Below are 144,179 nucleotides of genomic sequence, written 5' to 3' on the forward strand. Positions count from 1 at the left end.
AATAATTACATTGTTGTTGACAAGTTTAGCAAAATACGTGTGTTTTCATCTGAGGCATGCCAACCACTACTTACATTCTGTGGTACTCCCAATATTCCAAAGTCTTTACAAAGCAAAAGAGTTTACAATCCAAAAGATGAGTCATCACTAAAATATATAATTATTTTATAAATTAATCCAGAAATAAATTTAATAATTAGTGTTAGATTGTGCAATTAATAATAAAAATTTTAAGTTTGCCACAAATTTTGTAATTTCAAATATTTTTAAAAGAAGAGTAATTTTAACTGTTAGTACATATTGATTGTAACATATTAATTTCTTTTTTATACATTTTAGCCTGAAATATAATACATTGTACACAATGTCATATGAATTCTTTTAATGAAACAGCAGAGATTATTTTAACCTATGCAATATTCAACATTATATATGGTTTCAGTTATCTCTATGTAGAAAAAAAAGTTAATGTTAGAGGAGAATGATTCATTATGATATCCCCCTCACAAATGCCCCAGATAGCAGATAGGTGTATAGAAGTATCTGATACATATTACAGAGAACATAAGAAAAATATCTACTATATAAATCATAATGTATATATCGGGATATGGCATTCAGATTTTCAGATCTGTAGAACATACTGTCACAAAGACAAATAATACAAGGTCAAACCTACAATATTACACCACTAAACTATAGAAATAAATACAGAGACAAAGTAAATTACTAGAAATTATAAATTAAGTTGAGATATATACATTTAAACCTTCAAAATCTTCAAAAGAAAGGAGAGAAAATTTCAGAGCCTAAGCGTAAGACAAATGAGATGACTCAAAAACTCACAATGACGTGTACAGACCAGAATAATATACACATTCATGAGTAAGAATCAATCAGCCATATAAACCATAGCATTTATGGATATGTTGACTCACGAAAGAACAAAACAATGGAAAAATATTAGGGCCTAAGTTTACAATGTGGGGATTGACCCATGAATTCAAACCACACTGGGTACAAACCAGCAAAAAAGTTTTAACACAACAAAGTGAATAAAGTTCATAATCATATCAGTGAGTTAAATTATATGCACTGAGTAATTGTGAGAAGCCTCTAGCTTCACTCAATGGCTTACGCTCTCCTTGTGTACACACACCCACACACACAGTCTCAATGAGTAGGGACACTCAAAACAGAGCTAAGCATGAGTCTGTCCACAACTCAAGACCGAATTGATACAGTACTGCAATACTCAGGATAAATTCAGATAAACACAGTCATAAATTAGCTTTGAATGACGACACAATCCAGAAGATTGTCAACAAAAATCAGAGTATGAAAGCAAACTATGTATACATCTTGTTATATTGTCTATACTTGTCAGGTGCAATTAAAAAATGTTTATATTAGAAACATTAATAAATAAAGTTAAATACAATAAAAATAAATGAACTAATAAGGTAAAACACAGATACACTCAGATATTATTTCTAATTTTTGCAGTACAGATTATGATTATTGTCCCATTTCAAAACTGTAAAAATCTCTACTCATTTAGTCTCATGGTGTCTACATATTTAATTCTGAGGGAGATTATCGGGTTGGTTGCACCAATAATCACACACATTTAGCAATAGTTCATTTATTAATCTTAACACATACAAGTATCACAAAGAACTGAACTGAACATGGCGGAACAGCCAAAGATAATGCTTAGAGTCCAAAGATGAATGCATATTGATGTTGGTGTCGATTTCATCGGCGCAACATAGCCCCCCCCCCCCTCCCCTCTCCGCCCTCCCCAGTACTCTTGAGAGGCTGGGGGGAGGGGAGGGTGACTATGGCGTCGGCAGGTGTGGTCCGTGGGAGCCGGACCAAGGTCAGTTCGACAGCGTCGTTGGGGAGCTGTGTGGGTAGATGTCAAGAAGGAAGGTTCGGCCACCGAACCTGGAAGTCATTGAAGCGAACCAGGCGTCATACTGGGCATGCTGGTCGTGTGGCGACAGGGAGGTTTGCGGTTTGTGGGTGGAATGGAGTGACGACGATGATGTCTCCAGTGGGTATGGTGAACACATGAAGCATGTCCAGGTTGACATCAGGCAGGAGGTGAACACATTTCACCAGGTGGCAGGGAATGGCGGAGGTTGTGCCATGAGCACTGGATGAAGAGAAACACATGACAAACAGTGTATAATCGTGCAGTATTATTGAGATGTTGTGTATTATGTCCGGGGGGACATGCACAAACACCTCGAGTGAGGGCACATTCAAGACGGGGGGACGTGAGAAACCTTGACAGGGCGAGGCAGGCAACGGTGTGGAGAGGTCGGAGGGACCGGCAAAGGGCCCGGCGGCGAGGGCATGATCGTAGGTAAGCTTGACATGGGGAGCATGTGGTCACTCAATGGAGTGCATGAGACTGGAGTAGAGGGTGAGGTCAGAGGAGAGCTCGATGATTGGAGCTGGAAGTCACTCGACGGAGTGTGTAAGTCTGACATGGAGGGAGTGATCGGAGCGTCGTGAGCCACGACAGTGAGTGGCATGGTCGTGGCCTGAAGGGGGGGCAGAAGAAGGCATGAGCAGGCTTAAGTCTGTTGAGAGAGACTGTAACAGCTGAATCTTTCATTTGGATGTCATTGGTGTTGGCTGACCGCCGGAGAACTCAGTACGGGCCGGTATATGGAGGTTGGAGTGGCGCAAGGACAGTGTCATCTTGGAGCATGATGTACTCGCAATTGTCCAGAGATTTTGGGACATGAACCTTAGGGTGGGAATGGCTAGCGGGTGGAGGCATATGGAGGTTGATGAAGTGACGCGGTCCACGAAGGAAGGTAAGTCAGACTGAGGGAGAGAGGCGGAAGGGCTCACAAGTTTTCCAGGGAGAACAATGTGCCTTTGAGGTCTTCCTTATAAATTGCACGAATGCCAAGTGCACAAGTGGAAGGGCCTCCATCCATAGAGAGTCGGGGCATCGAAGACCCGCCTTGAAAGTGCGGTGCCTGCGCTCGACTAGCCCGTTACTTTGTGGGTGATATGCTGTGGTATGGATGTGATGGTTGCCGCAAATGTTACAAATCCCATTGAACAGGGCCGATTCAAATTATCTGCCCTGATCAGTCGTGATGATAGCTTGACATCCAAAATGCAATACCCATGACTCGACGAAAGTTTGAGCAACAGTTTCTGCCATAATAATGGGGAGGGGGACAGCCTTGACCCAGCGAGTTGTTCAGTCGATAGACGAGAGAACATAATGAAAGCCGTTAGAGGGGGAGAGAGTGCCAACAATGTCAATATGAATATGCTGGAAACGCCCAGGAGGGATCGAAAAGGCACCAAAGGGGGGTCAAGTGTGCTTGTGTACTTTGCAGCATTGGCACGCGACACAGGAGCATGCCCATTGCTGGCAGTCCTTGTTGACATTTCTCCACACAAAGCGCTCCACTACGAGGTGGGCGGTCGCACGAACACCGGGGTGGGCTAAATTATGAAATGTGTTGAAGACAGCTTGACGGAGCATGGTTGGGATGAGGCGGTGTAATGTGCCCGTACTGTTGTCACACCAGATCTCACCAGAAATGCCAGGGAAGGTGGTGTGGACGAAGTGTAGTGAAGAAGTAGAGTTTGAAATCAGGTTTGGTGTTTCCTCGTTGGCGGGTTGGAGGTTAGGCAGTTCAGAGAGGTCTAACAGCAAATGGACGGCATCGACTCATGAAAGGAAATCGGCAACTATATTGTCAGCACCCTTTATGTGTCTGACATCGGTGGTGAACTGAGATATGAAGTCCATGTATCGGAAGCGGCGAGGAGGCGGGTCAGCTGGCGGCTTTGTAATGGCCACAGCCAGGGGTTTGTGGTACATTAAAACGTAGAAAGGGCATCCCTCAACATCAGTCTTAAAATGCTTAAATGCTTCATAGACCATGAGCAACTCCCTGTCAAACATGGAATATTTCCATTGTGCATTGGTGAGCCTGCAGGAGAGGAACTGCAGAGGCAAAGTTTGGCTGTCACTTGTCTGGCTAAGGACAGCGCTGATGGCAGTATCAATCGCGTCTGTGGTGATGAAAAGCTGTGCATTGAGATAAGGATGCGCGATGGTGCAGGCCTCAGCAAGAAGATTTTTGAGGGCAGTGAAAGAGTCAGTCATAGCAGGGGTCAATGGAATGGGCCGTGATCCTGAACTGTTGGTGTCTGCCAAAGCGTTCATCAGTGGAGCCTGAATCTCCGCAGCCCAAGGCAGATGTCGGCGATAATAATTAACCATCCCCAGAAAGCACCGGAGCTCTTTGAATGATGAAGGTCTGGGTAGGTTTAGTATTGTTTGTACTTTCTCAGGGGGTGGTGAAATGTCATCGGCAGAGACCCAAAAACCAAGAATAGTGACAGCGGGTTGATGTAGCTGCAATTTTTCCTGGTTGGTCTCGATGCCTGGTGCCGTGAGAGTGTTCATAACAGTTTGCACATGTCGAATGTTGTCCTCGATGGAGGAGATGAACAGAAGAATGTCATCAACATATGCAAAGCAGAATTTTAGGTCAAATAGCAGTTCGTTGTTGAAGCATTGCTAGGTCTGGGTTGCATTTGTCGGACCGAAGGGCATGAATCGAAACTGAAATAACCCGATCAGGGTGGTGTTTTCTGTCTTCTCGATGTCTTCAGGTGCCATGGGGATCTGGTGGTATGCCCATTTGCAATCAATGACAGAGAACGTGGTCGCACCTGCGAGGGAACTGGTAAAGTCAGCGATGTTGGGTATGAGGTAGGTGTCCATAATTGTTCATGCATTTAGTCGATGGTAGTCTCCACAAATGGGTCAGGACCCATCTTTCTTGGGTTTCATATGTATGGGCATAGACAAACTACTGGAGAGGCTTCAATGACGCTGGAGCTTAGTAGTTCAGAAATCTGATTTTTAAGGTTGGTGAGGCACTCGGGACACAGTCAACATGGTTTACTGGAGATCGGGGGACCTGGCGTGAGGCAAAGCTTGTGAACCGTGCTGTTGGAAATGACGGAAATGTTGTCGGCGGCATGGGAGGCGGGTTGTTTACAGTGTGTGGCGGGCGGGGCAGGCGAGGTGTGGTCGTGGTATTCGGAGCCACTTGGTGGATCTGATGGGAGCCAAGGTGGCAAAGTGTCCCAGGAGTCAATGCGACAAGATGGCCGCCGGCCCAAAGCAGTGGCACTATGGTCAGGTGAGCTCGGCAGAGCTCATATGAGCCGTTAGTGAGTCCATTGTCCGAGGGCACGGCCTGTGGCAGCATGGTCATGGGCGAAATGCTTGGCGCGATTGCACTGTTTGTGTTGTCAGTGGCGGTTGCACGGTGGCACGCAGGAGCTGAAGTTGCATAGTTTGAGGTGCTGTCCACGAGGGGCGGGGTAGGAGCTGCCAGTTCAGGAACACGTGATGCTCGTCACACATGCGCACTTGTATCCTGTTGAGTGTCAAATGCTGCCATGTTAGGAGGGAACTATCAGTACACGTTATTAGGGATAGCAGGAGGTGAACACATGGAGTCTCGATTGCTGGGATTGCAAGCAGATTCAGCACACTTACTGACCTTGCTTTGTCCTTGCTGTAGTGTCTGTAATTCCTTTGCTGCATCGGAGAGCTGGAGCTGTGTTTTGTGGAGCCGGCGGGAGAGCTCGAAGTTTTCCTTGCATAGGCGAGTGATGTGTTCTATCACGACAACACACTTGTGCGTGGTTTCTTGTAACGTCATTGACAGAGACGGGCATGTACGGAAGAGATGAGCCTGGACCAATGTGTCATGTGGAGGGGGAGGGGGGGGGGGAGGGTTGCTCGATGGAGCACAAGGGAAGTGAGTCTTGAACGGATGACGAAACACGGTGTTTCGCACTAGGTCTGGTGAAAATTTATTGTGTCGCAAGAAGTCAATGCCTAGTATAGGTTCGGCAATTTCGACACTAAAAAAGTCCATTCAAGTTTGCAGTTTGTGGAGAGTGAGACGACGTGGGAAATTGAACCTGAGCATTGTAGTTTAGTTGAATTCATGGCTTGCAGTGAAGTATGATGAGGGCAGGTGTTCGACGACGCTAAGGACGTAGGCAGCAGCAAAACATCGGCACCTGTGTCCACTAGGAAAAGCTATCCCTACGAAATGTCTTTCATGTCAAGTCACCCGCAATTATCCAGTAGTTCCCAGACAGAATGGAGCACTGGGGGATGCCTGTCATGTCGTGTGCAGGAGGCAGCACCCGGACCTACCTGCGATTGGTGTTTGGGAAGCAGCAGGGTGGTCTGCAGTTCCATGCTGCCTCACCAAACCGTGTGTGGAAGTAACAGTATGGGTAGTGTGGTTGCATTTCCTGCGGAAAGTTTGTTGCCAGTGGCGGTGGCCGAGGTTCGGTGGGTGCAGCAGGTTCGGCTGCAGGAGGGGGTGTGACCATGGGCGGAGCCGGTGATGTCCCAGTTGCTTGTTTACTGCTTCCCAGAGCGAGCGTAACGGTCGGCACAGTATGGCCACAGCCGTGTCCGGCCACAGGGTGATGAACCTGAACCTGAGACTCATCAGGTAGGCAGTGGCTGGTGAAATAGAGCAGTGATGCATCATGTAGTCTGTCAGCAAGTGTCATTCTTTGCTCGACAGGTTCAGGAGACCTTTGAGCCAGAGCAAAGCAGATGTGAGGAGATAGTTTATCTGAACAGATGGCAAGGAGAGCTGTGTCAGAGAATAGATCGGTGCTGACCAAGGCACGTATCCATCTCCAGAGCTGGGAAGGTTTGTCATTGCCTAGTTGCTCGACGTGGAGCACTTGCTGTATTGCTGCCTCAGTTGAGTGTGCAAGCCGACGTAGTACTGTCTTTTTGTCTAGAGTGTACCGGGTAGATGAGTCCGGGGCATCGATCAGGTCAGCATTCAAGTCCTCCTGGTCATGCAGATGGGTGATGAGGCACAGAAACATGGTTGACTCATCGAGTTTGCAATGGTCGAACACATCATCCACAATTCTGAACCAGGTTGTTGCTCTGTCGGGATTAAATGGCGGCAGTGTCGGTAAGCGTTGTAGAATGTTCGGAAGAACAGGTTGAGTTGAGTTCGTTGGGGCACTGCCTGAATTGAACAGTTGTTACTGTAGTATTCCAGTTGAGTGTGCCTCCAGGGGATGTGGCAGTGATGGCTGTTCGGGTGGCAGTGTGAAGGTGGCATGTTGTGGTTGAGCGAGATCCGTCGCGACGCGGTAGGCCGACGCGGGTGAGACACCGTAATGTGTTGATTGCGGTTATGCGAGCTCAACATGTTGCAGGTGTGTTCAGATTGACATGTCGTGGAAGACCGACGTGGATGAGGCACCGAGATGTGCCAAGAACAGTAGCAGAAGCTCGACTGGAGCTGGCGCAGGGGCAACAGGGGCAACAGGTGAGAAAAAGTTCAAAGTTTGAGAACACGTGTTAGTCCATGGAAAGTTCGACATATGATCAGAGCCGGGGCCACCTGTGTTGCAGGGAGGCTGCGGAGGTGCAGGCTGTCCAGAAGCACAGTGTGGGAAATGATGTCGAATGTGGGACGGAATGTGTGAATGTTCACTGTTCGTAGTCACTCCACTCAAAACGGTGTGCGGATAAGGTGAATGTCGTGGTACAAAACACTGAGGCATAGCAGTGGGACTGAGGTGGAGGTCAGGCACAGATAACAAGTTATTGTTCCTGTTGCAGGCCGAAGTATCGAAGTAGGAAGGCATGTGCTGATGCTGAACCGAGGCAGGTGCGGGCGTCGTCAGATGCTGAGAAGGTAGACCTGTGAATGAAGCAGTTCCGACCACATGGCAGGTATCCATGTGGTACTGCACGGATTGCAGCTTGGCAAATCATTGTCCTGGCGGTAGTAGGTTGTCTGACGAAGCATTTGCAGAAATCTGCATTGGTCCCGCACTGCACTGAGATCTCTAAGAGGTAACTGCACAGTTGATGAGGGAGGGCACATGTGGCGGGAACAAAGGTGTCTGATAGCCAGAGTCATGCACACTCCTAACCTCACTTATTGTTGCAGGCTCAAAAACGTCCAGTGAAATCGGCGGAATCATCATGTGAGAGGCATCATGTCGCAGTCCTGGCGGGTGTACATCGCCCGCAACACGATGCATGTCAATCACAAAATCTGGCATTAGGCACTTGGCCAAAATCATTGTTTGAATGCTGTGTCAATGTAATACATGTGAAAATAACTTATGCGGAGGTCGCGGACACACTAAAACGGTGAAAATGGAAGACGTTACAGCTTGGGGTCACCAGTGAGGAAGATTACCGGGTTGGTTGCACCAATAATCACACCCATTTAGCAATAGTTCATTTATTAACCTAAATACATACAAGGATCACAAAGAACTGAACTGAACATGGCAGAACAGCCAAAGATAATGCTTAGAGTCCAAAGATGAATGTATATCGATGATGGTGTCGATTTCATCGGTGCCACAATTCTAAAGCACAAATTCATTGCAGAACACAATTATATATTATGTCATACATTTTAACCCAGTCAATAGATAAGACAGAACTTCAAAAATCACATCAACTCACATACTATATTCCAGAAAACAAAACACAGTTATATAGTCTCATGAATCTACAGACGGATTTAAATTTAGTCAATGGACAAGATAAAACTCTAGAAACTACATGATCTTACATACTAAATTCATGACAAACAAATCACAATCACATAGTATTATAAATCTGCAGGCATAGTGAATATTTTCTTCTAGACTAATTGTCATTATGCATTCATGTTCATGGGGCTTGTTCTCTATACTAAACGTTAACAATACTTGTCATTTCACATACTTGCTTTGCTTACCAGTAGCTCCTGTTATCTTTACACGTGCAACAGGCATTTCCACAATATTCTTCTATATTTAATCTTGTTTCTAAATTGTTCAGATATACCACAAATTGGGCTACCTGTATCAATCAAACAGTTCCCTTCCCACTGATCAATCTTAATCGTAATGTATGGACACCCAAAATATGAATCATCACCTCTATTATTAGGCACTTCATGTAAGAGATCACTTTCAGTTTCATCAAATACTAAAGCTACACTATTTTTGCAGGGTTTTATCAACTTTACTGGTATCAAATCATTACTTTGGTTACATATGATGTTGAACACACTGAATGGGTTCCACAGCACAATCAACATCACATCACCCATTACAGAAGGAACACAAAATACATTACTGACAAAATTAACTTTCTGCCTTCTTTCACTTCATTCCACCAATATGGATACAAATTTTGACTAATGACAGTTAATTTATTCCAGAATACACATTTATCTATGTTATTATCAATATGGATCATTACTCTGCATGACATTAATGAAAAGCTGCTTTGACTAGACTGGTATTCCATGACTCACTTACATCATCACAAACATCAGCTACCTTACCTGTATTCGCAAATAACTCTGTAACTTCATTATTCTTAAACTCCACTCATCATCATCATCATCATTATCATCATCATCATCATCATCAACAACATATTCTTCCACAAACTCTTCAACAACAACATCATTAACAATTCTCATTACGGTCAAAGTCATGCACCTCACCTACATTCATTTGCAATAAGCTACCAGTCTTAGACCTACCAACCTCAGTCATTTCACAGCTCTCATTCACATCTACATCAAAAATACCACCTAATTCAGATCCAATACAGCCATTACCTGTTTCACAAACATCAATAACATTGTTTTATGACCAAGTGAAGAAATCATTAGTACCTACTACGTCAAAATTCTCATCACTCTCACATTCTGGTTTGTGACTAGTATCTACATTACTATAATTAAATATTGTATTTCAAAACTTTTGATCACAATGTAAATGTGAGCTCTCTGATGTTCATTCTGATTAACTTCAAATACCTGTGCTACATTATTAATACTGTTATTATTGTCTAAATGTATTTGTAAATTGGGTGTCCTGTACTTGTTGTGTTTCCTCACCCCAAAACTGTGGACCTCCATTTAGGTGGATCGCATTTCCCGAATAGTTGCCTCTATGATGGTTTCTCCTATTATACTGCCCAAGGTTATCCCCATTATTCCTGTGCTGCTGACGTTCCAAATGTCTGTCTCTGTTACCATTTTGACCCTGCTAGAAATTACCACTATCTCTGTTTCTGTAATTGTTATTGTTGTAATCTGTATCATTATGATTGTTATGGTACATGCTTCTTTCTACTGCCCTATTCAACATGTCTACATATCATAAAAATTGTTCTAGACAATTGTCAGGTTGTGTACTAAATCCCATTGAAACCTTTCTGGTAATCTCCTTTTCAGTGCATCAATTAATGTCATTTCGTCAAATAGCTTGTCAAGGTGTGCTTTTCTTAAGTTGATTCTTACAAAATTCTTTCAGTGTACCATCCCTATTCCTATAATTTTGACCATTCAGAAATTCACTTTTAATTCTTCCTTGTTCAGCTTCTGTCCAAAATTTATTAAAAAAAACTTTTTTCGAAACTTTGGTATATTTCCCACTGACTTAAAGTTAGATTTGCCCATGACAGAGCTTCACCTTCAAATCTCTTAAGAATTTAATATTTTGGTCATCACTCAGGTCTGACACAATACTATGTCTACAGTGGTGTAGAAAATCCATTGGATGTAAATTGTCTGATGGAAAATTTTTGATTGCAATGTTGGACCATGCAATATCATTTTTTGAATACAGATTATTGTGAATACAGTTTTCCTGAACTACTGAAATATTTTGATCTAAAACATTTACATTAGTTAGCATACTGTTTTCAACATTTAAAATTTTTGGATCTAAACTACTAAAGTTCTTTTTAACAGTTCCTTCTACCACAGAGGTTAGGCTGAATTATTTGATTAAATAATGAAATTAACAGATATATTTAGACAAACAATACTGTTGACAAACCTGGTAATTTTTTTGGAATTAATTAAGGGCTGGCTTTGATAACATGTTTTTGAACAGAGTCAAATAAATACTTTAAGAATCCTACTAGTTCTTCTCCCAAATGTTGCTAATTATTACAAAATTTATATTTGTTTATAAGTCAACAATAGAATCTAAGTCATAAAACAATTACTATTTACCCTATAATGATCTGTAGCAAAAGCTGTTAACTAGGATTGGTCAAAATAAATTAGGAAATTAATTACATACACTAAACTAAGCTCAAAATTAGACATGGTGTTATGTTCCTTAAGACTGAGGGCCAACCTTTCTCTTTTATGGAAGTACATATTATACTCATGCATGCAAATGATAATTAGGCAAAAATGAAAATAAAATGAATTTAAGGAGGCAGATCGCAAACAAGAGAGGAGGAAGTAAAGAGATCCCAGTGTGCTTCATCACAAACCTGTCTGCGTGCTAGATACACTGTACCTACATGTGGAGTTATGGTCTTGGTTTTGATGTTGTATGGCAGGGGGAGCAAGCACTCTCATGGTTATCCCTCACACCCTGACTCCTAATTTGTACATCAGTTTGGTAATTCGACATGTAGTGTTGCCATTCATGAATGGCATTCCAGGGGCTATTTTGCAACTGGACTGTGCTCTTGCACATAACTTACTGCTCTTGTAACCCAACATTCTCTACAGAGTGTCAACGTGTTGCTTTGTCCTGCTCTACCACCAGATCTGTCGTCATTTGAACACACATGGGAGATCATCAGATGACAACTCCAATATCATCCACAACCAACATTAACTGTCCCTGTATTGACCAAGCATGAACAACAGACATGGAACTCCGTCTCCAAAGACTGACATGCATCATCTATACAACACAGTACATGCATATTAGCATGCTTGCATTCAACATTCTGATGCTTACAACCAGTTATTAATGTACCAGCATTTCACATTTGCAATGGTTTATCTCTTGCTTACATTAACCTGTAGTCTTGCACTGTTTATCACTTAAATGTGTTACCTAGATAAATGTATTCCAGAAATTTCATTACTTTATATTAATAATTTTTTTGGTATTGCAATTTTTTTGGGTCTGTGTATTTTCAAGTATGTGATCAAAGATTTTTATGGCTGAATACTTTACTCCTTTCTCTGTCACTTCGAGGTTGAGTGATGGGTAGTGTAAATCATTTCTCCTTCTAGTATTATGTTTAAAATGCTGCTGTTGTTTTCAGACAGTCTGACTGTTGATTACAAGTATTGTAAGACAGTAAATGTACTGTGTAACAGATGTCAGTGTATCCAAGTATTCCCACTCCCCCGCTTTTATCCATTTTAAAAAAATGTAATAAGCAGTTTTTAATGTTTGTTCAGAGACTAATTTTGATAGGTTGCCAATTAAGTGCAGTGAATTGCTGATTTTATTGCATACAACATTGATATGTTCTACCCATCTAATCTTTTTGTCTAGGTATATCCCCAAAAATTCACATTTGTCAGTGTCTACTTTTTTGATGCCACTTATATTATCAATACAGGTTTGGCACGAATTACCAAGTTAAAATGGTAATAGCTGAGATTTGCTAATATTGACTTTTAGACCTTGATCGTGGAAGTAAGAAGTTATTTGACTTAAGCCATCAGTTGCAACCCATGTCAAGTCATTAGTTTGTTTGCAAAAGAATAAAGGTGATGTATCATCTGCATAACTTACTAGTTGGGAGTACAGAGGTGCCTCTAAATCATTAATGTAGACCAGGAAAAGGAAAGGGCCCAATACGGAGCCCTGAGGTACACCTTGTTTTACTGTTTCATAGTTGGATTGGAAATGTTTGATCTGACCATTAATTTCATAACTCAGCTTTGTACACTGCTTACGATTGGTTTGATAAGTGGTCAGTAGTTCTATGGATATGGCATTTATATTGTAAGTTTCCAGTTTGCTTAGTAGTAGATCATGATTCACTGAATCAAATGCTTTAGTAAGGTCTAGAAATATCCCTACTGTCTGCATTCCCTCATCCAGGGCATCATACACCTTGTGGAGAAATTCAGTAATTGCCATAATGGTACTGTGATGCTTTCTGAAGCCATGCTGTTTCTGCTAGTAAATTATTCTTTGTGAAATAATCAATAAGTTGTGTCAACAAAACCATTTCAAATATTTTACTGAAAATTGGTATTAGTGATATGGGCCTGAAGTTTGATAGCTCTTTTTTCGATCCTTTTTTATGCATAGGTTTAATTGTACTTTTCTTCAATACATTTGGAAATGTGTGCTCCCTGATACTACTGTTGATCAAAAGGGGTAATTATTCCAACTAATTCCTTATTGCATTTTTTAATTATAATACTACTCAATTCATCCCAGCCGGATGAGGTCTTATTCTTTGAGTTATTTATTAGTTTTCCTATTTCCTCCACATTCACTTCTTTAAATTCAAAAGCAGTTTCCAGCCTAGGGTAAGGCTTTACCATCCAAGTCAGACCTGTGTTATTAACGGGATTCACAGCTGAAGATATAAAATATTCATTAAATATATTGCAGATAATATCTGGATCATTAATATGGTTTCCTTCAAGTTGGATTATGTCAATTTGAGCATCTAACTTAGGGGTGGCTTTGTGATATCTATTTATTATATTCAATGAAGTCTTCCCTAGATTTGATGAGTGAGCTATTTCCTTATCTAGGATCTGTTTTCTTAAATTTGAGAGCTGTTCCTGAAATCGTTTTTTAGCTTGATTGTACTTATCCTTAAATATATGCAGTTTAGTTGACTTATGTCGCACACTTAGATCCTCGATATTTTGCCTGAGTTTAATCATGTAAGCTGGAAGAGTCAGTATAGTGTTTTTTACATTTTGGTTGTGAGTTACTTCTTTCTTAATTCCTTTCACTGGGCAGCAAAAATTAAGATATTGTAAAATAATATCATAAAATTTGGCCCATTTGCATTTGGACCCTTTTCACTGAAGAACTAGTTGTCATTCCTCAGATTCTAGTTTGCTTTTAAAAGCATTAATGTTTTTCTCTTTAAGCACTCTTTTATATTCTATGACCTGCGTCCTTTCTTGGATGACTGTGTGTTCATAGTCTACAGATTGACATTTGTGGTCTGAGTAGTGGAAGTCCACATTCCAGCATCTAATACTATCTTTTACCTCTTTACGTAGTATTATGTAGTCTGTTCTAATATAAGTAGATATAGACAGTTCTCAAACAGACAGCAGTGTTGCACGCTTCAGTTTATTCTAGCAGTCACTAGGTAGGCCTTATACTGCTCCCTAAGGCACTACATGTAGGCATTGTTGTTTAAAACTAAACACAGTATTATTAGAGATCAGTACCATTGTGGTGAGTGTTCATGACTCAAAATATCACAAAAAACACGTTTACCATAATTACTGTTCTCATTGTTGCTACATGCTCATGTCCATTTTCTTCTTTATCGTAATACTTAACAACATTTCCTTCATATTCCTCTCCATCTTTCCATAGTAAACTTTAGTATTGAGATACTTAAGGTGCATGGATTTGGATGGTCTATCTTACTATTACAATATGTTCCTTTGTAAATTAGCCAGAATTTCTTGATGGTTTTCTTGATTCATTTCAATTTCATGTTGATATGTGCAGAACTAGGTTTCATAGTTTGTATACATATATACTCTGCAAACCACTGTGAAGTGCGTGGCAGAGATTATGTCCTATTGTACTAGTTATTATAGTTTCTTCCTGTTCCACTCATGTATGGAGCTTGGGAAGAATGATTGTTTGAATGTCTCTGTATACACAGTAATTATTTTAATCTTATCCTCACAAACCCTATGTGAGTGATATGTTGTGGGTTGTATTACATTCCTAGAATCATGATTTAAAGATGGTTCTTGAAACTTTGTCAATAGGCTTTCTCAGGATAATTTATGCCTGTCTTCAAGAGTCTTCCATTTCAGGTTCTTCAGTATCTCAGTGAGACACTCCCATGGATCAAACAAACATATGACCATTTGTGCTGCCCTTCTCTGTATACATTCAATATCCTCTGTTACTCGTATTTGATACAGGTTCCATACACTTGAGCATTATTCTACAATGGGTCACATGATGATTTGTAAGAAATATCCTTTATAGACTGATTGCACTTCCCCAGTATTCTATCCATGATTTAGCTTATGTGATCATTCCATTTCATATCCCTACAAAGTGTTACATGAGTTGGCCAATTCCAACAATGACTCATTGATATTATAGTCATAGGATACTATATTTTTTTTGTTTTGTGGAGTGCACAATTTTATATTTCTGAATATTTAAAGCAAGTTGCCAATCTTTGCACCACTCTGAAACCTTATCAAGATCTGACTGAATATTTATGCAGCTTCTTTCAGGCAGTACTTCATTATAGATAAATGCATCATCTGCAAAAAGCCTGAGATTATCATTAATATTGTCTGGAAGGCCATTAATATACATAATGAACAGCAGGGGTCGCAACACTCTTCCCTGGGGCACATCTGAAATTACTTCCACACCCTGACTCTCCATCCAAGATAACATGCTGCATCCTCCCTACCAAAAAGTTCTCAATCTAGTCAGGTGTGGTACTGAGTCAGATGCTTTTCAGAAATCAAGAAATACAGCATCTACCTGCCTGCCTTGATCCAAAGCTTTCAGTATTTCATGTGAGAAAAGTGTGAGTCGGGTTTCACATGATCAATGTTTTCGGAATCCATGCTTGTTGGTACTGAGGAGATCATTCTGTTCAAGACACTATGTTTGAGCTCAGAATATGTTCTAAGATTCTGCACAAATCAGTATAAAGGATTCTGGGTGGTAGTTTTGTGGATCACTTTCACTGCTCTTTTTTTAGAACTGTGTACAGCTTTTTGTTCAAGGGATCTTTGATAGATTATAATCAAAAGAAGGGCGAACTCAACTACAAATTCAGTGTAGAATCTGATAGGGATTCCACTGGGCCCTGGAGCTTTGTTCAGTTTTAATGTTTTCAGTCATTTATCAACTCCATTGTCACTAATACTTATTTCATTCATCATTTAAATGGTACAAAGATTACATTGGGACAGTGGTCCTTGGTTTTCCTTTGTAAAGGAACATCTGAAAACAGAGTTAAGCATTTCAGCTTTTGTTTCAGTTTCAGTTCCTGTCTCATTTGCTAGGGACTGGACACTATCCTTGGTGTCATTAACAGCCTTTAAGTATGACCAGAATTTCTTTGGGTTTTGTGAAATATCATTTGATATTATTCTGCTATGATAGTCACTGAAGGCATCGTGCATTGACAGCCAAATGCATTTCATTCAGCATCCTTCTATCTATAGCCTTAAGCTTTGGTTTATACCAATTACATGGTAATCTCTGTTTCTTTAGAAGTTTCCTTATAGTGGCTGCATACCATGGAGGTTTCCCTCATATTATGAACTGTTCTACTGTGTACATTTCTGTCTAGTGCATGGTCAACTATTTTTTTAAACTTGAGCCAGAGCTCGTCTACATGCTCCAACCCTGTGCTGAAAGTTTCAAGTTCATGATTGAGATATGACACTGCTGATTTTTTACTAGTTGACTGAACATACATACACTATGTGATCAAAAGTATCCACACACCTGACTGAAAATGACTTACAAGTGCCCTGCATCAGTAATGCTGGGTCAATATGCTGTTGGCCCACCCTTTGCCTTGACGACAGCGTCCACTCTCACAGGAATACGTTGAATCAGGTGCTGGAAGGTTTCTTGGGGAATGGCAGCCCATTCTTCACAGAGTGCTGCACTGAGGAGAGGTATTGTTGGTTGGTGAAGCCTGGCACAAAGTCAGCATTCCAAAACGTCCCAAAGGAGTTCTACAAGATTCATGCCAGGGCTCTGTGCAGGCCAGTCCATTACAGAGATATTATTGTTGTGTAACCACTCCGCCACAGGCTGTACATCATGAACAGATGCTTGATTGTCTTGAAAGATGTAATCACCATTCTCAAATTGCTCTCAAAAATTTTAGAAAAAGTAATGTACAGGCAGTTTCTCAACCATCTGACCACAAATAACATATTATGAAGAACACAGTTTTAATTTCTGAAGGGTTCTGTTATCAAGAAAGCTATTTACACCTATAGAGAAAATGTACTTAATTCTTTAAATAACAAATTACAAGCAGCAGGTATTTTCTGTGATTTGTCAAAGGCATTTGATTGTGTGAACCACAACATCCTTTTAAATAAATTAGAATTCTATGGTGTCACGGGCAGTGCTGCAAAATGGTTGAAGCCATACCTCACTAACAGGAAACAAAGGGTGTCAGTGCAAGGGACTAGTGAATTAAGTCATCAGTCATCATCAGAATGCGAAAAAATTACATGTGGTGTCCCACAAGGATCCACCTTAGGGCAATTGCTTTTTCTTGTGTACTTTAATGATCCCTCATCTGTTACACTGCCAGAAGCAGAGTTCATTTTGTTTGCAGATAACACAAGTATTGCAATTAATAGTATGTCGAGTGTAGTTCTAGAAAGATTTGCTAATGATATTTTCAGGGATATTAATAAATGGTTTAAAGCCAACTCACTGACATTAAACTTCAAAAAGACTCACTATATGCAATTCAGAACCTGTAAGAGGTTTCCACCCAGCATATTCATAAAGTATGAAGAAGAGCAGATAGAAGAGGTTGACAGTCATAAATTTCTGGGATTACAACTTGATAATAAATTCAGTTGGGAGGAGCACACCACAGAACTGCAGAAACACCTTAACAAATCTGTATTTGCAATTCAAGTGTTAGCAGATATAGGCGACATAAAAATGAAAAAGCTTGCATACTTTGCCTACTTTCATTCCATAATGTCACATGGTATAATATTTTGGGGTACTCTTCAAGTCAAACAAAAGTTTTCAGAGTCCAAAAGCGTGTAATATGTATTATTTGTGGAGTAAATTCACGTCCTGTAGAAACCTCTTCAAAGAACTGGGTATACTAACTACTGCCTCTCAGTATATTTACTCCTTAATGAAATTTGTCCTAAAAATATATCTCTTTTTGCAACAAACAGCTCAGTTCATACATACAATACCAGGAACAAAAATGATCTGCACAAGGACTTAAATGCTCTTACTTTAGTTGAAAAAGGGGTCCACTACTCAGGAACACTCATCTTCAATAATTTGCCAGCAAACATAAAAAAATTTAGTTACAAATAAAGATCAGTTTAAAAGGAGCCTGAAAGACTTACTAGTGGCCAACTCCTTCTACACCATTGACGAATTTTTTAATAGAAACAAATGATTTATTGTATATATTCATACTATTAGTATTGTTATTTCAGCTTAAAAAAATTGACATGTTCCCCATCCATGAGGATCTCCTCAGCATGGATCTATGGAATGAAAAACTAATCTAATCTAATCTCTTCAACAGCAGGAAGCAGGAATATGCTTAATACATCAAAGTAGGAATGTGTTGTGATAGTGCCATGCAAAACAAAAAGGGCGCAAGCCACCTCCATAAAAAATATGACCACACCATAATACCACCACCTCCGAATTTTACTGTTGGCACTACACACGCTGGCAGATGACGTTCACCAGGCATTCACCATACCCACACCCTGACATCGGATTGCCACATTCTGTAGCACCAGGCGAGGCGTCGTTTGGCATTTACCGGTGTGATGTTTGGCTTATAAGCAGCTGCTCAACCACAAAATCCAAGTTTTCTCACCTCCCACCTAACTGTCATAGTACTTGCAATGGATCCTGATGCAGTTTGGAATTCCAGTGTGATTGTCTGGATAGATGTCTGCCTACTACACATTACAACCCTCTTCAACTTTCGGCAATCTTTGTCAGTCAACAGATGAGGTCGGCCTGTATGCTTTTGTGCTTTACTTGTCCCTTCCTGTTTCCACTTCACTATCACATCAGAAACAGTGGACTACAGATGTTTAGGAGTGTGGAAATCTCATGTACAGATGTATGACACAAGTGACACCTAATCACCTGACCACATTCTAAGTCCGTGAGTTCCACAGAGTGCCCCGTTCTGCTATCTAATGATGTATAATGACTACTGAGGTTGCTGACATGGAGTACCTAGAAGTAGGTGGAGGCACAATGGACCTAATATGTAAAACAAATTTTTTTGGTAGTGTCCGAATACTTTTGATCACATAGTATATCTTTCTGCTTGGTTTAGTTGTCTTTTGTACTTTGGTAACCATTGCTGCCACAACTATGGAATTCACCAAGCTTATCATGAGCATCATTTCATTCTTTTCTCAAGTCTCTTCTGTCCTTTGTATCTACTCAGCCTACAAAATATTATTAACAGGTAAATCTCTGATCGCTTCACTTTTTACATTGTTTGGTTTTGGAGTCATGCACTATGTTATTTAAAATGCTTTCAAACTGTGATACGTACCTTCCAAGTCTATCCTGCAACATACTCAGGAATGTGAATTTAATTCCTGTATCTCATACTCATCTGAATAGATGCAGGTCTGTAGCATGATGTAGACACTCATTTAATTTCTTTAATGCTTCATTCCATGTCTTTCCAGAAATTTGCTTGTATTGTCACTAATTATTTTTCCCCAGAATGCACACATTCAAGAAATAATTGTTTCTCAATTTGGATGCTATGATAGCTCCACTTGCTTTTCATAATGAATACTGCTTAGTATATTTAGGGAGTAGTTATAACACCAACGGCAGGTGCGTGGCACCACTGATAGTTTATGGTAATGGATTCAGAATATCAGCAGCCATTACTTTTTCAATTCATCTGAAAGTAATGGATGCATAAACTTTTTCTCTTAATAATCAACGTCTAGGTTATATGACACATGTACTGTGTTTTAAACATTTTTTATCATATTGCCCATATTAATAAAGAGGCAAACCAGACATTTTTGTGCTCCAAAATGGCCAACACTGTGCTGAGTATACCATATCAACTTATTTACAACATGCTCCAGAATTTGCAGCTTCCAGTATTCATGCTAAATATCAATTCATTGTGCAGGAGTTATGCTCTAATTTTGGCCTTCCTTGGACACTCACATTTTCTTTTGATAATTTGTAGGCATTCAAGTTTTTTGTGATGCTTTCAGTATTTTGAAATATCTTCTTAAGAAATTCTTTATGTTGTTCTCTCATAATTCTAATATTCAGTTCCTCAACCTCCTATTCTGTAATGTCCTAAACCTTTTATCACATCAGCAGTATCACATCCACTGGACACTGAGCTGTTAATATTGATCTTTAGTAAGGGTGATTATTGTACTCTTAACACCATCTACTTACAGAGCTGTCTACAAGAGGTTCTAGAGTGAATGTCACTGATAATCCTTATTACATATTTCTGAGCAATGAACACTTTATTCATCAATGATGACTTACTGCAGAATGTGATGCTATAAGTCATTAGTGAATGATTGGAGAAGTGAGTCAACTGTTTGACATTTTCATCACCAAAATTTGATTTTACGCATAACACAAAAGTTGCAGAGCATAGCTGTTTAAGATCTGAAACATGTGACTTCCAGTTCAGGTACTTATCAATACAGTATAAACACCTAGTAATTTAGAATATTCTGTTGCATCTCTGTATTTATGCTCACACATTACTTCTAATGGTGTAGTCAGGCCTTGTGCATCACTGAATTGTATGTAGTATGTTTTAATTAAATTCAGTCAGAGAGAACAAGTTACTAATTTTCAAGAAAATATTATTTACATTTTTATGTGCTGAAGGTCTCCATGAGGCTTGATGATAATGCATGTGTCATCTGTAAAGATAATTACATATGATTCTTGGATGTATGATATAAAATCATTTATAACAAGAACAAGTGTTTTCCCAACATTGATCTCTGTAGTACACCCATAGTAATTATTCCCTATTCTGAGGTGCTGTTCAGTGCGTATATTCCCTCAGTCTCCTGATGTAACACTCTGCATCATTTTAGTTAGATAAGATGAAAACCAGTTACCAGCAAGATCACTGATACCATGATATCTGAGCTTCTCTAAGAGAAGACAGGGGTAACCTCTGTCACCTTATTTATTTAATATGTTCATCAAGGATCCAGTAATAACAACAAAAGAACAGACAAATGGTATTCATATTCCATATTTACTACATCAGGTTTGCTGATGACATTACGGTAGTAGCAGACTCAGAGAAAGAAGTAAATAAAATGCTTCAGGTCTTGAATCAAGAGACAACATAACTATTTTATTTCTTTATTTCTTTATTTACATTTTCTTTGTGTGGAGCCATCATAATGAACTAAAACTAAAAATAAATACCAGGAAGACAGAAGTAAAGGTTACAGATGAGAAACGAGATGAGGCAAGACTGACATAAAAATAGGTAGTAAGCAACTTCAGGAAGTAACCAAATTTCACTATGTTGGTAGGATTGTGGAAGAAAATGATGGGTACTTCAAGAAAATCAAGAGAAGAAAACACCGGTCAAGAGTTCCATCCAAAATAAGAAAAACATTCTATTGAAGAAGCACATCAGCTTCTACATTAAGAAAATATTTGTGAAGTCCTATGTGTGAAGTGTCCTTATATATGAATGTGAAATCTGGGCATTAGCAAAGCAGAGCAAACTCAGCTCAAAGTTGCAAAAGAGTGTTTCTGGCAGAGGATTACAAGAACTAGCTGCACAGAAAGAAAAATGAGTGAGAAGGTTCTACAAGAAATAGGAGAGAAGAAAGTATTGCTGGAAATTATATCTGTTGGATACTTAATCAGGCATGATATCCTGTTACAAAAACATTTTCAAAGGCAAGATCATAGGATAGAAAACAAGGTAATGGCCAAAAATGACCTATTTAAAAAATATCAGTGAGATGGGATATTCTTCACACATGGAAATGAAGAGGACTGCTGAAGAGCAGAAGCTATGGCTGCAGAGACAAGACTTAGCCTTTTGAAAGAAAAAGAGGAGAATACTGGAATCTCCACAATAAAATGCTTTTGATAAGTCACAGAAAATGCCAGTTGTGAATAATTGGTCATTCAAATTGTTCAGTTCAAATTGAGAATTATTTTGCAAGAGTCATGTTATGGTTCTTGCATGCATAATTTGTGTTACAATCTCCAAGAAGGAGGTAAGTAGTGTCCATTTTGATATCGAGCAAAACTGAATTAATTCCTCTGGCAGCTCTGCTGGCAGATGTGCTGTCAGGCTGGAATGCTACTAGCAGAGTTGCGATGGTGTCCCAGCAGTGCCCTGCCTTCAAACTTTCTGTTGTCTGTTCATTAATTACTCTAACATGATCACTTCATTGTAGTAAGATGTGTTGTTTAGTATGACTGGTTGGGTGTAATGCACAGAGCAGCCAATACCTATTGCATATGCATTTGTATCACTGATTTGGTGCACTCCTACAAGAATATGTCTATTAGTGTATTGTTTTCCTGTGTAATGCTAGTGAGAAAGCTACCAACAGAACTCATGTTACAAGTGTTAAGTAATACTTTCAGTTTTTTCTTTTATCTGAATCTTTCAGAAAATTAATATTAAAATCTCCATAGATTATCATATGCTTTCTCTTGTTTCCTAGGAATAAAAACTATTTAATTTTTTTTTAATTTGGTGTCTATATGCTGTAAAAATTGTAAATGAGTTTTTGAATAGCAGCAATTCACAAGCACAGACTTCCAGTTGTTGATCTAAGCAGAAACTCTGAGTTTCATTAGATCTGAACTTCAGAAATAGACTAGTAATTTACACTGAGTTGACAAAAGTCATGGGATACCTTCTTATATCATGTTGGACCACCTTTTGCCTAGTGTAATGCAGCAACTCAATATGACGTGGCATCCACAAGCTGCTGGAAGTCCCCTGCAAAAATGTTGAGCCATGCTGCCTTTGTAGCCATCAATAATTGTGAAAGTGTTGCCAGTGAAAGATTTTGTGCATGAATTGAACTCTCAATTATGTCCCATAAATGTTTGATTGGATTCTTGTTGGGTGATCTGGATGGCAAAATCATTCATTCAAATTGTCCAGAGTGTTCTTCAAACTGATCATCAATGACTGGGGCCAGTGACATGGCACACTGTCACCTGTAAAAATTCCATCATTGTTTGGGACCATGAAGTACATGAATAGCTGCAAACAGTCTCCAAGTAGCTGAACATAACTATTTTCAGTAGTGATCAGTTCAGCTGGACTAGGGGAACCACTCCATACCATGTAGACAGAGCCCCCACCAATATGGAGCCACAGTGCCTTATTGAAAACTTGAATATTGAATTCTGTAACTGTTTCCAAAATAGTGTGTCCAATATATCTATTTCCAACTACCATTCCATGTTCAAAGTCTGTTAATTCCCAGTGTGCAGCCATAACCATTTTGAAGACCTTCTCACATGAATCACCTGAGCACAAATGACAACTCTACCAATGCACTGCTCATTTATACCTTGTGTACATAATACTATTGCCATCTGTATAGAGTACTGTATGTTTAACATATGGATTCCTGTATTTATGTGGTGTTGAGGCAGACATGAAACATCAACTTTCTCATGGCTCATATCCCTGTAATAGATCAAGATGCAAAACCTGTCCCATATATCCTCTCACCACCACCTGCTTCAGCCTGGTCACAAACATAACCTATCCCATCAAAGGCAGGACTACCTGTGGAACCAGTCATGTGATCACCAATATGGAGCCACAGTACCTTATTGAAATCCTGGGTCCATAACTTCGTGGTGTCTGCACCACACTCAAACCCTACCATCAGCTGTTACCAACTAAAATTGGGACTCATCTGACGAGGCCATGGTTTTTCAGTCATCTAGGATCCAACTGATATGGTCACCAGCCCAGGAGATGTGCTGCAATAAATTTTGGGTTGTCAGCAATGATACTCACATTGGTGTCTGCTACCATAGCCCATTGATACTAAATGTCACCACATTATCCTTACAGATACGTTTGTTGTAAATTCCACATTGATTTCTGTGGATATTTCATGCAACGTTTCTTGTCTGTTAGCACTGACAATTCTATGCAAATGCAGCTACTCTTGGTCATTAAGTGAAGGTTGTTGGCCCCTGAATTGTCTCTGGTGAGAGATAATACCAGATATTTGTATTCTTGGCACACTCATGACACTGTGGATCTCAGAATATTGAATTCTATAATCGTTTCCAAAATAGTGTATCCAGTATATCTAGTTCCAACTACCATTCCATATTCATTTCTGTTAATTCCCAGTGTGTGGCCATAACCATTTTGGGGACCTTCTCACATGAATCACCTGAGCACAAATGACAACTCTACAAGTGCACTGCTCTTTTACACCTTGTGTACATAATGCTACTGCCATCTGTATAGAGTCCTGTATGTTTAATGTATGGATTCCTGTATTTATGTGGTGTTGAGGCAGACATGAAACATCAACTTTCTCATGTCTCATATCCCTGTAATAGATCAAGATACAAAACCTGTCCCATACATCCTCTTACAACCATCTGCTCCAGTCTGGTCACAAACATAACCTATCCCATCAAAGGCAGGACTACCTGTCGAACCACTCATGTGATCACCAATATGGAGACACAGTGCCTTATTGAAAACCTGGGTCCATAGCTTCATGGTGTCTGCACCGCACACAAACCCTACCATCAGCTCTTACCAACTAAAAGTTGCGACTCATCGGATGAGGCCATGGTTTTTCAGTCATCTAGGATCCAACTGATATGGTCATCAGCCCAGGAGATGTGCTGCAATCGGTTTTGGGCTGTTAGCAATGACACAACCAAAAAGCTGTCTGTCCTCATGCATGGCCACCGACAACTGTGGGGGGGGGGGGGGGGGGGGGGGGAACCACCCTGCTGGACCACACTGATACACTGATGCTGACCACACCACACAACACAACATTCTTCATTTCAATGACTGCTGCATGCCTGTGCCATGTGGATCCTTATCCACCAACACTAGCATTTCTGAACTGCGCAGGTGGGTACTCTCCCTGCAATATATCTTACGTTTTTGTAAGCCTCCTGGCCTCAACCTTCATTAGTCATTGCCCTCACCCATCCAGTCCCTTCCCTGTTCCCATTCCAGCACTACACAACCCTCTATTCCACCAATGCACCCAGTCTTTTTATTTCTCTCCTTTTCCGCTACCCCCTCCCCTCCTTCCTCCCACCGCTGCCCTGCCCACCATCTCACCACCTGACTGCACATAGCTGGTCTACCCTCTCTCCACCTTGCCCCTCCATGTTCCCCGGCAGCACTTCACCATGCCCCACACTTACCCTTCTGCCCCTCCCCCTCCCCACCCCAGCCTTCTCCTTACCCTTAACCAGTTGCCTCTCCCATCATGAACTACTGCTGCTCAGAGTGTGGCCTCAGCTGCCAGAGACTGTGGTATTGTGTGTGTGTGTGTGTGTGTGTGTGTGTGTGTTTGTGTGTGTGTGTGTCGTCTGTTTTTGACAAAGGCCTTGTTGGCCAAAAGCTTATTTTGTGACAGTATTTTTATTGTGAATATCTGCAATCATCATGTTCATTATATGGTGAGTAGCAACTATTCTTTTCATAATGTTGTTACATTCCATCTTGAATTTTCCATTGTTTTGACCAACTTTCTTTTGTCATTCTAGATCCTCAATGAGGTATTTAGCCTATAATTTACTTACATCTCACGCCTGTCATCACAGGAATTCTATCTCTGGTGATGGCACACCCCCCCCCCCCCCCCCATCTCTGTAAAATTTTCAGTTAATCTATCTTTCCCATTCCTCTTAAAGTGTAGGCTGTCTTGTGCATCACATCTCCCTGAAACATCAAGTGGCACAACAGCAGTGTCACCTCCGTCTGAAGCCGACAACAACTATTTGAGTTTCTGCTTAACCTGCCTGGTGGCTTTGCTCAGTTAGGTTTCATCAGACTACTTTGGAACCTCAGCAAAGCCCACACTGGTGATGTTACTGTACATAGCTTTTCCAAGTTACTCATGATACTGTATTCTGTACTCAGGACCAAGCTGTAGCCTGTTCCACCAAGTATTAATAATTGATCATCTTTATTTAGATTTCTAGTCAGTGCCTGAATAACCAGTATTATTTGGGCAAGACTAGCATGGTTTTATATTACTAGTGATCTGGTGTTCTGATACTACTGCTTGTGTTGGCCTACAATTCTCTCGTGGCACTGCTTTCAATCTGTAATTGCATGTAAGAAATTAATTCTTTTGCACAAAGGGCTCTAAAGATTATCAAGATAAACAAAGTCTCTCACACAAAGAAACTTGTTTGAATAAGCTTACTGTAATGCATTAGTATATTAGAAGATTTAAAAACAGAGCTAATGGTCTTCTTGTCTGCTTATGTGAACTGTGAAATAGAAAGGAAACTGATTTATTGTGTCTGCCCTGGCACCATTGAAATAAAAGAGTTCACATGTTAAACCTGATTATTTCTGTAGAGAATACATGGAGAACACTGAAGTAGTCATCTACATTAAAATAACGTTAAGATCAAACCTTATGAAATCAGTAGCTCCTGCTGCACTCAACAATTGGAAACATGTGTGTGAATTGCTGTTTCTGGAAAACTCATTTGTTATTAATACAGTTCGTAGTGTTTCAGTATAGTTGCTACAAAGAATAAGGATAAAATAATACCACAGGTGCCTCCAAAATTATTTACAGAAAGTTTGCAGAGGAAAGGAGTTCTCAAAACTTGAAATGTGTTGTGATTGTTCTACAACACAAGTACGGAGATAGGATTAAGCAGGCACTAGAAGCGGATCATTTACAAGAAATTATAGAATGGTGCGATGAATAATAATTATCACTTTGTTTGGGGTTCTTATATTTTGAAAAATCTCTTTGATCCAGTTGTAGCAAGACCTGCAGTGAAAGTAATTGAAAATGATTGTTCTGATGCATGGCCATGCTTAAAGACTGAAAACAAATAAAATAAAACTATAAATCTGAAATTTATTGAGGAAATATTTGTCAGGTGATAGAGGGGAAGAGAAGGAAAATAACAATAATTAAGCTACCATATCATTTGATTTCGTATTTGTCTCTGTGATATTTCTTTGCATTTGTGTATTGTGAAAGAGCTCATTTCTCACTTTTTTCTAGCCTGGAGTCTAAATGTTGTAACTTTTTAGATATTAAAAAGTTCTCGACTATTTGAAATGTAGAAATACATATTTCTTCCACTTATATCAGTGACAGGGTTATTTATTTATATGGATTATGAATTATGTATGCATGTAATTACTATTGGCCTGGTACAGGATCATAAAGAAGCAGTTTCATTCTACTTCTATCAACAGTTAAAAATTCTTCACTCTTACTGTCTGTTTCATGTAATGCTGATTGTTTCCAAAAAACACGGTAGAATTTATCACATTTTTTTTTTTTTTTCTAAACAGGCATTGTCATCTATTAATAACTATGCTGTCAAAGCAGTGGAGAATTTACAAAAATTATATACGGTTGGCCTTATTGAGATACTTTTTCCATTAATCCAACACAATGATATCTATGTAAAGCGTTTCAGTACAAAAATTATCGCAGAGATGTGTTCAGTGGAAGATGCTAAGAATTTTCTGATTTCATCTGGTGAACATGTGAACTTATTCATGGAAATGCTTCAAAAGGTGATTACTACTTACTATTCTAAATAATGATGCAAACTGTGTCATTTTTGTAGCTGTTTTAAATGTGTTTTGTAAGCATGGTACATTCACTATTCTCTGATTACAAGTATAATTATATGCAATTCCTATTTACCTAATTGCTAACATTTGGATAAAGTCATTAGAACAACCTATTTTGTCTCTGAACTTAAACTGATCTACTGAAAATAGAATTGGTTGGTTTGTTGGTAATTTTACTATTCCTTGGTTCATATGAAAAACCTGATAAGTCAAAAATTCCAGATGACTTTTTTTTATCATTTAATATTTCAGCCAGTGTAGTTTTAGATGGTTTTGCACAGCTGGTTAAAACTCTTATAAATTGAGGAATATTTCAATACCTTGTAAACATGTACAAAGGAAAAATCTTACAAGTCCATGCAAAACAAGGGAATATCCTGGCAAGTCCAGTGAATGCAATGATGAAGTGTTATGATGTACAGTAATTATTCCTAGCCTGTGTAGGTCTGTTTCCACTAATGTTATAATTGTTGTCACAGTCATTGTTGTGAGGATCTGCCAAAAGTTAGAATTTTTCTACAATTCTCCAGCAATTACTGATACAGGAATTAGGAAATCTTCCACAAATCTGGACAAAGCTCTTTCTAAGTCAACCAGCAAAGCAGAAGGCCACAGTGTTCCAGAGGCAGGGCGACATCTGGACTGACCCTGAAGAGCAAGGAAGGGCAGGTGGTGCAGTGTTGGCTGTTCAGGGTGGGCAGACATGCAGAGGTCTCTCATTCATGGCCCAGTGGTGGCAGAGTTAAGGCAACATCTCTAACTGGCACAGACTGGACATCACATAACTGCTCAACTGGCCAACTGATGATGGACTGATCCTGCGGGGTTTAGAGCCTGCTGGTTTGTGCAAACTGCTGCAGAAGAGCAGTTCAGGCTTGTGATGAGGCATCTGGCATGAGGCAATGGCCAACGGCATTACATAACTGGTAATAGGTCGGCAAAGTTGCACCAACTATGTGACATACCCACCCACTGACTCATGAAAGCATCAACTGTGGAAGTGGCACCTCTGCTGACTTTTCTGTGTTAGAATGGCACTGGCTGGTGAGCTGTGGCCCAATTTTGATCTGGAGGTGCATTGCTAATTCTAAGTCATGTTCATAACTTTAGCCTTTACAATTTCCTCCCTTCAGTAAAGAAAATTTGAACTCATATTTTCCTGAAACACAGAGACTTGTCTATTTATGATTACCTACAGTTCATGTTCCCACGTCCACTCATGATATTACTTTGTCCTTTGCAATATCTTCACTCTTAGACCTGATAGCTCCTACTTCACTTCACATTGGGGACAGGTAATGAGAATCAGGAACACATTCTGAACTAATTACTTTTTATGTGCTAAGTGAGTATCTCCCACATCCACATATTACTTGCATCATATTCCTCTAACAACTTAAATAGTCTCAGATACACTGTCCAGTCATATTAATGTGACCACTTGCCAAAAGCTTGACAAGCCAACTTCTGCGACATGTACTGCTACGAGATTAGCAGGAAGAGAGTCAATGGAATTCTGCAAGGTACCGAGAGGGATGTTGAGTCACATTGACTCCAGTGCTGCTGTCAGCTGTACTAGGTTTCTTGGCTGAGGATCCATGGCATGAATACCCTGGTCGAGGTGGTGCAACATATTCTTGATTGAGTTTGGTGGCCAGAGTAGTATGGTACACTCCTCCTGGTGCTTTTCTAACCACACATGTACACTATGAGCTGCATGACATATTTCATTGTCCTGATGGTAGATGCCATCATGCTGAGGAAAAACAAACTGTATATAGGTATAAGTGAAGAGACAAAAAAATCTACTCACCAAATGGGGGCAGGAGAAAACACATAAAAATGAACAAAATGTGAAAAATTCTGGAGCCCATGTTTCCATCTTCTGGTGGAAGAGGGATGAAGGAAAAGGACTGCTGAGTTTAGGAAATGGGGAGAATTACAGGAAAGTCACCTAGAGCCCTGGGTCAGGGTAGAATAATTATCTCTTGCATGATGTTTTGTAAATAATCTCTGTCTTGCTTATTACACTATGTTCAATCTTTAGGTTCTCAGTGTTTCAAATCACATCTGGTGCAGTCTTCAACAATTAGTATTTCCTTCTCATCCCATCCAGTGTCTCCCTGAGTCAAGGCTGTGGGTGACTTTTCTGTAATTCTCCCCATTTCCTAAACCTCACCAGTCTTTTTCCTTCATCCCTCTTCCTTTCCCTTCAACCCTCCAATCAGAATAAGATGTCACTGGCTCTGAAAGCTTGCAAATTTGATTAAATTTTGTGTGTTTTCTCCTGCCACTGCCTGGTTAGTAGATTTTTCATCTATTCAACTACAGTATATTTTCATAAACTGCTTGTAGGGGCAGACATGGTCCCCAGGGATAGATGCATACTTATTTTGATCCATTGTGCCTTCCAGAGTGATGATGTCATGCAGAGAATGCCATAAAAACAGTCTTCAGACTGTAACACTTCCTCCTCTGGCCTTTACTTTTCCAACGATTGTTGCGTGGTGTTTGCTTTCAGGTACATCAGACAGTATGTGGCAATGGCCATCTGTCTGATAGAGTGTAAAATGAGATTAATCTGGTATTGGTGTGCAAATTCCAGCCTTTGTCACCGATGAACAGCAGTCAAACTGGCTGCCTGTTATGGAGACACATATGCAACTATGTTTACTGAACAGTTGTTGAAGAGACACTGCAGGTAGTTTCTCAGTTCATCTGGATGGTCAGCTGCTCAACAGTTGCATGTCTCTTCACCCATACACATCTCTACAGCCATTGTTTACCACTGTCATCCATGGCCCGTGGTGCACCACAGTTTCCTTGGCACCCGTTCTTGATAATGACTGTGGTGTTTCCACTCTCCCCCCCCCTACACACTTTATATACCTCCCCACCTGTGCTGTACGATAATCTTATCATTCTCCAATTGCATGTGTTATATCTTCCCAACTGCCACCTGCCCTCTGTTAGTCATTATTACTCACTGACATTGAATATAGGTGGTGATCACACAAATGTTACTGGAGCATACGTAGCATTGAGTCATACCTTGCATGTACATGATCACTAAGACATGCTACCCAGGGTTAACATAAAAAAGAACAGACACTTCTTGATCTTTACATCTCTTTTCTCATTAACATATGTGCATACTATCTTGTTATGTTATCCCTATGACCTAGCAAAAGTTGAACACTATCTGCAAGTTTATGCTAATATCTTACAACTATTTGTTATCAACTAATAATGAGAATACATGCACTGTGTGCTACATGCTGTCTCAACCTATGTGGAACAGAACTGACCTTTGCAAACAGAATGGCTGGTGCACTGCCTTGCATGAATTCAGCAGTCAGCATACTGTTCTTTTGCTCCATATTCTTATATCATAGCATTGGGAAGGTTTGTTGACAACAGTAGTAGATCCATGGTAGTTTTGTTTTGGTTGCAGCATCAAGATGTTCTGACATGAGAATCTATTTAAATTTTTGTAACATATTTGTTATTTAACTCTTCATTAATGGTTTAGTAATTCTTCTCGCTTTGAGAGATTTATCCTGTGGTCCTGTTTCAAGAGCTTTCTAATACACTGACTCAGCTACAGGCACTATACAAGCTCCACCTGTGCTGTACAATAATCCTATCATTCTCTAATTGCAGGTGTCATATCAGCCTAACTGCATCATACAGTAAGAAAAAAATTATTTGATTCCTTTACTTCCACGTATCTGACTGACTTTCCAACTACATCACTTGTTTTGCTTGGTTAGATATTGCTGATGGCTTTACTTCATTTGTGAACATTGCTTCTTGAGGCATCTGGAATGGTTTAATTGACAATGTGACAACCAATGATGTGCCTCACATCCAAGAAGTGTTTCAGCACTTTTGTTATTTTAATAAAATGCTACATAACTGAAGACAGTGAAACACAACAAAACAATATCATTATGACTTTTTATTCTAATTCTAATTCATTGGCATTGTACCATGGTTTAAACTGATCTTACTGAAGTAAGTAGTATCTGTTAGCTATTTTCCTGGGCATCACACTTTCCATATTATGTCTCCTAATATTCCTGGCTCAGCTATCATCTTAAATCCTACATTTAGCCTGCTTTCTAATTACTGATATACCTATTGTTCCTATTATTGCAGAAACTTCAAGTAATAACTAAAGGGCACAACATAAAGCATACACATGACATAGTTGCTATAACAAAACACATGTATTTTATTTTTATGACACCAACCAAAGACATAGATATAGTACACAGCAGAGAGATTAATGTAAACATTTCACTTCAACACTTCCCCTAAATGTTTATCTTGCTAAATGCAGTACTTAACACATTCCAATTAATGATCTTAAATATGTAAACCGGACATGTGGCAATGGTTTGGTGAGAATACCATAGATCAGTGATGTTCTTGAGGATTCTCTAAAAATTTTGACACATAGCTCAGTGAAAATGCTATATCGGGCCTTGTGCCAACAGCTAAATACATAAGACAGCCAACTGCTTCTTGACATGGAGCGTTAGTTGGTTTATAACTGGTTAACTCATTTGGCTGCAGATACTGCTCAACTGAAGTTGACACAGGATTTGCCTCTGTTATGTTAAACTGTTGAAGAATATCTTTAGCATGATTAACCTCTATTGATCCATTATCATGGCATACAATATTAATATTTAAGAAATATCCTACTGGCTCAACAGTAATTTTAAACTCATCTTGAATTTCCTTTAGGAAAACTTCAGTATCCTTCTTCTTACTTGCAGATATTAATCCATCAACAACATACAGAACTACCATCAACTTGTCATTGCAGTTTTCTTGATAGAACAAACATGGATCTGCCTTACTTTCCACAAGCCCAAGATTTATTAGGAAGTCCTTGAACCATTTGTTCCAGCACCTTGGAGATTGTTTTAGTCCATATAAACTTTTATGAAGTTTGCATACCCAATCAGTTCCATCAATAAATCCCTCAGGCTGCTCCATATATATGTCTTCTTTTAAGTACCCATTCAAAAAAGCAGATTTTACATCGAAATGTGCCAACCAAAGTTGCTCACTAGCAGAAACACTCAAAATTGCTCTAATTGTATCGTATCTAGCAACAGGACTGTATGTTCCATTATAGTCAGTATCTTTTTGTTGACAAAATCCACAAACCACGCCGGCCAGTGTGGCCGAGCGGTTCTAGGCGCTTCAGTCAGGAACCGCACGACCGCTACGGTCGCAGGTTCGAATCCTGTCTCGGGCATGGATGTGTGTGATGTCCTTAGGTTAATTAGGTTTAAATAGTTCTAAGTTCTAGGGGACTGATGACCTCAGATGTTAAGTCCCATAGTGCTCAGAGCCATTTGAACCACAAACCACTAGTCTTGCTTTATAGCGATCAATTTTACCACCAGCCTTACACTTAATTCTATAAACCCAGTGGTTGGTAATGGGCCTACAGTCTGGTGGCAGAGGTTCCAAAGGCCATGTAGCATTTTCTTTAATGAAGTCGTTTCTTCCTCCTTTGCTCTTCTCCAGTGTTCATGGTTTACAGAATTAATAGCCACTGTATAATTCTTTGGATCATTTATTTCAGGCAGCATAATTTCAATAAGGTGCTCTGATTTCTTCAGTTGTTGCCTATTTCTCACTTCTCTTATACTAGAATTTTCTTTTGTAGGTTCCTTAAACACACTTGCATCTTCATGATTCTTCAATTCTTCATTGCCTGTTTCACTTGGAAGTAACACCATTTTCCTACCAGCTTTGCTTTTGCTTTTCCTTCAGAATATTAACAGAACACTTCACCCCAAAAATATGAAGTCTATTTAGCTGTATCATCTTTCCAGCGAATACCAGTACCTCATAAGGTGTTTTGCCATCCACATGATTTGTACCAGTTCTGTTTAACACATAAACAGCTGTGTTTACTACTTCTGCCCACAAAAACTTAGGCAGGCCCTGAGCTAGCAACATGGTTTGAGCTAGTTCCACAATTGTTCTGTTAGTGTGCTCAGCACATCAATTCTGCTCTGGAGTATGAAGATTTGTGATGAGGAGTTGTATGCCATTTAATTTCATCAACTCTTTAAATTCAGGATTATCAAATTCTCATCCACCATCACATTGAAATGCTTTTGGTAGCTGACCACAAAAATTCTTCACAATGATCACCCTTTTTGCAATCTTCTCTGCAGTCTCAGACTTCTGCTTGAAAAAATATATCATGTGTAATCTTGAAAAATCATAAGTGAAGCAAAGAAAATATTCTGCTCCTCCCAGTGATTTACACTCCATAGGTCTACACAGATCAGCATGAATCACTTCTCTAGGTTGTGTGGCATGCTGCTGTCATAACTGAAAGCTGCTGCAATGCTGCTTCCCCTTAACAAATGCCTCACAAAATTCTTCATCAAAGTCTTCAACTTCAACACCATGCTGCTTCAAGAATTGTTGGACATGACATTTGTTTTGATGACCCAAGTGTTCATGCCAAATTTGCAGAGAGTCCTTTGATGCAAAATTTACCTCAGGATCACAAGCCTGAATATGTTTTGTCACTCCATTCAACATCTTCAATAAGGCCCAAGTATAGAGTCTTGGGGTATTAATCTTTTTATTGGAAGCATTGCTGATCAGTATTTATTTGCATACACAAGCCATAACCTATTATTTGAATAAGATTTGAACAAACTGGATGATTTACATTCTAAGCCATAATATTCTAACTTATTGACAATTATTTATGTGACACTGAGTCTGATTTGCATAAACCAATATTTTTCCAGACATAGCCTTTTTTCATACCCTTCATAAACATTATTCACTAAAGCTTCAACTGCTTTTACAGTTGATAGATGAGACCTGAATGAACTGTTGATCATTTAAAACTTTGTTGCTTTCAAAATAGATGTATATCTGTGTATGCATATAATTTGCTGTTATCTTGGATATGATTGGTACTGTTGAAATGGGTCTGTAGTTATTTGAGTGGTTTTTATCACCCTTTTTATGCTTATGTAATGTAACTGTGAGCCTAAGACATTCTGTGAAAATTTCTTCATCTAGTACTCTATTACATAACAAAAGAAGTAGGATTTTAATTTCCTTTGCAGCAATTTTATGGTGAAATAACTGAGTTCAAAATAGTCTCTTGTCTTGGAATTGCTTACTTTGTGTATTGATTTATCAATGCCATTTAAAGTGATTGGAGTCCACATAAATTTCTCATTTGTACAGTCTCAGTGCTGCTGTTGTGTCGTGTTACAGAGCTCATTTATTAAGGACAGAACACTAATTATACAGAATAGAAGTACAGTACTTGAAACCAAGTCTACATCTACATTTACATACACATCCATTCCCTGTGAACCACTGTGAAGTGCATGGCAGAAGGTATGTCCCACTATATGGGTTATAGGGGCTTTTTCTTGTTCCATACACACATGGGACACAGGAAAAATGATTGTTCAAATGCTTCTGTGCATACTGTAATTAATCTAATCTTATCCTCACAATACCTTTGGGACCAATATGTAGGAGGTTGTAGTATATTCCTAGAATTGTCATTTAAAGCCAGTTCTTGAAACCTTGTTAGTAGACTTTCTCAGAGTAGTTTCTGTGTGTCTTCAGTTATCTGCCAGTTCAGTTCTTTCAACATCTCAATGACAGTCTCCTATAGGTCAAACAAACTTGTGAATATTTATGCTGCCTTTCTCTGTGTATGTTCAGTATCTCCTGGCAGTCATATTTGGTATGGATCCCACACACTTGAGCAGTATTCTAGGATGGGTCTGATGAGTGATTTGTAACTAATCTCCTAGCATTGTACCAAAAAACTGAAGTCTGCTACCAGTACAAATTACAGCACTGAAAATAATTTCTACATACTTAAGACACAGAAAACAATACGTTTCAGTGAGAAAAAGACATTCTCTAATGAAAATTCTAGACACAGGAGTACCACAGGGATAAGTGCTAGGACCATTATTTTTCATAATTGCTGTCAATGATTTGCCACATCATGTTCCTCAATCTGTGGTCTGCTATGCCCAACACAACACCAGAGGAAAAATTGAAATGGATATTCTGAGACACAGGCTAGTAAAAACAGCCCACTGACCCACAGCCAACTCCCTAATGATCTTTAACAAATTACCACCCTCAGCATGGTCCATGTCTTCTACACTGTTTCAAAGAAAACTATACAACTGGCTGGCTGAAAATCCATTTTATAATGTAAATGTAACAGAATTTTCTGATGAAAAAAAATGTGAACATATGTTTAAATTTAAAATACATGGCTAAATGTTTGTAGCCATGTAGGTAATTAATTATAAATGTTTGTAATTGTGTAAATAATTAAACACAGATATCTGTGATTGAGCATGTAATAAAATATATGAAATGTATGTTAATACTTAGAGTGTACAGTTAACATCTGTAATTATGTATAGAACTGAACATATCAATATTATGTATAAGACATCAAGCCTATTCCATAATGTTAATGGTCAATGGCAAATACAGATAAATTAAGATGCTTTACCTGGGACTGAGCCTGTGTAATTGTTCCTCGTCATTTCCCAAGTAAATGTACATCCAAGTATTTGTATGGGTTTATAGATTCCAACTATGACTCACTAATATTATATTCATAGGATATTATTTTTTTGGTTTTTGTGAAGTTCACAATTTTACATTTTTGAGTTGCCAGTCATTGCAACATTTTTAAAACTTATCAATGTCTCACTGAATACTTGTACAGCTTTGTTCAGACAGTATTTCATTGTAGATAACTGCATCATTTGTGGGAAGTCTGAGGTTACTATTTATACTGTCCACAAGATCATTAATATACAACATGAACAACAAGAGACCCCCTGGTGCACATCCGAAGTTACTTCTACATCCATTGATGATTCTGCATCCAAGATGACATGATGTGCCCTTGCTACCATGAAATCCTCAATCTGATCACATATTTTGTCTCATCATTCTTTTGATAGTAAGCATTTGTGAGGTACTGAGTCAAACACTTTTCGGAAACCAAGAAATACTGCATATACTTGACTGCTTTGATCCATGGCTCTCAGGATGTCATGTGAGAAAAGTGTGAGTTGGGTTTCACATGACCTGTGTTTTTGAAATCCAGGCAGGTTTCCATGGAGATCATTCTGTTCAAGATACTTCATTGTGTTTGAGCTCAGAATATGTTCTAAGATTCTACAAAAAATAAAGGTCAAGGATATTGGATGGCAGTTTTTTGGATCACTTCTGTTACCCTTATTGTAGACAGGTATGCCCTGAAGTTTCTTCCAACTACAGTGCAGAGTTTTTTGTTCAAAAGATCAACAGTAGATTACAGTTAACAGAGGGGCTCATCTTTGAATTGTCTATAGAATCTCATAGAGATTCCATCGAGCCTGGGGCTTTGTTAAATTTTAATGATTTTAGCTGTTTCTCAATGTCACTGACACTAATATCTATTTCACTCATCTTTCCAGTGGTATGAAAATTAAACTGGGGAAATACTCTCATGTTTTACTTTGTAATGAAACATTTGAAAGCAGACATAAGCATTTCTGCTTCTGTTTTGCTACTATCATCTTCAGTTGTAGTCTCATCCATGAATGACAGGACATGTACTTTAGTGACACTAACAGCCTTTACATATGATCAGAATTTCTTTGGGTTTTGTGGAAGATCATTTGACAACATTGTGCTACAGTATTTACTGAAGGCTTCACACATTTCTCTCTTGACTGCTAAACATGTTTTATTCAGCATTTCTTTATCTATAGCTTCACACTTTATTTTATACCTATTATGAAGTAGTCTCTATTTCTTTAGAAGTTTCTTTACAGTAACTTTATATTATGGGGGATCATTCCCATTATTAAGTATCCTCCTGGATACATATCTATCCAGTGAATTGTCAACTATTCTTTTAAACTTGAGACATAGTTCCTCTAAATGCTTCTGTCCTAAGCTAAAAGTTTCAAGTTCCTCATTGAGGTATGATACTATAGTTTCTCTGTCTCATTTGCTGAATGTATGAATATTTATACTCATTTTAGTTACCCTCTGTGTTTTCATAGTTGTTGTTGCTATAGCTGCTTCATAATCACTGATACCAGTTTCAGTGTGGACTTCCTCAAAGAGACCAAATCTGTTTGTTGCCGTTAGATTTCCATCATGAGTGGGGTCCCAAACTATCTGTTCTAGATAGTTCCCAGAGAAAACATTTAGTAACATTTTACAGGATGTCTTGTCAAGCCCACCACTAACAAAACTATAATTATCCTAACTGATTACTGGATGATTATTGTTTTCTCCAATGATTACAGTATCATTAGGGACCTTACATACAAGTGAACTGAGGTTTTCTCTAACGTTTTTGGTTATGTCAGGAGGAGACTCTGTTGGTTGGCAGAAGCACCCTAGTACAGTTTTTTGCCTGTCAGTGATACTGAGTCTTGCCCAAATGCTCTCACATGCAACTTCAACTTCTATCTTGGGTGGATTTGATTTTTTTGTCTACTGTGACAAATACACTGCCTTCATTTCCTGTACATCTACATTTTCCCAAAAGATCTCACTACTGTCAACTTCAGGTTTTAATCAGTTTTCTCTGCCTAATATTATGTGAGCTTTAGTATTTTTTTGTTGGAATGCTTCAAACTGTGGCACTTTGTCATGAAATTTCAGCAGTGAACCACTAAGATTTTGGTACTATAATCTGTGGGAGGCATTTCTTTGAATCTTACATTGTTACACCTGGGTTTCCAACAGCTGTCATTGTCTGGATTGGATGGACAATTGCCTAATCTAAAAAAAATCCCTTGTTTGCACTCCGCACACACACACACACACACACACACACACACACACACACACAGCTACTTGGGTAGTTGCCTCTGACTTGAAGGGCATGCCTGACCTATTTAGGGGGAACCCCACAACTCTCAACCATATGACACTAGGAAGTATAGCTTGTCACACAACCCTCAGAGTCTCTGGTTCAGGCCTTCCACTTGACTAAGTACCAGGGGGCCACTATCTGTCCTGGTAACAATGCTGCAGATTGTGAGCTTTGTTGAAACTCCATGAGCATGCTGGTGTATTTAATGCTCTCTGCTAGTTACTGGAATGGTCCACGTATAACCTCAGTGTCCAGATAACAGGCATCATTTGTTCAAAAGTTGCCACAATATGTAGTTGGTTTCATCCTATTCCATAATGTGCTGAATGAGGCCTCCAGCTATACATACTGAGTGTATGTGGCATTACTTCCTATCCATTGCTGCCATTTCCCATTATTCAACATATTTCTGAACTGCTGACAATTAATATACCATTATCCTTTTGCATTTGCCTCCTCTTGTCACAGGACAAAGCAAATTTCCCCAAAACAAGTGAAATGAGTCTCACTAGCTCAGTTTCAGTTTCAGTCAAATACAACACCTCAAACTTGTTTGTTAGAGGGAATAGGATAGCACCCCGAGTCCTCTTGGTCTTCTGTCTACTTTGCGCATGACACTAGACCAAAAATTGACATACCACTCACAGTCAAATGGACAGGTAACGATGGGGATTATATTTACTGCAGCAGAGACAGGCATGTTGGCACCTTTATTCTGAGTCAGAAAAAGCTGACTGGTGTCATGTGATCCTACATGGCGCTGGGAGGCTTGATTTTGGCTTGTAGTACCATTCACACTGTTAATGCAATGATTTGTGTGGTGCTGATGGTGAGGCTACACAAACCCAATCACCTGTATCAATTTCAATATCAGTGGATACTGCATTTGAGACATGCAACCAATGTCACCTCAGCAAGTTCCGTAGTTGATGGGGAGAATGAGAGCAAATAATGATTGAATCACAATGTTTCCAATGATGGAATGCTAATACAAATAAATTTGCTGGTTTCGTGAAAACAGTTGTCATAGTAGGGAGCATATAACTACTGGAAGAGTGGATTTTCTAAATAAATCAATATTAAAATTGGTATCCATACTATGTGTCTGTCCCATTTTACTGTTTCATTCAGTTTTGTTCTCCATGAGGCATTATATGATGTGTGCTGGAGGGTACATAGTTCACTAATACAATTCCTTTCTCCTTTTCCTAATCCCTCCAAGGGTAACAAATGTTACAAAGAAAAAACAACTGTCTCTACATTTATATGATGTTACTTTTCTTAACTTTTTTTATTATCTAAGACATATCTTCCTTCCATGATAATGAGACCTTTTTCTACGTTCATACTGATGCATGAGATTAGTGTTTCAAAAGATAATTTTTGTCTTGAAAGTGGACATTCAAAGAATGAGCCAGTAAGTGTCCAGAAATGAAGAATTCATAATGTGAGTTTTGCTTAAAGGTAAGAGGATAGGAAGCTGAGGAAATGTGCTGATACTGACAACAAAACAGGGTGAAGACTAGGTAAGTAACAGACAGTTTTTCTAGTTGTGACATGAGATGCCTTTTCTAGCATAAAACTTGTTTTCTGGTGAGAAGTAATAAAAAAAATTCATTCATAGATGATGAGCTTTTCAAATAGAAGTTCATCACAAAACTTAGATTAATATAGCACTTCAATAAGGATCTTGTACGTTCTGGTATGTAAGATATTGAGAATCAGTTGGTGTATAAAATATATAGTGTAGGTGTTGGATTTGAAGAAGTGATGGGTTTGACATTGTGGCGGCAGCACCGTCCAACGCACGAGGGGCTGAACTACGGCACTGCCGACACAAGCAGGGGCAGCTGTACCGTTACGCGGAATTTCGGCAACGGTGCGTCGCACACCGGACCGCACGGGAACAAAGCTGCCCCCAGTGCGAGCTAGTCGACGCGACGCGACACACGTCTCCCCAGTTCTTCCGCCGCGGAGCACGTGCGTCGAGTCAACGTGACTCCGCCGTAAACTCGTACGCGCGGTCGCAAACGCAGTCGCCGTTCAATTGCCCTTCGTTTCTTCGCGGACGTTACGGCGCCTCTGGTCGCGCCAGGAGCAGAACATTCGGTGACGCGGCCTTTTGCCTCGCTCGGTCCACGCGGTCGCGCCACGGCTCGTCACTGGAGTGTACACCCTCCGGGATCGGTGACCGAGCCGTGCCGCCGGTGCAACGCACCCGTGTAGACGAACATCGGCGAAGATTGTTATGTGACATTTATTGTGAAGGTAGGAAAAATGAATGTGTCCTGTCTCGCAACCGCTCTAGTCGTTCATTGCCACAAAGCCTCTCCCATGAGCATAGTGCGTGGGCGCGGCGATAAATGCCGGTTCACTGCACATGAGTAACTGTAAGCGGAGATACAACACGTTCCCGCTTCACTGGTGACCCCGACGTGATCTGAGGCTAAAAAAACACGTGGTGACGAACGTTCGTCGGTACGAGAGACGTGGAACCGCGAGTAGGCTTGCGCGTATATGCCCGCGCCGAACAGTGCTCCGTAGTAATTTTTTTTAAGTAACTTTTTTTTTATTGTGTTTGTGCGCGTATGTTTTGATCGCAGACTGCTTAGTGTTATTTTTTTTCTTTTTTTTTATTTTCCGTGTGTTTCCCTTGTGTTATTTTCGCTGTGTACTTTCCTCTTGTACGAGGATTCGACTCTGAACTAAGATGGCGACACTAGAGGAGTTGCGAAAGACCGTCGAAGAACTGCTCGCACACAACACGAGGCTAGAGAGTGAGCTACAGGCACGGACTACACGCGCGGACGCCGCGCAGCCACAGCCAGCTCAGGACAATGTTGGCGCGCAAATCCCTGCCACACCGACGCCTCCTACGACCACCGGAACGCCGACAAGCGCTGGACGGGCATTGATCAGGCTGCCTCCCTTTTGGCCGCGCGACCCTGTAATGTGGTTCAGCCAGGTTGAGGCGGTATTTATGAGCAACCACGTGACCTGCGACCTGGCGAAATTTGGGCACGTAGTGAGCCAGCTGGACCAGAACTATGCGGCCGAAGTGCGGGATATAATCACCGCCCCACCGATGCAGTCGAGCTACAAACGGCTCAAGGAAGAGCTGATCCGGCGGATTTCGTCGTCAGAGGAACAGCGAGTGCACCAACTGCTGCGGCAAGAGGAATGCGCCGATCGGAGGCCCTCGCAGTTCCTGCGCCACTTGCGGAGCCTCGCGCAGTCCGATATGGTGCCAGATTCGCTGTTGCGCACTATCTGGGTGCGCAGCCTCCCAGCTCAGGTGCAGGCAGTGATAGCCGCACAGACGGAGATGCAGCTGGACGCCGTCGCTAACTTGGCCGACAGGGTGCACGACGCGCTGACAACGGCGCCTAGCACCGCGGCTGCGGCAGCTTACGACTCCGTCCCCCCACCTCCGTGGCGGCAAGCGCCTCCCGCACCCGCATCGGATGCCGACCTGCACCAGCTAGTGCAAAACTTGACCGCACAGGTGGCAGCTCTCTCGACGCAAGTCGACCGGTTGGTGCGCTCGCAGCAAGAGGGCAGCACGCGCCGCAGCGGCAGCAGACCGGGCGACAGGCGGCGCGGCTCGCGCAGCCGGCAACGCAGCAACAGCCGCTCCAACGGTACCCCGCAGACGTCACAGCACGCACAAAGCGGCTACTGCTGGTACCACGCCCGCTTCGGCAACGTAGCAACCAGGTGCCGCGCTCCTTGCTCGCACCCAAACGCCAGCTGCGACCGGACCTAGGCGCACCCGGCTGCAGTATGATATCGAAGCGTCTGTTTATTGCGGAACGGGGGGCAGGCGTGAGGTACCTCGTCGACACGGGCTCGGACCTCTCGATAGTCCCCCGTTCTATGTTACGAGACCGCAGGCGGGCCGAGGCACTCTGCCTTACAGCGGCGAACAATTCCGCTATTAAAACTTACGGCACACACAGCCGCAATATAGATCTAGGCCTACGGCGCACGTTCTCGTGGACTTTTACCGTGGCTGACGTCAATGAGCCGATCCTGGGCGCAGACTTTCTCGGCCACTATGGGCTGCTAGCCGACATCGCAAACGGCCAGCTCATCGACGCCACAACGAGTTTAAAGATAGCGGGACAGCGCCAGCAGGCTGCATACTACAGCGTTAAACCCGTGAAGTGCCCCGGACCGTACGCTGACATTCTGGAACACTTCCCCGACCTCACCCGCCCAGCCGGTGCACCGAGAGACATCAAACATTCGACGGTGCACCACATAATAACCACACCCGGACCCCCCCACATCGTGTCGCCCACGTCGACTCGCGCCGGACAGACTCGCAGCAGCAAAGGCAGAGTTCGAGGCCATGCTGCGGCAAGGCATCGTGCGACCATCGAGCAGCCCATGGTCATCGGCGTTGCATTTAGTGCCCAAACAAGACAATTCGTGGCGCCCGTGTGGGGACTATCGCGCCCTTAATTCGCGAACGGTGCCGGACCGATACCCAGTCCCACACCTTCAAGACTTCAGCTACGCCTTGGCGGGCTGCGCGGTGTTCAGCAAGATCGACTGCGCAAAGGCGTACACCCAAATTCCGGTGGCGCCCGAAGACATCGAAAAAACAGCCATCGTAACGCCCTTTGGGCTTTTCGAAAGCCTGTTTATGACTTTCGGTCTTCGGAATGCTGCCCAGACTTGGCAGCGGTTCCTGGACGGCGTCTTGCGAGGCTTGCCATTTTGCTTCGCGTACCTCGACGACATCTTGGTGTATTCCAAGTCGCCCGAACTCCACCGCCGCCACTTAACTACCATATTTCAGCGCCTGAGTGAAGCCGACATCGTCATTAACCCCGCTAAATGCGAGTTCGGCGTGACGGAAATTGAGTTCCTCGGCCATTTAATTACGCCCACCGGATCGACACCGCTACCGGAGAAAGTGAAGGCAATACAGAACATGCCACGTCCGCAGACGCACAAAGAATTACGACGTTACCTTGGCATGTTGAACTTTTATCGACGACACCTGCCCAACGCCGCAGCCGTCCAAGAGCCGCTGACTAAGGCGTTACAAGGTCCTACCTCAAAAGGAAAGACCCTCGTGAATTGGACAGACGCAATGGAGCAGAGCTTCACGGACTCAAAAAGGAATCTCGTGGAAGCGACGCTGCTCGCGCACCCGGTACATGACGCGGACTTAGCTGTTGTCGTGGACGCCAGCCAGGCCGCCATCGGCGCGGCGTTACAACAGCGCGTCGGCGGGAGTTGGCAGCCTCTCGGTTTTTTCTCCAAAAAGCTTTCCGATTCGCAACGTGCTTGGAGCGCTTATGACCGAGAGTTGCTTGCGGTGTACGCGGCGGTGAAATACTTCCGACCGTCCGTAGAAGCCCGACAGTTCATCGTTTTCACCGATCACAAACCAATTACCCACGCGTTCGAGAACAACCACACTAAGTGTTCACCGCGCCAACTCCAGCAGTTAGAGTACGTGTCGCAATTCACGACTGACATTCGACACATTTCGGGGATAGACAATATCGTCGCCGATTGTTTGTCCCGAGCGTGTGCCGTTATTTCACCCCCTGTGAACTTTGAGGACGTGGCCCAAGTACAGGAGAGTGACGAAGAACTGCACCGCTTCCGTCACGACACTTCCAGCGGCCTGCAACTGGAGCTGGTGCCTGTCCCCGGCTCCGCACGGAAGATTTGGTGTGACACCTCAACCGGCACGCACCGACCGTTCCTCCCGGAGAAATTCCGGCGCAGTGCTTTCGACCGTGTCCACGGACTGTCACACCCCGGCACCAACACCACTGCGACGCTCGTGGCTGCGCGTTTCGTCTGGCCCGGGCTTCGGAAGGACTGTCGTGAATGGGCGCGCACTTGCACCGCATGTCAACGCGCCAAAGTCGGCAGGCACACCCACGCACCCGTGGGCACCTTCCCGGACGCGACACACCGATTTGCGCACGTCCACGTGGACCTCGTCGGCCCACTTCCTCTCTCACAAGGCAAGCGGTACCTCCTAACGATGGTGGACCGCTTCACTCGCTGGCCGGAAGCAACGCCCGTCGCGGACGTCACAGCCGAGACCGTCGCCACAGCATTCGTCGACACCTGGGTGGCACGCTTCGGATGTCCCAGTCACGTGACAACTGATCGCGGCCGACAGTTTGACTGCGCGTTGTTCACGCACGTCGCCAGACTGTGTGGCACCCGGTTACACAGGACAACCAGCTACCATCCGGCGTCGAATGGCATGGTCGAACGGTTACACAGGACTCTCAAAGCCGCTCTAACCTGCCACGACACCTCATGGCCAGAGGCGCTTCCACTGGTGCTGCTCGGCCTGCGAGTCACGCCGAAGGAGGAGATCGGCGCGTCACCTGCCGACCTCGTTTACGGGCAATCCCTGACAATCCCGGGCGATTTTGTCGAAGATATAAGACTCCCACGCGACGCCGTGGCACCCACTCTGGCGGAACGTCTGCGCAGTCACATGGCCGGCCTCCGAGCGCACGCACCGACGCGGCACGGCACCGGGAAGATATTCGTCCACGCCGACTTGCAGCGCTGCACGCACGTCATGTTGCGTACCGACGCAGTACGGCCACCTCTTCGACCGCCCTACAGTGGACCGCACCGCGTGATCGCCCGAGGAGACAAAACGCTGGTCATCGAGTGCAACGGAAAGCCGTCGACAGTGTCAATCGACCGCGTCAAACCTGCCTACGTCTTGCCCGCTCCATCAGCCACGCATTTCTTTGACCCGGCAGAAGATCTGATCACGGACGACACTCCCTCTGCCAGCGGTCAGACGGAACCCGCACCCGGAGCCGCCGGTGACGCACAGCTGCAGCCTGCTGTCATCGCGCCGCCACGTGCGCCTCCCACCACCACGCCCAGGCAGCTGGAACGGCCGCCCGGACCGCGCCCACCACAGGCGCACCGGTTGCCCCCACCACAGCTGCCAGCGGACTACGTCACGCGCGCCGGCCACCGCGTCCGATTCAAACGGCCGTGCTGCGTCGCCAGCGCGCCACGACACCCAAACAGGCAATCACGCGCCCGAGCCGCCGAACGCCGTCAGAATTCGGCGCCCACGAGCCGCCGTCCGCTGTAGAGACCCGACCTCCAGCTGCAAGTGCCTTCGCCCGGTAACTCCAGTCGAGCCCCGGACACCGTCTCCTGCGTTCGTCACAGCTCCTGGACCCACGTTCGCGTCGTTTGCCTCCGCCGCATCGGGCGTTGAGGCCGGATCGGCATCCGCGCCAGCTTACCGCATTCGCTTCTCCGTCGAGCTCCGGACATCGCGCTCCACACCGCCCGGCTTGTCCGTAGTAGCTCCCGGACCCGCGTTCTATTCCGACGGCAACGCACTCGCGCAAGCGCCTTCGAGACGTCACCACCAATGACCTGCAACGCGCGCCTTCACGCGCATCGCTACGGACAGTCGCAGCCAGTGCCTGCTGCCGCTGTCACTAGCCGCCAGCGCGAGGACACGCCCACCGCACGCTCGCCGGTCCGGCGCGCTGACGTCACAGGCCGCCGCCCTTCGGACGCCGACCGACCCCCACCAAAGCTGCCGCACTGCCATCACACAGCGCGCGAACATCAAACACACGCGCGCCACAGAACGATCGCCGCGTTTTCGCAGCTACGGAGCTCCGCTCTCCAAGGGGGGATCTGTGTGGCGGCAGCACCGTCCAACGCACGAGGGGCTGAACTACGGCACTGCCGACACAAGCAGGGGCAGCTGTACCGTTACGCGGAATTTCGGCAACGGTGCGTCGCACACCGGACCGCACGGGAACAAAGCTGCCCCCAGTGCGAGCTAGTCGACGCGACGCGACACACGTCTCCCCAGTTCTTCCGCCGCGGACCACGTGCGTCGAGTCAACGTGACTCCGCCGTAAACGCGTACGCGCGGTCGCAAACGCAGTCGCCGTTCAATTGCCCTTCGTTTCTTCGCGGACGTTACGGCGCCTCCGGTCGCGCCAGGAGCAGAACATTCGGTGACGTGGCCTTTTGCCTCGCTCGGTCCACGCGGTCGCGCCACGGCTCGTCACTGGAGTGTACACCCTCCGGGATCGGTGACCGAGCCGTGCCGCCGGTGCAACGCACCCGTGTAGACGAACATCGGCGAAGATTGTTATGTGACATTTATTGTGAAGGTAGGAAAAATGAATGTGTCCTGTCTCGCAACCGCTCTAGTCGTTCATTGCCACAAAGCCTCTCCCATGAGCATAGTGCGTGGGCGCGGCGATAAATGCCGGTTCACTGCACATGAGTAACTGTAAGCGGAGATACAACACGTTCCCGCTTCAACATCAAAGTCTGAACAAAATTGCTTGAGAAAGCCACATAGGTTTCAAAAACACTTACTTGCAGATAAAAACTGTTAAACTCAGACATTGCTAGTGTGGACTCCAAAATGCTGAAAAGGTGTGAAGATATTTCCTTGTTGAATTGGAAGTAATCTAAGAAAAGATTCAATCTGATTTAAAGCATTCATTAAACATAATTTGAGAAATGGATAGCTTATAAATCAGCTAAAGAAATTGTAAATAGAATTTCATTGTAATATTTGATAGAAATTAGAAATTTGTTTGGCAAATACAGTGTTGTGACATGAACTTTTCCTGATTTGCAAATAAGTCATTAGTGCAATAAAACAGTGTACTGAAAGATGTATATTTTTTCCCTTCAGGACACTGATGTTGTAGTGCAGGAATTTTGTTCCTTAGTACTTGCAGAACTGTCAACTGTGCATGCTGTTTGTGCAACCTTATTAGACAGTGAAATACCACATGTGCTTCTTATCAGGATAACATCACCAGATCCTGATGTTCAGAAAAATTCATTGGAGGTAAATTCCAACATATTGCAGTTACTTATAGAATTACTGTATTTAATGATCTGATGATTGGGCTACTATTACAGAACATTACTTCAGTTGTAGGTGGAAATATAAACTTATCTTAAACCACTTTGGACATCATATACCTGTTGACGTATTGTAAATACAGTAGTGATATGAGAACTGGGTTCCTCCTTTTGCACTTTGACAGTCTATTTAATCTATGGTATTATATTTCTTAACATAATTTTTTACATAAGTACATTATCACATATTTATGGTCTTACTAAGTATATAAAGTAACTCTTTAATAAGTAAAATGAGTTTGCCAAATATAAAAATTGACTGGCTTACTTTAGGTGTCATTTGAAACTTTCTTATACATTTTGATCACTTTTTCAGTAAATCCAGAAACGAAACAGTTTCTGATATAAGGGGTGATCAGAAATTAAGCTTATAAGACTGAAATGCATGGAGTTTCATCTGTTACAGGGAAATTAGTGGTGTGTGATTAGAATGTAAATTCTGCATACCTTTAACATTTGTATTCAATAGATCCTAATTTGCCAATGGGTAGACAGCTGATAGTGGTCTGTGTAATGTTACATAAGTGCTTTGTTTCAAGTACTTTATTAAACCACCAGGTGAATAGTATATGAGGAGGAGCAATGGGTTTTTCAAAGTAGCTGTTTGTCTCCTAATACATTTATATAAAGTAACCTTGAAGTAATTACCATAATTTTCAGTTTCAGTATTTTAGGGCCAATCACAATTTGTTTTGGTATACCTCACAGAAGTAGCTAGCCAGCAGTGGTTGATTCTGCATGTTACTGCAGTGCTGGTTGTATACATCTCAGGATGCTGAAACATTGTTGGTATCTTCATTAATCAGTGTGCTCATGGAGAATGCTCAAAAAAATAGTAGTCCCACTTTCCACCAACAGTGAAAATATTGCACTGTAAACAGTCAGAATGTGGTGTGGGTGTAGGACAAGAGGAGGAATAATCAAACACTTGACAGCAGTGGCTCTGGCAAATTTATTAGGATACGGTCACAAGTGAGAATGTGTGTTCAGTATGATCTCCTGGCTCAGCAATATACTAATCCATAACACAGCATGGTTGCCAGTAGCTTGCAGCATATTTGAGGTAATCAGATTGATATGTCATCGTATGATACCCTTTCGATCAGGATGAGTTTAGGTACATCCCTGATAAACACAGTCTTCCAGATATCCCCCTAATCTGAAGTCATATGGATGTAAGTCAGAGGATCTGGAAGGAGACACATTTTGAAATTGCTGAGAGATGATGTGCTCATTACCAAAGATTTTTCAAAGCATTTCCTTCACCTGGCAAGTAACATGCAGTGTCACCCTGTCTTGCATGACAATATTGATCTGAACATATTGCATTCTTGCAAAGCTGAGATCACGTGTTCTACAAGGAGGCCCTTATAATGTGCAGATGTAACTGTACAGCTAACATGCCTGTGAGGTGTCATCTCATGGAGAAAACAGAGCAAGAAGGAAGAAGCTTTTGAAGACACATCACACAGTCACATAAGCTGACTGTAGTGGATGTTCCTGCACAACATGTGGTGGAGTAGAACCCCATAAGCAACAGGTCTGTGTATTCATTACGATGTGCAGAGTAAAATGTGCCTTATCCACCCAAAGAGTATTCCCCAGCCACATGTCATCCGTTCCCATGCTTGCTAAAAAATGAAGGAAAAAATCATGGCATTGAAGCCTGTCTTCGGGCTTCATTTAAACACATTCTGAATCTTGAAGTGATACCAGTATAAAATGCAGTGCAATGCAATGTCTTTTGAACTGTTGACCAGGCAAGAGATAATTTCCATGCCACAGCTTGAGCACTGGCTGCAGAATTTTAAGCATGCACTGCAATGTTGGCTATTGCCACATTAACTTCATCAACAATTGCCATGGGACTGGGATGTCTCCCTCTCCCAGCTGCACCATGTAATTCACCAGTCTGACATGTCATGACCGTGTATGTTGTGTGGACAATATCACTATTCAGATGATTGCTGGTGACTCTAATTATGTAGAACTTCTTAAGCAGTTCCCAGAGATAACCCTGTAACTACCTATGCTAGCACCAGTATGCCATTCAGCAGTACATTATATCCTAACAATGGCAGGACCAACAATCTACACTCAGCCACACTGCTTGACACCAGGGAAGCTGAAAGTAGCCAATTAAGAATTTGCTTTCATTCTTTCACATGAAAACTGCTGACAATTATGCAGCAGCTGAGTGTCACCACTACATGTTGTGTATGGTGTCCGTGCAGTGACTACTGCAGCTCAATGCCGGAACAATCACTGATCGCTACATTCACATATAGAAGACTTCACTTACAACATCTGTGGCAATCATGTCTTCTTCAACTTAGACTTGGTTTGTGCATTGTGTCAGGTACCTGTAGTACCAGCAGAAAAAGCTTAAACAGCTGTCACTACTCTGTTTGGCCTCTTTGAATTTACAAGATTGCCATTCAGCTTATGCAATGCTGTACAGATATTTCAATGCTTTATGGATGAGGTGACAGAAGATCAAGATTTTTGCTTTGTATACATTGATAACTACTGGTTATGTCCAGTTCCAAAGCTGAACATTTGGAATATTTGCACCATATATTTAAACACATTTGCTCATGTGGACTACTTATTAATCCTCAAAATGTGTCTTCAGAGCTTCAGAAGTATGCTTCTTGGGCAAAACAATCAATGTCCATGGAATTTGGCCCAAAATAGAAGATAGATGCCAAAGTGATTTATCCAATGCCTGTGACTGTTCATGAGTTATGATTGTCGTATCCTTGCCAATGGATGCATTCTGAGCTGGCATACTGAGACAGCTCCCAACTGGTGCTGCAGGAGGCACTTTGGAGTGCACCACTAACCACAACCATGGCCCAGTCAGCAACCTCCATGCTGCCACCATGAGATGGGTTTCTGCATTTTGGTAAGCATGTGATGGAGCAAGCTGGGATTTTTTTACTTCCCCTCTTGTTTCCCATCTGCCTCCTTAAAAGTCATTTTTTTCCATTTTTGAATTAATTAGCATTAACATACGTGAGTGTAATCTGCACTTTCATAAAAGAGAAAGTTTCACCCCCAGTTTTAAAGAATATAACACCAGATCTAATTTTGTGCTTAGTTTTATGTATGTAATTGATTTTCTAATATATTTTGACTATTCCTGTTAGTATCTTTTGTTATAGTGTGAAATCAGTAATTGTTTCGTAAATTAAATTCTACTCTTGACATATAAAACAAGTATAAATTCTGTACTAATTATAAACATTTGGAGGAACAACTAATAGAATTCGTAAAGTATCTATTTGGCTCTGTTCAAAAACATCTTAGCAAAGCTGGCTATTAATTAATTCCTAAGTAACTAACAGTTTTGTCAAAAGTATTGCTTGCATAACTATATATGTTAGTATCATGATTTAAACAAATAATTTGGTCTAACCATTGTAGTAGAAGAAACTGTTCAGAGGAATAAATTTTGTGATGTATTCAGTTAATTTAATGAGTTAAGTTTTAATTGTAATTTCTGTAAATTAAACATCGAATAATGTGTAGTTTCAGGGCCTATTATTGTGATGATATATAATGGCCCAATTTTTGGTCAGAAGATATTCAGTCCACAGCTGAGTTTCAGATGAGAAACCTGTGTTGGTTAGAACAACAACAATGTCAATGTAACTGTGGAATAAGTGTTACACAATTAGGACATGTGTAAAAACAATGACAGTGTCTGTTCCAGATGTACCTTTCTATTCTTCAAGTACTGTGAACTTTGTGGTTAAGTTTTTACTGCTTGTAGATATTCAACAATAAAATATTGTAGCAGTATGTGGATGTTTGCGTGAAAACTATTAAAGAGACTTATTGAAAGTTAAACAATAGTGCAGTGGCCATATTAAATGTGTATATGGGGGGGTTGTGAAAAGTGAAAGTAAATGACTGTGGAATGCGAATGTGCACCTGTTGGCTACGTTATTTACAGTAGGCAGTACTGCACTTCCACCCCCTATTTTTTCAGCTAGTACGTCAACACCATGTACAACAAACAAAGAAATAAAGAAGGTGAACGTTGTCAAAAGCAGCAGCCACAGATAGTTCTAGCACTGAGTTCCAGGGTTGCTGTTTGTAACTACAGTTCAAAGTGGAGACTTATCCTGTAAGTGGGGTTGCCTATTGCCTTCACATAGGGAGAGGTGTTTACTACAGTGATTTGACAGTCTGGCACCAAGGACAGACATATTCTTGTAGACATTATATTTGGTAATGCACACCCTGACAGGCCACTGCTTACTTGTATCTGCTTGCAAGCACATCTAATGAGTTGCTGTACAACTTCAGTTAAGTATCACAGTGCAGTAAAGTGTATATGTGTACATCACTAATATGTTTGCACTGCCACAGTTCCTTCATCTGCCTTGGAGCATCTAAACCTAAAACATTATCATGTGTGAGCTGTTCTATCCAGATGACCTGTACACATCAAGGATGATTTTCAGGTATCACCAACTTGTGCCATTATTGCATGCATAATCATACATTGTTGGCTGCTCCACTGAATGACCTTCTGTTCAACTCACTTAGACCTAGTGACAGAGTGCTGCGGAGTAATCGAACTGAGACAGCATTCAACAAAGTGAAAACTACTATCACCAAGGCTGATCTTTTATCACACCTTGCCCGCTAGCGCCACTCATCTTGATGGTTGACATGATGATGACAGCAATAGGTCCCATGCTACAATGACAAATAGATCAACAGTGGAAACCCTTGGTGTTCCACAGCAACTGGGTCTATGTATGATTGTGAGCTGTACGTGGTGTATGTTTCAATTAGGAAATTCAGGCACATGCTCAGAAATCAGCACTTTACTCTCATCATGAACCAAAAACCATTGACATATGCCTTTTATCAACGTCCAGACAATGCATCACCACACCACCTTAGTCACTTGGATTTCATAGGACAGTTCACAACCCATATTGATCACATTGTGGGAGAACTTATTATCTCAACAGCTGTTCTCTCTCACACTGAAATGATTTAAAGCACAGTCAACTATGAGGCTCTAGTCCTAGCACAAGAATCTGTAAAAAAGCTCCGACTTATTGGTGTGGCCATTCAGTCTGCAGCTTTGTCGTATCCAAGTGCCACCAATGAACAAGCTGTTGTACTGTGACATCTCCACATCAAAGCCACAACCATTTGTGACTCACAGTTTATGAGCAGACAATCACATCTCTGCATGACCTGTCTCATCCTGCAGTCTGAAATGAACTTATGTGTGGCCTATTATTGACAGAGACTGTAAGGCATTTGTTAAGCAATGCATGGTCTGTCAGAAAAATAAAATCAATTCCTATGTTAGTGCACCCCTTGGCACATTCAATCCATCTGTGGCGTAGAGCGCCATAAATATCGATATTTGTTCTGTGCGCAAGTATGCTATCTTTGAGGAGAGGGCTTTGGGGCAGGATGTTGGACACTAACGGCAGTTAGCCTCCGGACTTGTATCTGTGTAGAAGCTAAGTTTGAGTAAATCTGTATCCGAGAGAATTCTAGTTGTTTACCTACAACTATACCATATTCCCTCACTGGTGACCCCGTTTTTGTGTAATACGCATCCGAGTTACCGCCTGAAGGTTATTTACGCGCCTACCGCGTTGGGTTTCTCCGCGATCGCGAGGGCCTTTGTTCAGCTCCAGACAATGGCCTTTCAGCATTCACCGCCGCCCAGATTCCAGCAACATCTCTCCAGCACTCCTGCCATCGTAGTGGACATGCCGCAAGAATCTTCGGAATCCTTCAGCCAGAACATGCAGTGGAATTCATCGAGTGCCGCCAGTTTCTTCCAACCACCAATGGTCGTGGACTCTGGCTTTGTTAGCCTGGACCTTCCCACGTGTTCTCCACAGAGTGTTGGTCAGAACATTTCTACTCCTGTGTCGAACACACAATTCAATACAGTTCGTGGTGTCAAGTGAGGTTTTGCTACTTTGGAAAATCCAGTAGTAAATTCAAACTCGAATCAGTTCCCGCCACGTGTGTATCCTTCCGCGCCGGCTAGTCAACAGGTGTTCAATGCTCGCCAAACAGCAAATATCACACCGAGTGTGCATCCTAGTGGACGTGTGTGGGATCCTTGTGTTGCTTCTAATCAGGTCAACAATTCTGTGCTGGACAGTAATTACTCTGACATCTACAACCAGCCCCACCACTCACGGTCGAGTGAATACTGTGTGCATAACGGACATTCACCGGCGTACTTAAGCACTTGTGGCTTCTCTCCGAGCTACCACGTCAATGAGAATGCACATTTTGACTACGATCCTCACACCGTTCGAGCGTCCGTCACTTCTTAGCCGCCCCCCCGGCGTCAAGTGAATTTCGCGATTCCCACATTACGGGACGCCAATAATTCGGACTCGCAATCTTCTGCATGCTCTACTTCCGTCTGAAGTAATAGGTGCACCTCTGCAGTGCCGAATCTGCCGAAATTACCAGACTTCAAACCCGCTCACCCGGAGTTCTGGTTTAACCTGGTTGAGCAAACATTCAATGTCTGTGCTTTGGATGACGACGCACGCTTCGCCTGCCTCATGAACCATCTTCACGACCGCGTCGATTTAATTTATGATCTGGTCAAAGCACCCCCCTAGCAGGGAAGTATGCTGTGGTGAAACAAACGATACTGGAGTGCATCTCTAAAACCAGGAGAGAAAATGTGTGACAGCTCATCTACGAAGAGCGTCTCGGCGACAGGTCTCTGTCCCAGCTGTGGCGGTGCATCCATCTTCTCGTTGATGAGCAAGTTATGCCTGATGACACGCTCGCAGAAATCTGGACAGAAAAGCTGCCTTTATCTGTCCAGACTGCAATCTCTGCGTATGAAGATAGGCCAGTAAATGAACATTTACGCGCCGCCGACAGAGCATACTCCGCCAAGCAACGTGAGCTCCGTGCACTGCATTCTGGACGTGACCACACTAAGACACTTTCTGACGCCACGCCCTTGTCTGGTGCTGCTGATAACAAGTTTTTTAAACTAGCCACCCTGCCTGCACCTTCAACTCCTCACAACGACAGTGCATCGGCCTCTGTAGAAGACTCTGGGGCACATACTCCGTCACCTAGCAACTACCCACAGGAGCACAGGCCCGCCCAACCTTACTGTTTCTTCCACGCGAGATTTGGGGAGCAAGCTCGCAAATGCCAGTCACCGTGTTCTTACCCAAACTCCAACTGCAGGTAGGCTACGGTGCCACCTCCTGCGATGTAAACGATGGGCACCATCCCACGTTGCACTCCGTTTCGGACAATAACAGTAAGTGTGGTCGAGTCTATGTTTGCGATTTATGATCAGGTGTATGTTTTCTGGTAGACACTGGCGCAGACGTCTCTTTGCTGCCGGTTCGCCTAGCAACCAATAAAGTGCAACCATACAAAACAGTACTTCGTGCAGTGAACTTGTCTACCCTACAGTGTTCGGGTTCCACTTTGTATACAGTGAAACTTTCGCCTGAGTGCAAGCTGGAGTGGACGTTTCTAGTGTCAACAATTGAAGAACCTATTCTCGGAATTGATTTCCTCAAGCACTATCAGTTGTCACTAGATTTTGTGCAAAATACTGTGTTTTACCCCTCCCTTAACAAACATATTCCTTTCGCTTCGCCGAGTGACAGTTCGGCTAACACCAAACGTGTGCTGTGCTTAGAAGTGTGTAAACCTATCCTTGGAGTTGCAATCTTGGACAAACAAGTGGCTAGTGGAGTGCGCCAAGTCTTCTAAGTTGCGGATGGAACATATGGAAATGCTGCTGCATCTCCACATGAGTTGGCCTCCACACGACGACGCCTCGTGGCACTACAAGCAGACGACTCGTCGGCTACAGACAATGTCAGTCCGTGCCAATCTGGTGTTCCCATGCCCGCGCACGTTAACGACAATGTTGTGAACTCTGTAAACTGTGTCAGCACCCCCTTTTGTAATGATAGGGTATGCCCGAGTGCTCATGCTCCTTGCGTTCCGAATGGACAATTAACTTGCCAAGCTCGTGGCAATGAACTACGGCCATCTGCTGTCTGGCCACGCCCACTCGTGCCTACAGCGCCCGTAGTGGCACGGCCCGCTACCAAGAACCAGTGTACCAACCTCTCCCATGTTAACACGTGTGCGGCCTTTACGCAGCCTACGAGCGGGTGGCACACCTGTACTTCCGTGCCCTCAGTGCCACAGCTTGGCCCGTCCACCACTGCCTGCTCCGCTTCACGGACATCTGACTATCATGCCGTGCCACGTATTGCAGTAGTCACTAACAGCACAGTTCATCGGTTACGTCTAACCGATGGCCGCCCATATCGCAACGTCCACGCCGCCTCAAGCCAGAATTTATGAAAATTGCAAAAGAACAATTGGACGATCTGTTACAAAAGGGAATAATTGAACCTTCTTCCGGTTGCTGGGCTAGTCCTATCCTGTTTGACCAAACGAAAGACGGTACTTGGCGTATGGTCGGAGACTATAGGCGTTTAAATGCCTGCACCATCATTGATAAATATCCGGTCCCACACATCGCAGACTTCAATCATGCGCTCGCAGGTGCAAAGTACTTCTCTGTTTTGGACTGTAAGCACGCATTTCATCAGATTCCTAAGGCTCCGGAGGACATTGAAAAGACTGCCATAACCGCTCCCTTCGGGCTGTTCCAATACAAATTTATGCCGTTTGGGTTGAAAAATGCCCCCCAAACGTGGCAGCGTTTCATCAATCAAACTTTATCTCATCTAGACTTTTGTTTCATATACATGGACGACATTTTGGTTTTTGCTTCTACTTTAGAACAGAGTGAGGAGCGTGTTCAAGTCATGACAGATATTTTAGCAGCCGCTGGTATTGAACTGAACAATAAAAAGACTCAACCGCACCAGTCATCCTTCACTTTCCTAAGTTATGTTGTGTCATCGGATGGTCTGACACCACCACAGGACAAGATCAAGCCTGTTCTCGAGATGCTATGCCCTCAGACCTATAGGGAATTATGCAGGTTCATCGGAACAGTTAATTATTACCGGAAACATTTGCCAGCCGCTTCTGTGGTGCAGGCTCCTCTCACAGATGCTCTCACTGGCCCACAAACTTCTGGCAACCGCCAGGTACCATGGACACCAGACATGGACAAGGCATTTAATGAACTCAAACAGCTGTTGGCCTCCGCTGCCACTATTGCTCACCCATGGGCGGACGCCACAATGTTTATCACTACTGACACTAGTGACAATGCTGTCGGCGCAGTACTGAGTCAGACATACAATGATGTTACGACCCCCCTGCAGTTTTTCTCAAAAAAGCTAAACAACACGCAGCATTCAACAGAGAATTACTTGCAGTTTACGAGGCCATAAGACACTTCAGAACTGAGGGATGAGATTTCTATGTGCTCACTGACCACAAGCCGTTGGTTCCTGCCATAAAAAATCCTGCGGCTGATCCGCCCCCACGACGCTTTCGTCACATCGATTACATCTTGCAATTTACAAATGACATTCGCTACATCCGAGGAGCGGACAATGTGGTCGCTGATTTTCTCTCGCGTGTTGGTGCTGTCACAACCCTAATTGACTTAACGGACCTACCTCGGTTGCAATCGGCAGACCCCGATACCATGCAGTTAATTTCAGACCACAGCTCCTCTCTCCAACCGCTACGCTCTACTTTCCCTGGCATATCTGACTTAGTGTGGTGTGATGAATCAACTGGCACATTGCGGCCATTCATTCCTAAGCCCCTTCAACGCCAGGTCTTTGACAAACTACATACATTAGCACACCCCGGTGTCAAAGCTTCCACCCGTCTGGTAACTGAACGGTTTGTCTGGAGAGACATGCGCCGTGATTGTCAGTCTTGGGCAAGGGCATGCATGGTGTGTCAACAGAACAAAGTTTCCAGGCACACTTCTCCACCCCTTGGCTGTTTTGCCCAACCGCTAGGCCGGTTTCACCATGTTCATGTCGACCTCGTAGGCCCTTTGCCCCCCTCCGAGGGTTTCCGTTACTTGTTTACAGCTATTGACAGGATGACTCGGTGGGCTGAGGCTGTGCCTATTCCAAACATTACCTCCAAGACAGTAAGTCAAGCATTCTTAGATTCGTGGATCTCTAGATTTGGCTCACCTGTTTACCTCACCACTGACCAGGGGCGACAATTCGAGTCTTCAGTTTTCTCTGACTTATGTAAAATGTGTGGTATTGTCAAAATTCATACTTCTGCATACCACCCCCAAAGCAATGGACTTGTTGAGCGATGGCATCACACCTTAAAGTCTGCCCTGCGTTGCCATGACTCACTATGGACAGAGGCACTGCCCTTAGTGCTTCTTGGCCTTCGTGCGACTTTCAAGGAAGACCTCAAGGGTGCCGTAGCCGAGTTTGTGTATGGCCAACCTCTGGTTTTGCCTGGAGAATTAGTCACTCTGACCCCACTTCCACGGCCCTCTGAACTCCCTTCACTTCTCAAGCTGGTGCGCTTGCACTGCAGCAAAATTCAGCCGCCACCTCCGGCTGCTCATACACCTCCGCGCGCGTACGTACCGCGCACGCTAGACTCTTGTGAGTACGTGTTTCTCAGAGACGACTCAGTCAAAGCCCCGCTTCAGTCACAGGTCCTTACAAGGTCGTCAAACGCTCTGAGAATAACATGGATCTCCTCATAAAAGACTCTGTAACCATGGTCTCACTCAACCGAGTGAAACCAGCTTTCATTGAGCCTCAGGTGAACCTCCCTGATTCTGCCCCTATTTCTCCCACTCCTGCTTCGAGCGGACATCCATCTTCCCACACCATGCATTTGGGTATTGATTCTCCACAGCGTGCTTCTCTGCCAAGCACTGCTCCTTCTCCGCGTTCATCTAATTCGAGTGGCCAATCTTTTCGGGGCTTCACTCCTCACAGCCCTCGCAGTTGAATTGCCAACCACCCGGATTCTACCATTGTGTTACCATCTTCGTGTGACAGCTCTCTGTCACGCCGTTCAATGCATGCTGGCTCCTCGTTGCCTTCGGTCACGCTCACTCGTCTGTCAGCTGATAGCCTGAGGTTGTCTCCTGCGCAGTCCAGTGCACCTGCCACCCCCCTCCTAGCAGATGCTTCCCCCTGCCATGGCTTTCCCACACCTCCCTGCCTCCCTACCATTGCTCGTACAGGTGCCATCCAAGAATTCACAACACATGTGCACCCTGATGATATACATAAATTATCTGTTGTCGTAGATGGCGATACGGTGTGTGTGTGGTACTCGCGTGTGACAATACTGAGGGAGGAAGTGCAGAATCTCGTGTGGTGCGCCGCTTTAAATTGAGCAGAAGTGTTGCGTGTGGCAATTTGCGTGCCTTTGTTAGGCCTTCTGGCAAGGTGATTCTCTGTCTGCCAGCTGACGAAGTGCTACACCTCCACTCCAGGACGGGACGTCATCTTCAACCGCCGGCGTCGCTTGCTGACTTCACCATCGACGTACCGGGTTTCACCCCCCCAGTCTCCTACCAGTCGACCGCTTCCGCCTGACGCAGAAGAACTGTGCATTACCTTCCTAACTTCTCACCCCCCCCCCCCCCCCCCATTCACAGGGACGTACTCCATACTGTGCGGTGGGGGGGGGGGGGGGGCTGGCTATGTGGCGTAGAGCGCCATCACAATAAATATCGATATTTGTTCTGTGCACAAGTGTGCTATCTTTGAGGAGAGGGCTTTGGGGCAGGATGTTGGACGCTAACGGCAGTTAGCCTCCAGACTTGTATCCATGTAGAAGCTAAGTTTGAGTAAATCTGTATCTGAGAGAATTCTAGTTGTTTACCTACAACTATACCATATTCCCTCACATCTAACCAACAATTTGATCATGTCCATATAGACATCACTGGACCATTGCTTGTACCTGAGGGATGCACCTACTGTCTCACTGCCGTTGACCAATTCACTCATTGGTCTGATGCCTCTTACATCTGACATCACCACTGAGACAGTCTGAACTATGATCTTTTGGGGATGGGTTGCATGTTTTGGTATACCATGGTGTACTATTGTGCATAACCACTGGGGGGGGGGGGGGGGGGGCAGGCAGTTCAAATCCTACCTATTCAAGGAACTCGCTGCCCTGTTAAGCATGAAATGTATCCAGACAACTGCTTATCACCCAGCAATGAATGATTTGGTGGAATGCTTACATAGTCAACTTAAGGTATCACTTCAGTGCCATGAGTCCCAACATTGAACTGATGTATTACTGATCCTGCTATTGTGCCTCTGCATGCCATCAAGGACAATCTGAAATGAACTGTCACTGACCTTGTCTGTGAGCAACGAATTAGACTGCCCAGTGAGTTACTTTGTGATATGCCAGACACTTTCCATGGTGTGTCTGACCTTGTTAGAAAGCTGCTCTCACAGATACATTGGCTCCATCCTATTACATCAAGAGACACACTACTCCTTCATTTTAGCTGCTCTGTCAAAGTGCAGTCAAGTATTTGTTTGGCACGATGCTATCCACAAGCCTCTGCAGCCACCATATGGTGGACCATAACCAGTACTCAGCAGAGATTGCAAAACATTTAAGATCAGTGTCATAGGCACCCCCACAAACATCTACATTTAACATCTGAAATGTGCCTTCATTGCTGCCTCAACTGATACATTCAGATCAACTGCCATGGTACCTATGGACAAGACTGAATTACCTGCCACCCTGACACCCATCGTTGACAATGGACATTGTGTGCTACCCCTGATGGCTCCACAGCAGCAACCTGTCATCGTGAGTCTATGATGCCACATATCATTAGTACTTGGGGGGAATGAATGTAGTGATTTTGCATCAATGTGTAGAAGCGCACAACATATAAAATGTTTGCATTTAGCAGTAATATCGCTGACATTGCTCTGTTCTTTACCTTTTCATAATTTTTCTGTTATGGATTCCTTCATTACTGATTTCTTGATTTTTGGTGTAAGTGCGCATATGCAATTAAATGTTGCAGTAAACTGTAACAACTGTATGAAGAACATCAAACATCCTGCAGAAGTATAATCAGAAATCTAAGAATTTTCACTGTTACTTCGCTGTGTATCTACTTCTCAAAGGCGTTTCTGGCTAGCAATAGAAATGTATTGCAGATGAATTGCAATACACATAAACACAATACAAAAGATAAAGCATTCAATCTGCATTTTGTTTTCTTTTATAAAATTCTCTGTTGGTCTCTCTCATTCATCTATGGAGGTGTTTAATGACCTACCAGTGTACAACCATTCTCTTTGTTGGTTTTAGTGTGATATATTGACACTATAGAGTTCATCTTTGGCATACTAGTGCAGGACGTATCATGAAAGCACCTAAGTGCAAAATCAGTGAGTTTTGCACATTTATTTACATATATTTATGTATATAAGCTGACTTTCAGTATTTCTTCTGTCTCCTAGTAAAATTATGTACAATTAAATTTTCTTTGGAACCCTATTGAAAATTCCACATAAAATTCAAACAATTTTTTTTGTATTAATTATATCAAAACTCATGCATATTTTGTGACATATTTTCTATTTTCAACTGCTGAATCACATGGAAAATGTATTTCATGCTACAGCACTAATTGTAATCTACATTTGTGCTTCATACAATTTTTCGAAGTACGGCCTCATACAAAAAACTTGTATGTCTGCATAAATAAATGCATATTCCTCAAAATTATGTCACTAGGTACAAAAGTTATGAATGTTGTGCTCTTTGCCAGTTATAGTTTCTGTATCAATATATTATGTGTATCACATTGTGCTCCATTCAGTTTTCTCTTCCAACAGCAGTGTATATATTTTGCATTTCTGCTTCTTCTGAGGTAGTCATGCAAATTTTGAAATTTAACTTGAGGATTACGTTTCACTTATGATTATCTATGTTTTATATGTTGGTGGGTGTAGCTGTGTATTAATGTAAGTACATATTTTAAAACGTCATGCATATCTGACAAGTTATGATGTCCAGAATTAAATAATGCCTTAAGCAGATAGTTTTAGTAAAATGTTCCACATAGTCAAAAATTATATTTTACACATTCAAACCATACAGAGTTTACATCACAAGAGTAGGCCAAGAATTGTCCTCACCTGACTTCTGCCATGTTCCTTATATAATTTTACAATAATGTGTAACACATTTTTGCAATGTTGTATACATGAATTTTATGAAATAACAATTTAAACTTTACAGATTTAATGAATTTGGGAATGACAAAAGTATGTTGTAAAGTTCATGCTCAAATCATAATTTCACTAACACAAGGATAATGATATGTGGATTTACATTAAGTTAATCTCACTAACGATGTGATGTATTAGAATACAAAGTACTGCAAAATTATGATGAGTCAGAAGATGCCAGCATGTTTTTGATATACTTGTGTAAATTACTGCTCACTGAGATAATGACTTTTATAAGTGTGATTTTGTTGTCTTGATTCTAGAAATATATGCATATTGACAATTACCAAATTGTTTTTCTACTTAGTTAACTTCATAATGAAGCTGGCTGAGTGATACAGAATTGTCAGTGGATATTATATATGGTAGTGATGTAGACTAGACTAGTAATAGTCAACCAAACAATGATCTGAGTAGATTTATTCAACATGACAACACAATACAATATGAAATTTTACAAAGCATGGTGTGAAAAATATCCAAGAAAATAGAAAAGTCAAAGAAGTCGGTGTAGAGGAGAATACAGCATCCCATTATTTTCCAGCGGTTGAGGGGACAGTGGTCAACAGCAGGTGGCGATGCACATAAATTAGAAGGATGCCATCACCTGAAATAGATAGAGAGTGGATGTCGGCATTATTAGAGTAACTGAACGTGGCAAGAGGGGTGATATCGAAGTGCAGTGATTTGTCCTGTGGTGGCGTTGGAGGAACATTGAGGATGAAGGTGGTGCTGTCACACACCGTGGTAGTTAGTTTATTGATGATAAGATCGTAGACATTAACATGGAACACTGATGTATGTATAGGAACAGAATCACATGCAAAGGAAGAGACACTTCACTCAGGAACTGAAGGATTCCTAGAGGAATCACTTGGAAGAGAAACTGTAATCTCAACTTGGGGACTGACAACTGTAGAATCAGAACTGTCATCCATACTAGGGATGGCATCAGCTAAACACCATGCTGGTTTGAGACACTTAACGGACACTGTTTGCTTTTTCCCGTTAAATAGAATGTTGAATATTTTTGTCCTCTACCAAGCAATCTGTGTGGGCCAGAGTAGAGGGGGCTGGAATGCGGCTCTGACTGAGTCATCACATAGCATAACGTAGTTGCAATGTTCAAAGTCTTTATGCAGGAATACGGGAGGAATGGCACAAACCCTTGGAGGGGGTGTTTGTTTTAGAATTGCATTTGCACACTCATTTAACCAGTTCTTTAAGTTAATCTGTGGACAGAAGGAGCACTGGCTCAATAAATTGAGCAGGTAGGACAAGGGTTTCACCGTATAAGACCTGCTAATGAGACTTGGAGATCTTCTTCGGAGCTGTGCCCACATTGAGTAGAACCTATGGGAGTATAGAGAACCAAGTGCTGCCTTGACACATTAGAGCCACCTTCAGAGCATGATGCCATCTCTCCACTAGGCCATTACTCTGGGGCTAGTATGTTCTCATGTGGAATTTCTCCACCCACAGAGCTTGCACAGGTGGGAGAACAATGATGACTCAGATTGATGGCCCTGGTCCGTGCAAGTAGTGGAAGGGCAACTGAATCCAGCAATACAGGCATTGATGAAGGCAAGAGCTACAGTCTCAGCCATGATGTCAGAGAGTGGGATGGCTTCAACCCGCCACCTCATACTATTAACAATAGACGTGATGTAATGGAAACAGTCACACAGGACTGATGATGTCAATGAGGACATGTCATAACCTCGGCAAGCTCGTCCATATTGATGAGGGAAATTATAGAGTTCACATAGGAGAGATAGTACACAACAACTTTGCACCCCACATATATTGCACATCAGTGGAGTATTGACAGATAAGATCCCTGTGGCATGGGCATGATGCATGTACATTCTTGCTCAGGTTTTGTATCGCATCTGCTAGGGGATGGTGATATGTGTTGATGGTTAACTGGTGGCCCTCAATGTCATCAAAAAAGTATTGTACCACTTCATAGACTGCCAGTAATTTGCAGTCAAATGTGGACTTTTTGTGCCGAGAGGCTGTCAGTTTCTTGAAAAGAATTTCAAAGGCTCTTTTGTATTACCCACACATTGCTGTTAACACTGCACCTATTGAGAAATACTCACATTGGTCGTAATGTAAATATGAGCATCTGGGATAGGATGGACCAAAGTGACAGTGTGGGAAAGAGCTGACTTCAGTGCATTGAAAGCCCAATGCATGTCATCCGTCCAGGGAACCTTCCTGGCACCAGAAGTGTTTTTGCCTTTAAGAGCATCAGTAAGGGGGACATGAAGGGATGCAGCAGGAGGAATGTGTCATCTGTAAAAGTTGATAATGCTGAGAAACAAGTGCATCTCACTGTAGTCACCAGGAAGAGGAAAGTGTTAATGAAATCAACCTGGTCAGAGGTAGGATGGATGCCATCCATTGAAGCTGCATGGCTGAGGAAGGTGACCTCTTCTTTGCACAGTTGAGATTTCTTATGGTTTATCTCAACCCATTTCCTATGCAGTATGTTCAGAACATGAGCAAGGTGTAATTCGTGATCAGCCTCAGATGAGGAGAAAATGAGTATCTTTCTAGGCAACTGTACATGTGTGATATATTAAAAAATAAGGAGTCAATAAAATATTGCCAGGTCTGGGTATCATTTTTTAGTCCATATGGCATATAACGGTATTCAAAGAGGCCAAAGGATGGTAATCATGGCAATCTTCAGAATGTCCTCTGGGACCAATGGAATCTGATGATAGGCTTTGCAGCAATCCAAAACACTGAACACTCATGCACCACTAAGCAGCTGTGCAAAGTCTTGTAGGTATGGTATCGGATAGTTGTCTATAATAATGTGAGTGTTAAGAGCCCTATAATCACCACAGAGCCTGGCTGAACTGTCTTTCTTGTGCATCAGGTGTGTGGGAGAAGAACAATTTCTATCTGACTGGCAAACAATGTACGAACTAAGAAGCTCACTAATGATGGATTTGGCCCCTGACAGAGTTATTTTGGGTTGAGATGATGGGCTTTGTGACAGACAGGAGATCCTTCAATATACTGATTTTATGGTCAGTACCATTAGTAATGCATGATAGGTGAGAGTCATCAAGTATTGCAAATGGAACTTTATGATCAACAAGCACCGGGGAAAACACTGTAAGGTGCTACCAGAAGGCATAGTGTTACTGAACAGAGTAGTTAAGGTAGCTGTTGTGAGGTCCACACTCAATACTGGCACAAAGATGTGATGGCATCGTTGTGTAGATGAGAGCTGTTGCAGCAGCCAATGGGCCAGCACTTATTCCTCAGATGCAACATGGATCCATTGTCGGAGGACATTGTTGTGCTTGCAGAAAGCATCAGTTGCAGTGTGCTCACTGGTGAATTGAGTGAGCAGCATTTTAAGGTGAGCTGTCAAAAATGAGCACTCAACCGAAGAGTGTGCGGGTGGATCCTTGACAGAGGGAAGGTGGGAGGAAGGGGCGATTTAGCCTGGAATTCATGTTTCTCAAGTGTGATACAATAAGGAAGCTTCATGAACATTCAGCAAAAACACAATATGTTGTAGAAAGTATATACCTAGAAAGGGTTTGCCAATGTCCACTACATGGAAAGTCCACATAAAAATGCGCCCAGGAGCAAGTTGTACCGTAAGTTCAGCAGTGCCAAGGACGTTAATAACAGAGTTATTCATAGCACATAATGGCAGTTTAGTAGGTGCTATTTTTGATGGAACCAGTGCAAGGGTTATCACACTGGTCTCAACACCTGTGTCAATCAAGGAACTATAGCCAGAGAAACTGTCCAGTACATAGAGGTGACTGCCACTGGTTGTCATGGCAGACGCTGACTGTTGAATCTGTAGGTGTCAAGAGGAAGTCACGCAACCCAGCACACCTAAACTGGACCGTGTGTAGAGTTTTTGGAGGTGCAAGTTTGATGACAATTACGTGCAGCATTGCTGACATGGAGTGGAACCAGCAAAGTGGATACAATGGGTGCAGGTTGTTGGCTGCTATGCCTGTGCCATTTGTTGGTAGACTGGTGGGATAGGCACACTGCCAGATGGTAGTTTAGCAGCTTTTGGAGGGGATCATGTGCTGGGTGCAGGCACTGCACATAGGTTACTGGCAGGTGGCTGCATTTCACATGTGGGCTGCATGCACACTTTTCCATGTTGTCTTCCTGCAAGGGTAAGAGAGGGGTAGCAGAGATGTTCACCTCTTGTTTCTTGACGTGGATGGTGGTATGGACCAGCTGATGGTGTCAAAGTAAGAAGTAAGCTTGGGCAGCGAGGCACAATCTGGAGCCTTGATGTTCCGGCGCTTGTGACAGAAGATGATGCTGCAGTTCAGATGGAAATTTAACGAGCCTGAAAGGCATTAGGACAGATCTGGCATGAAGGCAACATCAATGAGGGTGCAAAAATAGTGCCACAGCTGTGGAAGAGTGCTATCCGCCAGAGACTCTTCATGTATAATTTGATAAACCACAGGAAAGGTGCTCAATAATTGTTCTTTGTGACACAGTATTTATGATGAGAGGAAGGACAAAGGACCAAGTCACTAATTAGGTCTGTGTGGTCATGGAGATGTGGTGATTAGGTACACAAAGTGAGAATTGTCACCCAGTATACTATGCTAGCTGAATAAGTTCTCGACAAGAGCAAACAGAGCAAACCAAGTGTGTAGGTTGTCCATTGAAAGTGGAGGCAATTTCAGCAGTTTGCTCCTGAGCAAGTGGTGTGAGTAAACAGGCCAGTGTCAGAGGTAGCTAGGCTAATGTTGAGAGGCGAAATCTTGATCAAGTATTGCAGGTTGTCCAGTAGAGTTATCGACCTGGACCATGATGGTGTAGTGCTCACTGAAGGGAGTAACAGCTATGGAGACAAGGTCGACTTGCATGGTAGAAGGTGGCACAGTTGTCAGATGCGGCAATGGGAAGCGTGTGAATACATCACAAGATGCATCACCCAAGGTCTTGGTGTGGTGGTAACAATGTGCAGGCCACAGAACAGGTGTGGAACCAGTGCAATCAACCAGTGTGGCTCAGGCAATTGATATTTCTGGGTGCGAGTGGGCTGAAAGTTTGAGAGCGGCAAATGTGGTATGTGGTGTGATGCACAAGGCCCTAGTGTTGAGGGGGCTGGGTGGGGTGGGGATGGGGTGGGGGGATGGAAGGTGGTGTGCACAGGCACAGGTGTGGCTGTGAATGATGTAAATGATTCCTGCGGAGAAACACACACTGGAGCCACAATAAGGTCGGGTCCAAACACATGAGGTGGAGGCTAAGGCATCTGAGCAGGTACACATGAATCCAGTCCAGCTGGAGATGTGGAATGTGAGATACCCAAACCATGCTGTTGTGAAGTTGTATAGGTTAGGCCATATGAATATGGCAAAATTATGCTGGACGTTCATGTTCTGTTTTAACATTGTTTACACTCTATGTAGCTCTGGGTTCTCACAATATTCATGTCAAATGTCTTGTGGATGGACTTGGAAGTGCATTGGTAATAGCAGAAGATCCATTAGTGCATAGTAAACAGCACTGCTGATCAAAAAGTTTTCAAGGAGATGAAATGAACAATGAACACCATCCAGGCTACCAATATGGATATTACACATGGTAGTGATCTAGACTATATTAGTAATCATCAACCATGTAATGATGTGAGCAGGTTTATTCAACATGAGAACACAACAGAATATGAAGACTTACAATGTATGGTTTGAAAAATGTCCAAGAATGTAGATGAGTCAAAGAGATCAGCATGGAGGAGAATACAAAACCAGTGATTAATCTTTTGCCATGGTTGACACTCACCATATGTCCAAATGTGACGTATCAAGTAAAGTTCAGTTAATGTAGTCATAATCAGCCATGTAAATTCAGTTGTCTGATATCCCTAATGAGTAAGTACAATGTGTTATATGAGTATAGAGTACAGCAGTTCTGAGTATTCTGGTATTTATGGATACAGAGTGTGTTCCCATTCTGCAATGTTAGATATGTATCCAGAGTGTTGTTCATAAAGCCTATGTACAAAACTCTGCCAGAACATGTAGGGAGCAAAATAGGAAGTGTATGGCTCTGTAAAATATGAAAATGCATAACGATATGTTGAAGAAGTGCAAGTACTTATAGATTGCATGGATTTACTATGAAAGAAACAACTCATGAATTTGTTTAAGCTACATTTAAAAAACAAAAACAAATAAATAACACCATTTACATAAAGTCAGAAACATTTCTTTTTTACAAATAGAATATTTTTATTGCATCTAGGCAGTCCTATTTCCTTCATGCAATCTCAAAAGCATGTTCAAAGTGTGTATACTGAAGTGACTGTCACAGAATGTCTCACTTTACACTGACCCCAATAAGTAATTTATGTATCATGTTATCAGGAAATCCCTGAAGTACCACAAATGTCCTTCATTGCAAGAATGTTCACTCACTGCACATATAAAAACTGGAAGAAATGTCTATTAAACATTTGATGACCAGGCATAATGTTAGTAATGCCTCATAAGTCAATAATCAGATTAATCTAGCTTAAATTTCATATGTATGGGGGCAGTCAACTCAGGACAAGTTGACCACCACCTCTGTGAGTGCTCTTTTTCAGCTATTCTGTGTGTGATTCTGTTATCTGCCATGACTTTTGTGTGAAAGACACTGTTAATCAAGTGTTTATTATTCAATAATGTGTCTCTAGTAATTCCAATTATGGTGTAGCATTGGAGCACTCACAGTGGTGACTCCATTATTGTGCATTTGTGCATTGTGTTGACTTGTCTTATGTTCACACCAGACTTCACAGTATGTGAGCATCTACTCCTTCCAACCTGTGTGATTTTCTCAGCCTTTTGACAGTGCTGCTCCATCTGTTCAGTCTGAATATTCCAGAATCTTTCATGAAACAATGACCATAGTCAATCTCACAATGCTGGTCATGTCTTCCACACCATCTGCATTTGCACCTGTGTCATTCATGCCTACTGCATATGCTGCAATGTGTGACATCAAGAAGTACCCCTTCACTACTGCCTAAATGTTGGGCACAGTGCCATAGTCACATAGCACCCTCACTCCATCGAGTGTACTGCCCTTGTCTGGTACACAGTTTTGTGCACTGGTGATGGCTCAGGCCACCCCTTCCCCTCCCCTCTTGGCTACTGAATAAGTTGTGTCCTCTCAACAAGAATAGCCCTCTCACATCGTGCATCCTGCTGGACTCTATTCTGGATGTTAGCGGCATCACCAGTGACAATACACACTTTGAATGCCTCATTGAACACATGCTAACCTGGAACATCAGTGACATCATCCTGACCCAGTTCCTCCCCCAGATATTTCAACATGTGGCAGATCATTTTGAATGTCCTTCTAATTCAGTGGCAGGAGGGCTTCATCACATAATTCATATGGAACCAATCAGCAACAGGATCCCCCTGCAGTGCTGGCATCACCCATGAACTCTTGTCAATCTTAACATCCTGCAGTACACTGAGTTTTAAGCTATTTGGTTTGTCAAGCTTCCATACAACATCCAACTGCAGCTCTTATCATTGTCTTCAGAACTGTTTGAATGTAGATTTCAACATGCAGATTGTGTGTATTAAGTTGTGCGACATCACCAGCTTGTCACTTCTGCAAGAACGGATTCTGCCTCATACATTGGCAGTACTCCTCACCCAACTGGAGGAGGTCACATGAGATCTCATGCATCATGAGATGGAGCAGTGCAGCTACCTAGGAGACCATTTAGACTACCTGCACTCTCTGTCCTTCACTCCTCACCTTCTACCCTTGATGGCTCCCAGTACAGTGCAGTGGCAGACATCAGAACTTTACATCTTGCTCCCCACTCTGCCTTCCCACTGTGGTGGTTCCACATGAAGTTTGGTGATGCAGCTTGTAATTGCTGCTCTCCATGCTACTCACCACGCAGGCTGCAGTAGGTGCCCTGTCCCACACTTCTTCTCCAGGGTGCTGCCTTCAAAATCAGTCATCACACAGTAATCAACTCCTGTCTGTATGCGTCTAAGTGTTCGACAGTTTAACTAACATGCACTTTCTGATTGACACCAGTGTGGATGCAGGTGTTGTTCCACCAGCTCTTTCTCTGTCAAGTATCCTGCCTCATCTGGTACATTCCATGCAGCTAAGAATTCAGATATCAAAGTGCACAACACAGCCATGCCACAGCTTCAGCTCACCCATGATCCACAGTTTTCATGGATGTTCCACATGGTGGTTATTGGGAGTCCTGTCCTCAGAATTGACTTCCTTACACTCAGCCTCTCACTAGATACCCAATCCATCAAAAACATCACAATATTCCCACAAAAATTCACTTAATTCTTTCTGTTCCTGATTTATTTTCTGACTTGTATTCTATGTAACTATGGTATTGCTCATCAATCTACTGTGCCTCTATTTAATCTACATCCTCATCTAAGAAACTCATTTCATCAGAATACACCAATAACCTTATCTGTAGAGCTTCATCTTCTTTTGTTTCTTCGTTTGTAGTCCTCAGTGTTGCTACACTGCCCGGAAAATGGGTTGTGGAAGTACTACACAGACTACTTTACATAATGTAGCTGACAGATGCACAGTTGCGTTTCACAGTCTCTTACTTTCACAGTTCACAACCCACCAATATTACACAGTTATATGGCCTGTGCACTGTTGTTTAACTTTCAATAAGCCTCATTAATAGTTTACAAGCTAACCTACCCTTACTGCTACTATTGAACATCTACGAGCAGTAAAAACCTTACCACAAAGTTCACAGTTCTTTAAAAATAGAAAGGTACATATAGAGCAGACACTGTCATTGTTTTAACACACAACCTAATTGTATAACACTTATTTCACAGTTAAGTTGAAGCACTGTTGTTGTTCTAACCAGCACAGGTTTCTTGTCTGAAACTCGGCCATGGACTGACTGTCTCATAACTACACATTGTTCACAGTTAAATATACAGAAATTACAATTAAAACTTAACTCATTAAATTAACTGAATACATTGAAAAGTTAGTTCCTTTAAACAGTTTCTTCTACTATGAGGATTAGGCTGAATAATTTGTTTAAATCATGAAAATAACAAATATCGTTATGTAAAAAATACTTTAGACAAAACTGTGAATTACTTTGGAATTAATTAAGGGCTGGCTTTGCTAACATATTTTCAAATAGAACCAAATAAATCCTTTAAGAATACTATTAGTTGTTCCTCCAAATATTTATAATTAGTACAGAATTTATATTTGTTTATACATCAACAACAGATTTTAAGTTATGAAACACTCACCTTATTTCAAAAGTTACTAACTAGTAATAGTCAAAATAAATTAGAAAATCAATTTCATACATAAAACTAAGCACAAAATTTGATCTGGTGCTATATTCTTTAAAACTGAGGATCAGCCATTTCCTTTTGTGAAAATGCAGATTATACTCACATATGTAAATGGTAATTAGTTAACAGTGAAAAAATGAATTTTAAGGTGGCAGATGGTAAAACAAGAAGGGAAGTAAAATTATCCCAGCTTGCTTCATCACAAGTTGCCTTCCCAGTTACCAGTCTGAACAAAAATGTAAGGACTCCCCAGTATCTCACACTCATTTTTGTTATCTGCTTCACGTAAAAGCTCTTCAACTTCACTGAAATGCATATTTTTCACTTCACCTTAATCTGTGAGTGTCTTTTTTTCTGATTGCATGGCACTCACTCTAATACCAGCTCCTCCCATATTAGCTACATTCTTTTTAGCTTCCTGCCTATTAATTTGGATGTATACTTTCACAAACTTCTTGGAATTTCATTCTAATTTTTCTGTCACCAATACTGTAGGTATCCCAAATTACTCTCAACATTTTACCCATTATATATTTTGCATTTTATTTCTTATTGTGACAAGTTTTCACTGCTTTACTGATATCAAACAGCAAAATCTGTTTCTCGTGTATGTATCTATCAGAATTCTAGCTTCTCCAATTACTTTTATTTCTATCAATAGAAACACAATCCTCTAATGCTTCCTCTGTAACTTCCACATAAATTATGCCATCTAATTCTCTACCTAAACCAATGGTAGCTTCTACTCTTTCTTCAACAATATCTATATCACACTTAATACAACTAACTGAAACATCTATTTCACTGTTCTCATCACAATCAACTGAAATACTCTCTTCACTTTTTTCATTGCAAATGTCTGTAAAAACTCTTTCCCTCAAAGTACATTATTATCAGATCCATTAGCATCAACATCAGAAATAGAAGATTCTCTTCTTATTACCACTTACTCATTATTCAGCAAGCTATGTATACATCAGGCCTGGTGGTTTTGTGGTGCCGGCACTGTAGCACAGCATGTTCAGTCAGAGGACTGGTTGCCCATTGTAATAAAATAAACTGAGTAAAGGAATCAATGATCAGCTTGAAAGAATGTCATGTGACATCCGCCCCAACCCAACGCAACAGAAAAAATAAAGTGCTTGAATGGAAACAAATAGGTTGTGGGATCGAATCCAGGTTGGACACTGGATTTTTCACTTTGCATTTTAACCCAGCCTTCACATCTCAATGATGTGAGGAGTCACAGAAATGACACATGGTTCAGATTTTACATTAAACGTAGGTCTCCTTTCCCCAATTGGATAACTGAGGTAGCTTAGGTACATGCAATTTGCTGGAGAGCATCCAGTTGAAAGACTTGCACTAGGTTATTGAATTACATGACAATTATTATTATTAACAATAATGTTGCTATCAAATACCTCTTTCCCATTCAAAACATCATTCATGACCCTCTCAAAATACACACATCAAAATAGTTTTGCATCTCCCTGGTTCCCAGAGCTCCTGAAGATAAATGTTGACTACGGATATTGCATCACAGACACAGTCCCTTTGACTGTTCAGAGATGTCACTAAACCCACCCAAAGATGTAAACAAACTTGCTTGAGAAGTGTTTATCAGATGGAAGGGGTCCAACAGCCAATCAGTTCCAATCATTCCACCAGGTAGGAGGTACAGTGCTTGCGTTGTCTGTAGTTCAGCCTGCCTAGACAGCCAATACCACAGTTTGATGATGTCCACATTGTTACCTTGTGCCAGGATGGGCTCTCAACAGGGGAAATGTCCAGGTGTCTCAGAGTGAACCATAGTGATGTTGTTCAGGCATGGAGGAGATATAGAGAGACAGGAACTGCCGATGACATGACTGGTTCAGGCAGCCCTAGTGTTACTACTGCAGTGGGTGATCACTACCTATGGATTATGGCTCGGAGGAACCCTGAGAGCAATGCCACCACATTGAATAATGCTTTTCACGCAGACACAGGATGTCATGTTATGACTCAAACGGTGCGCAATAGGCTGCATGATGAGCAACTTCACTCTAGACATCCATGGCAAAGTCCATCTTTGCAACCATGACACCATGCAGCGCAGTACAAATGGGCCCAACAACATGCCAAATGGACCGCTCAGGATTGGCATCATATTTTCTTCACCAATGAGTGTTGCATATGTCTTCAACCAGGCAATCATCGGAGATATGTTTGGAGGCAACTCAGTCAGGCTGAATGCCTTAGACGTATTATCCAGTGAGTGCAACAAGGTGGAGGTTCCCTGATGTTCTGGGCTGGTATCACATGGGGCAGACATATGCCCCTGGTGATCATGGAAGGCGCCATAATGATTGTACGATACGCGAATGCCATCTTCCGACCGATAGTGCAACAATATTGGCAGTATATTGGCGAGGCATTTGTCTTCATCGACGACAATTTGTGCCCCCATCATGCACATCTTATGAATGACTTCTTTCAGGATACCGACATCGCTTGACTAGAGTGGCCTGCATGTTCTTCCAACATGAACCCTATTGAACATGCCTGACTTAGATTGAAAAGGGGTCTTTATGGATGAAGTGACCCACCAACCACTCTGAGGGATCTGTGCCGAATCGCCATTGAGGAGTTGGACAATCTGGACCAACAGTGCCATGATGAACTTGTGGATAGTACACCACGACAAATACAGGCATACATCAATGCAAGAGGTCATACTAGTGGGTGTTAGAGGTGCTGGTGTGTACAGCAATCTGAACCACCACCACTGAAGGTCTCACTGTATGGTCGTACAACATGCAATGTGTGGTTTCATGAGCAATAAAAGGAGTGGAAATGATGTTTATGTGGATCTCTATTCCAATTTTCTGTTCAGGTTCCAGAACTCTTGGAACTGAGATGATGCAAAACTTTTTTTGATGTGTGTATAATTTATTCATTTGGTGTGCTTCCTTGTTATGCTGTCTGTGGAATTCCGATTTTCCTCTCCCCTGAAATCTCTTTCCATGGTCATTACCTTATTTTGATTATGCTTCTTGCCCCAGACTGACAGGCTCCCAATGTGATTGCTCTCAATTTCCCTGAACATTTCCCCTGTTATCTTCTGTTTTAATGTGGTCCCTTGTTTGTTTCCCATGACCTGTTTCTATTGTCAATCACTCTATTCTCATTTTCATTTATGTCATTCCACTGAAAATCTCTCTTGTTACTTTGCCCCTGATTATCGCTAATTGCTTCTAAAATTACCTACATCTCTTCTCCCATGATTTCATCCATTTTAATTTTGATCCAACCCCCTCACTCACAACCACTGTATAGATATTGATTGAAATCATACCTGTCATTCTTCTCTAGTCCCACTATCTAGACTGTCTATGAATCATCAGGCCCATAAAGTAAACCCCACTGTATCTTCCCTGCTAATCTTCTTTTTAAGTGCCTAATTGTGTAAGTTAATCTAAAGGCCTGTCTAGGTGAATTAATCTTCTTAACTGATTTTCACAAAATCCCATCATGCTCCCATTCCTTTCTCAAGAGTTTGGTGCATTTAAAAACTCACCTTTTATCCTATCTTTTTTCTGTCTCTAACCAGAATTTATTAGAAAAACTTTTTCAGAATCACTGTATGCCAGAACTGAGTTAGTGTACTGACTTGCCCAAGATAGTGGCTCCTCAGCAAAAAGTTTTTTACAAATAAATCTTAAGCATGTAAGTCACACAAGAAACAAAGTTATCACAACCTATTGTTTAATATCAACTGGTTGAACTTCATTATCTCCAGGAAATCTATTGATTGATTTGTTGGCCTGTGTTCACTACAACTGCTAGCAAAGCCTTTTGTAATGAAACTTTCTTGCAATTTAATAAGATTTCTGATGATGTTAGGCACATTACTCTTATATACACCTGCATTTCTGGTGACAACTCTTTTTATATGTACAGCTTTTGTACTAACTGCAGAAATCTCATTATCAGTTTGGGTTTAAAAATTACAAGTTTTTCTTCTAGATTTGGCTTGTTTTGTTCTATTTATCACCTTAAATTCTAATGTTTTAGTTTTACTACATTATCTGAATTCCAATGATTTATATAGTTTTTGCAGCTTTATTTGTTATGTTTCATTTGACTTCAAAAATTTTAGTATCCTCTGTCCTAAACTGTTAGAAAATACACTTCTAACGACCAAATCATTATTTCATTGGTTTTTCAACTTTTCCAAACTATTATTTTGTTCATGTTTAGATTGTCCAAAACTGTTCCTTAGTCCACCTTTTGACTGCTTGATTTTTTATTTGCTTCATCTACTTGACTTCCAATTTTATCCAAATCACTACTCTGTCTGCTGAATTTTTAGTCCATAAATTTCCTAAACTATTCAGATATACTGTTGTTCTATCCTAGGAATAGGCTACAATTACTATTCACATCCTCACCTAATGGCGGTTTGCTGATGCTTTGGTCAAACTCTGAATTATTTCCTATTTCATTGTCCAAAATTGATCCTTGATCAAGCATCATCACAATTTTCCATATGTTTGTTTTTTTAAGTATACAAATAATTGTTGCTATAATGATGAGGTCCATTACAATTATTATTATTATTATTATTATTATTCTAGTTAAACACTTTGTCCTATTTTGCAGTCTCCATATGTTGGACCCCTCAGTCCTTGGTACAGCTTCTGATCTTGATAATAACTACATTCAGTCTTTGGATAAAAATTACATTCCAGTTTACTTGCAGTAAGTTTGGAACTGAAAATGAAAAACAGAATATTGATTCTAATGTTTTCAGCTGGATTCCAGCTGTAATCTTCCATTGAAATATAACTTTGGGAGAGTATATTTCACTATCTTTTAAAATGCTGTTCACTATTGGCAGGTGTAACTCTGTATTAATCTAATTGTAAGTCCATACATTAAAACTTTGTCGCCCATAGATTCTTGCATGTCAGAGCATTTATAACATTCAAACTTGAAGAAATGTAGCAGATACACAATTTTTGCTGAAGTGTTCCATATCTACAAAAACTGGAACTTTCCACATTAAAACTGTACTGAGTTTACATCACAAAAGTATTATGAGAACTATCCTCACCACTCCTTATCTAATTTTACAGTAATGTGTAACATATTTTTGCATTGCTGTATAAATGAATTTTATGAAATTACATTTAGAACTTTGCAGATTTAATGAATTTTGAAATGAAAAAAGTATGGTATTGGTATGTGGTAAATTTTAGGCCCAAATAATACTTTCACTAACACATTGATGATATTATGTGGACCTACATTAAATTAATCTCACTTACAATGTTACATTTTAAAATATAAGTTACTGAAAAATGATGGTGAGTCAGAAGAGGATACCATGTCCTCAGTATACTTGTCCAAACTACTGTTCATTGAACTAATGGCTTTTATATAATGAGATCACATTGTATTGATTCTAGAAGTATATGTGTACTGATAATTAAGAAACTGTGTTTGTTGTCAGCTAACTTCATAATAAACTTGCTGAATCATACAGAATTATCCAAATATGATATATCAAGTGAAGTACAATTAATGCAGTAACAATTACATATGCAAATATATTTTGTTGTTATTCATAATGAGTTAATACAACATGTTACATGAGTATTGAGTATTCTGGTATTGAGTATTCCAGTAACATTAAGTGTATAATGCATAGTCTCTTTTGGGCATGTTACAATTTCTCAGTCAGCATAAACTCTAGGAAAAAGAACAGCTCCAAGTAACTTCTGGAAATCAATAAAATTTTATCCTAGGTTTTTCTGTTGTCATAATACACAGCCAAACAAAAAAGTGAAACAACCAGAAGACACAGTCAGATGACAGTGTAACTTCAAACACAATACACACCAACAGTGGTTACAGAAATAATTAGAGATGCAGAAATCTCTGTGAAAGGTAGAACTGCCACCATTGTGAATTAGTGTTGTTATTAGACCCGGTGAGGTGTATTTAAGGGGCATGAACAGCATCAGGTGTTGAGTTATCACTGTGAAGGACATGGAGATGCTGTGTACTCATGTGATACAGTTTTATCAGAACCTGACAGGGGCTGAAGGGCACTCCATTGTGGGTTTCCATTTTTAATGCTGGTCAAATTGTGCAATATCCATGTTTGTGGGGCATTGGGAGGTGACAATGACTTGATATTGGACTACATGGTACTGTGATGAGGGGCATACTTATCATCAAGCTTCTGGCTGAATGTTTCTGACCACCACAGAGGAGGATTGCCATATAGTGCACCACCCGGATCACAAGCCCTTCACATCTGCACCTGCCATCTGAGAACAAGTAATGGTCTGTGTGCAACATTCTGTGCCGTTCTGCATCAGTGACTGAACTAGGGAATTACCATCCCATGTTTAGATTGTCTTTAACATCATAACAGAATTGATTACATATGAACTGGTGCATAGCAGGAAGTTTGGACTGCTGATGAATGGTGTGGAATTGTGTTCAGTTGACAAATTTCAGTTATGCACTGCCTGGATGACTATTGTCAGTGAATATGGTGGTGATCAGGGGGACATGTCCCATTCTTTCAGTGATTTGCAGAGGCACAGCATTGTGAGGAGCCATCAGGTTATGACTTCAGATCACAGTTGGTGGTGTTATGAATGATTCAAGTGCTCCCAATGGCTCTGAGCACTATGGGACTTAACATCTGAGGTCACCAGTTCCCTAGAACTTAGAACTGCTTAAACCTAACTAACCTAAGGACATCATACACATCCATACCTGAGGCAGGATTCGAACCTGTGACTGTAACAGTCACGCAATTCCAGACTGAAGCGCCTAGAGCCGCTCGGCCACAGCGGCCAGCTATGAATGATTGAGGAAACTCTGATGGTACAAGGGTTTGTCATAGACATCCTATGTCTTGATGTATGACCTCCAAGGCAACAGCTTGTTCGATACAGTTCCCCACAGTCATTTAATGAACAAAGTAAGAGCATATGGACTATCAGACCAATTGTGTGATTGGATTGAGGAGTTCCTAGATAACAGAATGCAGCATGTCATTCTCAATGGAGAGAAGTCTTCTGAAGTAAGAGTGATTTCAGGTGTGCAACAGGGCAGTGTCATGGAACCGTTGCTGTTCACAATATACATAAATGACCTGGTGGATGACATCGGAAGTTCACTGAGGCTTTTTGCAGATGATGCTGTAGTGTATCGAGAGGTCGTAACAATGGAAAATTGTACTGAAATGCAGGAGGATCTGCAGCGAATAGACACATGGTGCAGGGAATGGCAATTGAATCTCAATGTTGACAAGTGTAATGTGCTGTGAATACATAGAAAGATAGATCCCTTATCATTTAGCTACAAAATAGCAGGTCAGCAACTGGAAGCAGTTGATTCCATAAATTATCTGGGAGTACGCATTAGGAGTGATTTAAAGTTGATCATCGATAAAGCAGATGCCAGACTGAGATTCATTGGAAGAATCCTAAGGAAATGCAATCCGAAAACAAAGGAAGTAGGTTACAGTATGCTTGTTCGCCCACTGCTTGAATACCACTCAGCGGTGTGGGATCCATACCAGATAGGGTTGATAGAAGAGATAGAGAAGATCCAACAGAGAGCAGCGCACTTCGTTACAGGATCATTTAGTAATCACGAAAGCATTACGGAGATGATAGATAAATTCTAGTGGAAGACTCTGCAGGAGAGAGGCTCAGTAGCTTGATACGGGCTTTTGTTAAAGTTTCGAGAACATACCTTCACTGAAGAGTCCAGCAGTATATTGCTCCCTCCTATGTATATCTCACGAAGAGACCATGAGTATAAAATCAGAGAGATTAGAACGCACACAGAAGCATACAGACAATCGTTCTTTCCACGAACAATACGAGACTATAATAGAAGGGAGAACCAGTAGAGGTACTCAGGGTACCCTCCGCCACACACCGTCAGGTGGCTTGCGGAGTATGGGTGTAGATGTAGATGTAGATGTACTGTTTTGTCATTTTTAACAGGACAGTGCTTGCTTGCACGTGATATGTGTCTATGAACTATTTGTGTGATATGTTGAGATTCTGCTGTGGGCAGCAAGATCTCCAGATCTGACCTTGATAGAGCATGTGTGGGACCAGCTAGGATGCCAATCCCATATCAGTGCCATATTCAGAATATTGAGTGCCATTTACAACAGCTGTGGACCACCTTGCCTCAAGAGTAGGATTACCATACATTTGGGATTAGGCCAGTCAGTCTTGGTTTTTTATTACTGTCTGGGGTTGAAAAAATATCTGTTGAGGATTATTTTAAATTTTAGATCCATATTTTACTCATGTTTTTAAACATTCTCTTACAGCCATGTCTCTCTCAGCCAGCCTTAGAACAAGCATAAATGGCAAGGCATGGTTTCTAGATCCACCACAACCTTTCACTTAGTCATTTGGCAACACACCAGAAACAATGTGTTCATGTTGTTTTTCTATGTGAAGTAATTTGCCTACAAATTTTTGATCATTTTATCTCTATTCATTGTCTCATAATTCAGCAATGGGCAAAACAAAAAGTATGTTAATGTTAAGCTACAACAGGAATACATATTTTTGAAACTCTCTAATGACGATAACAATATGTTTATTACACACCATCTTTTGGAGAATTTTGTTGCATATAAAGGAAAGGGTAATATTAAAGACCACATGAAATCAGCAAAATGTAGGAATGCTATTAGTACTAGTGCTTCACCAAATATAAGAGGGACAAAATACAACTGAGTAACTGATGTTCAATGTTTCAGTAAACTGTTAACATTTTAAAATAATTTCAAAAATGTTTCCTTAGTGGCACCCCAAAAAAATAAGGTAAGCCTACTAGGAGAGGATACAACAGCTCTGTGACACACTTCCCAACTAAATTAGTGTGTGCATTCAGGCCAGACAGGTTGTGACATCGAACTGGTAAGTGGTCTCATTTGGCAAATTGACTCAATATTGTAATCACGTAACTAACTTCACATACCCTCCCAACCCATGAACTTTCATTTTGTTTCCTCCTCCCCTTCTGGGTGATTCATTTTTTTGTCCTGTAATCTCTTTGTTGGGCATTAAATGCTTCAGTTCTTAAAGGGAACTTGTAATATGTGTGGCATAACAGATCCATAAATTAAAAGAGAATCAACAAGCTTAGTTAAAAGTTATTTGTTATTCTTCTATGGAACACAGAACCAGCTGCAATGCAGCTCTATTGTGAATACTGTTCTTGGACATGGGAGGAGTTAGTTGTTATTTGTAAGCAGTTGGAAATCATGCTAATGCCATGTGATTGGAAACTTGTGGAAGTGATTGCACTCAGAAAACTACTGAGGTGTTTTAGTTTAGGTGACTCTATCCATTCCAGTTAATGATAGCCGTAGGAGAACCTGAAGTGATGGTGTAAGATCTAAACATATGATCACAACAGGAGACAGTATTAAAATCCTGTTAATGAGCTGGCTAGGGTCTGCAACAAAATTGTAGAATCTGAAGCACTTCTACAAGATAGTAGAGCCCACATAATACCATGCCACAAAACAGATTAAAACCCAAAACTGACAGCAGTGAGACTTTTGCAAAAAATTTAAGTGTATATCATAGGTCAATGGGGAGTGGAGGTGATGCATTTGTCACAGCATGCAAGATACTCAAATCCACTGAGATAGAACCTTCACTTGCATGCAAGATTGTTTAGGCCAGAGTCAGTATCAAGAGTGAGCATAAAAATATAAATGGATCTTTTTATTGACCCTCAGGCTACTCCCCAGGTATATACAGAATCTAATGCCAACAAATAGACCTAACCTCTTTGAGGATATCCACACTGAAGTAGTATCAGTTACAGACACAATGGTTACCACAGTAGGACCACTAAGGTTAGAGAAAGATTTATATGTTCATCAAATTACACTCATGCTCATAAATTAAGGATAATTGCAGAATGTGGTGCCACACAACATGGCACTACACAAAACTGGCACTAATAGCATAGGCACATAGGAAACACACACGACACAGATCTGTAAGTACACGGTATTGGTAATAAGTTGAGAAAACTGTCCTGAAACATATGTGCTACAAAACACCACTCTTTCCTGTGCATGTAGCCCGACATCAATATGGGATATGGTCACCATGCACAAGTACACAGGCCGCACAACGGGTTGGCATAATCTGGATCAGGTGGTCGAGCAGCTGCTGGGTTATAGCCTCCCATTCTTGCACCAGTGCCTGTCGGAGCTCCTAAAGTGCCCTAGGGGTTTGAAGACGTGCAGCAATACATTGACTGAGAGCATCCCGGATGTGCTCAATGGGGTTTAGGTCTGGAGAACAGGCAGGCCACTCCATTCGCCTGATACCTTCTGTTTCAAGGTACTCCTCCATGATGGCAGCTTGGTGGGGCCATGTGTAATCATCCACCAGGAGGAAGGTGGAACGCACTGCACCCCTGAAAACGTGGACATACTGGTGCAAAATGACATCCCGATACACCTAACCTGTTACAGTTCCTCTGTCAAAGACATGCAGGGGTGTACATGCACCAATCATAATCCCAACCCACACCTCAAAACACGACCTCCATACAGGTCCCTTTCAAGGACATTAAGGGGTTGGTATTTGGTTACTGGTTCTCCTCAGATGAGAACCCGGTGAGAATCACTGTTCAGACTACATCTGGACTCGTCCGTGAACATAACCTGAGACCACTGTTCCAACAACCATGTACTGTGTTCTTGACACTAGCTTTACGGGCTCTCCTGTGACCAGGGGTCAGTGGAATGCACCTTACAGGTCTCAGGGTGAATAAACCATGTCTGTTCAGTCATCTGTAGACTGTGTGTCTGGAGACAACTGTTCCAGTGGCCGCGGTAAGGTCCCGAGCAATGCTACCTGCAGTACTCCGTGGCCGTCCACAGGTTCTGATGGTGAGATATTGGTCTTTTTGTGATGTTGTACACTATGGACGTCCTGTACTGTAGTGACTGGACATGTTTCCTGTCTGCTGGAATCATTGCCATAATCTTGAGATCACACTTGGTGGCACACAGAGGGCACGTGTTACAACCTGCTGTGTTTGACCAGCCTTCAGTCGCCCTACTATTCTACCCATCATAACGTCATCAATATGTGTTCTTTGAGCCATTTTCAACACACAGTCACCATTAGTATGTCTGAAAACTTCTGAACACTTACTCGCTGCACCGTACTCTGACATGCACCAACTCACCTCTGAATATGTGTACTGCTGCCAGCATCACAGTGCGACAACTGGAGGTCAAATGCACTGCATGGTCATACCCGAGGTGATTTAAACCCACAAACTGCCCACCAGAGCATTGTTTCACCATGTATCAGCATTATCCTTAGTTTATGAGCATGAGCGTAGATAAAGAGGCATTAATGTCATATCGGAAGAAGGAACTTGAAACCATTTTCTCTGGCCGGAGGCACATACAAGAAGATTCTCCTTCTAAATGGGACCTACATTACGTGATGAGTTAATGAAGACTGAGTAAATGAACGAACTTTGGCTCATCGTTTACTATCAGATAAAAAGTATCCTGAAATCCATATATACTGTGGAATTGGCCACTAGATGTCATGAGACATGGACATGCTAGTACAAAAGGAGGCAGCGAGTATTGTGTTCTTGTCAGAGGAGCAGCAACGGCAGAATGGTTTCCTCAGAAAGCTGAGTGACTTTGAATGTAGACTAGTTATTGGATGTCATCTGAGTAACAGATCCTTCAGGAGGAAGTCAACCCATTAAAACTTCCCAAGTCAACCATTGCTGATGTGACTGTGAAGTGGAAATGTGAAGAATCAACCACAGCTAAACAAAGACCAGACAAGCCCCATGTACTGACAGTCACACTCTGTAAAGCATTGCAGATAGTGGTTGTAAAAAGATTGCATGAAAGCAGTAGAAGGGATCACTCATGAATTCCAAAGTGCTACGAGCTTACCAGATAACACAATGACTGTGGTATTTGGTTACATAGGATGTTAAAAAGGTTGGAGTACAACGGTCAAGCAGCCCCTCATAAGCATCACATTTCTATAGTCAATGCTAAGCAGTGCTTGAGGAAGTGTTGAGAGTGACACCAGTGGACAGTCAATGATTGGAAATGAGTGATAAGGAATGATGAACCACGTTATACTGCATGGCAATCTGATGGAGGGGTTTGCATTCAGTGAATGTCTGGAGAATGTTGCTTCTCATGATGTGCAGTACCAACAGTGAAGAATGGAGGAGATGACATTTCAATATGTTGATGTCTTTTGTGGTTAGGGTTACCCTTAAGAAAATGCTAATTGTGGAAGGATATGAATTCATTTTACACCATTGTGTTCATTTTGTGTTCATTTTACAGCATTGTGTTGTGTGTACAGCAGAGTGATATTTCAAAGATGATGATTGATTGATTGTACAAGCATGACAATGCTCCCTGTTACAAAGCAGCAGCTGTGAGACAATTGTTTGTGGACAGAAATATTCTTGAAGTGAACTGCCCTTCCCACAGTCCCAACCTGTATCCAATGGAACATCTTTGGGATGAGTTAGAATGTTGACTTCACTCCAGACCTCAGTGTACAATATAGCTACCTCCTTTGGTCTCAGCTTTTGGGGAACTATGGGCTGCAAATTCTCCACAGACACTAGGACACCTCACTGAAAGTACCTCCAGCAGAGTTCAAGCTGTTGTAAAGATGAACAGTTCACACACCCCTTGTTAATATCCACTAATAGGTGTCCAGATACTTTTGATCTGATTGTGAATGTTTATAGTAGAACAGAATATGATGGGTGGGACTCTCCAAGGTTGACAGACACTGTAAGGAAACTTCTAAAGAAACAGAGGCTACTGCATAATAGATTTAAAACAAAACATAGGACTGCAGATAAAGACAAAATGAAACATATATTGTGAAATTAAGAGGGCAATGCATGAAATCTTCAATGAATACTACAGCAGAATATCCTCAAAAGGTCTCTTATAAGGCCACAAGAAATTCTGGTCACATGTACACGCTGTCAGTGTCACCACAGTTAGTGTCCAGAGACTCATCGATGCCACAAGAAACAAAATTGATGATAGTAAAGAAACAACAGAAATGCTGAATACCATTTTCCAGTATCCCTTTACAAAGATAAAATACAGAAAAACTGCTTTAGTTCAACTCTCATAAATATGAGTGATGTAGATGTTAGCATCAGTAACACTGAGAGTAGCAAGAAACAAATAACAAGTAGAGCAGTTAGAAACCACAATTGCAACAAGCTCAAGTATTGTGGCATGAGTGGGACAGTGCACAAATGGTTTAATTCGTACCTAACTGGAAGAGTGCAGAAAGTAGAAATAAGTAGTTCTCGTAACATGCAAAGATCAGCACATTCCTCAAACTGGGGAACTATCAAGAATGGGGTTCCACAAGGGTCAGTCTTGGGTCCTTTGTTGTTCTTATTATACACTCCTGGAAATTGAAATAAGAACACCGTGAATTCATTGTCCCAGGAAGGGGAAACTTTATTGACACATTCCTGGGGTCAGATACATCACATGATCACACTCACAGAACCACAGGCACATAGACACAGGCAACAGAGCATGCACAATGTCGGCACTAGTACAGTGTATATCCACCTTTCGCAGCAATGCAGGCTGCTATTCTCCCATGGAGACGATCGTAGAGATGCTGGATGTAGTCCTGTGGAACGGCTTGCCATGCCATTTCCACCTGGCGCCTCAGTTGGACCAGCGTTCGTGCTGGACGTGCAGACCGCGTGAGACGACGCTTCATCCAGTCCCAAACATGCTCAATGGGGGACAGATCCGGAGATCTTGCTGGCCAGGGTAGTTGACTTACACCTTCTAGAGCACGTTGGGTGGCACGGGATACATGCGGACGTGCATTGTCCTGTTGGAACAGCAAGTTCCCTTGCCGGTCTAGGAATGGTAGAACGATGGGTTCGATGACGGTTTGGATGTACCGTGCACTATTCAGTGTCCCCTCGACGATCACCAGTGGTGTACGGCCAGTGTAGGAGATCGCTCCCCACACCATGATGCCGGGTGTTGGCCCTGTGTGCCTCGGTCGTATGCAGTCCTGATTGTGGCGCTCACCTGCACGGCGCCAAACACGCATACGACCATCATTGGCACCAAGGCAGAAGCGACTCTCATCGCTGAAGACGACACGTCTCCATTCGTCCCTCCATTCACGCCTGTCGCGACACCACTGGAGGCGGGCTGCACGATGTTGGGGCGTGAGCGGAAGACGGCCTAACGGTGTGCGGGACCGTAGCCCAGCTTCATGGAGACGGTTGCGAATGGTCCTCGCCGATACCCCAGGAGCAACAGTGTCCCTAATTTGCTGGGAAGTGGCGGTGCGCTCCCCTACGGCACTGCGTAGGATCCTACGGTCTTGGCGTGCATCCGTGCGTCGCTGCGGTCCGGTCCCAGGTCGACGGGCACGTGCACCTTCCACCGACCACTGGCGACAACATCGATGTACTGTGGAGACCTCACGCCCCACGTGTTGAGCAATTCGGCGGTACGTCCACCCGGCCTCCCGCATGCCCACTATACGCCCTCGCTCAAAGACCGTCAACTGCACATACGGTTCACGTCCACGCTGTCGCGGCATGCTACCAGTGTTAAAGACTGCGATGGAGCTCCGTATGCCACGGCAAACTGGCTGACACTGACGGCGGCGGTGCACAAATGCTGCGCAGCTAGCGCCATTCGACGGCCAACACCGCGGTTCCTGGTGTGTCCGCTGTGCCGTGCGTGTGATCATTGCTTGTACAGCCCTCTCGCAGTGTCCGGAGCAAGTATGGTGGGTCTGACACACCGGTGTCAATGTGTTCTTTTTTCCATTTCCAGGAGTGTAGATAACTGCATCATCTGCAAACCATTTGAGGTTACTATTAATGTCATTTACAAAGTCATTAATATACAACATGAACAGCAAAGGTCCCATCACACTTCCCTGTGGCACACCTGAAGTTACTTCTACATCTGACAATGATGCTATTCAAGATAACATGCTGGTCCTCCCTACAAGAAAGTCCTCAGTCCAGTCACAAATTTCACTTGATACCCCATATGATCATACTCGTGAGAATAAGCATAGGTGTACTACTGAATCAAATGCTTTTCAGAAATCAAAAAAAACACTGCATCTACCTGATTACCTTGATCCAATGCTATGTGAGAAAAGAGCGATATGGGTTTCATATGATTGATGTTTTCAAAATTCATGCTGGTTGGCATTGAGGAGGTCATTCTGTTGTGTTTGAGCTTAGAATATGTTCTAAGATTCAACAACAAATTGATGTCAAGGATATTGGACAGTAGTTTTGTAGATCAGTTCTTCTTGTATACAGGTGTGGCCTGTGCTTTTTACCAAGAATTGGGCATGTTTTTTTTTGTTCAAGGGATCTACACTCCTGGAAATTGAAATAAGAACACCGTGAATTCATTGTCCCAGGAAGGGGAAACTTTATTGACACATTCCTGGGGTCAGATACATCACATGATCACACTGACAGAACCACAGGCACATAGACACAGGCAACAGAGCATGCACAATGTCGGCACTAGTACAGTGTATATCCACCTTTCGCAGCAATGCAGGCTGCTATTCTCCCATGGAGACGATCGTAGAGATGCTGGATGTAGTCCTGTGGAACGGCTTGCCATGCCATTTCCACCTGGCGCCTCAGTTGGACCAGCGTTCGTGCTGGACGTGCAGACCACGTGAGACGACGCTTCATCCAGTCCCAAACATGCTCAATGGGGGACAGATCCGGAGATCTTGCTGGCCAGGGTAGTTGACTTACACCTTCTAGAGCACGTTGGGTGGCACGGGATACATGCGGACGTGCATTGTCCTGTTGGAACAGCAAGTTCCCTTGCCGGTCTAGGAATGGTAGAACGATGGGTTCGATGACGGTTTGGATGTACCGTGCACTATTCAGTGTCCCCTCGACGATCACCAGTGGTGTACGGCCAGTGTAGGAGATCGCTCCCCACACCATGATGCCGGGTGTTGGCCCTGTGTGCCTCGGTCGTATGCAGTCCTGATTGTGGCGCTCACCTGCACGGCGCCAAACACGCATACGACCATCATTGGCACCAAGGCAGAAGCGACTCTCATCGCTGAAGACGACACGTCTCCATTCGTCCCTCCATTCACGCCTGTCGCGACACCACTGGAGGCGGGCTGCACGATGTTGGGGCGTGAGCGGAAGACGGCCTAACGGTGTGCGGGACCGTAGCCCAGCTTCATGGAGACGGTTGCGAATGGTCCTCGCCGATACCCCAGGAGCAACAGTGTCCCTAATTTGCTGGGAAGTGGCGGTGCGCTCCCCTACGGCACTGCGTAGGATCCTACGGTCTTGGCGTGCATCCGTGCGTCGCTGCGGTCCGGTCCCAGGTCGACGGGCACGTGCACCTTCCACCGACCACTGGCGACAACATCGATGTACTGTGGAGACCTCACGCCCCACGTGTTGAGCAATTCGGCGGTACGTCCACCCGGCCTCCCGCATGCCCACTATACGCCCTCGCTCAAAGACCGTCAACTGCACATACGGTTCACGTCCACGCTGTCGCGGCATGCTACCAGTGTTAAAGACTGCGATGGAGCTCCGTATGCCACGGCAAACTGGCTGACACTGACGGCGGCGGTGCACAAATGCTGCGCAGCTAGCGCCATTCGACGGCCAACACCGCGGTTCCTGGTGTGTCCGCTGTGCCGTGCGTGTGATCATTGCTTGTACAGCCCTCTCGCAGTGTCCGGAGCAAGTATGGTGGGTCTGACACACCGGTGTCAATGTGTTCTTTTTTCCATTTCCAGGAGTGTAGATAACTGCATCATCTGCAAACCATTTGAGGTTACTATTAATGTCATTTACAAAGTCATTAATATACAACATGAACAGCAAAGGTCCCATCACACTTCCCTGTGGCACACCTGAAGTTACTTCTACATCTGACAATGATGCTATTCAAGATAACATGCTGGTCCTCCCTACAAGAAAGTCCTCAGTCCAGTCACAAATTTCACTTGATACCCCATATGATCATACTCGTGAGAATAAGCATAGGTGTACTACTGAATCAAATGCTTTTCAGAAATCAAAAAAAACACTGCATCTACCTGATTACCTTGATCCAATGCTATGTGAGAAAAGAGCGATATGGGTTTCATATGATTGATGTTTTCAAAATTCATGCTGGTTGGCATTGAGGAGGTCATTCTGTTGTGTTTGAGCTTAGAATATGTTCTAAGATTCAACAACAAATTGATGTCAAGGATATTGGACAGTAGTTTTGTAGATCAGTTCTTCTTGTATACAGGTGTGGCCTGTGCTTTTTACCAAGAATTGGGCATGTTTTTTTTTGTTCAAGGGATCTACACTCCTGGAAATTGAAATAAGAACACCGTGAATTCATTGTCCCAGGAAGGGGAAACTTTATTGACACATTCCTGGGGTCAGATACATCACATGATCACACTGACAGAACCACAGGCACATAGACACAGGCAACAGAGCATGCACAATGTCGGCACTAGTACAGTGTATATCCACCTTTCGCAGCAATGCAGGCTGCTATTCTCCCATGGAGACGATCGTAGAGATGCTGGATGTAGTCCTGTGGAACGGCTTGCCATGCCATTTCCACCTGGCGCCTCAGTTGGACCAGCGTTCGTGCTGGACGTGCAGACCGCGTGAGACGACGCTTCATCCAGTCCCAAACATGCTCAATGGGGGACAGATCCGGAGATCTTGCTGGCCAGGGTAGTTGACTTACACCTTCTAGAGCACGTTGGGTGGCACGGGATACATGCGGACGTGCATTGTCCTGTTGGAACAGCAAGTTCCCTTGCCGGTCTAGGAATGGTAGAACGATGGGTTCGATGACGGTTTGGATGTACCGTGCACTATTCAGTGTCCCCTCGACGATCACCAGTGGTGTACGGCCAGTGTAGGAGATCGCTCCCCACACCATGATGCCGGGTGTTGGCCCTGTGTGCCTCGGTCGTATGCAGTCCTGATTGTGGCGCTCACCTGCACGGCGCCAAACACGCATACGACCATCATTGGCACCAAGGCAGAAGCGACTCTCATCGCTGAAGACGACACGTCTCCATTCGTCCCTCCATTCACGCCTGTCGCGACACCACTGGAGGCGGGCTGCACGATGTTGGGGCGTGAGCGGAAGACGACCTAACGGTGTGCGGGACCGTAGCCCAGCTTCATGGAGACGGTTGCGAATGGTCCTCGCCGATAGCCCAGGAGCAACAGTGTCCCTAATTTGCTGGGAAGTGGCGGTGCGGTCCCCTACGGCACGGCGTAGGATCCTACGGTCTTGGCGTGCATCCGTGCGTCGCTGCGGTCCGGTCCCAGGTCGACGGGCACGTGCACCTTCCGCCGACCACTGGTGACAACATCGATGTACTGTGGAGACCTCACGCCCCACGTGTTGAGCAATTCGGCGGTACGTCCACCCGGCCTCCCGCATGCCCACTATACGCCCTCGCTCAAAGTCCGTCAACTGCACATACGGTTCACGTCCACGCTGTCGCGGCATGCTACCAGTGTTAAAGACTGCGATGGAGCTCCGTATGCCACGGCAAACTGGCTGACACTGACGGCGGCGGTGCACAAATGCTGCGCAGCTAGCGCCATTCGACGGCCAACACCGCGGGTCCTGGTGTGTCCGCTGTGCCGTGCATGTGATCATAGCTTGTACAGCCCTCTCGCAGTGTCCGGAGCAAGTATGGTGGGTCTGACACACCGGTGTCAATGTGTTCTTTTTTCCATTTCCAGGAGTGTATGATAGACTATTGTTAGAAGAGGGATTCAGTATGTAAACATTTCAGAAATGTAACAGTGATTGACATGAATGATATTTCAGACTGCTGCCACACCATAATTGTGCCCCTTAGCAAACCGTGTCACTATAACAGAGCTTGTCATACAAGCCATGGTCAGCATCTAAATGGCTTAGGCAAGTCACTTCTAAGCAAAAAAATACTTGGTATTGTAAGAGAAAAATTAAGCTCTGCTAATAAAACAATTTATAAGCTTCAGTTCAAAGATATGTTACAGGGAAACCCCCAGTAGTGACCAATTCTAACACAAGTTGGATTTGGTCACAACAGTTTGCAAGGGACAGTAAAGATAATGCAACAGAAAAAGCAACAAGTATTCCTCCCAGTAACAAAAATGATTTAATGTTATTTCATGTTAATGTACAATCCCTAAGTCATAAAGTTAATGACTTACAGTACTTGGCAGACAAAATTAACTGTAGCATACTGTGTATTAATGAGCATTGGTTGCATGACTCAGAAATAGATGTGTGTGTACCTTTTGACTACATATTAGCCAAAAAATATTGTAGAACAAATATTGCACATGGTGGAGTTGCAATCTACATCAAGTGATAGACCTACACAAACATTGCACTGAAGGTGTATTTGAAGTAGCAGCCATAGTACTGCATACCCAAAAAATTATCGTTGCTTCTGTGTATCGTACACCAGCCTCTGATGAGGAAGTGCTTATAGAAAAACTAAGTTCACTAATCAAATTATTCACTAAACACAAAAATCACAAAATTTTTATTGCCCATGACTTCAATATAGATATAAGGGAAAGTAGAAAAATGTAAATGATGTGGTTAACAGCCTAAAGACACTAAACTGCTACTGTATAAATGAAAAACCTACTACACTAGATGCATGCCTTGACAATGTAATTAGTAATGTAAATCAGGATCAACTAAAGCATGATGTGATTAAGTTTGAGTTGTCTGATCATGATGGGATATGAGGCAGAATGGGCAGTATGAACCCAAAGAGAACTAAACAGTTAGTCACTTTCAGAATACTAAAAGAGAGCAATATTGTACAATTGAAACATGAACTGAAGGTGGTAGATTGGCCAAATACACTACACAATATAAAAAATCTTGATGAATGTTTCTCTATGTTTTTATGTATAATTAAAAATGCAGTAGATAGTCACTGTCAACTTATCACAAAAAGATGCACCCCTAACAACAGAAAAAAATCTCAGCACTCTAACAAGTGGTACACTCCAGAGCTGAAGCAAATGAGGACACTGCTACTTATACTAAAAAATAATAGTGATAAAAATGAGGAAGCCAGGAAACACTATGTGACCCTTAAAAAGTTTACAAATATGAAGTAAAATCAGATAAATGTAAAGTAAATGATGAATATATTGCAGGCTCAAAAAATGCCTGTCAAGCAGCTTGGAATATAATAAAAGATGAATTTAATATGAGCAAACAGGAAGCCACAGTGCCTATAGATTGCAACATCCTTAACGAATATTTTATAAATTGTGCCAGCTCTCATTCTTCTTCTTCTTCTTCTTCTTCTTCTTTTGGTAAAAATAATTCTGATAATATTTCAGTTGCTGTAACCCTTATTAAACAACAAGCACCAGCAACCAAGAAATTCTCTTGGTCAAAAATCACCTCCGGCCACATTATCAAACCTATAAAGAAACTTAAAAACTCAAAAACAGAGGACTATTACGGGCTTAGTAACAGTATTATTAAACACATAGCCACTGCAATCTTAATGTCACTAACATATCTGACAAATCGCATACTTGAAGAAGGAATATTCCCTGAATATCTGAAAATGACAGTTACACTCCCAAACTATAAGAAAGGTGACAGAAAAATGCCAAACAATTATAGACCTATATCAATAGCTCCCCTTATATGAAAAGTAATAGAAAACTACATACATATCCAAATTTACAATTATTTTGAAAGTAATAAATTATTGAGTAAGAACCAGTTTGTCTTTTGATCTGAACTATCGACAACCAAAGCAGTTGAATGGCTCCTTAGTAATATATATGAAGGATATGAAAACAAGAAACTCACTTGTGCTACAATGTTAAATTTAACAAAGGCCTTCGACTCAGTCACACATGAAATAATGACAAAAAAACTAGAACATTATGGTATTGTAGATAAACCATTACAATTTTTTCAATCATACTTAAGCAATAGGGTACAATTAGTAAAAACAAACTATCAAAAGTCAACACCCATGAAAGTAAAGAGAGGAATTCCACAAGGCTCAGTGCTTGGCCCTTTCCTGTTCATTGTTTACATCAATGACTTCTCAAATTATATGCCATGCAACAATGTACTGTATGCTGATGATATGACACTAATAACAGATGGAGAATATATGCAAGTTGTCATAGAATACAACAAAGTAGTGACTGAAATGAGCAGTGACTGCTGCAGAGCCAACCTTTTATCAGTAAACAAATGGAAAATTGAAGAAATTTACTTCGCCCTGAAACCAATGGAATAGAATACAAAAAATGTCAAGTTACTAGGTTTACATACAGATCAAAAACTTACATGGGACAGACACACAAATTATCTATGTGGCAAACTTGCTCGAACTTTCTTTCTATTACACAAGCTGAGACACGTTATCAGTAAAGATCTGTTAATCTTCACGTACTTTGCTTTTTTCCATTCACAACTGCAATACGGGGTACTTCTTTGTGGCAATTCAGTGGGTTCAAGTACCATCTTCAGGTGGCAGAAGAAAGCCGTCAGGTGCATTTTAGGACTAGCACCAAGACAAAGTTGGAAAAATCATTTTAAAGAACTAAAGATAATGACACTACCTAGTATATACATTTATAATTGTTTAATATATGCTAAAGAGAACATAAAGAACTTTAAGATCTGAAGTGCATGTTCATAATACTCAAAATAATAGTAACATAGACCTACCATACACAAGGCTGACATTAACACAAAAGAGCCATAAACACCTTAGCTTGAAATTTTATAACAAACTCCCAAAGGCCGTGAGCGAACTACCAATGAATAAGTTTAAGCAAACAATAGAAGTGTGGCTCAAATGTATGCCATATTACTCCCTTGATGAGTTTCAAAACAGTGACACAAAAGAGATATGCTACATGAAACAAAAAACTGCCATATGAATTATACATATATGTTTGTGACGGTAATGTACCAACAAAGACTTTTTACATGGATATGTAAGATGTACCATAAATATATCTTGATACTATTGTATAATTAACTGTTATGATTTATTATTATTATAATTATAATTATTATTAATATTATTACTATTGTGAATGAATAATTGTATTATAAATATTACTTTAGCATGCATATCTGCTTGCCCTGCACAGGCACAATTATGTACAATAATAATTATTGTAATTAAAAAAAATTATTGAACACACTGATGATGCCAATTGTATGGAAAACATACTGAAAGGCAAATAAAGATTCTATTCTATTCTAACTCAGCCACAAATTCAGTATAGAATCTGACAGGAATTCCATTGGGGCCTGGCGCTTTGTTCAGTTTTAAAGATTGCAGCTGTTTCTCAACACCACTGATGGTAATACTTATTTCATTCATCTTTTCAGTGGTATGAGGATTAAATTGGGGCAGTTCTGCTGGGTTTTCTTTTGTAAACAAACATTTGAACGCAGAGTTAAGTATTTCATCTTTTCCTTTGCTACCATCAATTTCAGTTCCTATCACATTTGTTAGGACTGGACATTAACTTTGGTGCCACTAACAGTCTTTGCATATGACCAGCATTTCTTTGGGTTCTGTAAAAGACCACTTGACAGTATTTTGCTAAAGTAGTCATTGAAGGCATCATGCATGAAGAAGTACTCAATCGACTGGCCAAGACCATACATAGGCTGTAGCAAAAGGGAGCTTAATTTTTAGAAACATAATTTGAATCTTTGACTAACTAGTGTATTTAGTATTTAGTAACTTTATTTCCAAACAAAGAGAAAAAATTGAAGTACTTGTATTAAGTAGCCAGTGAACATTGACAGCCATAAAGGATTTATCAGTATGCCAACAATTTGAGGAGAGTTTGCATTCTTTTTTTCAGGTCATAAAAAACATTACAAAAGAACCATCAGCTGTTGCAAGATTTACAGAAATAGAAACATTCTCCTTCAAGCCATTAATAAATCTTTTCAGAAGTGATTATCCTGTTATTCAGCAGCTTGCAATTTCAGTGGCAATTCTTATGACAAAAGATGAAACAGATTCATTAATACATGAGTTGTTTAGGAATGAAGGTGGTTTGCTGGCTGCAATAGAAATTTTGGAGGTAATTTCATTGATCTGAATTACTTTCTACTTGGTCTACTGATTCTAGCATCACCATTTTTGTTTGTTAATAAATGTACTGCCAAGCTCTAAATACTTATGCAGATACAAAAATGTCAGCAAGAGTAATTTTGTACAGAGTCATGGTTTTGCAGAACAAATACTCACTTTTGTTAATGATGATGCGTTTGAATGGCTAGCTGGGCTTTGGACAAATTGCATTATGCTTGTTCAGTTATGTAGAACTCTGCCTGAATCAACTTACATATCCTTAGCTGACCATACGACCTCCATGGATCCCTGTTGCATCAAATAAAAACACTCCCAGAAATTCAGGTGGGCCATTGTGTGATACTGGTATGCAACCCATAATATATGTCATTAGCTCAGTCAACTGAACACACTCCAACTTTAATTAGACAGGAAACTAGTAACAGCACACACTGGTGGCCAGAATGTGTTTTTAATTATAAAGAGAGAAGAAGGTGTGTTAGAAAACATTTTCCACGCCAGAAACGTTTTGTGGGATAGCAGGAATCATTACTTTGGTGAAATGTCTTTGAAATTTGATGTTGTTAAAGAAAATTGTTACTTCAGATCAGGCTAGAGTGAAGCTGGAGTCGGAGCAGGGAAGGACAATAGTCAGTTAGTTGGTTACACATTCCATGGATCAATTTGCACAATAGACCATTATGATATGATGTGGAATGGGTCATTTTACATTCACATCACAAACTAAAATTTGTGTATATGGCTACATTTTGATCATTTCTAACTTTTTATTTATTTTAATTTTCTATTTTTTATTCCAAAAAGAAGAAGACATACATATGTGAGTTAGTAATTCCTAGCCACTAGCTTCTAAACATTACACTAATAGAAATGAGTCTATGGAGGTGAAGGAGTAATCAGTTCTGCTAGATGTGGACTTTGTTACCCTGGTATCACTATTTACTACAGTTATGAGCTTATATGGGTTAAGAGTATCTATTAACGTCATATTACACAAACTGGAAGATTTGGCCTCAATATTCAGATCACCAAGTATAGTTAGGTCACTGGGACCACAACGTCCCACTACTCTACTAAATATGTCTATGAAACTAACTACATCAGCCTTTGGTGGATGATAAATCCCAATAACTTTATGTTTTCTCATAACCTCTCTACACTCTTTGGTGTGGACTTCAATGCCTGTCACTTCAATCAAGCCTTCTTTGGTGTACTGGTCTAGATAGTTTATTTTCTTGTACTCGAGATTCTCACTAATGTAAAGTGCTACACCACCACCCTTATGTTGCTGTCTACAATAACTATTTGCTAAGGAGTAGCCCTCTAGTTTACAGTAAATAATTTCATCAGATTTTAATCCATGCTCAGTTAACACTACTATATGAGGTGACTGTTCATTTACAAAAACCTGTAATATATTAAGCTTATTTCTAAGGTACTGTATGTTTAGGTGCATGAGCCTTAGTGGTATTTTTAACTGGCCACTCTGATTATCATCCTTTAAAATGCACTGAGTTGGTTCACTTACATAAGCTCTGGATCCAGGCATTAAAAGTGTTCCTGTTCTTTGGCGATCTTGCATTTCTTGATCTACTACCCAACCTGGCTTCTGTATGTCTAGTTGTCAAGGTAGCTGTTGAGGTGCCTTCTTGCTCCGTACAGTCCGAGGAGTTGCCGAGTTGCCGAACTGCCTGGTGTTGCAGTAACTGGAGTTGTATACTCCACCACATTTGATTGAGTAAGTGATGCTGAAGAGTCTGCAGTTGATGCCACAGCTTCTGTTGTTCTAACTAGCTGGCTCAGCAAGTTGTTTTTACCCAGCCCTGGGAATTTGTTAGTTGCTTTACTTTCCCACAAAAACACGTCACTTTGAACTCTGGGTTTTATTGGTCTTGAGGATCTTCTAGGAGCACAATGTGTTTCTGGACTTTTGAATATCCTGTTGCTGCAAACTGATTTTCCTACTCCATAGTTCGTTACTGTCCTCTTGACAACATTGTGATTGATTTCTGGTACTGTAATTTTTTCTTGCTGTGCTATTACGAGGGCTATCCACAAAGTACATTATGTTTTGGAATTAAAAATAAATAAAGTATTGGAAATTTTTTTTATTATATACAGATGAAAGCCACACTCAAATACTACTTTTCTACATAGTTGCCATTTAAATTAAGGCACTTATCATAGCGATGGACGAGCTTGGAAATTCCTTCGTTGTGAAATTCAGCTGCCTGCGCCTTCAACCACGTGGTTACCTCTTCTTGAAGCTGTGCGTCGTCAGCAAAACGCTGCATAGCCAACCACTTCTTCATTGCTGGGAATAAGTGGAAGTCACTTGGTGCCAGGTTGGGACTGTACGGCGGATGAGGAAACAACTCCCACTTAAAAGATTCGAGAACTTCACGAGTGCCATTGGCCGTGTGGGCCCGGGCGTTGTCGTGAATTAGCAAGATCTTTGAGCCCAACTTTCCCCTGTGCTTGTTTTGTATTGCTCTTCTAAGGTTGTGCAGAGTTTGGCAATACCTTTGAAAGTTTATTGCAGTGCCTCTTTCCAGGAAATCCACAAAAATCACACCTTTTCTGTCCCAAAAGACAATCGCCATCAACTTCCTTGCCGATATTGTCTGCATGCATTTCTTGGGTTTTTGGGGGGAATTTGTGTGCCCCCACTGCATTGACTGCAATTTTGTCTCACAGTTCACATGCTTAACCCATGTTTTATCACCAGTAATGATGCGATCGAGTAATGAGTCGCCATCTTTCTCGTAAGTGTCCAAAAATGTTAACGCTGCAGCCATTCGCTGATTTTTGTGAATCTATGTCAAGATTTCTGGTATCCATCTTGCAAAAAACTTGTGGTAACCAAGCTTTTCAGTAATGATTTCATGCAACAAAGTTTGTGAAATTTGTGGAAAACTCATAGACAGTTCCGTTATTGTGAAATTACGGTTTTCACGGACCGTGGCGGCATTGACTTTTTCGACAAGTTCGGCAGTTACTATTTGGGTCTTCCACTTCGCTCTTCATCGTGAACGTTAGTTCGGCCATTTTTAAATTTTATGACCCATTGATGCACTCCACCTTCAGTGATTATGTTGTCCCCGTACACTTCACAAAGCTGCTGATAGATTTCTAACGGTGTACAGTTTTTTGCAGTCAGGAACCTTATTATAGCACACACTTCACACTTCGTGGTATTTTCAGTTAACGCTGACATTTCAAACTGTCACAGTAACTCAACGGAGTACAGCACGAACCTCTCACTAGCACGGCAGGATGCCGACTGAGCGGTGGAATGCCATGACACCAAGATGGCCGCGCTAGCCCCTCCCCTAACGGACACAAATGAAAACGTAATGTACTTTGTGGATAGCCCTCGTATTTGCTCAGTTCCATCTGGATCCTTCCACTCAAGTGATATTGCAGGCTTTAGTTGATTTTTTGGAGATATGACTGCAAGTAAATGCTTGGATTGTTTTCAATACTAGTGTCATCTGCAAAAATAACTAATTTTGCTTGTATTAGATGGTAGGTCATTTATATAGGCCCTACATGAGTGACAGCAGCATATCTAAGATTGAACTTTGGGAAAACCTATACATGATTACTCTCCAGTCAGAATTATGTCCCTGGACTATATTGCCTGAACTACTAACTACAACTTTCTGCATTCTTTTGGTTAGATGTGACATTATCCATTGCTTGGCTATACCATCAGTCTCATAAAACATCAATTCATCTAGGAAAATACTGTGACTCATACAATCAAATGCCTTAGAGAGGTCACAGGAAATACCAACAGTGGTATTTTATTACTTAATGCTTGTAAAATGTTGTGAGTGAACATGTGAATGGCATTCTCATAAGAACAACCCTTCTGCCACCCAAACTGTGATTTAATAAGGATACTAAAGTTGTTAAGGTGAGGTACTATCCTAGAACATATCACCTTCTCAAAAACTTTGGACAATACCGTCAGCAGTGAAACAGGTTAGTAGTTATTCACATTTCTCTTATTACCTTTGTTAAAGAGGGGTTTAACAAAGGCATATTTCAGTATCTCTGGAAAAATAACAAAGGCATATTTTAGTCTCTCTGGAAAAATGACTTGAGTTAGTGATGCTTTACATATTTCGGGTAAGACTGACCTTATTACATGGAACAAATCTGAAGTACTCTATTGGAAATGCCATCAAAACCAAATGAGGTCTTATTTTTGAGAGAATATATAATTTACTTAATTTCAAAAGGGGAATTTGGTGACACATTCATACAACTGAATTTTATGAGAGTTACATTTTGAACATACTGCTGTGATTTTGCTCTTGAAGTGTTTGTCCCCATTCTTTCTACTGTATTTATGAAATGATTATTAAATGTATTTGCTACCTGTGACTTATTATTTATAGCCCTTCCATTCAGTTCAGTAGTGATGTTGTCTTATTCTGTGGCTGGTTGTCCTGTCTCTCATTTCACTACCTTCCATACAGCCTTAAGTCTGTTGTTGGAAGTACTGATTTCTGACAGTATGTGCATGTTCCTTGACTTTTAATAATCTTTCTTAGTAATTTTGAGTAGTTTTTGTAGTGTGCAGTTACTGAAGGATGCATAGTAGTTCTTTCCAAAAGTTACATTTCCCTTTTCCTTTCACAAGATGCTGTAATTCCCCTGGTGATACAGGTTTTTTTACATGGCTGTTTAGTGGCCTTTTTGATTAGCTTATGTGGAAAGCTATTTTCAAGTAATGGTATGAATTTATCATGGAATACATTAAATTTTATGTTAGCATTTGCTTCATTATAAATTACATCCCACATCATATCCTGTAAACTATTCTTAAAATCATTTTAACTGGAGTCAGCAATTATTCCAACTGATATCCACTGAGGAGGATCCATACCATAAGGTACTTTGTTATTTTTCCTAACTGTGCAGCATGAGCAGATAGAGCCTTTGTTACTGGGTAAACAATTATTATCTTGCTTAAAGCTTCATCAGAGAAAACATTATCAATTAGCACACTAATGTCTTTATCCAGCCATGTTGGAAAATTAATTACTGGGATCAAATTGTAGGATCCAAATGTTTCCATATCATTTTGTCTCTCAGAATCCTTTATTTATTTATTTATTTACACTTTTTGCAAGTAGGCTATCAAGCTGATGAATTTTGTATCCACATTGAAGTCACCACAGACTATTAACTTCTTGCTGCTATCTGACAGACAGACAGGCTATCCCAAAATACAAGGTAATGGTAATGACCAGAATGGTGCACTCTTTAATGGGAGTAAAAACAATGGCAGTGGTTATCATGGAAATGCAAATACCCTGTCTCAAGTAGTAACTTTAGGGAAATGGGACCAACTTTTCATAGTTATCAAAACAGGAAAAACTGTATGAATTATTAAATATATCAGAGAGCAAAGGCACACACGACTGACAATAGGCAAGAAGTATAAACTAAATTTAAATACTTATAATCCAAAAGGATACAAATATAAACACATTATTTTGTTGGAAGATATTCTTTGTCTAGGTGCCCTATGTATGAATCAGTATGTATGTACGAACATTTTGTTGACCTCCAGGAAACCAGAATCTAACTAGTTAAATAAGTATGCTTTTGATGAAGATGATGGAAATGATGCTTTGCACATTCCATTTTCTATGAAGATAGTGTATGATTAAAGCAGAGGTACTGGTGGTGAGCCTTGCTTGTAATGTAGTTAGAAGTATTTTGTGTGAGGATGTTTTATGAGTGGGAAAATGATGATTAGGAACCCTAGTGTATTGGTATATTTATATGTTGATGGAAAAATAAATTTGACTGCTAGTTGGGGCAGAGGAAGTATTTCACCTTAGCTTTGAAGGAAGACAAAACGCCATGCCAGTTACTAATGTACTTTGAACTTAATATACTTCCACATATGCACAAGTGCAAGTATGCCCATACATGTGCATCTTATACAATATCATGACAAGAAGTTATAAAGTGAAGTGAGTATCATAGTTGTCTTAGCTGCACTAGCTGAAAACACTGAATGCATCAATAGTTATATGGATCAGTGCTGATTTGGATCTTGTGCTAAACGAATCATTACATAAAAGAGAAATTGTTAGTTGTACAAGGAAAATACATTCACACATGAGAACTTTTCCTGTACTAACAAACACCTTTGATTAAAAGATGTAATAAAATACTTACATTATAGTGCAACACACAAAAATACATAAAAACAAAATGTACTATTAAATCGCAACACAGGTGCAGTGAGTTGCTTTATATCCTACATGAGTGAAGTGTTGACAATCAGGTAAGCCCTGGTTAATGATATGAAGTAACTTCAGGTTCAAATGGTTTTATTCTCTGTTGTGAGTAGTAATTCTTTCTATTCTTTTTAATCTCTGTACTATATAGTGTCTTATGCTGAACTTTGTAGAAAGTTGTATGCTCCATAGTCAAATACAATGGATGAAAATGAGTTGGTTAATTTTTCTTTGAGGTACAGAATCTTAAAATGACACTCAAATGTGACCTTCAGTTTGGGGAAATCTGTCCTTGCCCGGTAGAAATGTTGAATCATAGTATTATTTTTAGGTATCTGTACTTACATGTAAACCTATATGTAATTGTGTTGAAAATAGTATTTTGATTGTAATTGTTGTACTGTACATGACATATTGTTATGTACTCATGGGAAATTAATGTTCAAGAATCAAGAAAAATGTGAGTGGTCAAAAGATATAAACAAAGGCTACGTCAACAGGCATATGGGTAAATGCTGTAATGATAGATAGTAAATGTAGTTTTATGTCAAGTGAAAAGTAAGGTGTAATTAGAAAAAAACTGCTGATCAACACATCAACAATGAGTGAATGCACATTATAAGGAAATTCCAGAACACAGAAGATAAGGAGTAATAAAAGAAAAAGATGGTCTAGAAACTTACTAGACAGAATTCTGTGTCTGGCATGTTGTGCATTGGGTACGTTTTGGTTTTGTTATTCCACACAAGCCATCATGCTTCATAGGATGGACTATTTCCACCAAATGCTGACAAGGCATCAAACCACATAAACTGTTCATGGTTACTTACTGATTAAATCGCTAAGGCAACTAACACAGAGAGCCAAGAGACCTCATGCAGAAGTGAGACTTGGGAAATCATGTGAATAACAATATTGCAAAACATGATTTTGAGAACAAAAGTAAAGAGACTTCTAACAAGAAAACATTTTATTGAACGCATTGTGTGCCTTGTGTTACATGAGTTTCTAAACATGTAAGACTTACTATTGTATTTTTCTACATTTATTTTTTTACTTTGTTTCTAGTATGTAACTTGGTAATAAGGAATTTTTGAACATACACGTACCCTAAAAGAAATAATCCCTAATTGAGGATTTTCCTATTCCTGGACCAGCTGACAAAGGGAAATTTTAGATATAAGTAAATCTGTAAAATATTGAAAATAAACTTATAAATGTAACTTCAAAATCTCTGTAAAGTTTATGTATATAACAAACATACCTACGGTCTGATGCAGTCCATAAGTGTTGTGACTTGCCGATCATTCAAAGCACCACCGCGCAATTATGCGCGTCCTCTATGTGCGGTGCTGTCTGCCAGCCATGCAGCAGCTGCGCCACCTAAGCGGGCAGCTGAGCAGCGGCCGCTAGACTGGGACTCAGTGCTCATTCAAATGCTAACGTGTACACATGTCTTGCTTGTCAACTTACTCGTTCTGAAATATATTTGTTAAACTTGACATAACAATTGGCGACGAGGTAGTGGATTTTTCCTTTTCACCGTTGACCCACAGGTTCCATGGCTACTGTCGAGCAACTATTGCAAAATCTCCTTGAAGAGCAAACACTTCTAACAGCGGCTATTCACGATTTCGTCACGGCGTCAAATGCGGGACGTTTCTCGTCGTTGGCTGTACCTCCTTTTCCTCCTTACGACGAGATGGCGGAAGACTGGTCTGATTATGAGAAACGTCTTCGACAGCACTTCTTGGCATTTCATGTCACGGACGAACAACCATGTAAGTCTCTGTTCCTTTCCTGGATTTCACCTCAAATGTAATGGTTGTTGTCACAATTGGCTCCTTTGAAGGATCCTGCATCTTTGTCCTTTGCTGAAATGTGCTCACTTCTGTCTGTCTATTTTCAAAAGCAAACGCATGTGGTAGCCTCTCGTGTTAACTTTTATCATTGTCAAAAACAGCCACATCAATCCTATCGCGCTTGGGCTGCTGAACTTCACGGCCTCAGTCGAAAGTGTCAATTTGTTACTGACGTTCACAAAGAATCCTATGCCGATTCCATGGTACGGGATGCTATTATCCGGTCGGCGCCCGACAAAGAAGTTCGGCAACATGCCCTTCAGTTGGCGAATCCGACTCTAGATGAAGTTCTCTCCATTGCGCAGTCTTTTGAAATTTCTCGCGCCGCTGGGGCACAAATAGAGGCATGAGGTGATGTCGGGGAAATATAACCTCTGTGCGCTGTTGACGATGCGTGCAGCATGTCCCCGCTGGCCGGCGTGGCCACAGTGTGCTCCCACGCGCAGCCTCGGCCTAGTCATAAACAACCCACTAAGAAACTGCAGCAAAACCCCCGGCAACTTCCTACATGTCCGCGGTGTTTTACGAAACATTCACACAAGGATTGTCCCCAACATTGGGCTGTGTGTCACAATTGCAAAAAGAAAGGTCATGTGTCTTCCGTTTGCAAATCCGACCGCATACATGATGTTCATGAACATGACGCTGATTCTGATTCTGTGTTGTCTGCCAATTGCACTTCTTCCCTTTCAGGGAAGTTATTCCTCACTGTCCAAATCCTTGGTCAAGATGTTCGCATGCAAGTGGATACCGGTTCTGCTGCCACTATAATTAATACTCAGACATATCTTCAGTTGGGTTCTCCACTCCTGTCACCTGTCACTCGGCAATTACGGACGTACAATAAACAGAAGATTTCTCTCTTGGGACAGTTTAATGCTGAGGTATCTTACAAATCCATCGTTCGCACTGTTCCCATATTTGTGGTTGATCAGAGCAACACAGAAAATCTTTTTGGTTTCGATGTCTTTAGCGTTTTTGGGTTCTCCATAGATGACTCTGTCAATATTGTCTCTGATGCTATTCCTTATGCTCAACTGGATTCCTTGTCGATGACATTTTCGTCCCTTTTTTCTCCTGGGTTAGGCCATGCAAACGACTTTGAAGCTCATATCACGCTCAAACCCACTGCTCGGCCTAAGTTTTTTCGGGCTCGGCCCATTCCTGTGGCCCTTCGTGATCAGGTAAAACGGGAGCTGGATCGTCTCACTACTTCAGGGGTCTTGCTTCCTGTCACTTCCAGTGAGTGGTCCTCTCCTGTCGTCGTTGCTAAGCCAAATGGTGATATTCGTCTCTGTGGCGATTTCAAAGCTACTGTAAATGCTCAATGCCTCATCGACACTTACCCAATGCCCCGTCCTGAAGAACTGCTCACTAAACTTGCTGGAGGCCAGTATTTTTCTTAAATTGACCTGTCAGAAGCTTATCATCAACTTCCTCTCGACACTGCTTCCTGGCAGTTTCTGGTCCTTAACACGCCTTTCGGCCTCTATCAATACCAACAATTGCCATTTGGGGTTGCTAGCGCCCCTGCTCTCTTTCAGCGATTCTTGGAACAATTATTGCTCCCAGTTCCTGGGTGTATCAATTACATGGACGACATTGTTGTCACTGGCTCCACCACTGAAGAACATCTTCAAAATCTCCGCACACTTTTTCATGTCTTACAGACTGCCGGTCTTAAGTGTAATCTTCAAAAATCACAATTTTTTCAGGCATCTATCATGTACTTGGGGTTTCAACTCTCTCGGGATGGTATTCGTCCACTTCAGCAAACTGTCGCTGCAATCGATGCCCTTCCTCGTCCTACATCTGTTAAGGAACTGCAGGCCTTCTTGGGGAAAATAGCATACTATCACAAGTTTTTACCATCTGCGGCTTTGGTGGCTCAGCCATTGCATCGCCTGTTGCATAAAAACGTGCCTTTTCACTGGTCCGCGTCATGCGATGCGGCTTTCCAGAAATTGAAGACAATGCTGAAACAGGCCCCGTGCCTGGCTACTTATCGACCTGGCCAACATCTTATTCTTGCCACAGACGCCTCTCAATACGGGGTCGGTGCATTCCTTGCGCACCGTTTTTCTGAAGGTTCGGAACAACCCATTGCTTATGCCTCCAAAATGCTCACGGATGCCCAACAAAAGTATTCTCAAATTGAAAAAGAAGCTTTGGCCATTATTTATGCTCTTCATAAGTTTGGTGTTTTTCTCTATGGCTCAAAATTTCATCTTGTTACGGATCACAAACCACTTGTTTCCTTGTTTCATCCATCAACGTCACTTCCCGACAAGGCTGCACACCACCTCCAGCGTTGGGCTCTTTACTTGTCTCGTTTCAATTATGAGATTAATTTCTGGCCAATGACTCAACATGCAAATGCTGATGCTCTGTCTCGCCTTCCCATGGGTCCTGATCAGGCATTCGATAGGGACGAACTTTTGTGATTCCACCTGGATGTTGCCGAGCAGCGGGTTGTGGACGGGTTCCCCATCACTGGGGACAGGCTGGCGGCTGCTACCAGTTCTGATCCTACCCTCTCCCAGGTTTTACGCTGTATTCAGAAGGGTTGGCCGGATCGCCCATCTGCTAAGACTTCTGATCCGTTGCGGAACTACTACGCTTTGCACTACTGCCTCACGGCTAGGGATGGTGTTATCCTCCTCTCCACTGACAATGCTTCGCCACGTGTCGTGATACGTGCGTCTTAGCATGCTTCGGTCTTGCACCTCCTTCACCAAGGACACTGGGGTGTCTCGCACAAAATCTCTGGTACACCGTCATGTGTACTGGCCTTGCATCGACTCTGAAATAGCACACGTGGTAGCTGCCTGCGGCCCATGTGCATCACAGGCCGCTGCCCCAAAGTCATCTTTGTCACCGTGGCCTTCACCTGAGAAGCCCTGGGAGTGCATTCATGCTGACTTTGCGGGACCCTTTTTAGGTACTTATTGGCTCCTCGTAATTGACTCCTACTCTAACTTTCCTTTCATTGTCCGTTGCACGTCGCCTACCACCGCGGCAACCACCAGTGCTCTCGCTCACATTTTTTCCTTGGAAGGCCTCCCCTCTACTCTTGTTACTGATAATGGTCCGCAATTTGCCTCTTCCGAATTTGCGGATTTTTGTGCTCGTCACGGCGTTATGCATGTCATGGCCCCGCCGTTCCATCCACAATCCAACGGTGAGGCTGAACGACTGGTCCGCACATTTAGGGCTCAGATGCGGAAACTTCAGACTTCTTCTGCTGCTGATGATGCGCTTCTCCAGTTTCTGGTGTCTTACCGTTTCACCCCCATGGGCGACCACAGCCCGGCGGAGCTCTTACATGGCCGACAGCCCCGCACGCTACTTCATCTTCTGCGGCCTCCCACCTCACGGCCGCGGGTGCCTTCCCTTGGCTGGTTCACCGCCGATGACCTCGTCTGGGTACGGGGATATGGCAGGTGGCCAAAATGGGGCACGGGCTGCATCTTAAGACACCGTGGCAGGCGCCTGTATGAAATCCAGACGGACACGGGTGTTACAGTGCGTCATTCGGACCAGCTTCAGTCTCGTGTGCCAGCAATGCCTGTTCCGAATGCCGCTACACCACTTTGGGCCCTACCTGACACTCGGGATCTTGGCATCTCTCAATGCTCACAATGCAGCCCTCTCACCGTCATCACGATGCCAGCACAAGAACGGACGCCACCAGGAGACGTGCCCATGCAGGAATCAGATGACCATCCTCTGTCAGAGCAAATCTACTCACCTCCTCCTCCAACGGACGCTGACACATCGCCCATGTCCACTGTCATATCAACTGGACTTGCCCCAACGGGCAGATTGGTGCAGGAGGCCCCAGCAGATTCGACCCCTACGTCTCCTGTCGTCTCGACCCGTTATCATCGGGAATCCTCCTCCTCGAGACTTTACGGTGAGTCAAACAATGCCTATGGACATTAGCCATCTCCAGGACACCTCCATCAAGACCAGTGCAGCATTTTCAAAGGGGGGAAAAGTGTTGTGACTCAAATTCTGAAGGTGACAGGGGTAAAATACAAGGAGAAAAGGCTATTTACAATTTGTACAGAAACCAGATGGCAGTTATAAGAGTTGAGGGGCATGAAAGGGAAGCAGTGGTTGGGTAGGGAGTGAGAAAGGTTTGTAGCTTATCCCCAATGTTATTCAATCTGTATATTGAGCAAGCAGTAAAGGAAACAAAAGAAAAACTTTGGGGTAGGAATTAAAATACATGGGGAAGAAATTAAAACTTTGAGGTTTGCCAATGACATTGTAATTCTGTCAGAGACAGCAGAGGACCTGGAAGAGCAGTTGAATGGAATGGACAGTCTCTTTAAAGGAGAATATAGGATAAACGTCAACAAAAGCAAAATGATGATAATGGAATGTGGTGTAATTAAATCATGTGATGCTGAGGGAATTAGATTGAGAAATGAGACACTTAAAGTAGTAAAGGAGTTTTGGTATTTGGGGAGCAAAATAAGTGATGATGGTTGAAGTAGAGAGGATATAAAATGTAGACTGGCAATGGCAAGGAAAGTGTTTCTGAAGAAGAGAAATTTGTTAACATCAAGTATAAATTTAAGTGTCAGGAAGTCTTTTCTAAAAGTATTTGTATGGAGTGTGGCCATGTATGGATGTGAAATATGGACAACAAATAGTTTAGACAAGAAGAGAACAGAAGCTTTTGAAATCTGGTGCTACAGAAGAATGCTGAAGATTAGATGGATAGATCACGTAACTAATGGGGAGGTACTGAATAGAACTGGGGAGAGGAGGAATTTGTGGCACAACTTGACCAGAAGAAGGGACTGGTTGTAAGGACATGTTCTGAGGCATCAAGGAAGCAGCAATTTAGTATTTGAGGGCAGTGTGGAGGGTAAAAATAGTAGAGGGAGACCAAGAGATGAATACATTAAACAGATTAAGAAGGATGTAGGTACATCGAGATGAAGCAGCTTGCACAAGGTAGGGTAGCATGGAGAGTTGCATCAAACCAATCTCTGGTCTAAGGACCACAACAACAACAACAACACAGTCAAATGCTTTAGACAGATCACAGAATATTCCAACTTATGACATTTTATTGTTTATGTGTTCAAGCAGTTGATTGACAAATGAGAAAAATGGTGTGGTTTTTATTAAGTATTTTATTTTTATTAAGATGATCCATGATTCTCATGAATAGTAGTGTATCTAGGATGTTAGAGAGACTTGTTAACAACGAAACTGGCCAGTAGTTGGAAACACCAGCTTTATCACCTTTTTTGAACAGTGGTTTCACAATTGCATATTTGATTCTATTAGAGACAGTACCTGGATGTATGGATGGATTAAGTATGTGACAGAGAACTTAAAAAATAAATTTGAAGCAGGGCTTCAGTACTTCGATAGATATATCATCAACACCAGTGGAATTTTTATTTTGCATTTGTCTTATTACCTTCTCAGTCGGTTTGGTTGTAATATATGGTACATGCATCTGACTAATTTTGTTGTGCACTGCTCTTTGTGGAAGACTCATTGCTTCAACTCTAGACCCTTTACAACCAATTTGATCTGCTACTGTCAGAAAACGATTGTTAAAGATATTGGCAACTATATCATGTTCACCTACCATGCTTTCATTATGATGCACTTCGATACTGTTTGTATCTTCTGTAATTTTTCCTGTCTCCCTTTTGACCACCTTCCAAATAGCTTTTATTTTATTATGTAAATTGTTAATTTCAGACTTAATAAACATGCTGTTGAATTTTTTAATGACACTCTTTAGGATGCTGTAGTATAAATTGTAGTGGTTCATATCTTGAGGTTTATTAGAATTTCTGAGTGAGACGTAAAGCATTCTCTTTGTTTTACAGGATGTTTTGATTCCCTTAGTGAGTTATTGTCTCTGTAATCACTAAGATTGCAGTTTTTTTAAAAATTCTTTTGGGAAATGCAACTAAAAAATGGTAATGAATTCATTCAGCAATATGTTAAATTTATCACTGGCATCTTTAGCCCAATATACTGTGCTCCATTCGTGCTGCTGCAAATGTCTGCTGAAGATTTCCAGATTCTCGATATTGATTAGACAAAAAACTCTATTGGTAAAACTGCTCTTGTTATCCAGACTTACATCATGTATTTTTAACAACTGTCCATCATGTTCAGAAAGGCCATTTAAGATTTGTGTTACACATATAGTATCAATTCTGTTATTGTCTACAAAAATATTGTCAATCAGACTTGTACAGTTCTTAGTCACCGGGTGTGGGAAAGTCAACAACTGCCCTCAGATTAAAAGAGCTCATTACATTCTCAAAATCTGTTATATCATTATGCAGGTAAGCAAATTTACATACAAATTGCCAGGCATGATTATTATCATTATTATTATTATTATTATTATTATTTTGAGAACAGGTGAGTTAAAAGTGATTCTATCTGCTTGAGGAATATGCTGAGCTTTGCTGCAGGAGCTCTGTAAACAGTAATCACATAAACAGGCAGAGTATTAACTTGGAGTTCAATGCAGCAAGCCTCAAAATGTTGAGAAATACAGTTTATTTTTTATTTTTTTTTAATTTTTTTATTTTTACATCAACAGACTTGTACACTAAATTATTTTTAACTACACATTATTACTCCAACTTTATCCACTGTATTTCAAGTGTAATAAGCTGCTAGGTTGCACTTATATAGTAGCACCATTTCAATTCTTTCTGTCAAATGATGTTCAGTAAAACATAATATGTGGGCCATATTTATTGCATCAGTGTCACTAATGCAAACAGACAACAGATCCAGTTTGTTTCTTAGACATATTACATTCTGATGAAAAATACAAAGTTTTTCATTTCCTAAACTCTTTGTTCTGATGTCACTGTTTTGTTGTAAATTGAAATTAGAGACTATAGTCACTGTACCTGCAAATACTTAAGTTAGTCCTGGAACTGAGGCTGGACACCAAAAATCCTGTAGAGTTGGGCATTTCCTGGTTCTTGTTCTTCTTATGATTGCCTCTGTTACTGCTCATAATGGTGGAGACACCTGAGTTGGAGCAGGGTCTTGCACTGCTGTAGATTGTGGAGGGACTAAGACTGATGAAGCATCTTGAGCCTCTGACACAAGATCAACAGTAGATAAAGTTTCTACCACTGCTGCTAGTGAATACAGGTGGACAATAGTTGCAGGTTTGATGGCAGCGTTTTGAGATGCACTGTTGTGCACCTTTAGTTTGTGGTAGTGCTGCTGTTGAGTAGTATGTTGTTTGCACAGGTATGATTGGATCTTCAATACTCGTTACAGCTGGCAGTGGAATTGGGATACTGTTGACTTTACTTGTCAGTAGAACAGCTTCCATTATCTCAGCACACATGGCATCTTTGCTCCTGATATTTTGATGCAGACCATGTTTTGTAAAGTGCTCTGTCACAGAGCTGTCAACTGGTAGGAAAGTTGCATTAGGAAACAATTTGCAAATTTTTTGTAATTTCCTATTAGCATTTGTGATTTCAATAGTAACACATGATTTTTCTATTAAATCATGCCTCCATGGAATAGCAACAACAAAATGGTAATTTGGGGGTGGGTTTGTCTTTCAAAACCCTCATTGTTTTGTATCCTGCCTGGAAGGCGGTGCATGGGTAGGAGCAGGAGAAGGTGAAAATCTCTCGGTACTGCAGTGTGAATTAAAATCACCTTTACTTTAGCAACAAGAGTAATACATAACTTTGCCCTGAGGTGTGACACTGAAGCGAAGTGTCCCGGCCGTCTGCTCTTGATCAAATGGCTGAATCTGCAGCGGAGCTCATAGATCTCAACAATGCCTGCTAGAGGGCACTGTCATTGGTGTGTCATAGTAGTGCCAACTTAACTTACACTGTGGCATCGTAGCTATCGATACCATATCCCTCCCCCCTGAAACGACGCACCGTCATTGAGTATGGCTTCCGACGGTGGGTGGAGGGACCCAGGGTCAGCGCAGCTGAGGGGTCGGACAGCGGAACTTCCGGGGCGTGCTGTCCACCAGCAACCCTGAATTACTCACGAGAGGGCGAGGAAAACGGCGCATGGAAAACTTGCCCAGGCCGCACGCCGCTACTGGGTATGCTCGGAGGAGGAGGTGGAGCAACGACCTCCATGGGCGACGCCAGTGGCGGAGGTGGCAGAACGGCAGCCTCAGCGTCCATCAGTTCTGGCACCACAGAGGAACATGGTGGCAGCGGCAGCTGTGGCGGTGGTGGCGGTATCAGCGGCAGCGAGAGGCACCCATCCGGTGCAGGTGACCAGACCAGCAGCGGCGACAACAGCAGGTGCGCCTGGGAGGTGAGAGCAGCAGAGGCGCCATCGGTGGAGTCGTGGGCTGAGGCGGTGGAAGCCGCAAAGCCTCCAATTCTTCCGGAAAACAACAAGAGGCAGAAAACTGAGGACGGTACAAACGGATCTGGTTCCAGTGTCACTTAACAGTGCCAGAGGGACCAGAAATGACAAATAAGGCACGACCAAGCAGGTGAAGAATGCGCCCCTGCTCCCAGCACTGCCTGCCAGAGATAACGCGATAGAACACCAAATCATGTGGCACCAAGCCAGAATGAGGCGAAGCAGTGGGAGCACGCGGTGGTGGGTACAATAGCTGCAGGAGCAACTGATGGGTGCGCCCATGTAGCAGTTTTGCTGGGGAATGGGTGCCACACAGCTGAGAGCGATATGAAGCAAGGAAAGTCCAGAGCACACGCTCACAAGAGTGCATGCAACTTGCTAATCTGTGACTTAAACGTACGCACAAAGCGTTCAGCCTTGCCATTCAACTGGGGGTGGAACGGGGCTGAGTTCAGATGGCGAATGCCGTTAGCAGCACAGAACGCTTCAAACTCTGAGGACACAAATTGTGGGACATTGTTGGAGGCAATAACTTCAGGAAGGTCCTCAATGCAAAAAATAGACATCAAAGCCCGAATAGTACTGGCAGATGTAGTAGGGTACATAGGTACAACAAAACGAAAGTTACTGTACGTATCAATAACTATCAACCAGCAGGTGTCCCAGAAAGAACCCACAAAATCAATATAAATGCACTACCAAGGTGCAGTAGGAGTCGGCCATGCAAAGAAGTGCTGGTGGGGAGCAGATTGATGCTCCATGCAAGAGCTACAGTTTGGAAGCAAATTCTCAATTTTTTTATCAATGCTAACCCTAATGCAGTGACGACGTGCTAATTGCTTCGTCCACACTATATCCAAATGACCAGTATGCAGCAGTCTGAGGATTTCCGACTGCAATGAACGAAGTACAACCACATGAGACTGATCATTGTCAGTTTGTAAAGACTACACCATTGTGTACTGACAAGTTGTGACGATGCGCAAAGTAACGCTGAACAAGTGGATCATGAATCTGCATAGCAGATGGAGACCATTGAGTATGAATATACTGCAAAAAAATCTGCAAACAAGCATCGGCAGCTGTCGCGGAGGCTATGGGACGAAAATCCACCGGAAAACTGTCAGCTAATTCCTTATCATGCTAATCAATAAACATGCAGGACAGATCGGAAGAATCAAATGCTTCGTCAGGACCGATAGGCACACAAGACAAAGCATCAGCATTGCCATGATGGGGCATAGGCCGAAACAATATTTCGTAATTGTAGTTAGACAAAAACAAAGACCAATGTTGCAACTTTTGTGCAGTATGGGCTGGAACTGGCTTTGATGGGTGGAACAACAACGTCAAAGGCTTATGGTCGGTGACCAAACAGAACTTGCGACCGTACATAAAATCATGATACTGTGACACTCCATAGACAATAGCCAAAGCTTCTTTCTTGATTTGAGAATAGTTTTGCTGAGCAGAACTGAGCAACTTAGATGCAAAAGTGATCAGGCGATTGACAGAATTAATACGGTGCATGCGAAGATGCATCGACAGCCAAAATAACTGGTTTGGAGGGATCAAAAGGAATCAAAACACGATCACTCAACAAAGCAGATTTGAGCTTGTGTAAAGCAGCATCACATTCTAAAGACTAACCAAAAGGAACATTCTTATGCTGAAGGCAATGCAAAGGCACTGCAATCTGTGCTGCATTTGGTATAAACTGAATATAATATGTAATTTTGCCCAACATAGACTGAAGTTCTTTCAAGTTCCTGGGTGCTGGCAAGTGTCTAATCACACTGAGATGTGACGGTGAAGGATGGATACCCTGTCCATTAATCACAAGTCCTAAATACTGAATCTCAGTTTGAAAAATTTGCACTTGTCTTTGTTACACTTTAGTCCTGCCTGTAAAAGTACAGTAAATAAGGCACACAAATTCTGCAAATATTCATGAGGGGTGCAACCCGATACAACTATATTGTCCAGATAATTGGGATCAACCAGGGACAGTGGCACACAACCTCTGCAAGTAATACTGAAAAATTGCAGGAGCTGAAGCACAACCGAACGGAAGGTGGCAAAATTTGAACAATCCAAGGTGGGTATTGATCACAAAATAGCGCTGTGACTGTTCGTCGAGCAGAATCTGAAAGTATGCGTCCTGCAAGTCAATTGTGGAAAAGAATTTTTCCGCACCAAGCTTATCAAAAATTTCTTCAGGACATGGTAAGGGAAACGTAGCTACCACTGTCTGAGGATTTACTGTAGACTTAAAGTCAGCACAAATACGGAGACGACCATTTGGTTTCTTCACACACACTATAGGCGAAGCCCATGGTGAAGCAGAAACAGATTCAATGACACCACTATCTTGCAAATGTGTAAGTTCAGCAGCTACAGTGTCACACAGTGCACGCGGTACCAGGCATGCTTGCTGGAAAATATGCATGGCATTGTCTTTAACTACAACATGCGCTGCAAAGTCTGTGGCGCAACCAAGGCCATCAGAAAAGAGTTCAGCAAAATCATTGCATAGTGTGGCAACACTGTCTGCATGGTCACCAGCTTTGATGCAAAGTACATTGTCCTGAATTGCAAGGCCAAAAAGTGCAAATGCGTCCTTGCCAAAAATGTTCGTAGCATCACTAGAGCGGAGCACATGGAAAGACACTGTACGGGTCATCGTTCCATACATGGCTTTCAAACTACACACGCTGAGCACTGAAATTTCCTGTCCAGTAAATGCAGTTAGTGTGGAATGTGAATGATGTAGCGGGGGCAAACCAAGCAAGACATACGTAATCAAAATATCCACGGGTGTGCTGCCGGTCTATAGTGTCCAACGGGCACAATATTTCAAAGGGGTACTCAGAGTGCCAGATTCAACGTGCTCTCCACCCAACCACTGCATCACAACCTGTTGAGATGGATGAAGTCATGAGGGAGGAGGTAGGCACTGCATTTATTCCATACACAGGCGCACTCTCGGGGAAAATCGCCCGCATTCTGAAGAAACACCGGGTCGGAACTGTGTTTTGTCCTCCGAATAAAACTCGTGCACTGGTGGGGAGCGCCAAAGATGACCTCGGTTTGAGGAAGGCCGGCGTGTACCAGATTCCGTGTCAATGTGGCAAGTCGTATATTGGTCAGACGATGCGTACCGTTGAGGATCGATGCCGTGAACACCAGAGGCACGCTCAACTGATGTATCCGAGCAAGTCGGCGCTCGCTGAACATTGTTTGTCGGAAAATCACGCTATGGAGTATGACCGCACGAGGATTCTGGTACAGACGTCGAGATACTGGGACAGCGTTGTTAGAGACGCCATCGAAATTCGCACCAATGACGACCTCATAAACCGTAACTGTGGCTATAATCTTAGCAAGGCTTGGGAACTAGCGATTGGGTTAATCAAGAGTAAATCGAGCAAACGTATAGTTGTGACGACCACAGCGGGCAGAACCATCACACCGACGTCATCTCAGACGCCGTCGCAATCTGTTCCACTGCGCGACCGTGGCGCGGGGCGCGGACGACGGAGGGAGCGCGCCGCGGGCGGAGGGTATTTAAATCGGCCGCCGCCAAGACCGAACCCAGTTCCCTCTGAGCAGCCATAGCGTACGGATCTCCGTGACGGCATGTTCACAGGAGCTCAGTCCATCAGTTCACCTGATGATGGCGACATGTATGATCGCCGAAATATTGTGCCCGTTGGACACTATAGACCGGCAGCACACCCGTGGATATTTTGATTATCAAATACGCCGGGAGAAACTCAAGAATCACAAGTCATACGTAGATTTGTTCAGTAAAGAAACTGACACACTAGTGTCCAGCTGCAAGCAAGCAGAATGCCCACAAATGTTCAAAGTCACAAAAAGTTTCCTCACATCGCACTGAATGCGAGAGGAAGTGTCTGGCAAAACTTGATTCACACAACGAACTGTCGAAGCACGTGAAGTAGAAGGCGTGAAATAAATTGCATTAACGTCCACAGGCTGATGTGAATCATAATCATGGTGGTTGCCATTGCAGTGATGCCCACATGTGTCATGCGAATCAAAGACAAGTTGTGAATTAGAGTTTCTCTTTCTATGCACAGCATGCACGTGTCCTTTCTTATTACAAAAGTAACACTTTGCTTGACAGGATGGGCAACTGTCCTGTGGGTGGGCACAAAAGCAGTTCGGACATGATTTCAATTTCTTAGTGGGTGCCTGGTTTGACAAGTGTATACTTGGGCGCCAGCGGCACGGTGTGGCTGGCCGTGCTGGTGGGTGGAAGGGCCCGGGTTGTGCCATGCTAACAGTACACACACCCGGGGTCACATCGAACACGGAAGTAACCATGTCTAATGTATCTTGTCTGTCTAGCAAGTCCACTACTTCCTGCAAGACAGGTTTTTAAATCTGAGGATTTGTTCATGGATGCGGTGATCCGCCCCATTCTGCGCAATAGTGTCTCTAATCATTATATCCGCATATGAGCGTCCACATGAGCAATTAAAGTCACAATCAGAAGTTAGTCGCTGAAGGTCTGCTAACCAAGATTTATTGGACTGAGTAGGGCCACGCCAGAGGTGAAAGAATTTGTAGCGTGCAGCTACCACATTTACACTGTCACGAAAGTGGGAATTCAAAACATCAATCACTTTGTCGTAAGTTTTAGTTTCTGGGCTGGTGGTGGAAAACAACTTCACGAACACATGGTACAAAACAACACCCACGTCGGCAATGAAAAAGGCAAGCCACTCTGTACCTGGTATGTTGTATGCTGCGAACTGTGCCTCAAGCTGTGCGATGTATTCTGGCCAGCAGTCAACGTCAGGATTGAAGGCACGAAATGGCAGCGTCGGTACAGGCGGTGGTGTCGGAGGCGCCGAAGTAGCTGCAGTTTATAGCGTGACCAGTCCATTTATGGCAGCAAGCAGCTGCATCATTTGCTGAGTCTGAAAACATACAAGATCAGACAGTGAAGCCTGTTCCTAAGCCATGGTTGACACAAATTAAAGTCTATATAGCGAAAGGTGGGAGCACGCAGATACAGTCACTCAATCACATGGGGGTATCACAAAAAAGCTAAAGCAGTACCAAGTAAAAAAGGAAATGATAGGAAGGGAAAGGGGAGTCCTTGTTGCCAACTTTTGTATCCTGCCTGGAAGGCGGTGTGTGGGTAGGAGCAGGAGAAGGTGAAAAGCTCTCGGTACTGCAGTGTGAATTAAAATCACCTTTACTTTAGCAACAAGTGTAATACATAACTTTGCCCTGAGGTGTGAAGCTGAAGCAAAGTGTCCCAGCCATCTACTCTTGATCAAATGGCTGAATCTGCAGCGGAGCTCATAGATCTCAACAGTACCTGCTGGAGGGTGCTGTTGTCGGTGTCTCATAGTAGTGCCAACTTAACTTTCACCGTGGCATCGTAGCTATCAATACCACACATTGTACACCTACTTTCATTACAGAGGATGTTGTTTGCACTTCCTATGACAATACGCTTGCTTCCAGGCTGTAAGGAGGTGTCAGTTTTTTATAATTTCAGGTAAAGGTCCTCCTGGTATGACAATGTCAGTTACATAAATTATTTGGTGAACATTACATAAAATTTTGGCAATTCCTTTACCATGGCTATCTGCAAGAACATGTATTTTGCTATTTTTCTTTGGTACATGGGTATATGCACAATTTACATGATGTACATTTTTGTTAGCCATGTTTTTTACATTCATTTCATTATTATGTGAAATGCACAAGTTCTCGCTGCCATTGTTTTTGCTAATGCTAAATTTAGATGATGTTTCACCATTCTGTTGACACGATTGTTTTGAATGCTCGTTTTCACTTACCAGTATTGGTTCAGTTTCTTCACTCATGGAAAGAGCTTTATTTGTTTTTAAGCACTAGTTGTTCACTGTTTTCACTTTCTGGTGACTGTTTTTGTGCTCAAACTTTTGTTTTTATACGATATTCTAGTCCACTTGTTTGAATTTTTAAGCGGAAGAAAGTGGACCTTTGTTTGCCTAGCAGCTCCCTCACTTCCTTACGAAGTTCAGATATATCACTACTCAGTGCACTAATAATTGACTTAAGGCTAGAAATATGCTCATTTAACTTCATGATTTTGGACCTACAGTTTGCACACACTTTACTTTTACCATAATTTTTTTCATTTTTCGCTGGGACACTGTTCGTTTGCACACACAACACTGCCATCTTGAAACACAGCTAAAGATAACCAGAATCAGAAGTTTTCAATAGTGAATATTGATTGCCAACAGATTAGGTAGCATTAATTCTGTCCCTCTGTTGTTTGGCCAGGGTGAGACCAGGTTTTTAAGCAGAATTTAGGCAAAAACCTCCATCTCAATTTATAAGGGCACTTACTAATTTAATTTCAATTGGTGCCTAATAGCACTATACAAGTAGGTGGAAGTGCAAGCCAGTACATCCATGTTGTTTTATTCCACTGGATAACCAGTGCCAAGGCAATGATTTGCAATAGCAGATTCGCTCAGTTGTTGTAAGTGTGCGTAACACTTCTGCACAATACACAGGTCCTACATAATCCTTATAGTCTTACCAATGTATGACATGCCACAACTGCAAGGGATATGGTAGACACACATCTTTCACAAACCAAGATCAGCCTTTACAGACCATAAAATGATCCTCATCTTAGGTGGTGGTAAAAAGCACAGGTCATATCATTTTTCCACAGAAAATGGCCAATCCTGCACAATGCATGTCTGAACTGTCTTCCACTTTAACCATTCAGGTGAAAGGTGTCTTCAAGGTGGGCTAAGTTAGCTGCCAAACTTTCAGGGTCTGGGTTGAGATGGGTTGTATTAACCAAGGAATGAAGGACCCCTAGGTACAAATCAATGTGAGTTGACATCTTATAAATAGCATGTCCCAACATACCGTCAGTTTTCCTCCTGATCAACATATAAAGCAAAGGAAAGCAGTAATTCTTTTCTTCTGCCATTCTGAAGGAAAAATTTTTTGGTGGGTTTAATTCAGGTGTTCTTAAAAAACCATTTAAATTTTCAAAAAACAAAGAGTTTTGTCTTTAAATATGTCTGCTTGTGCCTGTATATGTGTGGATGGATATGTGTGTGTGTGTCTTTCCTCTCCCGGGATTGGAATGACTCCTTACCCTCTCCCTTAAAACCCACATCCTTTCGTCTTTCCCTCTCCTTCCCTCTTTCCTGATGAGGCAACAGTTTGTTGCGAAAGCTTGAATTTTGTGTGTATGTTTGTGTTTGTTTGTGTGTCTGTCGACCTGCCAGCACTTTCATTTGGTAAGTCACATCATCTTTGTTTTTAGATATATTTTTCCTACGTGGAATGTTTCCCTCTATTATAATCATTTAAATTTTCAGTTTCATTACGACAAACAACAAATGTATCATCCACATATTTGAATAAAACATGTAGGTTCAGGTCTGGTAACTCCAGGGCATGTTCTTCAAAAATTATCATAAACAGATTGGTAACCATAGGTGGTAAAGGGCTCCCAACTGTAACTCCATCTGTCTCTCATTGAAGAAAGACTAATTGGAAGTCAACACATGTTGAAATAGGTTCATTAATTCAATGCATACCTAAGTCAATTAACTGCAAAGAATCAGAGAAAGGAACATGACTGAAGAGAGAGATCACTTCAAAACTTATTAAAATATCAGAGTCATAACTAAAAAGGTTTACTGTTCAATATCCTCTGCACGATGTATGTACAGATAAAAGATTTTTTGCAGACAAAATAAATAAATAAATAAAATGTGATGAACACACTGACCTACTAGTTGGCTCAACAGAGTAAAAAGGTATTTTGCTGCACTGTATGTTGGAGCACTGATGTTACTAACAATAGGCTAAACAGAACCCCTTCATTGAGGGTAGAGTTAATGCTCCTTCACCCGTTGGTTGACACCTATTTCATTTAAAAGTGCTCTCTCATTGCATTTGTGCCCTGAAAATGACTGAATGTGGACTTGTCAAAATATTGGTGGTTGTCAAAGACATCTCCAGATACATTCCCATAAGTAGTTTGAACATTTTTATACACTAGAAGAAACTCATTTTCATCATTTTGGCTGATGTACATTCTCAATAAATTTATAAATTATGTTCTGTTAACAGTTGCATTTGATTAATCTTGTGTTACAATTTACTTACACAGTGACAATAGTTACTAATGTTTTTGCAGACTCTTGTTTAGATTTTTCACATTTTACAACAGCTGCTTTTGAAATATACAACTTGAATATTTTATTGAACAGAAGTACTTCTTCTTTTTCTTCTTCTTCTTTTTCTTTTGTATAGGCAACTAATGACCATGACATTCAACTATTGCGTTTGGGGTGGGCTTTGACGTTTGTCCAGTTGTTACGCTTCCTCTGACTGTGTTGTTCCTTTGTTTCCTGTGTCCAGAAGGCATCAGTCTTCTTTCTTGGTAATCTGTCCTGGAACCTCTTTTGTCTAAGCTTCTTTCTGAGTATTGTCTGTTCCTTCAAGTTTCCTTCTGTTATTCTCAGTTCCTGAAGATGTTTCCCCACTTCCGTCAACCATGGTGACCTGGTCTTCCTCTTTTGCCAGTAACAGAGAAGCTGGTTGGTCAATCTGTCACAACACATCCTGTAAATGTGTCCATAAAATGCTAGACATATTTTCCTAGCTACATCTGTGATTCTTTCACAGTACTCATAGAGCTCTCGGTTGGATCGCCTTTTATAATTGCACCTTCCTTGACTGGCCCTGGTATCTTCCTCACTATCTCTCTCTCCTGTATTTTGAGCTTTACAGTAAGTCCCTTCCTACTGAGTATTAAACAGAAGTACTATTGTATCATTTTTCCTGAAATAATTCTACATACCATTAATTTAAAATAATGTTATACTTTTGAGTTGATGACATTTGTATTTTCTTACAACATAGATAATGAATGACAAAATGTTAACAGCAGTTATGAAACATTTCCATACTCATAGCCTTGGATCAGGTTGTTCACCAAACATAAGTACCGAACCCTACATTGAGTTGTTATATTTCAGGGTAAACTTCACATGGTATGATTGGGGGGAGCTGATTGATCACCTATGTAGCCTCACACCATCGCTGTTGACACCACAGCTTCACCACTGGTGGTATGGCACATGGACCCCTCTTCCCTGCCACAGCTTGGGTGGAAGGATCATAATGTACTGTGACTGCTACAATTATGTTATTAATGCTTATACATTGTACATACCTTTCTCTTCCCAAAGTACACATGATGTGGTAATTTTGCTCTGATTGGGGGCTTACAACTAGTGGAGGAAAGATAAAAGGAAAAAGAAAAATTTTGATTGTGTTGCATTCAAATACAATACCAAATTTGAGAACATGACAACAATATCATTTATGTAGCTGGCTTTTTCATGAGAAGTGGTTGTGGCCTGGTGATGTGATGAAAGCAGTAGCCAGGACACAATAGCTGCCAGACTGGAACTTGTGGTTAACTGAAGACAAGCTGAACTTGTGTGACTCGCATGTGTATAATAATAGAGGAAATTCTACATTATCACCCTATAGGGAAGGGTATAGAACATGATGGTTAAGAATTTGCACTATATTCACTTGTGTGAACTTTTAGGTGTAGTTGTAATAGAGAAGTTATAAGTTTACAGTAATTACTCTAATTTTTCATTTTTCAAGAATGAGATGAAAACATCTTCAGAATGGTAATGATCAATTCTCAGTTAAGTAAAACATATATCTTTGACACCAACTAAATCTACTTAATTAACCATAAGCGGATACATTGGATCATGTAGCTACATATCCCCAATGTCTCATTAGATTAAAAATGAAGATTTAAATAATATAGAGATTTGAATTAAGTGAAAAAATTGAAAAACATCAGTGATGACCAAAGTGAGACTAGTACAGTTATCCTGCAAGTACCAATACCAATAAGGCCCACAGCTCTATAAAAATCATTCTACCGTTAGTGAATTAAAGTTTCTCAGAGAACTTCAAAGTTGATTTTCTCAAGAATTTTTGGGAATTGCAGTGAACGACTTTTAGAGACTGATACTTGCATTCTGAACTTTACATATCACAAATATAAGAAAATTACAAAAACTTGATTGCCATATGGTCCTCTTGTTAATCTGATCACCTCTATTTTCTCAGAACTGCCATTACCTAAGTTTGTTGCATGGCTTCACATCCTTCTGCCAGCACATCTACTGATCTGACTCTATTGCTACAAAGGTATACTACATATGTGTTGTTGAACTTGATACTAATACTTACTTACTTACTAATACTTAAGTAAAGGGAATTCGTGATATCAACCATTATATACTAAAGTAACATTATTGATTCCATCAGTTACAGACATTAAACACAAAATGAGCGTATTCATCAAAGATAAACCATTAGAATGCATTACCAAATTTAATATTATGAAAAGGATAGATTGCCTCTCACTTAATAATGGAGATGCTTTTGCAAAAATTTCATTAAAAGTGCTGATTTTATGTTATGTCCTTAAAAGTTACAGATTTTCCTTTATTTTGTTAAAAACCACTTACTTTCTTGTTCATTGAATTATTGTTTGAACAAAACTTTCCTGTTCCTATCAATTGCATAGCATGTTGTGTAGCAGATTTGACTGTTCACGCTTTTCCAACAGGTATATTACAAATACACTTTTTGGGTTTGCACCGGATAACACTATGCAAGTCCCACAATTTTTCATCAACACACTTGCTTGAGATCTTCAGGTGCTGACAGTTACTGTCACCAGTGCTGCAAGATGTAATGTGATAATTGCATAGTGCCACCAAACTTTATTAGGCCAGAATCATGAATTATGGACACATGAAGAGGTGCTCACAGTTGGATGCCCCTACTGGGAGCCAAAAATATGCCTTCTGTGCATGTACTGTGGAAAATGTGGGCAAGAAAGTCCCAGAATGATGATACCGAGGATATTCTCATAAGACACACAATGTTCTGTAGTCAGGCAATGCTCCACTACAACTGATTTATTGGGTTGGCTCAGGCATGTATGTCATAGATGCTCAACACCAACTTGTTGCATCATGTGACATATCTGCCCAATAAAAGATTTCCCAGACTGGCATGGGCTATTATATATGGCATGTTTTCTAATGCCAAAATCCTCTTTAACTGAAGACAACAAATTCCTCAGTTTGTTAGTGGATAAGAAAGTGACTTTGACTTTGGCCTCTTGAGCATTCTTGTTATTCTTGAAGACATGCTACCAAAGTACAGCAAGAAAGCTATTACAGTAGATGCCTCAGCATCTTCATTGGACTTGCTTTGCTCAGAATGCATTGCTTGTCTACATCTACATCTATACTCTGCAACCCTCTGTGAAGTGCATGGCAGGATACTAGTTACTATGGTTTTTCCACATTCCAGCATGGGATGAATGATTGTTTGAATGCCTCCATGCATGCTGTAATTAATTTAATCATGTCCTCATGATTCCTATGTGAGCTATTTGTATGGAGTTGTAGTGTATATATAGAGTCATAACTTAAAGCCAGTTCTTGAAACTTTGTAAGTAGACTTTCTTGTGATAGTTTATATCTATCTTCAAGAGTTTGCCATTTTGTTTCATCATAATCTCTGTGTCAGTCTCCCACCTGTAGCATTACTGTTACCCATATAAACATACCCTCAGTAACTGTGCTTACATCAAAACTTGCTGAAAATTTCGCAATAAGGGCAATATACTACTAATAATGGTATCTACACCAGATTTGCTGTTCAAATACTTGCACTGAGATGTTGACTGTGTTACTGCTCATGGCAAGTTTGAGTCTCATCTACTTTAATTATGACAGATAAACAGCTAGCCACATACTACACTGATATCCTGCAATACCGTTCAAGTGCAGTAACCTAACTATGACATAATTAAATGCAATTATTACTGTGTGGCAAGAAAATCATTAACACAATCTCCATATAAAGTTCTCATATCACTGTCCTTGAAATGTACAAGTCATATCCATCTGAAAACAATATGCACAGTTAGTAAGTACTGAAAACAACACAGTTTACAGTTTGACTGTGTCTTCATAGTGAGCATTATTGAAGTTTAGCAGAGTCCATGATACTAATCATGCATTCACTGTTCAATTAACCATTTAAAACAATCACTGAATTGTGGAACAAACTCACAGACACAAAACCCAGATAAAATGTGGTATATTTTCTGATTTGTAATTATTATTAATTTGTCTGTTTTTGGACACAGATATTGCTCTGTTCAAACTAACTGCAGACTGGCCTAAAATAGTTTCCAACAAGTCTCTATTATAAAATTACAATAATTAGAACTGAATTAAGCTGTTGCTGTTTGCTGGATTTTCATAAATTATGGATAAAGATTTACATTTCTTAGTACCTAAATTACGGATTTTTATGTATTTGTGCATATTTTTATATACCTGTGCGTATTGTGTGTGTGTGTGTGTGTGTGTGTGTGTGTGTGTCTGCATGTATTTACATATTTTTTACGTATTTTTACATGTGTTTTTGCTTATCCAGCTCCTGTTACAACCATCAACACCTTATTTTCCAATTTATGTGTCATTTCCTTTGCATCATTCCTGCCACAATTGACCCTTGCTCCACCTTTCTGGACCAATTCAGGAAAATATCCTTTTCTCTGGCTAAAAGACAGTCCCACATCCTCTTTCTCAAATGCTACCTAAACCATGGAACCCCCAAATGGATTAACCATAAAGATTCCTTTCTCTGGATTCCACCCCTCCTTTCACAGCGACCTACACCTTTTCAGATTTTGCCAACCCCTGGCCCTCACAAACCAGATACTGCAAAAGCACATCTCCATGGCACAGGCAGCCCAGAACCTCATCTGCTTCCTCCACAAGATACAGTTACTCTGCAATCCTTACTCTGTACATCACATCTCTGAAATGGGATCCCTTGCTCTCTAGCACCTGGAGGAGCATTCCAGACACAATGTCTGTAACTTATGCAACCAGCTGACATCCTACTGCCATTCTGGGGCACCTCTATCCAATTCCTATCATACCCATAGTGTTCTCCTTGTCCACCCCTCATAGTAGCTAAACTCTGCCTAGCAGATCTTTCCAAGTTATCACATTTCCCAAAAGTCCCTACCAACTCTCCAACAAATCCAGAGCCAAATCATTCTTGTAACACTGTTGTTATCTTCCCACCAAAACCATCACCTCCACGGAAGTTTCAGTCCTATCTAAAGGAATTAAAAAGGGCATTCTAGCCCGAAATGCTAGAGTTGGTGTCCATTTGTGCATGACACATGCTTGCTTGTGGGTATGAATGATGTGTATCTCTATATTTCACTGATAAAGGCTGTGGCCAACAGCTATATGTAAGTGTCTTTTAATTGTGCCTACCTGCAACTTAATGTGTCTTCTTTGTGGTAAGTAGTAATCTGTCTTTTCCCACATTGTTGAGTACCTGAATAGCTCAAGAAGATACGTTTCTACTCACCATATAGCAGAGACGCTGAGTTGCACATAGGCACAACAGTGCACTGGTGCTGCTGCTCGCAGTGTGGCTTCAGTTGCCTGAGACTGCAGTCATGTGTGTGTGAGTTACGTTTGCATAAATGACAATTTCTATGAATTCTGTGTGTGTCAGTTTGCAGCAGATGCTATGTCCCAGCATTCCATCAGCTTTTCTAGTAAATGTGACAACCAGGAATGGTAATGTTCCACCTTTTTCCACTTCCTTAATTAAATGAATATTCATAAGGAGAGAGTTCACATGCTGTGTGAACATTGGTAGTGTATGTGTTCTGTGGGGCCACATCACTAATGTATCATCACCACACTACACACTGCCAAAAGGAGGAAGGTTGGAGAGTTGCCACCACACTGCTTTTTCTTAAAGTTCCCTGTCTCCCATAGTGGCCAACTATTTTATCTGAAGACACTGAGGAAAACGGCCCACCACCTATCCAACGAAATATTGCTACTCATGCCTATTAGGTGGATGTGTGTGTGTGTATGTATTGAATATGTATGTATGAGCTATTTTTGTTCAATAACATTAAGAAGTGTCCTGTGTTTTCTGCATGCCTGTATGCTGCTAAGTCCTCTAATCGCATATAAATATGATATTCCATCTCAGATTTTTTATCATTCTTTGATATTGTTTAAATTTCTGATTTCAGATATTTGACTGGAAGGATATTCATCCTAGTATACTAACTCTACTCTCAAATTGTGCTGCATTATCTGAAACTGCATACTACTTGCAAAATAAAGGATATCTGAACAGACTTTTACAGTACATGGACAAAATTCATGAAGAAAATTTAGTTTGGAGAACCCTTAATGTTATTGTTGGCATTGCTAAAACAGATACTGGAAGGAAGGTGCTTCACCAATCATTCTAATATAAAATTAATATACTGTTAAGCATCATACTTTCTATTTATATAAGTGACAAGTTTCTTACGGCGAATTTCTGTCTACTACTGTGCAAGCATCTTTCAAAGAATAATGATTACCACTACTGCCTGCCATCCAGTTTATCCTGACTTATCATCCATTCAATATATTTGGATGGAAATGATCAATTTTCAGTTTTTAAAGATATAATGTAACTGGATAGATAAAAAACCTACTCACCATCAACAGCAAGAGAATATACACATATAATGAGTAAGGGAATTGTCAAGCTTTCAGATCCAGTGTTTCCTTATGCTAGTAGAAGGAGTGAAGAGGATGGAAGAGGACTGAAGAAAAAGAACTTGCAAGGTTTAGGAATGGGAGAGTCTGGAAACGTTGCCAAGAAATCTATGTAAGGGATACCAGGCAGGATGAAAAGGAAAGACTAATATGTTTTGGCCCCCCCATGAACCATGGACCTTGCCGTTGGTGGGGAGGCTTGCATGCCTTAACAATACAGATATCCGTACCGTAGGTGCAACCACAATGGAGGGGTATCTGTTGAGAGGCCAGACAAACGTGTGGTTCCTGAAGAAGGGCAGCAGCCTTTCCTGTAGTTGCAGGGGCAACAGCCTGGATGATTGACTCATTTGGCCTTGTAACAATAACCAAAATGGCCTTGCTGTTCTGGTACTACGAATGGCTGAAAGCAAGGGGAAACTACAGCTGTAATTTTTCCCTAGGGCATGCAGCTTTACTGTATGATTAAATGATGTTGTCGTCCTCTTGGGTAAAATATTCTGGAGGTAAAATAGTCCCACATTTGGATCTCCGGGCGGGGACTACTCAAGAGGACGTTGTTATCAGGAGAAAGAAAACTGGCGCTCTACGGATCGGAGTGTGGAATGTCAGATCCCTTAATGGGGCAGGTAGGTTAGAAAATTTAAAAATGGAAATGGATAGGTTAAAGTTTGATATAGTGGGAATTAGTGAAGTTCGGTGGCAGGAGGAACAAGACTTTTGGTCAGGTGAATACAGGGTAATAAATACAAAATCAAATAGGGGTAATGCAGAAGTAGGTATAATAATGAATAAAAAAAATAGGAGAATGGGTAAGCTACTACAAACAGCATAGTGGATGCATTATTGTGGCCAAGATAGACACGAAGCCCACGCCTACTACAGTAGTACAAGTTTATATGCCAACTAGCTCTGCAGATGATGAAGAAATTGATGAAATGTATGATGAGATAAAAGAAATTATTCAGGTAGTGAAGGGAGATGAAAATTTAATAGTCATGGGTGACTGGAATTCAAGGGTAGGAAAAGGGAGAGAAGGAAACATAGTAGGTGAATATGGATTGGGAGTAAGAAATGAAAGAGGAAGCCGCCTGGTAGAATTTTGCGCAGAGCAAAACTTAATCATAGCTAACACTTGGTTTCAGAATCATGAAAGAAGGTTGTATACATGGAAGAACCCTGGAGATACTAATAGGTATCAGATAGATTATATAATGGTAAGACAGAGATTTAGGAACCAGGTTTTAAATTGTAAGACATTTCCAGGGGCAGATGTGGACTCTGACCACAATCTATTGGTTATGAACTGTAGACTAAAAGTGAAGAAACTGCAAAAAGGTGGGAATTTAAGGAGATGGGACCTGGATAAACTGAAAGAACCAGAGGTTGTACAGAGTTTCAGGGAGAGCATAAGGGAACAATTGACAAGAACGGGGGAAAGAAATACAGTAGAAGAAGAATGGGTAGCTTTGAGGAATGAAATAGTGAAGGCAGCAGAGGATCAAATAGGTAAAAAGACGAGGGCTAGTAGAAACCCTTGGGTAACAGAAGAAATATTGAATTTAATTGATGAAAGGAGAAAATATAAAAATGCAGTAAATGAAGCAGGCAAAAAGCAATTCAAACGTCTCAAAAATGAGATCGACAGGAAGTGCAAACTGGCTAAGCACGGATGGCAAGAGGACAAATGTAAGGATGTAGAGGCTTATCTCACAAGGGGTAAGATAGATACTGCCTACAGGAAAATTAAAGAGACATTTGGAGAAAGGAGAACCACTTGCATGAATATCAAAAGCTATGATGGAAACCCAGTTCTAAGCAAAGAAGGGAAAGCAGAAAGGTGGAAGGAGTATACAGGGTGTTACAAAAAGGTACGGCCAAACTTTCAGGAAACATTCCTCACACACAAATAAAGAAAAGATGTTATGTGGACATGTGTCCGGGAACGCTTAATTTCCATGTTAGAGCTCATTTTAGATTCGTCCACCTACGTTCAATAGAGTACGTTATCATGATTTCATATATATATATATATATATACTTGTTCCATAGATCTGTACATGTGAGCAAGTCACTCAGATGTGGAACGTGTCAATGTACATAATAAAATACATAGACTAAAGACATTGTTATAGTATTAATAACAGTGCACAAAAGTCATGCTTATTAGCTTAAAAACTAGTCAACATAAATGTGAAGATAGCAGTTTCATATTTAGGGCATTATTGCATCTATTTTAACCTTGAACAGTAATCAAAACTTCCCTCTTTGTGTTTAAAAGTGACCCAAAAATGGAAATGAGAAAAAGAGGAATTTTTACATTAGGGCATTATTACATTAGTTTAACAGTAAACAGTGTCAAAAAATTTAAAAACATCTTTCCAATCTGGGTTTTACTTATTTCTCTGAAAGAATTCCTCTAGTGAATAAAGTGAGGTCTCAAGTAAATAATTTTTCAAGCTACGTTTAAATACTGATGTACTACTCCTTATACGTTTGATGCTGTTGGGTAGGGAATTGAAAATTTTCGTTCCAGCGTACTTTACCCCTTTCTGAATAAGTGTCAAGTTCTTTAACTCACAGTGGAAATCCTCTTTTCTTCTGGTGTTATGTTCATGATGTAGGCAATTCGTTTCATACAGAGTGGGGTTATTTATTATGAAGCACATCAGTGAATATATGTACTGAGATGTTGCTGTCAGTATTTCAAGTCGTTTAAAAAGATTTCGCCATGAGGTTCGTGGGGAAACACCACAAATGATTCTTATTGCTCTTTTTTGTGCTGTGAGGATTTTCTTTGCGGCAGGTGTATTGCCCCAGAAGATGATGCCATAACACATGACTGAATGAAAATAGCCAAAGTAAGCTGACTTTGAGATGGTAATGTCATTGAAGCGTGACAAAATTCGTAAAGCAAATGTTGCCGACGTCAGCCGTTTTAGTGTTTGTAGAACGTGATGTTCCCAGTTCAGCTTACTGTCCACGTATATGCCTAGGAATTTTGATAAGTACACTTGCTTTATCATCTGATCATTCTGTTTGATAACTATTTCTTTTGGGTTTTTGTGGGTTGTCTGGAACTGGATAAAACTGTTTTTTTTTCAGGTTTATTGAAAGGGAGTTAATACTAAACCAACCCAGAACTTCTTTAAGGATATCATTGACCTTGGATTCTAAGTCAGTAGTTGACACATTATCCACCACAATGCTCGTATCATCAGCGAACATTGTAAATTTACACTGCTTATTGATGGATAAAGGTAGGTCATTAACATATATGAGGAACAGCAAGGGCCCAAGCACTGATCCCTGTGGCACTCCATGCTGCACAATTCCCCACCCAGAGTCCACTATATATTGTGATACACTATCTGAAACATCTAGAATAATCTTCTGCTTCCTATTTTCGAGGTACGATTTTAACCAGTTCCCTACAGGTCCTGTAATTCCATAATGACAGGCCTTCTTGAAGAGTATCTGGTGATCTACACAGTTGAACGCCTTTGATAGGTCGCATAAGACACCAATTGGCAGCCTCTTGCTGTTTATAGACTCTAGAACATCATTTGTGAATGAGAAAATTGCGTTATCTATTGAAACTCCCTTTTGAAAACCAAACTGCTGACTGTTAATGATGTTCAGGTCACCAAGGTGTGCCACAATCCTGTTGTACAGAGCTTTTTCTAGGACTTTTGAAAATGTTGTTAATAGAGAGATAGGGCGATAGTTTGACACATTTGTAGCATCCCCTGCTTTGTACAGGGGCCTGACAACAGAGTATTTCATTCTGTCTGGAAACACTCCTTGTTGCATGGATGTGTTGCAGAAGTGAGACAAAACTTCGGTCACTTCACTACAGCAAGCCTTCAACAGCTTGCTTGAAATATCGTTGATACCAGCAGAATGTTTATTTTTCAAAGACTGTATGATTTTTTTGATTTCAGTGGCAGTAATGGGAAGCACACTTATTTGACTGAAAGGTTCTGGAAAATTATTTTTCATTATACAGGCAGCTTTATCTACAGAACCATGGCAACCTATCTGTGTTGGAACAGTTAAAAAATGTTGGTTAACGATTTCAGCAATTTCCTCACTATTAGTTATCTCTGAGTTGTCAACAGTTAAAACAATATTTTTGTCATTGGTGTAGTTTATAGTCCCTGTTTCTCTCTTTATCACATTCCAGATTGTTTTAGTTTTATTTTCAGAATTAGTAATTTCAGATGCTATACACATACTTTTAGAGTTTTTAATTACTTTGGCAAGAATTTTACAGTAGAGTTTATAATGTTTTAGCTGAGCAGGGTTGTTAGAAGTCTTTGATGCTATGTAGAGTTGTCTTTTTCTCTGACAGGAAGCTATGATGCCCTTAGTGAGCCATGGTTTTTTTGCAGACCTAGCAGGTTGGACTCTGTATGACTTTTTTGGAAATACACTTTCAAAGGTACCTGCTATCTCATTTGTGAATAAATTGTATTTTGAATTAGCAGTTTCTGCTAGATAAACAGGTGTCCAGTCAGTATGCTGAAGACGTGATCTGAACATTTGAATAGCTTCCTCACTTATTTTCCTTACTGTTTTCCATGTAAGTGAGGTGTCACTCAGAGGAATTCCCAAGCTGTTGAAAGTAACTCGTTGTCCATCATGGCCAGACAGACCATTTATAACCATTTCAATATTAATATGGTTGACTTTACTCTGATCAACAAAAACGTTACCAATGAGAGTACTGGAAGAGGTTGTGGTTCTGGTGGGCGAGCTAACCACGGGAACAAGGTTGTACGTGCACATGAGATTTTCAAACTCCACCTTGCAGGGAGAATTAACCAAGAAATCTATGTTAAAGTCCCCAACAACTACCATGCCCCTATTTTTTCTACTTAAGTACAACAAAAGAGTATCTAATTGTTTAACAAACACTTTAAAATTACCAGATGGTGCCCTGTAAACTGCCACAACTGTTAATCTGGAGACAGTGTCTGGCGCCTCTATAGCACATACTTCAAAATGTAGCTCAAAGCAGAATCTTTTTACATCTATTGCCGTGAACAAGACATTGTTTTTTACATATACAGCTACTCCTCCTTTGTCCATATAGTTCCTGCAATAAGACGTTGCCAAAACATAGTTAGGAATAGGGACCACTTCAATACCAGCAGTGATGTGGTGTTCTGTTAGACACAGAATGTGGGCACTGTTTATACCTTTTGTGTCTTCTATATTTGCTGTGAACTGATCCAGCTTGCAGTATAGGCCTCTTATGTTCTGATGAAACACTGTTAACTTTTGTTTGTCTTTAATTGTATTGCTGTTTGAGTGAACTTTCGTTTGTGTATTAATTACTTGTTGCAGATTTTTGTTATTGGACCAAATCCTGCTAGAGTTGGCCCAGCTCACTAGTTTCCCTCGTTAGTTAGGGCTATGACTGGTCTGCTTTCATGATCGTTATTGTTTAGGCCTATTATTTCATGAAAAGCTTTTCCAATGTCTGCTGCTAGTTTATTTTTGCCAAACTGATTTAGATGTAGTCCATGCTTTGTGAAGCAGTGTCTCTCATACCTGTCTGTATCGAGTAGTGTCACATTCGTAAACTTAGTGCAAAAGTGTTTCAGTTTACTATTCGTTAGGCGAATTTCTCTGTTCAAACAAGACCAGTCTGCCAGGTCATATCTCGTGGGCACAGTTGTTAGTATTATGTTTGTATGCTGTAATAACTGCAGCAATACAACTAGCTTTTTAATGAAAGTGCTGGCCTCGTTGCAATAAACATCGTTTGCTCCTGCGATTATCGCAACACAGTCTTTTTCCGTGAATTTAGCGCATTCTGTGTGTATGTCTTCTACCACATTCACGAATTTTGCCCCTGGTTTAACAATTGCTGATATACACGAACCATCTTGAGCAGAGTTTGACATGCATGTCGAAATATTGGGAGCATGACTGTCTCCAAATATTTTTACATTATTTTTCCGTTGTGTTTGTTTAGGTACGCGATCGGAACTTTTTCTTACGCAACCACGCGTGTTTTGTGTACACGTGTTGCCGTTTACTACAATTTTAGATGCACTGTTTTTGTTATTTGAATTATCACTGTTTATCAAGCACTGAACTTTGTCCACTGTTGAGGCTTCTTTATTCACTTGTGGGTTTCCTTTCTTGTATATAAATGTTGCGTCGTCGACAGTTACGTTTTCATGACGTACATAACACCGATCTACACACACTGTCGAAGCACTACTGTTTTGTAGAGCTGTATATCGGTCTTGGAGGACAGCGTATTTCACTTCTAGCACTTCAATATCGGTTTGTAGCATTCTGATTATTTCGTCCTTATCTTTGATATTGTTTGAAAATTTACTTTCACACGCGGCTGCTATGCACGGCTCACAGGTCCACAAATAGTCATCAGTTACGAGTTTTAAGTTGATCTTGCAGCAATTTTCATGAAACCAGTACTTGCAGGTTCTACACTGAATTCCTTTACGAACTTTTCTGATACACAATTTACAATTACTATTACTTTTATCTTCATAACTGGGAGCTGAACCTACACGTACTTTCTCTATCGGCGCCATCTTGTTTCTGGATACTCTACCTGTGCTGCTAGAACATGTGCCTTTACAATTACGACACAACATGTGGTTCATGCACGATGGAGCTCCTGCGCATTTCAGTCGAAGTGTTCGTATGCCTCTCAACAACAGATTCAGTGACCGATGGATTGGTAGAGGCGGACCAATTCCATGGCCTCCATGCTCTCCTGACCTCAACCCTCTTGACTTTCATTTATGGGGGCATTTGAAAGCTCTTGTCTATGCAAATCCGTCTATGCAAATCCGGTACCAAATGTAGAGACTCTTCATGCTCGTATTGTGGACGGCTGTGATACAATACGCCATTCTACAGGGCTGCATCAGCGCATCAGGGACTCCATGCGACGGAGAGTGGATGCATGTATAGCATTTCCGGACACATGTCCACATAACATATTTTCTTTCTTTGTGGGTGAGGAATGTTTCCTGAAAGTTTGGCCATACCTTTTTTGTAACACCCTGTATAGAGGGTCTATATAAGGGTGATGTACTTGAGAACAATTTTATGGAAATGGAAGAGAATGTAGATGAAGATGAAATGGGAGATATGATATTGCGTGCAGAGTTTGACAGAGCACTGAAAGATCTGAGTCGCAACAAGGCCCCCAGAGTAGACAACATTCCATTAGAACTACTGACAGCTTTGGGAAAGCCAGTCCTGACAAAACTCTACCATATGGTGAGCAAGATGTATGAGACAGGTGAAATACCCTCAGACTTCAAGAAGAATATAATAATCCCAGTCCCAAAGAAAGCAGGTGTTGACAGATGTGAAAATTACTGAACTATCAGTTTAATAAGTCACAGCTGCAAAATACTAACACGAATTCTTTACAGACGAATGGAAAAACTGATAGAAGCTGACCTCAGGGAAGATCAGTTTAGATTCCGTAGAAATGTTGGAACATGTGAGGCAATACTGACCCTACGACTTATCTTAGAAGATAGATTAAGGAAAGGCAAACCTACATTTCTAGCATTTGTAGACTTATGAGAAATCTTTTGACAATGTTGATTGGAATACTCTCTTTCAAATTCTGAAGGTGGCAGGGATAAAATACAGAGAGTGAAATGCTATTTATAATTTTTACAGAAGGCAGATGGCAGTTATAAGAGTCAAGGGGTATGAAATGGAAGCAGTGGTTGGGAAGGGAGTGAGACAGGGTTGTAGTCTATCCCTGATGTTATTCAATCTGTATATTGAGCAAGCAATAAAGGAAACAAAAGAAAAGTTCGGAGTAGGTATTAAAATCCATGGAGAATAAATAAAAACTTTGAGGTTCGCCGTTGACATTGTAATTCTGTCAGGGACAGTAAAGGACTTGGAAGAGCAGTTGAATGGAATGGACAGTGTCTTGAAAGGAGGGTATAAGATGAACATCAACAAAAGCAAAACGAGGATAATGGAATGTAGTCAAATTAAGTCGGGTGATGCTGATGGTATTAGATTAGGAAATGAGACACTTAAAGTAGTAAAGGAGTTTTGCTATTTAGGGAGGAAAATAACTGATGTTGGTCGAAGTAGAGAAGATATAAAATGTAGACTGGCAATGGTAAGGAAAGTGTTTCTGAAGAAGAAAAATTTTTTGACATCGAGTATAGATTTAAATGTCAGCAAGTCGTTTCTGAAAGTATTTGTATGGAGTGTAGCCATGTATGGAAGTGAAACGTGGACGATAAATAGCTTAGACAAGAAGATAATAGAAGCTTTAGAAATCTGGTGCTACAGAAGAATGCTGAAAATTAGATGGGTAGATCACATAACTAATGAGGAGGTATTGAATAGAATTGGGGAGAAGAGGAGCCTGTGGCACAGCTTGACAAGAAGAAGGGATCGGTTGGTAGGACATGTTCTGAGACATCAAGGGATCACCAATTTAGTATTGGAGGGCCAAGTGGAGGGTAAAAATCCTAGAGGCAGACCAAGAGATGAATACACTAAGCAGATTCAGGAGGATGTAGGTTGCAGCAGGTACTGGGAGATGAAGAAGCTTGCGCAGGATAGAGTAGCATGGAGAGCTGCATCAAACCAGTCTCAGAGCTGAAGACCACAACAACAACAACAACAACAATATGTTTTGGAAGTCATTGATTTTAAACTTATTCATCACATTGTAAGATCTCAAGAAAAGTTCTGTAATCTTAAAAGTTTTGTTCTCATGTGTATAATTTGTAGTAGCCGAAAGTTAATTTCAGTCACACGTATCCATCTTTGTGTTGTCAGTTTCACAAATATTACATGTTAGTGTAGTTAATATATGCAAAATCTTAATCTCTATAATAGTATTGTGGTGAAGGAAGATGCTATAGAACAGGCACTACTGTGAATGTAAAACTGTTAGAGGATGTGGGACAGTCCAGAGTGATTAAAGCAGATGAGAATCAGATGTTTAGAATGAGAAAGCAGAGGATAATATGTGCTATGAGTGGGAAGGTGGGGAGCAAGCTATATTGGTCTGTGGAATGAATCATGAAATATAGTTTCAAAATTTGGGTAACATCAGTTTTTGTAATTGCAGTTATGCAGAAAGTGTGCTGCAATGTCTGGATTTAGGTACTGTAACGAGTAAAATGCTGTAGATTATTTATTATCATTACAATCTAATGCATTGAACAATATAAAATTGCTAGATTATTATACTCTAATGAATTTTACATAATATTCCTTTAGGTACTGCATGAGAATGACATAACTAGCAAACTTATAAGTCTTCTTCAGGATGAAAGTGTTGCAGTAATTGCAGCAGCTAGCTTGTGCATTTCATTTATGTGCAAGTTACGCCAAGCTATTGACTACATATTTGATGGAAACCCAATACAACCAATAACAGCTCTACTGAGAAGTGATAAACAGCCATGGAATTTGAGACACAATGCAGCACATGCCATTCATGAACTCTTGTGGTGTGACATTAAATTTTGCACAAGTTTTGTGGAGCAGAAGAAACAGGTTTGTTTTAAATTATCTAACTACGTAGTAACTGTGCTTAAACATATTTCTCCCACAAATGTTGTGAATTAATAGCAGAATGGATTTAATGGCTAGTGCAAGACAAGCACAAAGTCAAGCTTGCAGTATGAGATTGTGATTTTTAGGTAAATGAAATCCCCTTATGTAGTGTTCATGGCAGTTTGTCTATCTGCAGGAGACAATAGGGATATGACTTCTTTAATCAAATTTAGCCATGTACTTCTCAACTTTCTGAAAAAAGAAGCATATTGCTCATAAACTACCAAGTTTGGATAATTTTCCATTGGTAATAAACTGAAAAAAAAAGAACCTTACAAAAGCATCATATCTAAATTATCAACTTGAACAGTACAGACATAGAAAGTTAGTAAACAGTCATATAAACAAAGGTATTTTGCAGATCTAGTTGACTTGTATTACCATTTTGCTTATATGAAAAAAAGGAACAAATATATAACCTCATTGAATTCAATGTCATCATGTGTCAGGATGAGAAATGTTCACCCTGTCCTCACATTATTCACTCTTTATCAGTTGTTCACTACAGAAATAGAACTATATTTATAAAATTATTAACTGCCTAAGAAATACTCTATGTAGAACAGAAGGCATTGTAAACAAGATAGGCACCAATTTTCAAAGTCATAATTATCAATTAGATCACATGAAAAATGATCAAGTCTCCAGAACGGAATTAGTTAGTGGAATGACAAAGCTACTAAAAGCCAAGTGTATTTCATATTGTGATAAATTTTTGTCTTATGTTATATTTCCATCCTCTTTTTATATTTTATCTACTAATCCACATGTGACACCAGTTTAAAAAGCTGGCCGCTATTAGCTCAATTTTCATGAAAGAAAAGTAAAGAATTTGGTGTGGACAGGTGCTATTCTGTGTCTACACAGTATCATATTGAACTGAATTTTATTTGATGCTCTAGGATTACATTGTGTACATTAAATGTACATGTAACATAGAACACATTAAATACAGAAAGCATTCATTATCATTTATTTGCTGAGGAAGAACTGTTATTTAAAAAAAATAACAATTTATACCAATTTAATTTAATAGGTACTCATTAACACAGTATAATTCCTTATCTCCCAGATATACTTCGAATTTCTTTGGAATGTTAGTAAACTATCATTCAGGTTTTTAGTTAGACTTCTTATTAACTTGATACCTGAGTACTGAGGTCCTTTTTGAATGATTGTCAGTTAGTAGGGTATGCTTCGTATCTCATTTTTCCTCTGTGTATTGTGGATGTTCACTGGCATTTGTAGTCCACTCTGAATTATCTTTTCTTAGTATGTTATTATGATCACAGGGTGGTCAGAAACAGTTCAATAAGCTTGTAAGTGTGTTACAGGGTAGGTCGTGCCGAGAAATAAATGTTAAGAAAAAAATTTAATACATTGTGCTGTTTCCAAGGTAATACCCATTGAGGTTAGCCAAACAGGCTGTTGCACAAGCATATTCGAGTGGCTCACCAGAAGTAATTAGTGTCAGTTGCTCTAATAGTGTAGCTGACAGCACACAAAACTGCTCAGCCTTTGGCTCAGGTTTATCCTTCCTAGTGTTCCATAGCCAATTTTTGTATCATTCTCTTGTACAGTTTTAGAAAAGTATGCAAAGAATATATTTGGTGACACCATCTCTGGTGTGTTGATTGGATTTTTGTGTATAATTGCCTAATAGGCTAACCTAAATGCAAATTAATTTGGAAATGTTGCAACATATCGAATTTTTATCTTAACAGTTATTTCTCATGACAATCAACCCTGCATCATGCTTACAAGCTTTTCAGATTTTATTTCTGACCAGCCTGTACATGTACCAAGACATAACAGTTAAAGTTCTTAGATTTTTTAAGCAGTTTCTACATGTTTCAGAAGTCCATATTCTTAAAATGATCATAATTGCTTTTATTTTGTAATGTGGGCACTCTTTTTGTTTCCTGAATGTTTGAATTTCTCCATACTGTCACTCCATCTAGCAGCTTCTACTTCTTCCAGCTTTGTATCTTCCACCTCTAAATCCATATGCACAGACTTCTCTTTGTTGCTGAACACTGTACACATAGTCTTCTTCAGGTTTATAACAAGTCCATTTTCCACAAACAGTTGAGTTGCCACATTATCAGTAATATATGCTCTTCTCTCAACTTCTTCCACATTTTGGTCTCTGTTCAGTGTTCTCCTGTCATTTGCATACAATATTTTCTTCTCTATTTCTATGACATCTATACCATTTCCATTTCCAAAGAGATTAAACAGCAAACATCCCCATTACCAAGTTATGTGGCAGTTTATAACTGATGTCTTTGGTTTCTGACTGGTATAAATTCTCTATTGGTACTAACCATTCCCTGGCACATAAGTACAATTGTATCCAGTCCTCTGCTGGCCCTTCAGTGCCATGTTTTCCAATTTTTGCATCAGTATTTCATGGGCAATTGTGTCTAATGTGTTGGAAAGCTCCAAGAACATTGTGGATCTAACATTTCCTCGTTGAACAACTATATAATATATTCTATCAGACTGGCAGTTGGTAATTCTGTAGATGTATTCTTTGTAAAAGCTTGCTGTGATGGCACAAGAATATTGTTTGTCCAGATAAACAACTAATATAGTGCACGTAAAATTTTTCAGAAATTTAGAGAAAGCTGATGTCTGTGAAACTAGTCTCCAGTTTTGGTATCCTCCTTATCACCCTTCTTTTACACAGCCACAAACTTATTTTTTCTAGAATCATTCCATCTCTGAGAGAGTTGTTCTCTATGCCCAGCAATGGTGAGATTATTAGTTCACCTACTTGCAGTGTTATCTGATTCAATTTTTCGTCACCACCAGTTGATTTCTTGGACTTTACTTTCTGTAAACTGTTTTCAATTCACCTTTTATGAATGGTTTCAAGAAGATGGTGCTGTACAATTTTTTGATAACTTATTACCTTATTTTTTGGGCTTTTTGTTTCCAATTTAAATTCTGGACCACATTTATATAATTATCATTGGGTATGTTTATTATTTCTCCTCCATCTGTAATCATTGCACTGTCAAATTTCTTTGAGCTGATCTCTATTTCTTTGTTTGTTCCATTTTTTTTCTTTCAACATTAATCAACATTCCAGCCTGCCTTTATATAGTTTTTTGAATTCATTTTGGTGTCATTTCTTGCTGTTGCTTTTCCCTTTTTTATTATTTAGCTGTATGTCTTTTGTAATCCATGCATCCATAAATATTATAAAAATGTATTGATGTTTGTATGTTTCACAACTTCTGCTAAACCAGAACCAACTAGCTTCTATAGGTATGGGGGTGGGGTGAAAAGGGCTGGTTTTGGAATGTGTTTCAAGAAGTATGTGCGTATGGATGGCCAAGAGTGAGCAGAGATAGAGGTAGAAGATGGATAGTGAGAGTGAGAAGGAGGAGTAGGACAGATAGATGGGTGGGGAGAAGATGGACACAGAGAGGATTGAGGGGGAGATGGACAGAGGAAAGAGGGAGGAGGGGATGGGCAGATAAAGGGGGAGGAGGAGGTGGATAGTGAGGGCAAGGAAGAGGAGATGGGCAGAGGGAGGATGGAGGAGGAAATGGACAGCCACAGCTGTAAAGAATAGACAGAGGAGGAGTTGATGGATACAGAGTGTCAGAGGTATAGACAGACAGAGAGAGGAGGGATGAGCAGGTGGATTAATAGAAGATTGGAGTAAACAAATATCCATGCAATACTAGGTTTCTCAGCTTGTATTTTATATTTTTCAGCTTTACCAACCTGTCCCACTTCCTGAAGATTCTTATGCTGTTCTAGTACTTCATTGTTAATCCACTGTGTTTCAGCCTGCAGCTTTACTTGTCTCTTAACTTTTGTGAATGCTACAGTAAAATGATATTTTATTGTTGTAATAAATGCATCATATATTCCATTTACACTCTGTGCCTGTAGGGTTGCAGTCCAGGTTTCCCCACATAATACTCTTTTTACAATGTTAACATTTTGTTCACTGATAATCCTGATTATTTTTGGTTGTTTGGTTTGATTTGATACTGTACCATTACAGCTGCAAAAGTAGATCAGCTGTACATGATGACCAGGTATTTCTGTTTGAACTACTTGCTGCGGTGGGTCAGGTTATCTTGTCACCTCATCTAAAACTTCAGTCCACCTATAGACTTCTTGTTGTGTGCCTCTTCACTCTGCATTGTTAGACACTAGTTCAGCCAACAGAAGCGGTGTTGATGAAAATTACTAAATATCCACCAAGCAAATGACACATAACTCAAGCTTGGAGGCAGCAAAATGTTTTAAGTTCAATGAACTAGGCTTTATTGCCTCCAAAATAGGTGGTAAATGGCTATCAAGTTCATATTTGTTATTAAACTATTACTGATGCAAGATGATTACAGGTTTTTGCAAGAAGTTTGTCACATGAAAGCAGCAGTTCACCAGTCTGACCCAAATGATTTTCATGCCCTATACAGTCACTCACCTACAGCTATTCACAAGTTGCTACATCAAGTCATTCAATGGGCTTCTTACAAAGAAGTGCTTATCATAATGTCTTGAGATGTTCATGAAACACGGCACATAGATAAGAAAGTTCACATGCAAAAAACTTCCAAACAAAGTTATTCAGAATTCTCAGATGTTCACTAAAATGTTCAAAACTGTACTCAATTTACAATCATGATTAAAAAACCTACAAAATATATGGTTTGCATCAGCTTAACAAAAATTTATGTGATATTGTTTGTAATCTTAACATCCCACACATCATCATTAAATTTCTCTTAGTCTCTTCATTATTTTCGAGAACTTCGAGAGGCATAAGATATAGAAGAGAAAAACTTTTTTGCTTATCTTTATTTTTTCATTGTTGTCATCTCTAGTTCTTGCATCCACGGGTATATTCTTGAGGCTGAAATTTTGACTTAGTGGGTTTCAGAAGACTAAATAACTGATGAAGTACTATGTGTTGCTATGATTTTATTCTTTGTCACATTATTAAATATTACACTGTTTTTACAATTTCCACTTAATATTCCAAGTTACATTGTTAGTGTTGATCATATAAATCTGTCTGTCTCCATCAAAGGCAAGCCCACTACCCCTTACATTCTGCAGTACTCACCATATTCCAAAGAGTTTACAAAGCAAAAGAGTTTACAAATGTTCTTGACAAAAGAAGAATCTTTGCTAAACTATATTATTGCTTTGTAAATGAGTCCAGAAATAAATTTAATAATTAGTGCCAGATTGTGCAATTAATAATATCAATTTTAAGTATGCCAGACATTTTGTAGTTTCAAATATTTCTAAAAGAACAATAGTTTTAGCTGTATGGATTGTAACAACTTAATTCCTTTTTATACATTTTAGTCTGAAACATACTACATCATATACAAAAACATATCAAATTCTTTCAGTTAAACAGATGAGATAATGTTCACCTATACATGAATCGATAGTACAAAAGGTATTGGTTATTTCTATAATAAGGAGATAGTGTTAGGAAAGAGTGATAATGTTCACCTATACAAGGTTTGATAGTATAAATGGTATCAGTTATTTCTATAATAAAGAGATAGTGTTAGAAAGGAGTGATAGTGTTCACCTATACAAGCATCGATAGTATTAATGGTACCAGTTATTTCTATAATAAAGGGATACTCTTAGGAAAGAGTGTCCCACTAAAATTGATAGGTACTGTAAGATGGTTTCTAGGTGACTTAACTGTAGCAGAAAGCACTACTCATGCAGGAAGATGCTTAACTCCTATTGGCTGTCTTTGGAAGATAATGAACTGAGATTTTTACAGTGCATTTGTACTATCAATAAAAGTTTGTTTATGGAGTATGAGAAAGATTGAATAAAATTGGATAGTATTGCTTTAGATTTGTAGGGAGCATGCACACTGAAACTGAATGCACAGTAGCCCACTTACATGCTCCAACTACCACTGACAGCTGTGCAGATGTAAGAACAAAACAACTAATCAGCTACATTACAATGTGACTGAGAGTTACCTGTACTAATATTAGTGATGATGTTGCCAGTAACTGTCTGCTTTAGTGAAGTCAGTATTGTTGCCTACATGTTATAATGTATTAACAGTTCCTCAAAATCATGTCTTTTTTTAAATTCATTTTCCCCATCAGTAATGAAATCCATTTCTCTTCATATTCATTCACTGTAAGTTAGCAGCTTTTTCAGAAAGATCCTAATCTTATCACACAGTGATACTGTGATTTGGACACACAAAAGTCTCTTAAGTCATCTGTAATTTTTCTGTATCTATGGGTAATCTGAGATTTTTACTGTATACTGTCTTTATCAGTAACTATGCATGATCTTAGATCTTTACTGTATGCAGTCTTTAGGAGCTTTCTTGTTTTATAGAAAAAAATGCTACCTTTATGGTTAGATCTACAGAAATGATTGGATAGGATATATGCCTTTATTGCTATATTATGTGCCGGTGTAAAAGAAAATGCAAGAAACAATGCAAAGATTCTAAGGGGCTTGTTTGCAATACTAATAGGTATTATTGGCAAGAGCCTTGTATATAGGTTGGAACTTAAATAGTGGCAACACTGCTGTGGAGACACTATGCAATGGAATCTACTATTGTTGCTGATAGCACACATTGTTGAGGTACCTACCTTACCTCCAAGCAAATCAACTCGACCACCCCACGTCACCAGCATGTGCACAATCAAGGGAAACATAGTCACTTGTGAGTGAGTGGTCTAATGTAATGGTGTCACTCTAGTTTTCTAAAAAGGCACAACGGAGTTGGACCAAAATCGAATGTGCCAGAGGTTGTACAGCACGACAGTGTCATCAAGGTCTTCAAGAGGCGTGCAGGGAATTGGCATTGCCATACAGAACAGTGGCACATTGTGTAAAAGCCTTCAACGGAGGTCAGCAAACTGTGGAAACTTGCATTGGGCAGGTTGTCCTAGCGTCTCTGAAGAAGGAGTGCATGCTGTTGTCACATTAGTCAACAGTGATCGACGCTATACAATTTGAGAGTTTGACCACAAAACCAGATTAGCACATACAACTGTGCTTTGTATCCTGAAGGAATGCCTGACCATGGAAAAAATTGCATCATGATGGGTTCCACATGACTTGACGGAAGTGCAGAAATTGATGCATTACGACACTGCTCAGATGCACATGGAGCGCTATGAGTGTGGAAGGAGAGGCTTTCTTATGCCATATCATAACACTGGATGAGACATAGGCCAGATTGTACGAGCCAAAACTGAAACACAAATCCAATGAATGGCATCATTATGGGTCACTGCGAAAGTTGAAAGTGTGTCAGAGCCCCAGTATGGTGAAAGTTATGGTGATTCTCATGTACGACTGTGATGGTGTTATCCTAATGCATTATGTTCCTCCACAGTAGACCACCAATGCACAGTATTACTTTTCATTTTTGGAGCATCACTGGTGACCAGCTTTGAAATAGAAGTGCTGACACTTCCTGCACAATCCACTCATCATTTTGCCTGACAATGTTCAGGCGCATACATCGCAAGCTGTGGCTACTCTGTTCAGTCGATGGGACTGATAAGTACTGTACCATCCACCATAGTCCCCAGACTTAAGACCTTGTGACTTTGATTTGATTCCAAAGATGAAGGAACCACCTCATGGCATTTGCTTCAGAACTGTTCCAGAGATTCAACAGGCAGTAGGCTGCTCCATTCACACCATCAACAAAACAGGCTCTGCTAACAGGATACAATGCCTTCGTCATTGCTGGCAATGGGTTATACACAACGCTGGTGATTACTTTGAAGGACAGTAATGGGGGCAAACATGTAATGCTTTTGTATCAGTTGTGAATAAATAGTTGCTACTATTTAAGTTCCAATCCTTGTATAAGCATTTTGATTTATCAATATATTACATTATCAGAATTGATTTACTATTTATAATATTTATCTGTATTTGATTCATGTCTCTTAATTTTAACTTTAAACATAATTGCAAATTTATGTAAAAGTAGAGGTAAGCATTTTTAACAGAAATTGAAATAGTATGTCATCTTTCTACAGTGTCAGAAATGAAGCAGTATAAAATGCACAATAGTAAGAGATGAAGATGTTCCTAAGAAAAAAAACTCATCATTTAATGATTTGTCTGTCATAGGTGTGCTTGTGACATGCACTGAATCCTTACTGATCATTACCATCTAATGCAGCTACCTGTGTTGAGTAGTCTGTGTTTGGGCTTCTACTAGAATTAGGTTACCTTATTGACCTCTCACCTGTGCTGAATGTTTCTGGAGTGCTTTCTATAATGTCTCATTCTGTCACTCCAAAATTTAACACTGAACAGATGATCATTAATGAAGCTGTAAAAATTAGTGTCTGACTGTGAAGCAGCTTTGAAAATTTATGAATGTTACAAATACACAGGAATGTAAGAGTTGCTTTAGCTTCAACAGTTTCTGATCTGGTTTTGGGAACTCATTCTGAAAGTTACCATCAATTTCAGATTCTTCTGATTCACAAGAACTGTCAGCAACATTGAGACATAAGACTGTAATGTTGCACCTGCTGACCTAGATAGCTCAGGACTGTCGCTTTCAGACTCTGTGGAGGAGTTACCACTTATGTTGACATTGGTGCTCTTTGTGAATATGTCGATGATCTACTCCTCAGTGAAACCACAGTGTCTTACGATTTTCTTTGCAGGGTAGAGTATGAAAAAGTTAATAAATAAAATAAAAATAAAAAAGGAAACTCTAATGCCAATCCCAAAGAACAACAAAAAAAAGCAAAGTCAAATACAGAAAAATGAGGTCACAACAGACAAAGTAGCACAACTAAATGTAGTGATATAGATGGCCACATGACCACAACAACTGACAAAGATCAAGATTAAAAATGGCTGACCAGAATCCACATACTAATGGACTGATATGGCACAATAAACTGCCAGAGTCCATGAAAAACAGTAATAAAAAGCAATTCAATTCAAAACTAAAAGAATTCTTTGTTT

Source organism: Schistocerca nitens, chromosome 1 (assembly GCF_023898315.1).
Source record: "Schistocerca nitens isolate TAMUIC-IGC-003100 chromosome 1, iqSchNite1.1, whole genome shotgun sequence".
Classification (NCBI taxonomy): Eukaryota; Metazoa; Arthropoda; class Insecta; order Orthoptera; family Acrididae; genus Schistocerca; species Schistocerca nitens.